This window comes from Plectrocnemia conspersa, unplaced genomic scaffold, assembly GCF_051122295.1.
Source record: "Plectrocnemia conspersa isolate PC_06_02 unplaced genomic scaffold, ASM5112229v1 ptg000006l, whole genome shotgun sequence".
In the NCBI taxonomy this organism is placed as follows: Eukaryota; Metazoa; Arthropoda; class Insecta; order Trichoptera; family Polycentropodidae; genus Plectrocnemia; species Plectrocnemia conspersa.
This window is the reverse complement of record NW_028277170.1, coordinates 22,566,890-22,711,068: the sequence shown is the minus strand read 5'-3', so window position 1 is coordinate 22,711,068 and position 144,179 is coordinate 22,566,890. Positions and strand designations below refer to the sequence as shown.

At 28.0% G+C, this 144,179-nt stretch overlaps 1 protein-coding gene across 1 annotated transcript; it reads right to left on the bottom strand.

The window, feature by feature from the left end:
• Window positions 1-60,621: 60,621 nt before the first annotated feature.
• LOC148234535 (uncharacterized) lies at window positions 60,622-136,940 on the bottom strand. The gene is made up of 3 exons (XM_088188407.1): window positions 136,799-136,940; window positions 65,281-65,449; window positions 60,622-61,489 (listed from the first exon to the last, which is right to left on the bottom strand). Exons 1-3 carry the CDS (start codon window positions 136,938-136,940, stop codon window positions 60,622-60,624), a joined length of 1,179 nt encoding a protein of 392 aa, XP_088044533.1.
• Window positions 136,941-144,179: the final 7,239 nt, after the last annotated feature.

Sequence of the window (144,179 nt, the reverse complement as noted above, 5' to 3'; positions counted from 1 at the left end):
AGAAAGAATTTCCCAAAAAAATACATTGATTTTTTTTATTGTATTTTTAGATACACGTAGTCTTGGTGTAAAATTACAATTTTTTAATTTATAAGGAAAGTTTGGGTCGCTTTTAAAAATTGTATGCCTATAATCCAACAACTCATAATGATTTATGTCCTTATAATTCGGGTTCGAGGTTTTATTATATAAAATACCCATATTCTACAAATTTGATGGTGGCACTAATATCATCACTAACAACCTAACAATATTCAATGTCAACATTTTTAGAACCATATTTGATACTTTGCAAATTGAATGGCATTTCTGTCCATTGCATAACATACGTTTTTAGCTGCTATTGTTGCAATATAACTGAGTACCCATAAAGCATAATACAGCTTAACTGCCATTATTTATTTAGGGTTGAAAATATAAAAAAAAATAATTCCATTACTAAATATTATCATTGATACGACTTTTGTTTTGACAAACAACGAAGTTTATAAAAAGTTATACATTTTTGCAAATGTTAGAAAAAACAACCTGATACTTCATAAGTGATATGTTATAATAATGCTATATTTTATTTTAATTAAAAAAATAAGGTATATTTTATTATTAAAATTGAAAAAAAAATATGGATATATTTATAAATAATACCATTTTAATTTAGTAATAATTTTTAAAAACAATCTATTTTCTCACAAATCTATAAGTGATGTATGCAAAAGTCATATGGTAAGTAAAAATATACATCACGTTAAAAAACTACAAATAAAGAAAGCAAGCAATTTATTCTAAGCTCGTATTTTAATTTGTGTCACGTGCGCAAAAATACACACATATACACAAAATCACGCACATATAGATATATTAATTTAAATGTTATTACGATATGGCAACACCGAGCCGTTTTACAGTGGAGAATTTGAAGTCGTGCGTAGGGAGGAGCGGCGGAGGCTGCAAGGGCCAAGCGGGGCGAGGGGGGCGGGGTAGGGAATGCAGGGTGACCATCTAGTGGGCGTTTGCAGTGGCGTCCGTGCAGAGGACTATTTTAAAACTTTAAATTATTAAAATGTGACCAAAGATTTCAAATTTACAGTAAATAAATAGCCGACGCAAAAATTTAAATTTAAAAAAAAAATTAGCTTTAATTAAATAATAAAGTATAGTTTATAGATATACCGTTAAACAAAAAAATAACGAACAGATAATCTATCGACATTTTCGCAATCGAAGAAATGTGACTTTGGAGTCAAATAAATGCCAGAAAAGCTGGTAACAGTAATTAATAAATATTTTTACCACATATGTAGAGTAATGTAGATGCTGCTTCAGGCAGTGGAGTTGAAATGCCAAGTCATGGAACTCAGAGAGTCTTTGTTGCCATGTCGAGTTGTATTATTGTCGGCTGTGATTTCGATGGAAAAGCTGAGAGTTGTCAAGACACTTTTTGATGACATTCTCTGAACGATCTGCTGATGTCTCTCATGTCGATATTACTAAGTGATATTTGTTCAAGGCAGTTCCTGGATGTGTTCAAATACAAAATAAAATCAATCCAGATAGGTAAGAATTACAATATTATTATGCGCAGGGTATATGTATGATTAAGCGCGCATCCTTTCCAAATAATGCGTAAGAATATCGATATATCGAGACGGATATGCAATATTAAAATACTGTGTGGCTTTACTTTAAAGGCGTATGATTTTTATTTTCATTTGTTTAGAATGATATTTAAAATATAACAAATTATGCAGGTGATTTAAACCTTCACAACCGTAAATAACTCAAATCTGGATTAATTACCAATAGAGCTATGTAAAAGCTATTAAATATTTCCGAGAGAAAATTTAGTGAATAAATTGTGTATTCAATACGATCAAAATATATCGATGTACAAAAATGATATGAAAATAACGCTTTCAATATACATATATATAATTTTACTTACAGTCAGTATTATTTTACAATTGCTAGTTTTTATTAGAATGATCTTTGCAGATTTTTTTATTAAAGAATAAACGTCAAGGACGATTTCGTTGCAATGGAAAATTTAAGGTAACAATAATGTTAACGGATTCAATAAATACGTAACCAAGATACAATTGTCAATATTATTATATTTATTTTTATTTAAAAGCCAGTCGTTAAGAGTGTTTTTGTTAATATATATGTAACGGAAAGTGCGCAAATTTAAAAAGGTGCTATAAGTGTTAAAAATTGTGTTTTGGATCTACGTACCTGTGTGAATCATCATTTACGTATCGTAAAATAATAAATCATACAAATCAGGTGAGTTTGGCAAATAATAACACGTAAAATTCTTTAAGGTTTATGTTAACCAATCCAATTCTCTTGATATACTTATTTTGGCGGAAGATATGAAAGTACAACCTTTATATTAAATATTTATTGGTTATGTTTATTTAATATTGTACTATAACGTAATAAATGTGCTACTAAAAATATTAAAATAGGGTTTGACGATTAGTTACACGATTCTTAAATGTTAAAACTACTAATTATTTTCCTCAATTTTTTATTTTGGCGAAATAAATTTAAGTACAATTTTCTCACTTTGGATTTTATATAATACGTTAAGCTGAACCAGATAATGTGAAAAAAATTGGATCTTCTGATGCCTTAAGCTGTAAATAATTTCTTAAATTAAGTGTCTAAGAAGAAGTGCTTCATGGTTGCCCGAGTTCCTGCTTTTTTACCCAGCTTCTTATCCGTAGAGATTTTAATGTAGAAGGACTAATAGGAAAACGATAGCAAATTTTTTTAGCAATTAGTTTTCTTTAAAATCTTTTCTAAAAAATTAAAAAAAGCTGTTTCAAAGATGATTCCAAATGCATGCGTAATCTTTTCTAAAAGCGACTGATATTAATATCATTCCTGATATTTGTATGCATTTTTTAATTGTAATATATATAATGCTTTTGGCTATCATGTTGGATTAGGTTTACCTGTCTTAACTTTAATAAATAAATAAAAAATAGCACGTACCTTGTGACATGAGCTGTTTAAATGCTTCTTAGGGTGGTCCCATTATACCCATATAAACACAAACTGTACTATCTTTTTTATAATATATCAAGGAAAATTCTTTGTTGATTTATATCTCGACCGCTTCCAGATTTAACCGAATAACCATATATTTTATTTCGCCCAAAATCCTGATTGAAGAGAAGTTAATTATGTTGTCATCATTAATTAACTTTGTTTGTCCTATGTAGGATTTATCACAATCTGCACAAAATATTTGATAAATGCCATTCGGTAGAAGAGGACCGATTATTTCACTTGAATGGAAATGGTTCTATTTTTTTCGAAACCATTCTAACATACAATTAAGTTATATGTATCAATTTTTTTTTTGTATCCATTAGGCTTGGAAGACGAGAGCGGCAGCTAGTCTTCGAAGATGAAGAGTGGCAGAAGAGTAGCAGTCGAACGGCAGACGCTCATTTAAAAGTATGATCGCGATGGCATCCGTAGCCATTATTAATAAAAAATATATACGGCTCTTGATATCATTTGATTTTTAAGTAGAAAGTAAATCTTTAATTAGATAGGCTCTTGCAAGTCTTATTTTAAAAATGATTTCGGGACCCCAAAATAATTAGCGGAATATATATTATCATGTGATATTGCCAACATTTTTTACCAGCAGTAATAGAGTGGAAAAAATGGGACTGTAATACAATTAAATTCACCTTAAAATTAAATTGGGTCACCAAGTGATCCATTTTAGTTCTGAAAATAGTATTTTTATTTTTTTAATATATGTACATTTGCCGGATTACGTGTTACGGTATTACAACCAGATCACATATATGGTTGTTAGGGCCAAAAATAATCACTGACCCGATAGTCACATTTTAATTATTTTGACCTGCAGCCAAAAAAGGTTGCAACTTAGTTCTATGATACATTCTGATAATAATAATATTAGCGATGACGATATTATAAGGAAATTATTGAATATACATAAGTTTAACATAATTCTAACTTTAATGCTTGCACTTCACTCTCTGGAATTTGGCCGAAGTTGGCCAAGGACGGAGAATATAGTGGGTTACTTCGGTCGAGTTCGGTTCTGTCCGCTCTAAAATCTCTCGGAAGTTGTCCGAGGTTGCAGAAAACGGGAGATAAAGTGGGAGTAATTTAGTCGACTTGGCCAGCTTCGAGCGCTTCCGAACATTGTTGGCAAAAAGACCGAAGTCGGAGCTGCTCTTTCGAGCGCGAGTAGTGAGATACTTCCTTTTTCGATCTCTCTCGTGTTAAGTGACGAGAGTGAGAGAGATAATGATATGGTTTTTCGCAAACTGAGATAGAACGAGTAGCTCAGTTTAATTTCAGTATGAGCGTAGGCGTCCTATGGTTAACACGCATGTTGAGCGCTGTATCGTGGTCACGTGGTCAAGTTGTAATATCCACATGCTTATCGGGGACTTTGAATATTTTAAGGAAGCAAAAAGGATTAATTATATTTTTAATAGTATATTCTATTAACAATTATAGTTATCATATTTTTTTTCATATAAAATTAAATAATTAAAAAATAATTAGTGGTACTTGATTTTGTTAAAAAAAATCGTTTCGAATATCCTTATGTTTTTTTCTAGATCGGTTTATATAAATGTCACACCATAACAAATTCTTATTTAGAATCGATGGCGACAAAATCTAAGATAGTCACAGATGTGGTGTTCGTATTTTGATGTATCATTTTAATGCCGTATGCCATTTTGCAAAAGCCGACAAAGATTTTGCGTAAATTGAATATTTACGACCGAAAAGTTTTCACTGATGTTGTATTGGTGAGTGCCCACACAAACTTGTATAATGATCAGTAGCGTAATTTGAATAATATGACAATTTAAAAATTGCGATTATTTGGCACATTTTTCGATCACGCGCAAATATGCCAGCTGTACGTGACAGAAGCCGCCGTCTGGACGTCATATGAAATTTGCGGCAGTGTTGTCGCTTACTCTAAGTCGTAGGTCTCGGTTGACTTCAGTTGTACAACTTCCAGAGAGTGTAGTGCAGGCATAATGATGAGCATCCGCCAATTAGGTAGCGAAAGATTGACCCTTTTAAATGTATCAAAATATAGCGTACACCTAAGTTGCAGTTAACTTTAATTTAGCACGAAGATACTGTGTTAATTTAATGGTATTATACCAATGCTCTACATCAGAAACTGGTGCTGCGTAGCCAATGACGAAACGAAATAAAAATAATTTTCTTTTATTTTTTATTTCACTCTGGTGAATATTTAATATTGTACTATAACATAATCCATGCTGTACGAACAATATTTTAATGGTTTATATTTCACAAAACAATCTATTTAAATTGCAAAATTGCATGAGTCAGAAAAAAAATATATAGTCAATCGCTATCCTGAACAAATTTGTACATTATAAATACTGTTGATTTTTTTGGATGACCACTATGTATTGTAATGTTTTTTAAAGACAGGTATTTGACACATATTTTTTTACTTCACTGTTATTATTTAATGTTTAATGTTATTCTAAGTAAGTTAGACTTTATATTATAGCATTCATTGAACACTTATATTTAATGTTGAAATTTGTGGTCACCGCTCTTTTTGCTTGGCTCTGCCTCGGATCATATGTTATATTAGTATATAATCTGCGGTTCAAATAGCTTGACACATTTGAAGGAAAAATTTGTCTCTATAAAATATGCTGATCTGTCTTTTGAATGCTTTAACCGCTCAACTGAACCATCATAAAAAATATTTGCAATTTAATCATGCTAAATGGCTCTATATAATTGATTTTTCAACTTGTTAGAATCAACCAAGACAAACTTAATGATATAAAATTTGCTCGGGGTGGAGTTACTTCTTACTCGAAACAACTATATGAAATTATATCTATTGGTAGACGTTTTTCTGTTTGGTTGACATTCGTGTTATTAAAAATAAAATAATATAAAAATATTTTTCACGGGAAAATCTATCAGTGTGTCTCAAGATTCCTACGTCACTGTTCGAATATATGTAAAGTGCGGTACGCCAATGGTTTCGGGGGATGGCCCGGATCGCCATTCCGGGCACGCGTTTCTCCCCCGCGCCAGTCCGAGGGAAATGCTAAGTCCATCACAGCAACCTAAATACGCAGCCAGCCTCTACGGCCGTAGCGTCGGCGGCCCTCTACGCTCGCTAGCTACGACGTGTATAGTATATTGTATATTTTATAGCCGGAGCGATTGGGCGAACAGCCTCGTCGGCAAGATTCCGCCTGTTACCTCTGCGAACTCTACGCCCAGCTGGACACGCTACATGCTCCCAGCTTCGTTCTCATCACGCACACCACCCACTGTCCTATACTTATACATTCCTATATGCAATATTTATATGGTAAATATTAAATATTTCTGCCACTAAATATTTTGTATAAGTGTTTCTGCTCGAGAATGTTTCGATAAAAAGTCAAGTCTCTCGTTTCTTTTGAAATAAATTTTCCGGAAAATAAACCACAAATTTGTGATTGAATAATGTTATATTAAAAATCGGATCATCAAGATTTGATAGCTTTTCCCAATGCGTCACAAAAGTTATGACATAATTTAACATTAAAAAATAAATTAAATAACTGCAATGGTGCACATTTTGATAATTTTTACAGAAATATATTTGCAGTTTCTATCGGCGGATGCTCGTTATCCCTAAAACTATATATTGTATAAAAGAAGTATTTTTATAAATCTGTCAAAACATTCACAGCTAGAGACAAATTTATAATCGCTTTCAATGTTTTTTAAATGAGCAAATATAAGTTGATAGTTCAACGGTAAGCTCATTTAAATAAGCCATTTTTCATTCTATCTACTATGTATTTCATTATTTACGCATGCAACTCGTTTCATAGAATAAGATGATTTAATGATAACTCTTTCATTAAACTATATGAATCGTTGGTTCGCGTCCAAAATCCCTCGGAAGTTGTCCGAGATTACCGAGAACGGGAGGTAAAGTGGGGGTAATTTAGTCGACTTGGCCAGCTTCGAGTGCTTCCGAACATTGTCGGCAAACGGACCGAAGTCGAAGCTGCTCTTTCGAGCAAGTTTTTATCGAGTTTTTCGCAAACTGAGATAGAACGAGTAGCTCAGTTTAATTTCAGTATGAGCGTAGGCGTCCTATGTTAACACGCACGTCGAGTGCTGCATCGTGGTCACGTGGTCAAGTTATAATACCACATGCTTATCGGGAACTTCAACAGACTCTTACTGATATCTTTGAATATTTTAGGGCACTAAAATGAATTAATTATATTTTTGATAGTATATTCTTCTAATATTTTTTTCATATAAAATTAAATAATTAAAAATAATTAGTGGTACTTGATTTTGTTAAAAAAAATCTTTCGAATATCCTTATGTATTTTCCTATCGGTTTTAATAAATGTCACACCATAACGAATTCTTATTTAGAATCAATGGCGACAAATTCTAGGATAGTCGCAGATGTGTTGTTCGTATTCTGAAGTATAATTTTTATGCCTTATGGCATTTTGCAAAATCCGACAAAGATTTGCGTAAGCTAAATACTTACGACCGAAAAGTTTTCACTGATATTGTATTGGTGAGTGCCCACACGACCTTTTATAATTATCAGTAGCGTAATTTTATTAATATGACAATTTAAAAATTGCGATTATTTAGCATTTGGCCGTGCGGACGTCATTCACGCCCGCCGTCCGGATGGCATATGAAATTTGTGGCAGTGTGGCCGCTATTCGGAAATCGGCGACCTCAGCCGACTTCAGTTAAACTTCGGTTCGGACAACTTTCAGAGAGTGTAGTGCAAGCATTAGAGATAAACATACAGAATGCATCGAATGTGAGAGTATTTGTGAGCAATGTGCTGATCCAAGGCCATACCACACTAAATCATTCTTAGCGAGCAAGTGCGACATAGTCACGAGGAGGAGTAGGAGCGTGCTATCGGGGATGAATCGCAGATTTTCTCTGTTAGAGTGCTTACATAGAGCGTGTTATCCGGGATTATACTGTACTCTACATTTAATTCCATATTTATAATTCTTGTTTGTACTTAGTTATAAACACCGCTCCTTTTTCAATTTAATTTAATTGATGTGTATTTGTAATGTCTTGTGTTAAATTTAATATTAATGCATAAAAGAGCAATGATTTTTTATATATATATATAGTTTCTTATGTAAATGTTTTCTTAAGCAGTGTAAAAAATATTAAAAATCTAAGTTTTTGTGATTAAAATTTTTAATAAGCAAACTGCTGATATTTGCGATTAGGAATGAAATGTGGTTGTATAAGCTTAAGAAGATAAAATCAGTAGATAATTCATTATGAAAATTAAATAAATCGCTTAAAATAAACACAAAATTTAGTGGTAAAATCTGAAAATATTATAGCGAACACTTATTTTTTTGTGTCGTATGAACTCACTTAAACACTCTAAATCTACTAAAAATAATCACTTTTTTTTACTATAAGCTATTTTGTTAAATAATAACCAGCAACGTTTTAATTTATATTCTTCAGTATCAGTGAAAAATATATTAAACTGTCGATCGATTAACACCCCAGTGTATATATTTTCGATCCCTTGTCTTTGAGTTTAAATTCTGTATTACCTCGATAATCGAATTCATTGGGAATAATTCAGGTTTTGGGTTGAGTTTGCAAAGTTATTTTACTGTTCAGCGTTAGCCTCTTTATTTATTTATTTTTGCTGTTTTTAATGAGCCAAATAATAAGTAGTAAAAAACTGAGTCAAAGGGTACGAAATATGTGTTTTTTAATTTTGATGAACATTATTTCGGTTTTCCTTTTTTTTTTAGTAATTATATCGTTTGGTATAAAATGTTTATCATAGCATTTATACATTTTTATATATAAAAAGCTTCAATCATCATTTGATAACACATAAAATTCCTATATATATATATATATATATATATATATAATATTCTAACGTGATATTCAACAAGCTTAAGGAATTAAATTCAGATTGAAATTGTTTTCATGGTGCAAGGAATATTGCAGAGCACTTTGTACGTTTCCATCATAAAAGCTTTGCTCGTGGGAATTCATGGATTACATTAAGTACTCAATGCTCTTTGATATCAAAACTCGATGCATATGGATGCAGTTTATTCAGTGAATCTTGGTCGTAGATATAAATAAAAATAAATATAAAATCCCTTCAACTGGATTTGGTAGTGCATATAAAATGATTTAATTTAAACCCTTTCATAAAAAAAAACAATTTATTAATCACACAAGTTTAGAAACAGAACATTTTTAAATGCAAATAAATATTAACATATTTATAAAATCATCGAAATATTATACATACATACATATATACAAGTTCAGTATTGAATTAACAATTCAATTACTTTCAGCAGATTTGTTGGACTAACAGCATAAGTTTCATTATGCACGTTCGTATATATGAATTTTGAGAAGGTTTTCGACAAGGTTTGTCATGGGTTACAATTAAAAATATTATTCGACTTTTATTCTTGATTTTTTTTAGCGATTGACGGTCTTAATTTAATTTAATTTAAATAAATTAATGTAGAATAATTCAATGTATTGGTAGTAATTTCTAATTGAATACAGTACTATCGAATACATCAATGCAGGCTTAACAGTTAATTAGTAGAGTCTAGTTAAAATTTCTATATACAAACTATGAATGTATTTTTTTATTTTGATGCACTATTAATGAAAACTTGTTTAAATTTCATTATTAATCCATTTACATAATATTAGTGTCACATTTGATGAATTAAAATTAAACTTTATTGGTTTTCGGAAAACATACCCTCATCGTTCAATTTGTAATAGTCACACCTCAATTTGATAAGTGATTTTACATGTTCTGTATACGAAATAAATTTTAATGTGTATTATAATATTTTATTGTTAAAATAATATAGTTATGAAATAACATATTGATGCCGTTTGAATAAGGAAAAAATTAAAACTTAAATATAAATGTTATCAATTTATATAAAAATATGGGTTTTAGTTGTTTATTTAGTTTATTTACAAATAAATGAGTTAACTCTTTGAGTAGTGAGTTAATTTGCTAGTATACATCTGTGTGTGATTTAATTTTACGTATTTTTCCATAATTATTTTTGTTGCATTTATAGTAAATTATTAAAAAAATCGGTATTTCTCATTGTTTCTTTGCTTTGATTGATTTTACTGCTTTTTATATTAATGTGTTTCAATAATTTATTTTATTCCAAATATTTTTCGGCTTTTCTGATTTTTTTTATATCAATTCAGAGGCTGTCAATATTTTTTTTATAAAATTAATGTAACATATTTTTTGCAATGTTCATTTACGTAATCTATAATTTATAAAAAAATATTATATGAGTATAATTTTTTTTATATATTATTCACCAATTATATATGTAAATATATAACTATCCAGTACCGCCGTACATGTACGGCGATACCGCTCAAAATCTTAATACAATTTGATTACAAATTGAAATTAAAAAAAAATGTTATATATATTAGCATTATAGAACGTATGTGTTTTTATATTTCTATCATAATTAGAATAATTATAATATTGATATAGTAAAGTTTTATCGATTTTCATAATCTCACGGATGAATATCAATATAAATAATAAAAATGAAAAAGAGTTGCGCAAAGCAGACGTCTCTTGATAATTATCTGTAATCATATTTTATAATTTGTAAAATAAATGATTTTACAGACTTGGATTTCAGTCAGGCGTCCCAGTAATGTGAGTTTCAGGATTCATTGCAATTAAAAGTTAATTTTTAAAATTTCGGCTTTGATGCTCTAGCCATGGTCATGAAAAATTCGTGATGATGGCGTATATATATTGATAACAAAAGTTTTAACGAAATTTTTTAAGTACAGTGCTTTTTTTCGCTAAAATAAAAAAGAAATACGGGTAATAACTACAGTCAGTTCTGGTTCAGCTCATTTATTATTATTTTTAAATATTCAATATTGTTAAAATAATTGAGCACATTGTGAGTAACATCAATAGGCAATTAAATAGCAAAAATAAAATCAAGTGTTTTTAGCCTCATTTAGTAATTTTAAAGCTTTTTTGCCGGTCATTCCGATTTTTTACCGGTCATGCCCAAATTAAAAATCAGAAAATTTCTTTAGAAAATTATCATAATTTTTTTTGTTTAAAATTAAATTTGCATAAATGTTCTACGATGGCTGTATTTATTATACTGCTGCATAGGAAAGGGTTGGTCCGTACCGGACGTTTATGAGTCATACTGTGACCGCAAATAAAATAATGAATATTTTAAATAAATAGTAAGGTAATAATGGTAACATTTTATATGCTTCTGCAATAGTTAATTACTAAGTTAGTCACTAGTTTGCTTTTGTTTCTTCAAGCCGACTTGTGAAAAAGCATCTGATTATTCATTAGAGCTACTTTGTGGGAAATATCTCAATTTATCATATATTATTGAACCAGTTGTATCAACAATAAACTTAACTCATCAGTTTTATAATTCTTTTTTTATCATTATTATAAGGCGAATATCCTTTCTTTACCATACAGCAGTTTGATAGCCTAGTCACGTTAAAAAAGAACTTAAAACTAGAATGAAGTACAGGGCTCATATATTTATTAAGCTGTGAAAGCTATGACTTTTTTGCATTCTAGTATGCTGAGCCTAAACTGTTTACAAAATAAGTTTGCTGACCACTGATCTAATAGATTGAATTAAAATTTAAATTGCCCCAAATGGCGTAGGCTCAATTTGAATATGACTAGATAATAAAATAGGGTTTCCGTTTGGTGAAGTAGGGATGAGATAAAAATTCAAATAGTACACGTTAGAATTCGATAGAGGCACACGGATCCGTGCGCATTGAAAACGGAAGGCTTCGTTAAAACGCTTCTTTGGAGCAGTAATGAGATTTTGGCGGCCACCCAGGAATTTGGCGAGGGAGTGGAAAGAGAAAAAAGGCTTTTCGTATGTAGGAGAAAAGTCCACCTGGGTCAGGTTCCCTCTGACCAATCGGGCACTGCGCAACCCTTCGACGCACCATATATTCAGATAATACATCTAGTTTGCCTACACGCATACATACATATAAAGAACCTAGCTATATCAAGTATTCACATATCTACATCACTTCTCTATTTACGAGGGATATTCTGAAAGTAAAGATACAAAGACCAGAAGCAATTTATTTTGGGATTGACTTATAGGAGGTTAGTCAGTCAATTTATTACAGAATATACATTTTAAAATAGCTATTTTTTATTTTAAAATAACAATGAGTCTTATTGAGTTTAATTGCTTAGAAAAAATAATATTTGTGATATCAGTCATAAGGAATGATAAATTCATACCTAAGTAAAATAATCCCTTTTTTTCTTATAACTATCTATCCGTGAACAACCGTTAGTAATGGTAATATTTAATTATTATTAAAAATAATCTATTCTTGAAGAGATTTTTCTCAAATCGATTTTATTTTTATTTTTTTATACATATAAGATATGTATTTTCAATATTAAATATGTACGACCTAGCTTGATTTTAATTAATCATCACGATATTCATCCGTGAGATTAGGAAAATCTAGGTAAGCCTAATCTGTGACGAACGATCCAAAATTATCATTATATAATAAACACTAATTAAATAATACGCTAAGGTCCATATGGGATTCGAACCCAGGTCTTTCAGGTCAATAGTCAGAGACTTATACCATTAATCAATCGTGCTGGTTTAATAATGTTAATAGTAGTAATATCTAATACACTCTTGTTATATGAAACTAATTGATAAATAATGCAGTTTCAGTTAAAAATATCTGAAAAATCTTCATCATTCTGACATAATGCAATAACTCCATGAATTGAGAATTTTTAAAAATAACAACTGTGTCTTGGTTACGTATTTTTTGAAACAGCTAAAAATATCTGGTTCAAAATTGCGCACAGCAAAAATTCTGATCATAGATTATCAATATACACATATGTATTTTTTATAATGCGTAAATATTATATATATATATATATTTACACATACTAAAAATAGAGAAAAATATAATGCAGGTGTAATTAAAATTACAATATATTTGATGATCAAAAAATCACTAATGCTAAAATTTTTATGTGTGCAATTTTTGTTTGCGCAATAATCCGGTCATCGAATAAAGCATATCAAAAACATTCTATGACATTTTTATAATAATATTATGACTTTCAAGGAGTGAGAATTGAATTAAGTACATCTAAACCAAATTTTTCCCAATAGAAGAGCGCAAAAAACAATTATCACTTCTCAGAAGGCAAAAATTCACGTCAAAAGCAATAAAATCGGTCCGGCGTCGTCGCAGTGCGACGGCGCCGGACCGATTTTATTGCTTTTGACGTGGATTTTTGACTTCTGAGAAGTGATAATTGTGTTTTGCGCTCTCCTATTGACCAAAATTCGATTTCAACATACTTAATCTAATCCTTATTTATTAGAAGCCATAAGTTAAAAATCAATGTTAGAAGTAATAAGTTAAAAAATAACATACATATAAACCTAAATCCTAAGATTTTTTGCAAAATTTGCAAGCATGCAATTCAACATTTACGCATAATATTTTAATATTGCACATCCGTCCCGAGATGTTAATAACCTATAATTACAGCTAAATGTTACTCTTTGTTTGGAAAGGACGCGTTTTAAATATAATGTATAATATTATTGTATAATAATACTATTTGGACCGTTTCTTTTTTAAGGCATAATTACATTTTGTACGTGTCCAAAATTTTGATCTCAAAAAAAATTTGACTTGCTTTTGTTAATAATCCAGATTTTAGTTATTTTTTATTGTATTATTTAAGGGTGAAACTATACGTCTCTATAGTAAAGCCACGCATAGTATTTTAAGAGATGTTGATAACAAGTACAGCTAAAGCTACTTTTTGTTTGGAAAGGACGCGCTGTAAATCATACGGTCCATGCGCATAATAATATTGTTATTTTACCTTTAGGTTACCGATCGCTAGAATCACTATTTGGACAGTTTATTTTTTAAGGCATAAGCTCATTTTGTGTGTCTAAAAATTTGATAGCTTTTATATTGCTCTATTGATAATTAATCCAGATTTCATTATTTACGGTTGTGTTATTTAAGATTTAAACCACCTGCACAATACGTTATATTTTAAAGATCATTCAAACGATAATTTTCAACAGATAAATATAAAAATTATACGTCTCTAAAGTAAAGCTACGCACAGTATTTTAATGATGACATATAAGTACAGCTAAAACTACCATTTGTTTGGAAAAAACGCGTTCCAAATCATACATTATACCTTGCGCAAAATAGTATTGTTATTTTACGCTTAGGTTACTGATCGCTAGGGTTACTTTTTTGACCGACTGTTTTTTAATATATAACATATCCAAAAATTTGCTAAAAAATTGAATAGCTCTTATATTGCTCTATTTACTTATTTATGGTCGTGTTATTTAAGATTTAAAACACCTGAAAAATTTATTGTATTTTAAATATCATTTTAACGTTGATCTTCAACAAATAAATAGAAAAATTGTACGTCTCTAAAGTACATTCGTCCCGAGATGTTGATAACCTATAAATACAGTTAAAAGCTACACTTTGTTTGGAAAGGACGCGCTAAACCATGCACATAATAATGTTCTTCTACCCTTTGGTTAGTCACCATCTGGGTTGTTTATATTTTATATGTGTCCTTGAAGTGATGCAATTGGCTAACAGACATCCTCATCTGCGATTCCCAAGAACTGTCTCGAACCAGCATTATTAAATATGTGGCACTTGGTAACATATGAGAGATTGCATCGACACGATAGACATAAGCAGATCGTTTAGATAGCATCACAAGAAGCTGCTCCACTGAAATCACAGCCGACAATAAAACAACCCGACACCCCAACAAATATTTTAACTCTAATGCTTGAAAGTGCATCTACATTTCCTTATATATGTTAATAACCACTACCAGATTTTCCGGCGTTTACTTGGCTGCAAAGTCACGTTTCTTTGGCTTCAAAACTGAGAGCAAAACTCGGCTCTGTTAGAGCCTTTGTTTCATGATGAATGGATGGCTTAACTTGCATAATGGCAGACAAGTTTAGTCTGCTTAATGAACTTTATATTTCACTCTATGTTTTTTTCACAAATATTTTTACATTGATGCTTTGGGATAATCGCGTATAAAAATATTTTGTGTACAAGTTTCCACTTTTGAAAGAATTTTTAATTACTGCTGACGTGAACCGGAAAATAATTTTACACATAGTTGCTCAACTTTCAAGGGCTTTTATTTAAAACTTTAATCACTATTACCTTATTAACGAAAATCTTCAAAAAGGCAGTATATTAATTATTTTTTTAATATGTAGAGAAACAAAACCTAATCGATTTGTCTTCTGATGTCATTCTAATGTTATGACTTGACATTCCGATATTTAAAAAAAAATGGACCACTAAAATTTTGTTGGCGCAATTTCTACAAAATTGCATGCTAAATGAATTTATTTATAAAATCCAGATACTATGGCTTTTAAAAATATTTAGTAGGTGATTCGTAAATGTTCCATAAATTGATTAAAAAAAATTTGGATGAGAAATTACGAGATCAAGAATAGTCCTTAATTTACAAATCCTTTTCAAATTATCAAACCAGTCCGATTTAACAGCGCATATACATATCAAAAAATTTGAAAGGCTTGGAAATAATGTATATGAACTCCACACGAATTGAGCGAAGAAATCAAATCGCTTTTACTTGACCATTTGATAATCAAAATAAAAAATGGGTATTGTACCACATAAATTGTCGTATAATATAGTCATTATACAAAGGTTATTTTTAGAGTAAAAAGTTATTTAATGTGTATAGTAAAATTGCAAAGAAATTGTACATTAAGAATTTCTTAAACAAGGTTAAGCAATAACAGGTCTGCAATAAAGCATCAAAAAAAAAAACGCGAGTCACCATATGGCAAAATTGACTGTCGATAAAATCAAGGAGCTTCTCTGGAATGTTTTTTCTTATCCACTTTATTCTCCAGATCTTGCAATTTTCCGACAACTATTTATTTCGATCGATGCAATGCTTCCTAGATGAAAAAAATTAAAAAAGCAGACGATGCGAAAAGGGTGCTATTGAAGCATTTTGCATCAAGGCCTCCAACATTTTATGCTAATGAAATTAAAAAATGTCTGATAATAAATATAATATCCTTAAAGGCAAACTTAGTTTTAAATCAATAAAATTATAATTTTATCAAAGATCTTAATTTAGATCTTTCGATACACCGTAGGTTTTAACTCTCATCTCTGTGCCTTCTAATTTATAAATAATTACCGAGCATCTTAAAACTGTTTCACTTATACAAGTTCTCTTCAATTACCTTAACAGTATGTATCTGTCTACGACCTCAAAAGCTCTATTGAAACTCAGTAACATCGCTCCAATGGTCTTGTTTGCATCCTTGTCCCCTAATCATTTACTACTACTTGTAATGCAGTCTCCGTAAATTGTATCCCTCTAAAGTCCGATAATTGTCTATATGGGTGTGAAATGATACCTTACTTGAATTTTATGAATTATTATTAACTACCAGATAGTTGTATATATTACGCACATAGTCACTGAAATAGATACATGGATATTTGTCGCAGACGCAGGTGCGTGTTAGAAAAAAAGAAATCTTCTTATCCTCTCGCGAGTTCTTTCTCGGACCCGAGGGGTCTGCATGGTTACTGATTTTATGTAATGCCCTCGTTGGACCCTGTATTTCTTTATATCCCCTCGTTCGCATTGTCGACATTTTTAATCGATACGTAAATTATTATAAATAAAATTGAACACATGTTAAACATATATTCTCAGTTAAATGTATTTTTGATTAAAAAATCAAATAGGATTTAATTAAAATACATTATTGAAATGAAAAAAATGATTATAAAAAGTAAGAAAATAAATTAGTTAGGAAGGCTACATATAAATCATTTAATATAGAATGTGTTATCTTCTTTGTATTAAGATTTAAGAGGGGTGGAGGAGTTTGTTTGTATATAAATATAAAATTATAACTCGGAAATAAGATCACAGGGATAGATCGATCGCAGTTAATCGAATTTTTATTTTTATTTAAAATATGTTAAATAATAAAAAAGGAAAATTATAATTTTAGGAGATTTCAATATAGGCAGAACAATGATCTTATATTATCAATGTTTTAAGCAAATCTTTATACACAAGGATTAGCACTAATACCGATTGATAAATCATATTATATCAAATTTTAATTTATTAGGAAAAAATTATGATCATAATATATTGTTACTAAAAGTCTAAGTAATATTTAAAAAAATATCAAAATATTGTAAAGCAATTAAAGAGATATTTAATATTGACTATATGTAGACAACTAGAAAATATATAAAAAAATTACAATTTTAAATTATTAGAAAATGTCAGTGAAGGTTTTATTAATTTTATAAATAAAATTACAACTGCAACGTTCCATGGTTTGAGGAACATCTAAATAACGATCAAAAATATAAATATTTTATATATACTTAGTATTGCTTATCGAAGAAAAATAAAATCACTATAATAAAATATTTAATAATGCTAATATTACGTAATTTAAAATATGGAAAATTATTTAAAACAATAATCAAAAATACTACAAATAATAAAAAAGAGGAAAAAGTTATTCTAAAAAAATATTTAGTATAACATTTAGAGTATTTTTGATATCCGATTAATATTTTTCAATATATTTTAATAAATCTCTATTGTTATGGACACTATGACAAATATGACTCAAGTTAACAGATCTATTTATTTTCATAAAATTAAACTAGAAGTCATTAGATATACAAACAAATTAAAAATAGCTTACTGGTAGCATTACAGTTCTAATAATCTAATCAATTAACGTTCTTATTGCTCCTATTTTAGAAAAACTATTAAAAAAATATTTATCTAGCGTTCATATTACTTCTCTTATAGTAATATTACAAATTAAATGAGGAACATATAAACCGAATTATGTCCAATAGGAGAACGCAAAAAACAATTATCACTTCTCAGAAGTCAAAAATCCACGTCAAAAGCAATAAAATCGTATCGTCGCCATCGCAGTGGGAACGCTCGCTACCGAGCGTTCCCACTGCGACGGCGCCGACACGATTTTATTGCTTTTGACGTGAATTTTTGCCTTCTGAGAAGTGATAATTGTTTTTTGCGCTCTCCTATTGACCAAAATTCGGTTTGAAAATAATTGAATCAACCCTCTTATATTAGAAGTCCATAGTAATATCGGTAAATATGCTTAAAAAATAGTGTAATATCGAAATACAGACTATGGAGCAATATTTGAGATATAATATCTGTCTATACTTATTCTTCCGCTTATTTTTCCCTGAGAAATGAGTTGACTTAGTTTATTTTTTGGACTTCTCCTAATATTTTTTTTTTGGTTAGGTTTGGGTTTGAATATCAAATGGACGTTTCACAACATTTTCAAGCAACATATTAGCACCTATAAATTAAATAATATTTTCATTATTAAAAATATATATCTACTGGTGAAAATGTATTTGGATTTTAATAGTGAAAATATAACTTTACCAAAAAATACACATTCACTGTAACATTTATACATCGGATGATAAGTATGTAAATATACATACTACTACATAAAAAAAAGTTAAAATCATATAATTTCACTAGCACTTGCCAGATAATTTATATTTTCACTGTTAAAAATATATATTTAATTGTTAAAAATATATATTAATTGGCCACACCATATTTATTTAAAATACCATTTTCATTCTAAAACACACGACTCAATTTACATGTTTTTTTAATGATTTTTTACTGAATTCTGCCTTAAGAAATTTTTAGTATGCTTGCGCTCGTCTAATTACCTAAATTTAAAAAGCTCTGATGTTAGTTATATATAAAGTTCTTAGCAGACTTATTTTTTTATCAATTTTTTTATGATATTATTATTTATATTTTAAATGCTGTGCTATTTATTAAGCACGTGTATGTGTAGTAGTAAAGAGATGGCTTTAAATTGGAAATATCCACCATACCTACTCTGAAATCAATACATGAAATTTCCTCTTTGATGCAATAGATTTGTCCGTCTTACAAATGCAACTTTGAATGTTTGGCAATATATATAATGTACTATTGCAGATAGCCATCAGTTCTTACTGATGAACTCAATTAATTATAAAAAAATAGATTTGGTGGTAGCTTAATGAATAATATCAAATATGGTATGCTATTAAATACTATAAAAATCATAACAATCGACTATAAAAAAATATATAAAAAATTGTATTTATCTGTAAATTTTAAAGCATTAGAATAGGAATAAAATTAAGGACGGAATAGCGTAGTCTGTAACGACTCAGACTAGTGACTCTGAAGTTTCGGGTTCGAACCATGGCAGCGGCTCTCGATTTTTTATTTATAAAAATGCGCTATTATTAAAAAGCAGCATCTATTGATTATAAATTGTATACATATATAATATATATAAATTTAATACTCATAAGTATTCATTATATTAAATTGACTCACTCAGTTGGTACTGATTTAACCCGTTGTAACGTATTGGGCTTACGCTTGTCAGGTTACAATGGAAGATTTTATATACATTAATATGCATTTAATATACATTATTGATACGCATTACGCAGTAAATTGCCCTTTGGCATTTTCTTAACCCTTTAAATGCAAGCTATTTTTTATTGAGTCATATGGTATTTCTTTATTTTTCTAAAAATAAATATAAAATACTTGGTTTACTGATAAATGAAACTAGGTAGTAAAATATTTTTTTAATATTGTTTTTTTTGTTTTAAAAAATAAGCAACAAGTGACTCACCGGTGAGTTGCTGGCGTTTGATTGTTAAAAATATTTTAATTAGTTCAACATTGACAGAAATTTGCACTTTACAATTTTCTTCATTATGATAATTACTTTCTCTGTTCTAAATTCACAACACTATTTTTTAAATATATATATACATATAAAAAAATGGCAATCACTGATGGCTAGATTAAAAATTGATAAGGCCATCTTAAGCACACATTGCAAAACATAACGTAGCTGCGATTAAGACTTGATTAGCTCCTCCGCGTTACGAATGAAAAAAAATTTATTTAAATACATATTTGTAGCAAAAACATTTTTTATGAATTGGACATATGTATATTTTGATACATTTGTATGAAAAGGTTTGCTACCCCTGATCTATAAGAACCAGGTTAACCGCACACTAGGCTGTATACATAATTTATCACCGAATAAGAACATCCAGTTCATAAATAGCTTCGATTTGGTTTCGAGCCACGCGCTCAGCGAGCGAGAGAGAAAGCGAGAAAGAGAGAGAAAGTGTGAGGGGTATCGCCGTAATTGGCGCCTGTACATCATCTTCACGCCATTTGGCGCCAAAGATCCGACATGTCAGCTCAAATTGGCTGTATAAAACGAATTAGCCAAACAACAAACACCGCCGACGCGCTCTCGAATCAATTAGTCGTTAAAATTTATGCGATACGCATTGATACCATACGTATACGTTTATGCAGTAGTATTATGTATATATGACCGTGCGTGTATATATGTGTGCGTACGCCCCTCAATCTCTAAGCATCCATATTTGAGTCGCATTTTACCTGAACTTTGAACAGCGTCAACGCATTTGAACTATTTCAATATTTATATAACCATGGCCATGGCGATATTTGAATTGGCGAAATAATTCAAGAGGGTCGCGTATAGATGGATCGGCGATGAACAGGGTTGCCACCTGCTACTTGAGGTAGTGTGAATTACCAATACCTCTCTTCTGCATCGCTTAATTTGTTTTTGCATTTTTAATATTGTCTGGATGACTAATTTATATTTTTTAAATGTAGTATGTATTCAATGAAGCACATTTTGAAATTTATAAGGGGCGGTGTCGACAATCTGTTGAGGCTCAGCCATTTTAAACTACATGATTTAGAGTGGCGTAGTAGCTGTTTTTATTTCTGACCCCTCATTTTGTTTAAAAATGTTTTTTTAAATCTGTAATGTAGTTGAAGTGATTTTTTTGTGGGACTTGCGCTTATGCTTTTGGTTTGTTAGAGATCTGAATAAAACACCCTATTCTATAAAATAATTATTTTATATATGCGTGTGTGTATATATATATTTTTAATTTAAAATACTTTGCTTCAACGAATTAAATGTAAAATGTACGCTTGCTCCAAAATCATGTTTAAACCTTTATTGAAAATCACAAGCCATGATCACTAAGAGACTGAGAGAGTACGCGATTTGCGTCACATCGCTTAGCACTTCTTTTCACTGCTGCTGCTGTCACAGAAATAAATATATTTTTTTGTTATTTTATTGGTACTTGATTCTTGCTGAATAATTGCAAAATAAAAGTCTTATATTTTTTGTCAAATAAATTTATTACAAAAATATATCTCAAAATCCATGATTTGCACACCACTGCCTCAAAGATTTGCGATTGCATCCCTTGTTATTGAACAATAATTTAGCGCTCCTTGTAACATATCCTATCGAAAAAGTCTAGAAAATGTAATGAATTGTATAAAAACGCTCTGAAAAAAGACATTTAGATACATTTACTATTATCTTAGAAACTTTGTTTGAATTCTCTTCAAGAATAAGGAGTATCTGATTTCCCCATTAAGCTTTCCATTTTGCTATTTAATTTGCATTTTTATTTTGCTATTTAATTTGCAAATTAAAGACAATTTAATATTTTTTCGGTTTTTGTATAATAATGCTATTCAGTAACGGGTTATTTTTTGTTTCGGTATTTTCAACCCTAAATGCACAATGGCAGTGGAGATAAAATAATCTCAATTAAGCTTCATGAGTTTTAATTCTGTCATAATGTAATGCAATGCATTAGAGATGCAACTAAATTTAGAAAGTGTCAAATCTTGTTTTAAAAATTTTTTTTCGGGAGTTTTGCCATTGAATATCTACGTCCTTAGAGGTTATTAGTGAGTATATTTGGGTTGCCGTTAGTATTCTCAATCGAATATTCGAATTATTCGCTTGATTTTTAACTTTATCGAATATTCGTTGCTATCGCAAATGAAATTTATTAAAATTTTAGAATGAAACAATTTGTATTTTTAAACAAAGCATGTATTATTTTTTTTTAATATATCCAAGTGACTAGTGTTGCTCCAAAATGCAAGACCATGAAATGCTTTTTTTTTAAAAAAAAAAGTATTTTAGACCTTTGTGAAACATTTGTGAATACAATGTTTATCGGTGGTGTCTACTATGAACGAAATTAGTAGAATTTGTTCTTTAAATGAAACAAAACGTTAGAAAGGCCTACCCTTTATTATCGTTTAATACACATCTTAAGTACAGGTGTATGTTGCATATTTTGTTAAATTCGCGTTACGTTTTTGTATTTTTTTTTTCAAGACGCATAGATTTAATTTCTCGGTTAATTTAATTGAAATGCAAATACACACATAATTAACGTGAATATATTTGTCTAAAATTTGTTCTTTTGTAGATACAATAAATTTAATATAATTAAACATTTAAAATTAATTAATTAATTCAATCGCAACTGATCTTAATTTTGTTGATTTAAAAAAGGTAAAACGGTGTCCTTGATCAAAATATGTAATAATAAATTAGGATTTTTTTAATTGATCACCTTACTTATTGTGATATGAATATTTCTTAAAATTATGCGATTAAAGAAGTAATTTATAATTAATTAGAATTATTATTTTTAAATCAAATAATTATTTGATTTTTTTGCACTAATTAATTTAATAAATTAATATCTGTAAAAACAGAAAAAAATACTTTAATCCATTTTTTAGAATACTAGTTTTAATGTTTATTATACAGAATTGTACAAAAAATAATTTTAATAAAAAAAATACACGTTTAAAATAAATGAGTACCATCTAACTGTTGCAGAAAACATCCGTGTATTTGCAAGTTATGAGAGTACTGACATTCTGGACGCGACGGATAATAATAAGGGACGCGATCACGACTCTCTAGGGAACGTGACGATCATTTAAAAAAAATATTGCAAATTCTATAGGCAATTTTTCCCAATGCCATTACATAAACAATAATTATACATATAATCATAAAAAATACAGCTCTTTAAACTTTGCATTGCCGCCGAGCATTGACGGATTGTAAGCACCTCCCTTTAAAAACATGTTTTATTGAGTAGACGCTACGCCAATAATGCAATGCTTTATATTTCAACGCTCCTAGTAAAAAAACACTAGGATACAAATACGGATTTGACCCATACTTCATCTTGTGAAGAAATATTCTTGTTATTAATCGTGTTTTGGATCAATACAAGTTAATATTTTTAATCTCGTTATATAAATTATTTTGTTAATATTTTATGTAAACATTCAAACTAAATTTATACAATTATAAAATAAATCAATTTAAGATATTGTATATAATCAATATTTATTGCAGATATTTGACTAAATAAAGCATCAAATTGTTTTGATAAAGGACGCTAGTGTATATAAAAATAAATCGTCTGCAGAAAATATACATATGATAATCGAGCGCGTGTGGAAAATTGCTAGCAGCTATTTCAATTAAATTTACATTTGAAACGAGCACGACTTTTAGCCAAGTGCATCGATCATAGCCCATATATTTTTAATAAAATAATACTAGGTCATTGTTAGTATGTTTTATTAAGTATTAGCATTGTGATGTTATACATTATATTTGCTGTAAATCTTCCGTTGCAACATAATATACAGATATAAAATCCGAACACTGTGTGGAATTTTCGTTTACGAAATAACCCACTTGTATGTATAATAAATTATGTAGTATTAAAGATATGGCAATAAATTAAATGTTAAGACCACGTTGTAAAACTACGGTTAAGGCAAAGTAATGTGGTAAACGGCAAATAAGCATGCGGTCGGAATGGGCCGTCAAATAAATGTTTAAAGTCACTCTTGCCTTTGATTTTGTTTACTTTACAATAAATAAACATTTTATTGATTTACACACTTACTGTAAATCTTTCGTTAAATCTAAGGATTGTAATATCTATACTACCGATACTGGTAATATCAGTTTTAGGGGTAAAATTTCGATTTTTGGTAGTATCGATTTTTTTTGTTTAAATCCATTTATTTTATTTCCTTAGTTTCAAAACACAAAAACGACGATTCCCATGTTTTTTTGAAAGTAGGATATCATTAGATATTTGCGTATTTTGTAATAATACATAAATTATTTTTTATTAAAATATGAAAAATATATCTTTTGAAAATAAAAATGATTGAGATACTCTGAAATAAATATTAAATTTTCAATATTAAAAATAATATTGTATAATATAAATAAATCATATGTATGTTTTTAGAATACAATATTCATTATGAACCAACCCATGATATGACAATTTAGCGTAGTGCATAACGTCTCAGACTAGTACCTCTGAGGTTATGGGTTCGAGTCCCGGCAGTGGCACTCAAATTTTCATTTTAAAAATATGCGCTTTTATTAAAAAAAAACAGCCCCAGCTTATGAATAACATTACACATAATAATTTATAATTATCAATATAGATTCCACCGATTCTCAGCCTTTCAGTCTGGTGATTAATACTTGTATTCGTTAAATCTGATTGACTTACTCAGTTGGTACAGATTTGCCCGTTGTAACGCATTGGGCGTACTCCTGTCAGGTTACAACGTAAGATTTACTAATAAAAATAGTATTTAATTTTTTTCTGAAAATATAGTAAATTAATCAGGACCAAATTTTTTTATACACAGTCGACTCATTAATTTTTATTAGTACTAACACAATAAAGGATCAACGTATAAAGTATTTTTAGAAGTACTTGAGAGTAAGGAAGATTCTATGAAAGTGTCTTTTTGTTTGAAACACGAAATATGCATAAATGTTGGAAAGCTAATTCGAAATTTTACCTGTTTATTATTTTAATAAAAATAAATATATTTCATGTCTTATTTTAATATATATTTATGTATTGAAAATTGCGATTATTTTTTTGACCATCGTGATGCATTGGGGTTACCTGTTAGGATACGATGATATTAATTTAAATAAATAAATAATAATATGAATATAACAATAGTTACTATTTCTTTCAATATCTGTTTCGACTCTTGAAACATTATTTTTTTGCAAAACTCGCAAGCATGTATCAACATTCAGTTCTACTTTGAATGAGTGGACAATATGTTTTCAGTCTTTATTATTACTAATTAACAATAATGTCATTAGCAGTAATACCGGTATTGACTGTTTTTCTCTCGGTAATACCGGTAATATTGCAATTTTTAGTTATAACATGATAAACTTATGACATTTGTGTTATCGATTATGAACTATTAATACAGCTTTCATGCAATAAATGTCACAGTGCATGTTCTAGTTTGCTTTTCATTTAAAATATTCATCCGTGATATTTGGATCTGTCACATAAAATAATATATTATTATCCAAACCCAGCGCAGCCCAAGATGATGTCACTAACATTGCCAATCGAAACGTCAGCAAGAGAGATGAAAGAAATACAAAGGGGCAATTCACAATCTCTAATTTCAAAGCTAAGAATTCCGAATTCCAGATAGATCATATTAAGACTGCGGGCCGAATCTGGCTCGCGAGCCGTAGGTTCTTATTTGCGAGAGGCAAACGATGATAAATATAAGAACAATAATATTTCAAGGCTCAAATTGAGATATTTCCCTTGATATTTAAATTTTAAATCCTATCCAAGGTGCGAACGCGCAACCCTTGACCATATTACCAGATGATCTGGCAGAGGGGGGTTGGCCCTTAGCCGCGGCCGCGCGGAAGGGCAAGGTGGGGTAGGGGGACGGAGGGCCTACGCAGTGTGTGTTATAGTTCCTCAAACCCCCCTCCGGCTTCCACCCTTGGCAAACCAAAGCCTTTCCTCCCACTGACCCTCACGCCCCCCCTCACACCCCCAAAAACCACCTCCCCTCCCCCATAGCCCTCCGGCAGATGGACGTTTCACGCATAATTTAGGCCGGCAAATGGATTCAATCGACGGCAGGATGCTGTAACTAGCCCCCCGCCTCGCCCCTTGCCCCCTCGTCCCCCCTAACGCCCCCCTTGCAACGCCCGCCCACCCACGTCACATCCTTAGGCCAATAACGACGAGACACTTCTTGGGACTATCGATTTCTTATCATTTTAAATTGTGTGTGCATGTTTGCCGAAATTTGAATCGGAACGTGGGGACGCGCCTTAAGTTTTTCGGACGACCGTTGGAATATGATGTTGTGGAGCTTCAACCCATACTAATAGGCGCATTATTTTTTATGATATGATAATGTATCTATAATATTTTTTATATTTATTATAACGTCTGAATCTAATGTCCTAGTTTGATATTTGTCAAAAGATATGCGAATCTTATAGTATTTTTACGCATTTACATTTGAGCGTCTGTCTACGTTGTGCGAACATCGATTTAATGTTGTAAGACCCTAAACTAAAGCCTAGGGTCTCACAATCCAGGAGCCTCCGTTATAAGTGTATAATCACAACAATTTGGATCTCTAAAGCAAAATTCGATCCATTTTTAAATGCTCATATTAATCAATATGGAAATTTTGGGTCAGGAAAATCTTATTATTAGTTGACAATAATTGGCACTTCATTAAGCTTCAATTAATTTTTGACTCATAATAGAAACACATTATGTTGTCAACAAGTCCAAGATTGGTTCTGAAATCTTTCTTAGCCATTTTTACTGTCTTACTTTGGTTTCATGACAACATTTAATCTTGACTGTGGACTTTAAAAATGATATATTATGACTAAAATTAAATCTTTCTTAGATACAATTTTATATAAATTACATTAATTACACCTGATATTGCGCTTCTAAATACAATTTTTGATTTAATTCAGCAATATAGTTATATTATATGCAATTAGTTTATGAAGCAACTATAACGATATCGATATTAAATTATTGTAAAATAATCTGATCAACTTATGCTTAAAAAAATGTAATTTAATAAATGAAAAACACCATTATTTTGGTTAGAAAAATAAATAGATTCATGAGATTTACCACAACATTTTAACACATTGAATACCGTGTGCATAAATGTGTGCATTTCAGATACCTCGCGTTGCGTCCGTCTGCACAAATTTGTGCTTTTCGCCATTTCAACTTTATTTAATAAAAACACACGTTAAACTACGTATTTACCGTAACATATGCATTAAGTACTCTAGTCAATGATGTTACTAATAATATATGAAATAAAAGTTTTTTTCAAAAAAAAATCCAGAGGCTCAAAACTCGGGTAAAAAAAAAATCGTTTCAAAGCAGTGCTTACAGATTTTTTTATGAATATATTCCACATATAATATATTCGTAATAATTAAATCAATTATCATAAAACTGTAAATCGTGAACTAAGAAAATAATAATATATTTAAATATTTGATATTTGGTGATAGTTTAATATTTGCACAATATAACAGAAAAACCTATTTCTTTCAACTACCAACAAATACAATGAAAAACGCACATTCATCTCCATTAGAGGCACACACTCGCAAAAACGTATTATATATTTTAATTTATGATTAATTTTGTGGTATGAAATAACTGTGTTTCTAAAATACGGAATTTTCATTCTAAGATTGATATTATTTCAAACTATTGCCATAGTTAATACTATTTTTTTAATTTCGTTACGTATTTACAGTGATTTTTCCACCAAAAAAGTTTATCTCCTCTGATATTGTCTGGAACAATTCATCATTAATAAACTGACACACTTTAAGAATTGCTTAAACTTCCTGGAAGGGGCATATTCTAACCGATTCAATGTCGCATCGCAGATATCTTCTTTTGAAGAATCTGTGAAGACTGATAAACTCATGATACGCGTTTTTCTGGACCAAAAACTTCTTCAAAATCACTGTGATCATTGATATTTTATTCATCTTAGCTAAAAGGTTGGGAAATATGATCTTTAAAAATAATTTAGTGCAATAAAAGTGATTTTAATAAGGCAAAATCTAGAAAAAGTACTTTTCTAGTCTATTCTACTTATATTTAATGATTGAAGCTTCTTTATTTTTAACATCTATTTGTAAAACAACATCAGGTTGTATTTAATAAAATGACACTGGCATTGTCAGGTAGTCATGATCATATTATTAATACACCCCGGACAATAAAAGTTAAAAAATATGTTATTTTCATGCAAATTTAAATTATTGCATAAGTTTTTCATAGTTAATAATATAAGTAAAAATATATTTATGCAATACTTTAATTACGACATACTGCATTTAACAATAATATTTAATGTGTCTTAGTATTTTGATTACTTATATTACTGTATTGCTTAAATTTACATTTACATTCCATTTTTTCTCATAAGAATTATGTACTTATTAGTGAAATAGTCTAGAGCAGGGATCCTCAAAATTATCAGTCAAACAGTGAAATAGAATTTTTTTAAATAATATATTTTTATTTTAAAAATATTTTAAAATTACATACATTATTATATTTAACAATAAGTCAAAAAATGTTATTAAAAATAAATTTTTATTTATATATCATATATATTTTTGTAGATAATAAATAATAGAAATTAAAAATATATTTTTAAGTTAAATTAATGCTAAAAATGTACTTGTTTTTGGTTACAACTGTATGGTCAATATTTGGTTGTAACTATATGGTGTATATGGTTTTAAGTTTCCTTATGTAGAACGCTTGTATACATATGTATATATTTTCAAAATTTAAATTACACTTTGTATCTTAACCCTTTGATTAGTGAATTAACTTAAACACATTTGTTAAGTTGTTGGTTATGAACTTGGGAGTGAGTTAGTTTTGCGTATTTTTCCATAATTATTTTTGTTGTTTTTTATTTAATATTATTTATATTGCATTTAATATTATTTATATTGGTAAAAAATCAGTGTTTGATTGATTTTTCTACTTTTTTTGTATTAGTATGTTTTAATAATTTATTTTTAAAATTTTCTAAAATTAAATTTCGCTAATTTATTTTACTTATTGCTTAAAAAATTTTCGGCTTTTGCGAATTATTTTTATACAAATTCAAAGGCTTAATATTTTTTTATAAAATTTAAATTACATACTTTTTGGTATGTATATTTTTTATTTATTATTTTTTCAGTTATATATGTAAATATATAATTATCTCGGGAATCTCAAAACAGTGAAATGTCAACCGCCGTACATGTACGGCGTAACACTTAAAGTGTTAATGTATCTTTTGCCTGTTAGTCTAGTAATTATAACTCTAATATCAACATATTCAACAGCTTTGTACGTCGAATGGATTGTAAAAAAGTGAATAATTTTGTATTTTTATTAAAGTTTATAAACTGTTTTTCAAATTCGTTTTTTAAAATAGCAATATTATCAATAAAACGCTTGGGCGAAAAAATATTCCAAAAATAATTATTTTTCCATAGAGTTTTACAACATTAAAAATGACATTCATAAGTTATTTTCATTTAATTGATTTTTGAAAAATTCTAATTTAGATTGAAATGACTTAATGGCAAAATTAAGTTTTTTATTTGAGTGTAATTTTAAATTAAGAAAATATATATGTTCAGTTATATTAGTTGTAAAATAAGATCTCAACAGCAACTAGATTCAGATAGTTTTGGTACAGGCAAATTTTTTTCGATAATAAATATTTCAATCCGAGGTAAAAAAACTTTTCCACAACTAAGCCAGCGTACTTTACTGTAATAAAATACATCACTATATTTACCATCAATTTATTTAAAAAATCCTCTAAATTAGGGCTTCTTAAACATTTTTCATTCACGACCCCATTTATGACTGTGAGTTTCTTCGCGACCCCAGATAAAAATAAAATAAAGATATATAAATATTTTGTGCTGATTTATTGATCAGGTAACAATATACATACATATGTAAAAATATAGTTTTAGAATTTGCTTAGAAACATACAATAATATAAAATTAAAAATTGCACAAATAGTTGTAAATTGTATTTATTATAGTTACAAAAATTATATGCCCTATTTTTCATCAAAACTGCATTTTTGCAATAACATAAAAAATATTGAGAAAATATATCGTTGCTGGTATATATTATAAGTATACAAAAATTAAAGGGCAAATCGTTTTTTAATGAGAGGGATGTGCTTGTTTTTTTACTGCATAACAAATTAAATCTTGGTGCAATATTTGACCCTGCTCTTTATCATTTTTTTAGCGATCAACAATATTGGGATTTAATATGTGTTCAAGCTGAAAAAGTAATTTTACATAAATATGTGATGTTGAATAGCAGAAGAACACTTAATGCCATATCAGAGATTGTGGGAAATTCAGTTCTAGTTCCGATCCAGAATTCAGTCAAGGACTTTTTTGGAAAATCTAGTTTTAAGTTTGAGTCACTCGAAAGCTCAGCAAATTCCTCTTGAGCTTTATATGGCAGGTGAACAATCTCACTTAAGCCAATCAAAAATGGTTTTTGAATATAAGATAACTTTTTGAAATCAATATTTAATATAAAATATTTACGAAACTGTGTTTCTAGCGCTTTTAAGTGACCTATAATAATTTTTGCAATAAAAGTTTCACAATGAATATCTCGATTATAAAATTGTCGATACTGGAAAACATTTCGAACGAATCCTTTTCTACCCTACTTTTCCAAATGTTGATCTTTTTATTAAAACTTCAATTTTATCATTCGAAGTGAATATATCGCAATTGTTTCCTTGAAGAGACAAGTTGAGATCGTTAAATTTCTCAAAAATATCTGACAGATAACGCAGCTTGGATAGCCATAGGTCATTTTGAAATATTTTGTTAGAAATATTTCGATTTCGTCGCTTAATTACAATAATCTTTTTAAACTTTGACCTTTTGATATCTATCTTACTTCTGCATGTAATAATAGATTTTTATAGTGGAATCCGTATCCTTACAGAGATTTGAAAATAAGCGGCTGTTAAGGGCATGTCTCATAACAAAATGTATAATCTTAACAGCATCCTGAAGCACATCGTTCAATTCTGGTGCTATTTTTTTTGCTGCAAGAGCCTCCCGATAAATAAGGCAGTGAGTAAAAAGTATAAGATCATAATAAGCAGCTTGAAAAATTGATTTAAATTCTACATTAAAATCTCACGACCCCATTCGGGGTCGTGACGCATAGTTTAAGAAGCCCTGTTCTAAATTGACGATTAGTTTATCCTATTTTTAATCTAATTTACTGTGGTTCAGCAAAAATAAATGACAGATTTTATATTGTTGAATATTTTTTACTCGATACAAACTGTAACATTTTAAAACATGATAATTTATAAATATCATACTGAAAACATACAATAAAAGTAAATAAATTAATATCAACCAAATAAAGTCAAAGTAGTCAAATGTTACTTAGGTTAATATAAGTGTACTAATGTATATGTATATATACACACAAACATATCAATAAAGGTAAAAGTGGGATCCCGAATTGTTGACACGTCATTTTTCCTTTAAATGCAAGAATTGATGTCCACTCGGTATATTTATATAACTCCACTTTTGCCCGAGTGCGAAGTCTTTCAGAAGGTTATAAATAGGCGGTTTCGCCGCGGGTACACGGGGTGAGCGTACCGTGGGGGGTTGGGGTGGTTTTTACTCGCACCATAACCCACCTTCTTCATTCATTTCTCGTGACGAAAAATTCGCCGCCAAATATAGAGCACAGCTGTTATCGTTTTCGCTCTTAACTGATTAACCGCTTGTGTCTGGATTTGGTCTACTTGTTTTTATTACATTTCGAGTGTGTCAAATAATAATTGTGATTTATTCTTTTTAACTTACACTATTATAGATATGTGTGATATTAATTAGTCAGCGACAACTTTATTTTTTAGGCTTATATGAGCCCACAATTATGAAAGTGGACTAAGTCATGTTTTTTTTCATTCGAAATATTTTTAAGTTTGCGTTTGAATTGATTAAAAAATATTTTTATAATATGCAACACAATCTGCTGAATTTATTATTTATTTTGACGTATAAATTTATTTTGACGTATAAATGACTTAGACCATTTTCAAAATTAACTTAACGTATTGAAATTGACTTAACACAATAATTTTTTTTTTTTCATTTAAAAGATTTTTTTATTAAGACAGTATAAATAATATTTTAAATAATGCTTCAAATAGTTGATTATAACATATTTTTTTATTCTCTGGAAGCAGAATTTTGGGTTTTAAGATTTTTTAAATATTCATGGTAAATTAGTAGAATTTAATATAGCAAATCTGTCATATTTAAAAAAAAATCTTCTTTTATTGCTCTGCTGGTAGAGTACAATGAAAGTATATTTTGGGTGATAGGTCTAGCATGTGGAAAGAAATTTTATGAAACATCTTGTATGTGACATTATTTAAAAAACGCATTCCTTGTATTTTTAGCAAAGAGACAGATACACTGACGGTATTTTGGTTCTTCTTGTTATTGATTCTTAACACTTTGGTCGAAATTTTGCATCATTCTTTCAACTGAAAATTACTTCTTTTTACTACATTGTCTTATTAACTCATAATGTATGAGTAATTCGTCTTTATTATTTATTATTATTTAATAAAAAAAAATTATACATACACATGGTCTAACATTTAAATCGGCATATTCGTTAGAAGCTTCATATTGAAATGCAGTATATTTTTTCTTGACAACTTTATTGACGCAACAAAAAACGAAAATTAAAATTGCATATGTATATCTTCATATTTTTACATGTAACGAAACATTTATCAGTACTATTTCTGAGGGGGTGTCAAACTCAGGCTTTGCCCTAGGCGCAGATTTTTTATGCACGATTCTGATTGTCAGTATTGTATTGTATGGTATATTCAATTTTATAAACATCATGAATATTTTTTTTATTTCGTTGTACGGTTTCAGATTTCGCTTCAATCATATGTCTGGTAATGTGATACATGTAAGAAAAAATATAAATTTATAGTTTTAGCTCATTTTTTTTAATGAATTATGTTGAAGGTTAATTTTTGCTATCAAAATATTTCTACACTATATTTATTGTAATATAAATTTGCATATCGTTTAGTGCAGAGTTTCCCAAACTTTTTCAGCGACGGAACACTTGGCAAATCCGAAAATTTTGGCGGAACACTTAGCTTATTTTTTAAATTGGATAATTCATAATAATATAAATAAAAATAAGAAATGTTATTGAATTTATTTAAAAAACATAAAAATACAAATAAATAAAACTCTTAATGACTCTGATGATTTTGAGTTCTTAAATTACAATTTTTTTCTATCAGGCACAATATTTGTCAGTTGTATTCTCATATCTGCCGTATTTCTGTATTTTGTTTTTGTTGCAATATATTTAAAAAATCCCACTTCGCATAATTACGTCGTGGAAAATGGAAGTAAGCAAACAAGAGCTTGTTTTGACACATTGGGGAACTCTTCAGTCAGACTCGCCCAGAATCATTTAATGGCTGATCTTTATATTTTTGTTTCAATTCAGAGTCATTAATTAAATTAACTAAATTCTCATAATCCCTTGCCCACTGGTTTAACTGTCACGGAAAATGGATTCCGAACCCAGGAATCGTCCTTACTAGTTTTCGGAAAATATTCCGAAAGAGTTATTTTTAGGTGTTCTAAAAATACTTGTGAAACTTTTTTATTAACTTGAAAATTCATCTAAGACGGAAACGATAAAAATTATTTGATTCAATCGATAAAATCCATAATTGTACTTTTTTCTCAAAAGATTCAATTTTATCTCTCATATTAAAAATTGTAATAATTTTCCTTGTAATGATTGCACTTTGTAAAAATATCCGCCAGATATGCAAGATGTATCAATCATGTTAAAAATTTGATAAAATGATGTTGCAAATTATTTTGTGCCTTCAAGAAGACTAATAATTCATTTCGAAGTTCATAGTGCGTTTCCTCTGGATAGCCATCTCACTTCAGTATGTAATAAAAGTGCTTTATGTTCACTACCCACTTCATCGCACAAAATTTTAAATAATCTGGATTGAAGTGCTCTAGATTTTATATAGTTTATCATTTTCACGGCTTCGTCCATAACATTTTTTAAATTTGTGGAATTTTTTTTAGTCAACAGTGCATGCCTATGCAAAATACAGTGACTGCTAGTAGCTCTTGTAGCTATTTTTGGGATACGTGATACAGCACCTTTCATTTTTCCTACCATTGCACGAGCACCATCTGTACAAATATCAATACACTTTTCCCAGCCTATCTCTTGTTTTGTAATGTAATCATTAATACAGTTGAATATATCTTCTCCTGTAGTTCTTCCATGTAAATATGCACAAGTGAGTAAATCTTTTTCAATACTTTTATTATATGTGTAACGAACAAATACCAATAGCACAGCTAGTCCTGCGACATCTGTAGATTCATCCATTTGCAATGCAAAGCCATTGTAATCATTTGAAATATGGACTTTTATAGTGAGTCACGTTGTCTCTAAAAAAATTGCATGTCTTTTCCTTTGTAATCAAAGTGTCGTTTCGAAGTGCCTGCGAAGTTTAGCTGGAGCCAAAGAACTGTTTGCGGGTATTTTTTAACACAAAACACACATTGCATCAGGAGCATCTGAATTGCCAATATACGTAAATCCAAAATTTAAATAGCTTTCATCGTAATTCCGTTTTGGTCTGTTCATAGATTGATTGTTCATGTTCTTTATTATTCGATTTGGATTATTTTCTTCTTCGGTGTAGACGTATCAGTATTTGGCCTTTCTTTCGTTAAATTTCCTGTTTTCAACCAAAGATTCATGGGTAGTTTTTGAATAATATGTAAATTCTGTAATATTTTTTTTTTGTGAAAATGTAAAAAAATCTGTAGCAATGAGACTAAATTAATGTACAAGAAAATCGATTCATTTTTATGCAAACTTTATTTAATTCATTTACATTTCCAAAAGTATACAACCAATCCTGTTTTAACACAATAAATTAGTTTCAGAAAATAAAACACGCAATAACCTTTTGTAAACTTGACAGATTGGATCTTAAGATTGAAAAATCTTGTATAAAAATCAAGTACAAGTGAATTTGCATAAATTAATCGCGTAAAAAGTGGCATTCGTAGCACCAAAAAAATTGCATAAAAGTGACATCACATAAATAAAATTCTCATAACAAGCACTAATATCGTGTGATTAATTAACAAAAAAAATATTGTTTAAATTCAGTCAAATTTTAAAGTTAAAAAAAATTTTTACACATCAATGTTGAATATTTAATACATATTTTCAAGTTTCTTTATTAGATTTACAAACAATTTTTATGTATTAGTAAGGCTAACAATATTTTTTATCTACTCCAAATTTTTGTGAAATATCTATTTAGGCTCCGCGGAACACCAGTGTTCCGCGGAACATAGTTTGGGAAACCATGGATTAGTGTATTATACCGGGAGATTAAAAAATAAAGAGTTTGGGTAATGATATGTAGCAAAGCTCTCCTAAAATTCATTTAACTCAGAAGTTATATTTGTGTCAATTTCTTTGCTTTCTGAACTTTCGATGAGATTAAAAACTCTGGTTTGTTACAAATAGTAGCAATGAAACTATCTTCAGAACCATATTCCAGATCAGCATTACTCGCAAAATATTTCGGCGAATCATCATCATTTTCAAATGTTTCAGTCGTTATCTTGGGTAAATTAAAAAAACGTACATTTTAATTAATGATTTTCACCGTTGTAAATTCAAATTGAAGTATAGATAGTGGCTAAATATATTATAACACACGCAGAACGCGGAAACTGTCAAGGGATACTGACGTAACATGTCAAATTAATTAGCCATTAGATCAGAAGAATTTCAAACGTTTGTCATCTGCATCTGCATCTGCCATTATGTAGTGAAAACGGAGATAGGTGTAACTTAATCGATGATAATATAAATCAAAACATTGTATCATGTTTTATGATTATTAAATCATATTATCTTAAAGTTGCATTATTGTTGATTGATACATCACATTTTTTTAACGATAGCTAAATTAAGACCACTTTTAAAAGCGGATATCGAAATCTTATCGTATTATAGTTTTAATGTAGCATTTAAACGGTGCGTGCGCAAAGCGTATTAGATAGTTTCGCGCTCGGCGGTGAAACGGTTAAGAAACTCTGCCTTGGGCCATTTAAAAGGTTGATATATAGTCTGCTAACTACGGCCGCCTGCTCTGCATTCCGGCATTTTCATTCAGCCCTTATTATGTGCTTCCATGCGATCTGCGAAAAGTTATAGGCGTTCTATATGCTGACATATTCGTATGTGTGGGCATATTCTAGTGTGCGTGTTTGCATATCGTGATGTATGTAAAAATCAGTTGCACGATAGTATGGATGCGCCACGTGATATCTGATTTTATTCAAAGTGTCACGACATGTGCCAATGATTTTGGTTGTATATATAATTTTTGTACTGTGCTCAATATATCAGCGAAATGACTTTCAATATCTTATTATTGAAAGCAATTTTTCTATATCTAAATACTATAGTGCGTTTATTACTTAGTTGGAAGCACTGCTTTTTCTGCTAACATTGACAAGACGTAGGTAGGGCAGCAGGCATCACTTATTTTTTCAAAGCAAATTTATAGTAGGTAAAAAGTAGTACACAAAAAAATAAGGTGCTTGTTTAGAATGATGGCGCCACGCTCAAAAAGCATTGGTTATGTACGCTCCGCTGCGCCACATTGCTGGTTTGATCATACTGGCTATGAAAGCGCCCAATAATGTTTTGCTACATAAATACATTTTAAAATTTAAATAGGTTAAGTGCGAGTGAGCGTTGGTCAGAACAGCGAACATCCCATGAATCTGCTATATATATTGACAACAAGATTTAAATGGTTTTTATCAACGCTCGCTCGCATTTACCACGTTTAAATTTTAAAACGTATTTATGTAGCAAAACGTTGTTGCCCGCTTTCGTAGCCGTTAGGGCCAAACTATTGTCAATCTCAATTGTACTAAATACTTTTTGAGCGTGGCGCCGTTATTCTTAACAAGTATTAAAAATCATTTTAAAATATAAAAAATATTGTTTATATTCTGTAAAATGTTAAACACGTAATGGTTGCCTCATACATACAAAATAAACGTAATATAAAAATTATAATATCAATCTCAAAGTCAGTGTGATTTTTGCCATTGCAGTTCATTGGCCAGTGCCTCATAGTTAGAAATTTGTTAAAAAACAATCATGGAGATCTAAATTTTGATTTTATTAAATTCATGTTTAAAAAAATGATTCACATGAAAATGATTTTATCTTATATGCTGCTTTTTTTAAGAATGGAAACTTTTTTCTGTTCACTGTGCTCCAGAAGCATATTATTATTTTAATGGTCCAAAATTTCTAGCTCCAGTTATTCTGCATACATTTGAACAAGCTCTGCAATGTATGCAAATATTTCCATTGCATTTATTTGGCAAGAAAAGGATTGATAAAAAAGTAGACCATTGTCTTGATGATAATAAACTGCTGAAATCTTTTCTTTAAATTTATTGAAGATGATTAACAAATAATGACACATTGAATTCACAGATACCTGCCATTTCCTTCATATTTGTGAAATGAATGAAAGACTTCATCTGCAGAAGTGATATCCACAAAACCAGTTTTGATTTAAATGAACTTACAGAGCCTATTATGTTAGCAACATATTAGACTTTTCCTCGCAACTCTAATAATTCAATTTTCACAATTTTCCAATTCAGAAAACCCAAATGCACCAGCCAGCAAGAGTCAGTTAGTATATCAAAATTTAAATTTTTGGCGCTATATTTTTACACTCTCAAATCAGGAAATTAGATCTTTTATTTCATGAAATTCGAGTGCATTCCAATAAAGTGTCATCAGAAGTCAGTGGCATATTGTGACTAATGCGATTGATAATATCTTATTCACTTTTAGTCTTATTCTTTTTCATTTCTTGTTGAATCAGATTGGAATTAATATTCGCGTCATTATTTGAGAACCTGGATCACATGAATCATATTCCAATCACTCCTCAATATTTTTTATATCAACATTAGCTCACGTAGTCCAGATCTTACTTCAATCTCGATAGAATCCAAAAATATTTGATAGAATTTTTCTCCACGATCGAACGAGTGTTTTTTGTTGTATTTTGAACCAAACCTAGTTAATCTATGTATCATTTTCAGTATTGTCATTTTTTCAGAATTTAAGCAATTTTTAATCTTCGTTACAAAACTTTATAATTTATTTGATATGCTTTTTCGCTTTAATTACAATCTCTAATTCGCCTTGACCATTGAAATAAAAAAATTAGTTAACGTGACATAAATTTATTTTAGGGTTAAACAGTTGACAAAGGCGTCAGATGAAACAAAGATATTTTGGAACATAAGTATATAACCAAATCATAATTTACTCTTTGAAATTTGTAACAAAAAACAATAACTGTTACAATTTTAGAAACATTTATAATATCGTCTGCCATTATGGATAAATACGATTTTTTTTAATTCATGAAACTATTTGTTCTCGACAAACTTCCAATATATTTTGTAGTAATTCGTTTTGAATAGTCTTTGATGTCCCTTTAAGCACTGAACTGCTATCTAAATGTTTTTGCAAAGAAGGATCAAAGGTTGCGATTAAATTGATCAAACGCTTAAAAACTCCTGGATTTTCTGACGAATCACTCTCATTGTGTTTACGTAACGCTGTTTCGAAATTACCGCAAAACTTTACACTATAAATTATTTTTGATAAAAAAATATGTTTTTTTTTTCACTTATATATTGCGTTGCAATTTTGCTATTCTGTAAACCGTCAAATTATTGAAAAATATTATTATATTAATTTTGTTGTTTTTCACTTTTTTTCATATTTGTAAAACCACTGTAAGTCCATATAAATTCACCGACAAGGAATGGAAAACAGCATTTTTAATTTCACAACCACACAACCATAATATTTTTTCATACCACCCAATGTATTTTACATTTTTACTCATTGCTGTTTAATGAATAATTATATCTTGACTAGATGAAGCTTTTCTTTTATTTTATTTTTTTAATTTAATGACAGTTAGGAAAATCTATTTTTTTATTATCTCGACATACATATCTGAAATAATATTAATTTATTATTTGATATTTATAATAAATATTTTTAAATCAAAAAGATAAAAAATATCGTACACAAAGATACACTTAAACAACGCGGAATAAGGAGCGACGCTGCACGAAGAAGCAGCTCCGCGCTCGGTCGAATTCGGTCGTACGCGGAGACGGTCGTTTATTGTTAACGCTGCCAATGGCAGCAGCGTTACCAAATTTCATGCGTCGCTTTGATGACGATTTATTTAATGATTATATTAAATATTAAATCATATTTATTATAATTATATTTACAAGTTATAAATTCCAAATGCTTTTTTTTTTGTTAAAATGTTGTATATGTATAAAAGAAAAGAAAAATATATTTTATGGCGATTTAATAAACGATGCACTAATTATATATTTTCAGCAAAAATATATATATTTTTAGTCCAAGTATAATGTTAAACCACTTTTATTAAATTTAAAAGTAAAACATGTAATGCTACGCGTGACGCATAAAATTAACCCCTTGGCATTTTCTTAAAAGAAAATATAATTTTTTGCTCAGCACGGTTTATTATACAACATATTTGTGTTAAGAAAATAGGTGTTTATTAGTAAAACTTTTTTTTTTGACCTTATGATATAATTATATTGTAAATGCTTTTCATGCATATTTTTTTTTTGCGGAGGAGGAAAATCAGTAATGTATTAACTGCGCTTTCAAAACATTTTAAACTTAGTAAAGATGTTGCCTTTAAAACTCCTTTAGCTGAGCATTTTATAAGGTGTTAGTAAATAGTTCATTATAAAATATATTGCTCAATCTAACACTATGTTGGATATCTATGTCTTCCCTCAGCTGTGATAATTTATTTTGCAATGTGACTAAGCTATTCATATCTATAATTTAATAACGTTATATGAGTGATATTTTTAATAATTTTTTTTATTTAAATCTTTTTAAAAGACCACTATTATATTTAATTTTAAAATTATGTTTTTGACAAACGTTATAAACGATCCATAACTATTTTCTGTTTTACAATGGAACAACGTTACAACATAATAACTTACGTTAATCCACAATTGAAAATTTTCATTTTTGACAAAATCCAATATCGTGTTAAATAGATATTAGTTAAGTGGCAAAATATTTTCTGATGAATAAATTGTGAAATATAATATTAAATAATTTTTCATCTCCTGTAAAATTGACTATTTACGTATTTATGACTTACAACGTTATTTAATTTAATCACAAAGGAACGGACAAATACATATGACAATAAAAATTATTTCTGTGTGGGTGTTTTTTTAAGATGTATGTATGAATGGCTCAAATATTTTTATGTTCATAGATAAATAGTAAAAATTATATTTAAAATATAATTGATTTGAAACTAGCACAATAAAAAATATTTCACATAGATTCATTTTCTACGAATTCGGCAAACAGGTTCCTTAACATTTTTTTAATACAAGGATAAAAATCATGTTATATGTATATAGTATATATTTAATATAAAATATAAATGTCAACTAATATATGTATATTTTTGCTAAAATTATATTTAGCTTATAACATTTATATTATAAAAAATAAGCGACTCTCTAATATATAAGATGATATTCCTTAATGTTTTTTTTATTTAATATATTTGTTATATATAATAGATTATATTTCTAGTATAATATGCGTAGAATATCGTAAAATTACATATATTATTGTTGTTTTATGAAGGCTTCTTCACAGGCACGATAACAAAATTCACAATGTTTTTATTGTCGTATTATGTATTTTATTTACACAAATGTCTTTTGGTTTTCCTGAAATTACAGGCAATTGGTTATAGAAGCAATGGCGATAACTATATTTGTTTTTTTATATATTAATTTTCTACACGATCTGCAAAATTAGCTAAATGTCTAAATAAATTAGTAAAATATTAGTATTTATTTTCGCACCACCATTGAGTTTTTTACGTGGTGTCTCAAATAGACCTAGTGATATGATAGGTAAATATGGAAGTCAAATCAAAATTAAATAATGTTCTTTAAAATTAATTAGCTTACTTAACCCTTTAGACGCGTTAATCAAAAATAATATCTAATTGTTTTTTTTTTAAACGCAAATTTTACCTTGATACTGTGTTTAAATGTTCTGATTTTTTAATTTTTATTTATTTAAAATGATATTTTGTGTTTATTCACAAAAAAAATTTTTTTTCTTGAAAAGCATTTTTTTTACTGATTTTTGCGTAGAGATAAAAAAATCAATTGGGTCACTTTAGTCGATTTCCGCGTTCAAAGGGTTAACAAATATGACTTGCTTTCTTCTATATTGCTAATTTTATTTAAATAATAAATTCTAATATTTATGTATTTATCAGCAATAGCTCTAATTAAATGCAAATAATGATTTCCTGTAGGGACTTGTTCAGACATATGTTTTTCTAATGATTTAAAAATATCTGTTACACCTACAAATGATTGTAAAATTTTACTTACAGTATAATCTTTATTATATTTAGGCAATATTTTATTCTGGAAATTTTGATGAAGTAAATATCTTTTTATAAAGAAATTTTCTTAACGTCATCCTCTTCGATTTTTATGATTTATAAAACTATTATTATTGGAACTTAAATTTCACAAACAATTTTTTTAGATTATCTTTTTACTATGTATGCCACAATTTCGCGAGAACTCGCAGTTAAAAAATCTTGTAAAAAATTTAGATCGTCAAAATTTTCATCAGTATTATTGACTTCATATAATTCTATGCCTATCTGTTGTTATATTAATATGGTTTAAGTAAAAGTCCACTGACATTTCATTATAGAAATTAAATTGCTGGCAGCATTGCACACCTTTCCATCATACATGGTGAGCATCATTTTGTGATTTACTGGTGTTTAAGGCTGCGTAAAGTGTTATGTCACAAAAATATTTGCTGTTTTTTTAACTTTGTATCGTTTTTATTTTTAAAATGTGTACATTTAGTGATAATGACTAAGCCCCGCAATGATGGTATATAATGTGTTAAAAAATGCAAAAATAAGCAGTCAATTTTATATGTATCATAAAGAGAAAGACCTGAGCTTCATATTGTATCTAAAATCAATACTAAAAAGCTGTAGGAATAATATACTTAAAATAAGAAAAATACTAAAAAATAGCACCTAATCAAAACGATATTTTGTATTTATTATGGCAGCTATAGCAACAAAAATCTATGTAAAGTAAAAACACTTATCTGTTGTATCATAATCAATGGTTTGCATTTTTAACTGTATGCAAATAAAATAATAATAACTGTCCAATGTAATGCAATAGACGCTGAGAAACGATGGGTGCACTTGAAGGGATGACTTACATCCGATCGTGAGGGCACTAGCGTTATGCAGTGGTGTAAGAATCATTGATTGTCATTCATACAATAATCAGCTTTATAGAGCAATCTTTTGTTTTTACCTGCCGGCTGCCCGATCGAGAAAATACCCCACCGTGCGCCTTTAAGATCATATGCGAAATTCGCAGTTGAGCCATGAAAATCGAACTATATGAATTATTATTTGTGAAAAATGTTTATCACAGATTGAGACCAACCATTGAGAGAAACCAGTCTATACTGGACTGCAAAAGCGTTTTTCTCGAGTGCATTATTTGGTTTACTCGGACGTTGAGGAATATTGAATAAGGCAAGGTCGAGTTCACATAGGGAGATTGGTCAGCAAATAATATCATAGGTCATAGGTCAGTTTATACGTAGTTAACTTCCATATACCTCTAGGTCACCTAAATTATTTGCTTATAAATATTTTGTATTGCAATTGCATGCCTCTCCTGAAGGTACTCCAGGATGCTCATGATAAGCGTCAGGGTTCCATCCCACGCCTCCTGGATGGGCGCATGGTATTGGGAAAACATCGGATTTGAGAGGTATATTGCAGTTGCATGCCTCGAAAAGCCACGATGGAAAGCGACTCTACTCGCGATCAATAGAATAAATGAGTCGTTCAGCTTTAAAACACATTTTGAAATATAAATTAATTTAATGAATATTTTCCGATAACATAATATGTTTTCAAAGAGTTGGGCGACATGAAATACTTAGCCATTATCAGGTCGCAAATTTCTCATAAAATTATTTGAGACTAAAATTCTTGTTCAATTTTTGTTGAAGTAAAGTCTGCTGTTGCTATTAATATCGTCATATAAATGCAAAATATGATTTTATGCATTATGTACTATTAAATAAAAATACTAAATTATTTTATTTTATAGTAACAACATAACCCTAAGTTTTGATTAAGTTTGTATTGATAGACCAAATCCAATTATTGTTACTATGCTGTATCATTTAATCAGAAGCATATATTTTTATTTAAGGACGCAGTAATATTTTAAGGAGAGTTTCTAATATTTTTTAAATTTGAATAACCTGAATTTTGTTAAACCTTAAATAAATATTTTTAAGAATGAATCTTTTCAATCAATTTTAATTATAGTTACAAAAAATCAAGAGGTTTGGAATGACAAATTTTCTAAATTAAAGTATTTTTTATTATTATCAGTGTTTTGATATACCGACTATTAATCCCCCGGACAATTGATCCTCCAAAGTTTAATTAAGTATTTATATTCGTAAATACCAGTATCTGTAAAGGTTATAAATACATATTATTATATTTAAATAAGGTGAGAGCAACTCTCGTACGAAATTATATATTACAATTTTAGAGAATTAAGAATGTTTTCATATATACAAATCGCTATGGAAAATATGCAAGCATTCTTAATTTTCTAAAATAATATGTAATATTGTTTGAAAGCAGTATTTAAATATAATAATATATATTTTTAATCATTACAGATGCTATTATTTACGAATATAAATACTTGAAGTAACTTTGAGGGAGCAATCGTCACTAAACCACCGTTTCATATATACCATAATGTAGGAATCCAATTTATATACATATTTCTTTATATTTTATTTTGGTGGCATCTTTTCGTGGCAACTCTGGTGGGCTCGCACGCCGTTGCGGGCCCGCGCCCCGTTTAATTGTAATCAACATGTAATTTCTGTCTCTAATTGACACCCGTCGCCAATACAACTATATTATTCTCACATATTAAAATCTACTAAATGTATTTTTAAACAGTTTCGCTAAATTAAAATATGGAATATTATTAAAATATTTTTTCCATTGGTTAACTTCATTTTATGAATTGGTACGTACAGTCAGTTCTCGAGTTACGACAGGGTTCCGTTCCACCACCTTGGTCGTAAGTCGAAAATCATACAAAAAAGAATTAAAAACAATGCATACATGCAAAATACAAAAACCACTTTTATTGCTGACTTCAAGTTGTTAACTAAATACTTTTTAGCAAATATCTACATAAATAATTTATTTATAAGAATTGATCTAGAGTATTTTTATCATCTGTGCTACTGATATCCATTGTTAATTCTTGAGATTTTTCAGCGAGTGCAGTGATAGTGCTTGTTTTTCTTTAAAAAACGTACAGGTTTGTTTGTACAGTTTGTTGTTTCTTTTCTCTATAAATTTCATAATAACACGCAAGTGCTTGCTGAATAAGGCCGTGTACCCTCGAAGATCTATCGATATTTTTGTCCATATTTTCAAATTTTTTAATAGCATCATTGATTTGGCTAAAAGCTGCAGCCGTGTCTTTTAACACAAATTTTTTTGGTGGTTCTTCGAGTTCATCTAATTCTTTTAGCTCTATTACATTTTTTTCTGCAACTCGTTGTTCCTCAATCTCAATCAAATCTTGGTTTGTGAGTTCCTCAACATCATTTTCCAAAAGATGAATTACATCTTCATTATCAACTTCCAGATTAAGTTGTTGAGCACATTTTACAATAATATTTGCTATCTCATCTATTTCCCCTTCTTTATTAAAATACATATTGTCATTATATCTTTTTAAGAGTTTGTTCCATATGCCGTTCATACAATTCGTCGTTACTTTGGACCATCCTTTTGAGATATTGTTTATTGCATGAAAGATGTTGTAGTTTTTCAAAAATTCTCTCAATGTCTGATGTTTGTCTGTTCCTGCAATTGCTTGGGCAAAAGTGATTCTTAAATAATGGGCTTTAAAGCTAGCTATACCTCCTTGATCCATCGGCTGTAGAATTCTGGTGGTGTTTGGAGGTAAATAAACCACTTTTATATTTGGATGTGATTCCCCTAAGTGTGGAGGATGGCCTGGAGCATTGTCAATAATCAATAAAATGTTAAAGGCTATATCGTTTTCATCACAATTCTTCTTTACTTCTGGAATGAAACATTTATCAAACCAGTCTTGAAATTATGTATATGACATAAAAAAAAAAATTTTTTTACAACTTTTTTTTCGTCGTAACTCCGAATGGTCGTAACTCGAGAACTGCCTGTACATATTTTTAATATCTGTTTCTCCATATAAAATAAAAACAGGTGCAATTTTTACCATGTGAATAATTTATACAAAATTGCATGTAAAAATATTTTTTAAGTTGTAATTGTCTTACGTATCATTAAAAAAAATATTAGAAAATTTAAACGATGCTGTTCTATCTGTAGAAATGAAAGTAAATCATGCTCTAGCTGTCCATCAGCTGTCTGAGGAACTAAACCAGTATGATTCGACAGTTGGCACATTTAAAAAATTGTTAAGGATTGGAGATTTATGGTTTCCACATGAATTGAGGCAATAGTAGCGAAATTGACTCTCGATAAAATCAAGATTTTATCGCATCCATCTTATTTTAAAGACCTTGCTCCTTCCGACTACCATTTCTTAAGTAAAAAAAATCAAACTGTGAGCGATGTTAAGAAGACAGAATATTTTGCATCATATGCTAATGGAATTAAAACCTCTTTAAAATAAAATTAAATGTAAAATATTAATTGGCTTATTATAAAAATTAAATTCATTTTGGGATTACCTAATATTACATATTTAACGTACAAAATATTTTTTTTTTTTAAATCCTAAAAATATCAATATAGAGGTTTTATATTTTATAACATGATATTTATAAATGCACCAATATTTAAAAAAATTATAGCTGCATGATCAACTTTTTATTTTTATTTTGCTTCTGAAACAGTTTTGAAACTTAACGACACGTACCAGACATCGTATGTTGCAATGTTGTTAGCAGGATTCACAGGAGAACGCAGAGGTATTTGTCTGGCGTTTAAAGGCGCACATTTTAAATTAAATGAAATCCTTTTTACAACTAGTATACTTGCGATAAAGTAACAGACAATACAATTGTTGAATATAATTTAACAAGTTGATTTATTTTAATATTCAATAAATACAGTCAGTTTTTCATTACACTTTTATTACAGTTATAATTTTTCATCTGAATTATAGAAAGGTCTGCGTGTGAATTTTATTGCCCTTAAACAAGCTAGATTTTTTAATCAACAAGAATAACTTTTTATTGCCGTACAGTTTGAGAAGCGCTATCGATAGCAGCATAATAACGAGTCTTTTGAAACACACTTTGTTGTGGTGATTCACTTCCTGATTGTTAAACATAATATGTGTTAAGTGTACTGCAATTTTACATGTTTCTTGTATAGTCCTTCTGTTCTCACGATATATATTTTTATATATTTTTATAATAAAATATATAGCAGGCCTGAACAACAAGTCGATTGCAAAACAATATATCGACATATTCGCAATCAGTTTTGAGGCCGAAAAAGTGTAGCTAAATAAATGCTGAAAAAACTGTATTAACATATATATAAAGAAATATAGATACGCTATCAGATTTCCTAAAAAATGTATCAAATTAATGAGGCTCTTATTTGATTTTTCTTTAATTTTGGATTTCAGAGTTGTAAGCATTTCGTGCTATAAATTGTAATAATTTAAAATATTTAAAAAAAAAGAAAATTTACAATTATTTCAGAAGTCAACAAAGCGGCATCTCGGCAGCTTAGAGCTTCACTGCGAATTTCATAAAAGTGAGTACTTCATAAATATTTTTCAATACGCGAATGTTCAATTTATTCCAAATATGCCCTATGTTATAATCAATTAAAGATTTTTTGATGCAATTCCGAAATTTAAAAAAAACTTTCGATCATGTGAATTAAACAATTTCACATTGTTCATGTCGAGGTATAATTTAAGCTCGACATCAAATTTGCTCTTTACATTTTTTTTTGAAATTGTAAATTTCGTTAAACTTTTTCGAAATAATTTGTATTTTTTTCATCGTCCCAGTAAGTGCATAATGGCGAGTCTCAAACTCAACACGTGCGCGCGACCCTTTTTTATGGTTATATTTATAAAAAGCAATATCGAAGATTTGCTAATAAATAAAACACTTTTTAATTATTTTAACGTAATTTCACCTTTATTTTTAATAAATTCTTGTATTCTGTCTGGCATCGATAAAAACAGATTTTCGATTATTTTAGGATCAATTTCTTCTCACACTTCCGTGATATATTTTTTCAGCTCGGTTAAATGTTTTGATCGTTTTTTTATTAATTGTTGTTTTATGTCGGTGCTGTTTCCTGGCCATGTTAGTAATGTGATTCCCATTAACTCTTTGAATTATATAATCTATAGATAAAAAATTAATTTAGTGAAATTTTGAATGCAAAAACTATAATTGGACTCACAGAACGAGCTCAATGGCATTGTTGGGAAAGTTCTTCTTTTTATACAACCAATTTATATATTTTTGTATTCATGATGCCTAGGACAAAATTCACAGGGCCCAACCCATAAGCTGTCATGCACCCTCAGATCATCACATAGGGTGAGTGTTTGACGAATCGATTAATGCATAAGAGATGAAATCTTCGCTTTTTCTAAGGCGCACGGTCGCTAACCATCTGTTCCAAACAGATTAAATTTGGATTCGTCGGAGAAATCCACTCTTCTCTAATCTTCAACGGTCCAATGGCGATGAGCTTTTGCGCATTCAAGGCGATTTTTTTTCACTTTCTCAGTAATTGGTGTTTTTTGTTGGGTTTCGCGATTTAAAACCAGCTTTACCCTCACAACAATCGACCGCAGGTTTCAAACTGTGTACCGAGTTAAATCATCCGAGTAACCGAGATCTGAATTTTTTTTTATTAATGTTATATGACCGTCTATTTTCACAAATTATTTTCTGAGCTCTAGCTACAATTCCAGCAGAATTTTGTCCTGCAAGTGCAGAACGATTTAAAATAATATATTTAACTGTACGATTTAGAAATATCCACCTTATCTTTAATTCAAAGTGTTTTATCTGCATATTGATTCCAAGAAAATAGACGACTAAAAACAGAATTCTATTATTGTGTTTACCTGGCGAAGAATATGATCAATTAAAATATATATTTATAAGCCAGCTATATATGTTATTGAACTTATTGCTCATTGGTTATTATTTTTTCTATTTCTTCTCCGGTATGAATATGAATCATTGTGATCGATCAGTAACATCCTCCGATGACTAACTGAGATTAATCCCGATCGTGAGATAGTGGGTGGTTGAAAGTCATTAACTATAACCGGATGAAGGCGTTCGGTAAACACGTTGTTTTTTCTCTTTCATTCATTCACCTTTATATACTGCTTCTTAATTCCTCAGATCGATTTCGCGGAATCGCTCAATATTCGAGGAATGCCAAGAACGGATGTGACCCGCGAAAATGTGAACGACCTTTCGGTGCCAAAAGTCTTGATTCTTTACAAAACAAAAAACGATCATAGGCCACCGCAATAATTGCGGCGCAACCTTCGGACTGTTAAATATATATTTTTCTAAATTTAAATTAACAGAAAAAAAGGTTTTGATAAGTCGTTGACCAAGATCTTAATCCCCTAAGGGTCGGGTCATTGATTCGAACCTTTGATGAGGAAATGTTTTTAAGTCGATCTTCTTAAATGAGGTGACTGGGTTTTTGAGTTATGTATTTTATTATATAATAATAATATAAAATATGGTGTGGAATAATTTTATAGCATACAAATAGTCAGTTAACTTTGAATTTTAATTTTATAAATTTATAAATACACAAATATAAATAGTGAACGCTTAGTAATATGATATAAACGGTGCTTAATTGTAATAGAACGCACAGGAACGACGTTCCGGCATCTTTTTTTGACATATCGATATGTAAATATAAATATAAATAAATAATGGTTTGCTCTTGAATTGATTAAAAAATGTTTTTATATCGCATTAAATTTATATAATCTGCTAGATTTATAATTTATTTTGCATGTAACTTATAAGTAAATCATATATTCGTGTAAGATTAAATTTTTGGCACGTATCTTTACGATGATAATGAAAGCTTAAGTTGAACTCAGTATTAAATACTTTTCTGTAAATCCACTCATTAACATACGATTCATTATTTTTCCTACATTTCTCTATATAAAATCCATACTTTGTTTTAATACCTAAATCAGAGCTTAAATATTTTCTATATGGAATATGATGAGATATGGAATAGTGGTTTCGTTTGCTGAAACTTAAAATGTGTTCTTTTATACTCACCGGTTATCCGAGATGATCTGGGCATTTTCCCATGACAATCTATTCTACCTGTGTCGGTATTCAGAGCCCGAGATAAATGTTGAAAGTATTTTAAAAAAATTGTTACAAACAGCTCCTTTGGAATTTACAGTGCTTAAAAAATATTCAAGACTCGCTTTTCTCATCATTCTTTCACCATGTCTGGGACGTCTTTATTTTATCATTTTTTCATGGACTGTATTATAACAAATAAATTTTGCTTTAGAAAATTTTTCAGTTCCCAAAATTGTTTAAATCAGATTTTTTTTCTTCAAATTCAAAAAGATCCAAACATTTTTTTGAGCAGAAGTAATTCTCATTTTTAAAACTCAAGCTTAAGCAATTTTGTAAGTATATGTAGTGTATTTTTTGTCGCTATCTATTTTAAACTTTCTGGCGTTTTGTGTATAGTTATGTTTTTTGTTCTCTTTCTCTTTTCATTTTCTTTGAGATCTTGGATTTTCATAAAAATTATGCATCTTATTATATTAATTTAAAACAATGTGACACGAAATAATTAAACTCATTTTTTCGATGTTTTTGACTTAGACCATTTTCATAATTATGGGCTCATATGTGAAGGTTATTGCAGTCAAGCGTTCTATTACATCGAATCAATGAATTAAGCGGCAATAAGCAAAGATTTTCTGAGAAATTCAGTCTGTTTGCGGTTTGGAGGAAACGATTGATGTCCACGAACTTAATTTGTGGTTTGGATTATTATTATGACAGCACCTTGTAAAATTTAATGTTATTCTTCCTGTATCAAAAATAGAATAGTTAAAATTAGTTATTGTAAATTATAAAATATAATGTTTATAGTGTTATGAAAAGTTTTAAAGGGCTTAACTGTATAATTTATTTTTCAATAGAGGTTTTTACAGTTTAATTCAATTATTGTTTATTGTATTAAAAATAGATTCTTAGATTTCATTAATAGAATATTTCATTTATTTGTTGCAATATGTATAGATTTTATTATTTTTTAGCTTAACGCGTGACGTTGTTCTATCCATATTAAATATAAAATTCTCTGCCACGATGATTAAATTTAATTTATTTGTAGTGCAAATATTTTTTTATTATTTTTATTTTACGTATTTCTGCATGAGTAAGAATTACTTATTCTGAAATATAAATTATAAATTTAATACGTATACATTTATAAAAAAATAATAAGTAAACTTAAAATGATATGATATATGTAACATTTATTAACTTAATTTTATTTGATTAAAATCATGATTTTATTAAAAATATATTTTTTAATTTCTTTGCAATTATTCCAAGCTTATTTTGGTAGATCAATAATATATTTTTAAGAATTTGATCCAAGCTTCACAAAAAATTCTTGAGGCATGTGTAAATCATCGTCAGATCTAATTTCATAATTATATAGCTGTTTTCTAATTTAAATTTAGTATTTATAATCGATTTTCTATTTAACATTTTTTTTTTGTACTAGTATTACTTCTTATTTTAGTAAAATAGCTAGAGTTTTCATATATATGTCTTTCATTTTAGCATCGAGAGGCAAATTTACCAGAATTTTTATAGCACTATTTTGAGTAATCTAGTGATTTTAATTTAAACTTAGTTAGATGACTATGTACATTTTCATAATACTTGTTTAATCTAGTTTTATATAATATTATATATTGAAACCTATATAATTTTTTTAACATTGATAAATTTTTTAATTATTATCTAAGAGTTGCCATAAGAATTATATATTATCACTTTTTGTAACTAGATAATTATTTACAGTGATTGTAATATCAAAATTATCACTGATCCGATGTATAAATGTTACAGTGAATATGTATTTTTTGATAATGTTATATTTTCACTAGTCAAGTCCAAATATATTTTCACCACTAGATATATATTTATACTAGCGAAAATATGCTGCTCTAAAATGTCTATAATACTCAATTTAACAGTTGCGAAACGTCCGTTTGCTTTTCAAACCAAAACCTAACCTAATGAATGTTCTAAAACAAATTACAGTTTTAGAACTTTCATTAAGTCAAGTCCGAAATATAAACTTTGCCAATTCATATCTTAGGGTAAATTAAGCGGAAGAATAAATACATACAGGATCGCATCTCACATATTGCTTCATAGTTTGTCTGCATTTTGATATTTTATTATGTTTTAAAAATATTATAGCAATCCTTACCGATAATACTATGGACTTATAATATGAGAGGGCAGATTAAAATATATTCAAACCGAATTTTGGTCAATAGGAGAGCGCAAAAACAATTATCACTTCTCAGAAGGCAAAAATTCACGTCAAAAGCAATAAAATCGTGTCAGCGCCGACGCAGTGGGAACGCTCGGTAACGAGCGTTCCCACTGCGACGGCGACGGCACGATTTTATTGCTTTTGACGTGGATTTTTGACTTCTGAGAAGGGATAATTGTTTTTTGCGCTCTCATATTGGGCAAAATTCGGTTTATATGTTCCTCATTTAATTTTTAATATTATTATAAAGTTGTAATATGAATGCCAGATTACTAAGCGTACCCATTACCATGACAACGGCACAATTGTATTGCTTTTGACGTAGATTTTTGACTTCTGAGAAGAGTTAATTGTGTTTTTCTCTTTTCTATTTGGTAAAATTCGGTTTAGATGTGCATTATTCGATTCTCACTCGTAATTTATATTATATATAGCCGATACGATTTTATTGCTTTTGACGTCAATTTTTGCTTTCTGAGAAGGGTTAATTGTGTTTTTTTTTCTATTGAGCAAAATTCGGTTTAGATGTGCATTATTCGATTCTCACTCGTAATTTATATTATATATAGCCGGACCGATTTTACTGCTTTAGACGTGGATTTTTGACTTCTGGGAAGTGATAATTGTTTGTTTCGCTCTCCTATTGGGCAAAATTCGGTTTATATTTAATTTTTAATATTATTATAAAGTTGTAATATGAATGCCAGATTATTATGCGTACCCATTACCCAATTGTATTGCTTTTGACGTAGATTTTTTACTTCTGAGAAGGGTTAATTGTGTTTTTCTCTTTTCTATTCTCCAAAATTCGGCTTAGATGTGCATTATTCGATTCTCACTCGTAATTTTATTATAAAAAGTCTTAATAATAGTGCGTTTTTATCGCAATGGCACAATTTTATAGCTTTTGACCTGGACTAAAAATTCACTATATGGCAACACTGAGCAGAAAAAAATACACGACTAATTAAAATATTTGGCATAAAATATGAGTTCAGAAAATATGTACTCATTATTATTTATTTATATATTAAAAATATATAAAATGCCATTTTTGTCATGAGGCCCGGAATCATTGTTTTCCTTAGGCTTTATCATATTATTTTAGTACTTTTTATTTAAAAATCTAGATTATGCATTATATAACAGTAAGTTTTTTAGATATATATTATTATAAATATTTTTAATTAATATTTGAAAACATGCATTTTATAAAAATATATTTTAAATGTAGCAATAAATTTTTATTAATATGATTAATCACAAATATAAAAAAATCGATCGCTTCTTCGTTCGTAGAGATATTCATCTCCGAGTTTCGATGAAACAATTAATTCTTTCGGCGAAATTTTAACGCTCACTATCAACATCACGAATTATCCTCTATCTTTCTTTGTTCCTTCGGCCGTTTCTCATATCGAGGTCGTTAGCTCAAAACCGCAACAAATGATATAAAATGCGGGTCTTTGATTAACGACTTTTTCAATACGTGCTGGTATAGCTATCTCTATATATATAAAAAAAAAATCTTTATTAAAAAATCTGAGAAAACAATAAAAGGTGCATCGACACAGTGCATTAATCTGATGGGGTGAAATTCAATCGTTCAATATTCTGGACGAGTTTTTTCTTATCGTGATATTCGTGCGTGAGCTTTCTCTCTATACGATTCGTTAGATATAAAAAAGTGGCACAAAGCATAAAAACGTACGTATAATGCATATATTTATCATATATTATGGTAAATTATACTATTTATTATATTTTCGTAATTTAATAAATACATATATATTATTTATATAAGAATTTAAATAGTTACAGGTTGCTTATTGAATGTAGAGATAAAGTGAAAATATATTTTTGGACGCTTTGATCTTTAGTCAAGCTTATTTGGAAAAAATATTTTTTATCATTTCTGTCAGTGGCTTATATTTTATTGTTACGTTGGGATCATTATTGGACTTTTTTACTTTTGTAAGATTAGTCTCCTTCAAAGGCGATACCAGATATTTATATATCCTAAATTCTTTTACGTATATCCATCAAATTCATTGTTATGTGTATTTTATATGTTTATTATTATTATTTTACTTTACATATCAAAGCACAGTTTTCATTACATTAAATATTTGCATTTTTTACTTTTCTCATTGCCTATAAAATAATATATGTATTATAGATAGTCAATGGCGTCGTTTAAATTCTTATCAAGCGGTAGGAAAAACTTACCCCAGTTTAGATATCTTGGCCTTAATCTAGCTTAGTCTTGACAACTAGCTTATTGCAAATATTTTAATACTAATTACTACCTGAGTATTCATATATTCATATTTATAGTAAATGTTTTTATTTACCTAATAACTAAAAATATAATTCAATATAAGTGTAAATAATAATAATTAGTACGTATAAATAATTACATACAATTTGATTTAGTTTATTCACGTGTCGATAATAAATCATTAGTTAAATTATTATACCCGATTATAAGTTAATTTTCTGGTTTCAATGGTACTCCCCACCCTAGCAATTTACAATAAAATCAAAGAAACGCGTGCGAATAAATGACTGATGGCAAATATCGCCCATATGTTTGCAACCAAAAAACAATCACATTTATTTTGTCACACAAATTTCACAAATTTCATCTATAACCTCAATACTTTGCCGAGAAGTGTCATTGGTTAATATATTAACCATATGACGTTAAGTTGGCGCTGTTGGACAAAAATCTATGTTTTATGTCATAATCATTATATTAACCATTTATGGATCAAGGCGATTCATTTCAGAGTTTAAATTTTTTGGGATATTCTGCAATTTTTGGGAAAAGTTATGTGTATAAGTTTTCTACATCATAGTAGGTATAACCTCAAAATCCTATTTCGCAATGCCAATAAATACAATAATTGTTTTTTGAGTAAAATATTTTAATGATTTTTATGATCTATCAAAATATTTATTTTCAATAATATATTTGGGATTGGAACAGTTTTAATTTATATGCTTTTTTTATTTGAAATGATCAGAGAGAAGATTATAAATATTCTAAATTTTACATTTTTTATATATTTTTAATATCTTTCGAATTTATATCCAATTTAAGTTTTAGCTACCATTTATTGCCGGGAGTAAAATTTATAGTAAAAAATATTTGTTTATTTGTTTATAGATCTTATTTATTTATAAACAATTATATTAAACTGCTTTGCTGTGTTCATGGGGTGTTCACTCTTCACTTTATGTAGCAAACGTTGTTTTGCTGCATTCTATATTATTTTATTTTGTACAAAGAAACAATAAAATCTAAAAGTCAGAGGGAATACCCAATTCTAGTCGTAGGTTAAGTGATTAGCTAGTCGGTAATTTCAAAAGTAAGAAGCCTCAGGAACGATAAGGTTCAACTTTTGATCATTGGACTGCGAAAGGAACGTGTCGTTGTGCATATTGCAGCACTACGAAACTTATATTATTGTAAGCATTGTGATGTGCCACTCAGGCGCGTACGGTGACATACATTATCTTTCGCTCGCTCGCATGTTAAGTGACGAGAGTGAGTGAGAGGAAGTGAGCGTGCGGAACGCATGTAACGCATGCTCTTATCTCTCACTCACTCTCATCACTCACGTGTTTTGAACCATAACATAAAAAAATTAGTACATACATAATTGAGCAATAAATAATATTTTTGTATTTGTTCAATTATTCTTAAAATATATTAACCTGTCAAAAATATATATTTGCCTAATAATGTATTTATTTGATGTACATAATTTAAGTTTCAAAACCCAATCCTTTAATTTAGAAATAATTAATTTACTAAACTATTTTCGAATAAAATATTGCAAAAGATTTTATTATAATATTTAAAATATTTGTATTTGGTCCTCGACCTGAAAAGCTTTAGAACCCCTGGCCGCTCTTCATCTAGATCCGGCTCTCTGGTGACATATTTTTATATGGAATCTTTTTATGTCTTTTTAATTTCATTAGTAAGATTTTGCGGATCATCTATTGCTAAAAGTTTTACTTTGCATAACATATAGTTTTTTTACTTTTACATAAACTGTTTACATAAATGCATTAAATTTTATTTGTAATATATATATATAATACATCAGAAGCGGGCGGTGAGATACTTTCCCTCTCGATCGCTCGCGTGTTAAGTGACGAGAGTTAATGAGAGATGTGGTCCGCATCCCTTTATCTTTCACTCACTCTCGTCACGTAACACGCGAGCGATCGAAAGTGAAAGTATCCCACCGCCCGCGTCTGATACATATGTCTGTATTTAAATTATTATTAGGTAGTAATTTATAATTTGTTTTTTTTTAGTAACAATATTTAAGGAATGCATATATAGAACATGTTATTATAAATAAAATCCAGATTTATATTTTTACTTCATGAAACTAAAAACAATAAATAAATAAATCACATATATTAAAGTATATAGCAGACAGCAAAAAAAATCGAGCAATTTTTGAAGCTCCGAACTTCGGAGCTTAATCGCTTTATAATTGCTGCACTTTGCCGACGTTTTATTGTATTATAATTGGAGTTTCAAGGACGAACTATTTTAGGGGCGAGTTTTGCTAAAATTTATTTCAAGGCCGTGCCGTATAAATAATTTTGTAAAAGTATCAAATATATATTATTAAATAATAATAAAATACGACAAAGTGCGAAAATATTTTAACCTTTCGTGCGCTCCGATAGATGGCAATACTTAACTTACGAAAAATTACGTTGTAGTACATATGTTGGATTATGTTAATTAAAAAAAAAAATTTATATAAATAATAATAATTTAGGTATTATTAATAAATATCTGTAAGTAAAATAAAAAATATTTTAAATAATTTTATTATATTTTAAACAAAGTTAGTACAAAACTACGTAAGTAAGCATGACGCATACAACAGATAAGTTATGTTGTAGATTATATTATCACAAAATAAAATAATTACACAAAAATATTTAACAATCATTAAATTGAAGGATATATACGATTAGAAAAACAAGTATGTTTTTATTTAAATATAACACGATTGATTTATAATTATAATTAGCATTAATTATGAAGTATTATTAATGGAACATATAATATTATTGTGCGATTATTTCATACGATATATAAAGTCAACTTTCAAGACACATATATCTATTATTTGAAAAACTTATACAAAAACATTACAATTTATTAGATAATCCCGAAATAAATGCAACTTTTTAACTTACATATTTTGCTATATTTTTATTGAAACACACAAGGATTTCACATGCCGATAATTAAAAAAAATTGGGCACCAAAATTTACAATGGCAAAATTTTTAGCAAGTATAAAATTTATACGTAATTTCATGTTATATGAATTTATTAAAAAAAACGTCATCTACAGCCACTAAAAACATTTTTAAAATGGTAGGTGATTCATTAGATAGTTTAAAAAATTATGATAGATATGAAAACAAAACGGGAAATAATGATAGCAAAAATTTTCCTTGATGTATAATATTTCGCAAATGATTTTAAAATTTTAAAATGTATAGTACATCAAAATATATATAAAGTAATTGCTTATTTTAATATAATTATTTTATTTATTCACGCATTTATGATCTAAAAAATAGTGTCGAAGACAACTGTATGATAACCACAGAACAAAGAATATAATAGTAACTAACTAAAATATGCATAGAAGAGCGATTAGGTGTAGAAAGTAAAATATTTGCTTGCCATGATTATCGATTTGCTTTACTATAAAAGATACAAAATATTTTTAGCCCTTTGCTATGTTAACATTAAAAATATATCATTACAATCCGTTTTAATATTATCTATACATATTTTAAAAAAATAATAGAATATATTTTGTAGCTAAATAGTTTTTAAAATGGCAATTTTAGAACCCCTGTGCAATTATTAGGTTGGGTAAAATAATTGTAATTTTCAAGAAATATAATACATTTATTTTTAATTTTGGCGCCACAGGCGATCACCTGTGTATCTTTCCTCTCTGTTCTTAAAACACGACAATGCGCGTTTTTAAGTAGCAAAATTGCCTCTTGATTAAATTAAGGAACTTGACTAGAACGTTTCATCACATCCATCTTATTCTCCGAACCTTGCTCCTTCTGATCATTTATTTCGATCAATGCAACATTTCCTAGATGGAAAAAATTAAAATGCAGGGGGGCTATCATTTTTTTTGTATCAGAGCCCCTTAATTAAAAAATTGAATAAGTGGTTTGAAAAAGTTATATATTTCAAATAATTAAAATTAAAATAAATATTTAAAGCTGATTTTTTATTTTCTATAAAATACGATAATCATTTCGGGATTACATAATATTTTAGATCAATAAGATACATTTATCGCAATTATTTTTAAACATTTTAAATTTATATGTTATTTTATTTAATTCCATAGAAATTCGAAGTATAATTTATACTAATTATCTTAAGCAATTAAAGCAGACTTTCTTTTAAATTCTATCTGTTCACTGAAAGGAGATTTTCATATTGTTTTTTAATTGCTCAATTTTCATCATTCTATATTATTTTTTTCGTCATTTTAAGACGATGAATATAATCGTATTTATTTCTTTCTGAATTGAATCATTTTTATTAGTTTTAATATTGATCTCTTTTTAGTGAAAGCAGATTAGAAAAATGGTTAAAATAGGTGTTTCTTATACCAAAACCTAGGCAATATGTGGTCGGTTTAATCATTTTAGGAGGAAAAGTATTGTTGAACATAAAAATTGACATGGTAAATTATTTTAAATTACGAGATCGTTACTGGATATTTTTAAAATCTCTAAATATACGTTATGCTATTTTTCATATGAATGTATTATGAATCGAACAGAGAAACAATATTTTAACCTAGAGCTGTGCAAAACTTTAAATATAAGTTTTAAACGAGAGCTTAAAATTAAAAATATATTATAGGCAATAATAAAAAAATAATTTGACTTTATGGTACTCGATAAATAATATTTTTATTTAATCTAATAATTTATTAATTAATTACTCAGAAATACACTGTTACCAAAGCCTTAAATTATACAGGAAAAAATAGATTAAAAATAAATTCATGATTCATAAGGCAAAGTACTTATCCATTTCATATGATATCACTACAATGTGTACACAGTGCACAAATGATAAATTTTTTAAAATAGGTTATAGGAAAGTTTAAGTGCTTTTATCGAATCGAAACAGCATATTGAAACATGCAATTTTGGACAGTTATGATATGCAATATTTCAGAGCTCAGTGTCATGGCAATGACAGATATAAAGATATAAAGTGAATGAATTTGCATGTTTTTTACTATATTTGTCACATTCTTTGAATCTTGTTTGTGTGCCACAAAGACAATCATTCATTTAATATTTTTATTATAAGCAACAGAAGCCTAACTAACCTTTAAAAATAATAGCAGCACTGTATTTGCTTTATATATAACATGTTTAGTTATTTGAACAACTTCAAACCAAAAATGTACCGATTTATAATTAATACAAATAATATCCAATAGTTGTCATTAGAAAATTGCGTTTAAAAATTATTAACATAATTGGGTACTCTTAAGGTTCTCAATTATTCGTATTTTTATTTCGGTTTTTACCGATATTTAATTAATAAATGCAAAAAATCAATCAATCGCATGTAAAATATTATTTAATAATAATTATTTTAATCAACCATAAAATTAAAAATATGCATAAAAAAATGCTGTGTGAATTACTGATCAGTAAGGGCGTCAAAATTATTATGCTTAATTTAATATTACATACTTTTAATCAGGGACATCATTTCAGATTTTATTGCAAAATAAAATTTATTATACATACAATAGTTAATCATATTTGGAACGAATTTAATATAAATGAAGATCTGATTGTGCAGATTTTTATATAAATTAATTTTCGATCGAATTATTTGTCTTAAACTTAAAAAAAATTGCAATAGTATTGAGAGATTGTAAATTAAAAATTAAATCAAGAATCAGCTTTATTCTATAGCTTTTGTAAGAATCATTAAACATCTGATTTTCGGTGTTTAATATAATTATATAATTTTCTAAATTCCTGATAGAAATTCATTAAAAAATTTACCATTAAAACGTATAGTTATTTTGCTATCATATTATTATATTAAATTAAATTAGTGAATTTAAAATGCAATTTTTTATATTTTCATTAAAAAATATTATTTATTTCTGTATATAGAGCATTTTAAAAATATATCCAAAAATCGTTTGTAAGCATGCGGCCCTCAGTTGAGCAGAAAAGTTGAGTATGTATGTGTCGCCCACGCTTGCTTTAAATAGCCCGAACTCGTATAAATACCTTATTTGTGCCCATTTTTATATAGAACTATTTTTCCTGATAAATTTATTAAATCAACCACTGTGCCGCGGTTTATTCTCACTTGAGCCCATCTCGCACCCTCATGTAGCGATTTTACTAGAAGCGTACGACCTATCAGACAAATTGACCGATCTACAATGCAGCAAATGCTGGCATTGGCTCCCTCTATCGCCGATCGCATCCCCTGCGTTATCCGTCTGCGTTGACGACGAATGGAGATGGATTTCTTTGTGATAAGGACTAGGACTGCTAGCGCTACCTCTCGAGTTGGACCTATCGTTATCCGTCAGCTCCGAGAGTAGCGAATTGTCACTGCTAACCGGATACCCGGTGATCACGTCCACTCTTATCACTTGAACAGTCTCCGGGCTCGGTATCCTAGATAAAGTCAGACTTTTGCGCTTCTCCCTTTTATGAGTAGTCGCCTCCTTGGTGATGGATATCATGGGCGGCTTCCTAAACTCGACGACCTTCGACTCGTTCCGGTCCTCGAATTGTTCGTCGTTGTTGTTGGAATGCGCTTCTTCTTCTCCGTGATGCGAGGAGCAGTCCGAAGCATCGTCCGGCAGGCTAAACTCCCTGAGATATTCCTCAAACTCCAATCTATCGTAATCGGTCGAAGATCGACTCGAAGCTCTAGATAAGTCCTCGGGGTTCGACTCGCACTTGACGAACATTCTATGCAGGTGTGAAGAGCAACTCTTAGGCACTGTCTTGTATCTGGCTCTTTTAGTAAACCAAGAGCTGGACGAGTCGTCGAATGAGGCGTCTTGAGGAAAGTCCAAGTTGGTTATTGAGAGGAATGCCGGCCGGAAGATGCTCTTTGTAGCGCTTATTTTAAATATTTCCGTTTCGACGCCAGATGAAGCAGATGCGAAAGACGTGGAAGGCGTTTCCGAACCGGGCTTGTTCTCGTTTCGATCTTGGCAAGGTGACTCCAGATGGTAGCTGGAAGATATTTGAAAATAAAAAAACGCGTTAAATGCTGCGAGTCGTTTGCATACATATATAGTGTATTGAACGCAAACATTTTTTTTTTTTGTAAATATTCTACATCGTTAAATATACAAATCGCTGCAGCAATACATAAAAATATTCATATATAATTCACGTACATTTTTAATAAACAATATTCATATTAAATTGTAAAATTCTGAATCCCATAATTTTTACAATGTTTGATAAAATACTTACATTAAAATTGCTACATTAAATATCACATGCAACACTACATTTTTTCATTGGATAAATCATATAAAACAACCACACTTATGTATCTGTAATCATATTATAACTTTGATGACAGTATTATTACGCAAACGAAAATTTGAAGCATAAAAATTTCACATAGCAAAAATTCCACATATTAATAAAATATTATTAAAAAATATTAAAAACTGGGTTATAAAACGCTTTCAAAGGTTAGCCGACTCAATAATTAGCAATCAACCTAAATTTATATAGATCAGTGGCGTGCGTGACTTTGAAACAGTGCATGCGGTTAGTGTGGGGGAATAAAACTGTATTTTTAAATTTATTTTCTTTATTTTATAAATATATTATGTATTTATTTTTTTTAAATTAATTTTATTCTACGCTCCTTATAAAAGTCAGCAATAACCGCATCATATAATATATTGTCTTACTTTAATTTTTCTAAAAGTGTTTTTTCTATTGAATGTTTTAATTCTTTTCATTGTCGAAAATTATCTTTCTACAGAAGCACTTGTCGCCGATATGGTAAAAATTAATTTTATTTAAATAAATACTTCCGTTAAAATATATTTTAGTTGATTTTTAATAATCACATTTTTAATACAATTTATAGATTTCAAATGGAATTAAGTTCAATTTTCAACCTCATAAAATTAAAAAATGTTCCATACGAGCCTGCACTACACTCTCTGGAAGTTGGCCAAGGTTGGCCAAGGACGGAGAATATAGTGGGTTCCTTTGGTCGAGCTCGGTCTAAAATCTCTCGGAAGTTGTCCGAGGTTACCGAGAACGGGAGGTAAAGTAGGAGTAATTCAGTCAACTTAGCCAGCTTCGAGCGCTTCCGAACATTGTTGGCAAAAAGACCGAAGTCGGAGCTGCTCTTTCGAGCGCGAGTAGTGAGATACTTCCTCTTTCGATCTCTCGCGTGTTAAGTGACGAGAGTGTGAGAGATAATGATATGGTTTTTCGCAAACTGAGATAGAACAAGTAGCTTTGTTTAATTTCAGTATGAGCGTAGGCGTCCTATGGTTACCACGCATGTCGAGCGCTGCATCGTGGTCACGTGGTCAAGTTATAATATCCACATGCTTATCGGGGACTTTGAATATTTTAAGGCAGCAAAAAGGATAAATTATATTTTTAATATTATATCGTTATTATATTTTTTTTCATATAAAATTGAATAATTAAAAAACAATTAGTGGTACTTGATTTTGTTAAAAAAATCGTTTCGAATATCCTTTTGTATTTTCCTAGATCGGTTTATATAAATGTCACACCATAACGAATTCTTATTTAGAATCGATGGCGACAAATTCTAGGATAGTCACAGATGTGGTGTTCGTATTCTGAAGTATAATTTTTATGCCTTATGGCATTTTGCAAAAGCCGACAAAGTTTTTGCGTAAATTGAATTTTTACGACCAATAAGTTTTCACTGATATTGTATTGGTGAGTGCCCACACAAACTTTTATAATTATCAGTAGCGTAATTTTAATAACATTACAATTTAAAAATTGCGATTATTTGGCACATTTTACAAATATGCCAGCTGTACATAACAGCAGCCGCCGTGCGTACGTCATTCACGGCATATGAAATTTGTGGCAGTGTGGCCGCTACTCGAAAGTCGGCGACCTTGGCCGACTTCAGTTGAGCTTCGGTTCGGACAACTTCCAGAGAATGTCGTGCAAGCATTAAAGTGGTTCTGGAAAAAAAATGTTGTATTCCTTAAATTTAGTCAAGTTTAAAAGTGCCATAAATTTAAAATTATCTTTATCTTTAAAACGATCGGTAGTATTCGTGTTTCAAGTATTTCTAAATATCGAGCTTTATACCTCAATTTCAGACCTTCTATATTATCATCGTGATTTCTTTCCCTATGTAACTCTTCAATCCTGACTGTCCCATAACGACTCAAAATCTTCTTTTTTGTTATTCAAAAATCCCACACTTGAACAATTAGATATGACGAACATTTTTTTTTTGTGAAATATTAGATAAAATATGGGTAAAAATAGATTGAGATAGAAATTAAATTATAAATCTTGGAGATAGCATCTAAGTGCTTCTGCATTAATCACATTGATCTTCATCTTCGATTATTTGGTCAAATATTATTATTAATTCTCTTCTGAATTCATAAACCATCTTAAAAATTCTACTATTGTAATTCGATATTGTAGGAGCAGTGGCAGGAAAACGTTTCTTTATTTCACAATCAAGAAGTAAAACAAAAAATTATGTAAATGATAATATCATATATATTTAAAAAAAAACGCTTGCACCCCATTATATACTTAGCAAATTCAATCTGTGACCATAATAGTGAGCAAATAATTTGTCTGTACATCCAAATTTCACTAAGGTATTATGAATATGATCGAAAAGAGCATCAGGACTTACATCGATAAATCTGACAAATCTTGAATAATATCATAATGAAAAGCAAATCAGGTAAATTAATTTGGAAATAATATATCTGTTCGCAGTAACTTCCTCATTATATAATAAATTGAGCTCTGAATAAATCTTCGATACGATTTTCTTTACCAAATCTTTTTAGCGCATATGTGAGGTTGAGAGTAAATTTAATACAGTGTAATTTATGATAATATATTGATATTAAATTTCAATATTTTTATATAAATGTTTGCAATTTTCGCTGTATGGAATTTTCGTGTTTGCAGTTTTTATATTCATATATTTTATTGTAGCAATTTTAGTTTGTGTAATAATTGTCGAACCTATAATTTTACTTTAAACATAAAAAAAAAAATTGTGTAGAAATCAAATAGTGATAAGTAATGACAGAGTCGTCATTGATTTGATCTTATATCTGATCTGATCTAAGCAGTCTACGATATAAAATCCAGAAGTCGAAACGTTGGCAAAATAGAAATAATATTAATAAATACAAAAATACATCGCACAATCATACGCATAAATCAGAATTAATTTGCATTAAAGAGTATATATAAATATATTTTATTGCACAGTATCGGGAGTTATTTTTAGACATTTTAGAGATATTGTAATTTGAAATTTATTTCACCACTTAAACTCCTGCGACTCATCGGTGAGTGACTTGTCAATTTTTTTTAAAACAATTTAAAAAAAACTTATTTATTCACAGTTTTTTTGATTAGTAAAGTATTTCATTTTTATAATACAGAAGAGAAATAATACTCGCTAATTAGTCGCTGGCGTTTAAAGGGTTAATATATTTTTCATGATTAATTGCTATTTTAGAGATGTACGGTTCATAGTGTTTTAAAACATTTACTTATTTAGTATTGTAACATATTTGCATTACGTTAGTCAATTGACGATATATTTTTAGTGTGTCCTTGACTCTGAGTGGTTTCAGTTTTTTTGGAGGTATTCTTCTAAATAAAATCCAGAACTAGTCCGGGAGCTAGATTCAGAATAATCTGCATTTCGATTTATGTAAACCGTTGTGACAATAGTGAAGCATTAAAATAGACCAGTATGAATGTATTATATTATGTACTTCCATTACCGTTCTGGCGTGTATCTTTTGAGCCATTCTTGCTCATCTAGCGAAGAATTGGCCAGTCTTCTTTGGCAATAATGTCTTGGACTTCCGCGTCTGGAAGAAGCCGACGCTGAAGTCTCTCTCCTGTCTGACAACTTCGCGCGAAAGCACTTCATCACATAGTAGAAACAATCTGCAAAAATACAATAAAATCAGTTTTTAAGTTTGATATATGCTTAGAATTAAAATATATTTATTAGAAAAAATATTCAGTAATATTGAGCTAATATACATTTAAAATGGCAGTGTAAAAAATTATTCCTCAACTATCAATGATGTTATTACGTGGCATAAGTGATTTATAGATTTAGAATATTTTTTTATGTAGTGTTATTATTACATTATTCAAATAAATAAATTTAAGCTGTGAGATTAACCACATTTTGAGAGCCTCTTATACCTACAGTATATAGTATTTTCTCATTTCGCACATCACTTGAAATCTTATCGGCGATCTAACGAATGCTCATTGTGCTGGCATATAGTACTTTCTTTCCGATGAATTGCTACTGTCTGCCATGTCATCCACGGGGATCTCGAATAACAAAAGAAATTTAGCACCAGCGTTTTGCCATTGTGGCGCAGTCTCGCGGAAACGAAGTTTGAGGATCTGTGATAAAAACAATGGACCACTGCAGCGCTCTATTGACGCTGGATTTTTTTGTCAAGTTCTCTAAGCGCATACTAACAACAATAAAACCAAGTTGCATATCAATCTTTTGTCATGTGCGAATAATACCAGGTGTTTTTGAAAAGAATATGCGTAGACAAATTTTCAAATGTGGTCCAAAAATCTCATTTAATCGTTGCATAGCAAATATTTTTTTTAGTATACTTTTTAGCATCATATTTTTATAGTAAACAACTTATTATGTTACAATGATACTTTGACCTTAAATTCACTTAATAAGATTTTATTTTCTTATGTTGCACAAAGAGCCCATGAGACAAGCATTTAAAAATCTGTCCAGTTTTTTATATCCCCTGCATCTGAATAATGTTTCGTAGAAATATAATTTTTGCAAAATATGTTTTTGATTTAAGGAATGTTATTTTTCTTCCAAATGCTTTTATTTGCTTTATAAAGTTTCGTTTTTACAATATCCTAAAATATCAGGTAACTAAAATTCATCAAAATGGCTCCACCGGAGATAAACGACCGTAGAATAAATGAATGCAATTCTTAGAATTGCCCTTCAGGTGCAAAGAGGAATTGGCAACATTTTATTTTGCATAAATAATTTCTACATATATGATATATTTAAAACTTATATATCAATAATTAATTTATTGGGAAATTATATAAAAATATATTTAATGTATATATGAATTATTTATTTAATACATATTACACAATTGAACTATTATTTTTAAAATCATTTTTAACTAATTATTTTACTAAAACAATAAAATATTGACTTTAACTACGAATTACTTAAATTAAAACAATTTCACAAATTGTTTTGTAGAAATTTTTTAAATAAAATAAAAATAATAATACTTAAAATATAATTTTAAATTATTTTAATATATATTTTATTGAATTATAAAAAAGTTCAATCTATCTGTGATATAATTGTCTACACATATTTATAGATAAAATACAAAATAAATTGATTATTTTTTACATTATGATATTGATCAAAAAAATAGGTTAATATAAAAAATATGTAGAAATGCAAATTTAATTTATATTGCAATATTAGTTCAAAACATTAAATACTATTTAAGCAAACATTAGTTTTTATTGTATTTACAAGCATTGGAATACAATTCATTGTATTCTCAGAGTATCATCATCCCTAATGAAACATTTTTTGAAGTTGCTAAGGAGCAGTGTCGATAACCCATTAATGCCTGGCGTCTTTTGAGTGCGAGCATTAAAGTGCCATAGAAAGTCGCGATCGCATCCCTTACTTACCCGTCGCGGCTATTATATTAGCGCTTACACAAATTATTCCGTTAATCAAAGAGCTTGCCAAGCACAAGAATAAGCTAGGATCATGCTAATTATTTTAGGTATAGCCAGATTTAAAAAAAAAAAAAAATCAATACATAATTAAAACAAGGGTTATAATATCTGTTGAAAGTTTTTAATACAATATTTTTAAGCAATCCCCGTACTGATTTTTTTAATATCCCAAGTCAAAACTTTTATTTCAAAATATTTCAGCATTCTTAAATTTAGCTGTTTTTTATATTCAAATACAGTCGACTCCCCAATAGCACGGTAAATTATTGTGTGCTATTTGGGTGCCCGTTACTTTATGATATGATATCTCAACACACGCGCCTGGTTTTTATGAGTATTTTCTAGACCCCCAACAACACGCGCCCAAATAGCACGTCCTCAATTTACCGTGTTATTGGGGGGTCTATTGTAATATTAAAATATTTTTATAATAATAATAAATGTAGTGTTTTTTCAATTTTCTAGACTCCACATTTTAAAATTTAAAAAAATTGCGCCTCAAAATTTACGATTGCAACAGTTTATATAAAATCTTGTTTTTGCTACTAAAAATATTTGTTAAGTGGCATGTGATTTATTAAATATCCGTAAATGGCTTAAAAATATTCAAACGGTAATTAATAGACGATGATGTCCTGGCTTCATAAATGGTAGCAAATGTTGCTTAAGCTATCCATTACATTAAGAACATTGGGAAGGCATGGATGCAATTTTTTTGAGTTCCGCATGAATTGAGCGAAAAAATAATTCAACGCATGCAATAATAATAAAGTTTTTTTCTCATTCACCTTATTCTTCTGACCTTGCTCCTTCTGTTAATAATTTATTTCGATCAATGCAACAATTTAAAATGTAGATGTAATGTAACATTTGAATCAAAGCCTCTTAAAAATGTTATGCTAATGGAAATAAAAAATAGACGGACTTAAGGAAGAAAAGTATATCTTTAAATGGAAGTTATATTCTAAATCATTAGATTAAAAAATATATTTAAAAAATATTTTTTCATTAAAAAACGACATTGTTATCTGTATTACATAATATTTGGCATGTTATTTTTGATACATTTTGATTTTGATCATTTGACATCTTTTCGTAGTGTTTTATATTTTTTAGAATTTTATATTTTTTAAACTCAAAAATATCGCATCATATTCTTACAAATGGCTTATAATATTTTTCAGTAAAATATGGTTTGATATAAATAAATTCCCGTCTCACCCATTTTTATTAATAATATTATATATAAACAAGTTTTATATTTTTTTATTAAAAACTAAAACTATAAATCAATGAATCAATTTGTAAGTAGATAATTTTTATATTTATTTGTAGCATAGAAAGGGTTGACTCGTATCTATTTTTATTTATTCAAGAAATTAAATAAGGATGTTAAAAAATATATATAATGTTATTTTTGACATAAGGCTAATAATCATTGTTTTCTCAGTAGTTTATATTATAATAAAAACTAAATCATGAAGTCTGGCATTGATTAAATAAGAAATATTTTCTAAAAAATATTAATGCCTTTGTATTATCTGCTGTATGCTATTTAAAGCTAGATTACGCCAGTTTATAAGTAAAATATCATAATATAAAAATGATTTTCAACATTATATAATTTATATTTAAATAAAAAAAAATAGTTTTCAGTGTCTTTTTATTATTGTATTGTATTGTAATATAATTAAAAAAAGACACACAAACTTAAATTAAAATATATAACATGTTTGAAAGGTTGAGGACGACTGGAGCTTAAGCACCTTAGCAACTTATTGCAAGCGTAGATTCGTGTGAAAAGCGAGCCCCTTTAAAACTGCTTCAAAGCATTTGCAATGGTCCATAGGATGCCATCTTTCAAACGAAATGATTGCAAACGTGTGATTTATCTTACACGAGACGCATAACACTATTGTTCTCAACATTTTTTTCTTTCACTTTGATAAATGACAGCATGTTTGCATGTACATGTGTACATCCATATACATTTACTACATATAATGCTCATACATCATTCGAATCCTCATCAGTCAAATTATTTTAAAAACAATACTGCGTATGAGAATTATTTAAAAGTATAATAAAATATATTTTTTTCGTGGCTTGTAGCCCTATAATCGTCCATGAGGTAAATTCTATATATTTTTTATGTTTATATTTGACCACCCCCTGTTTCTGGCGCCGTCGAGTCGCACGTGTTTTTCAAGAGATTCACATATGCAACATAAAATGTTCAACCTGATCTCACTAATGCATATAGCATATTTTTATATTTTATATTTTGCTAAAAATATAAAAAAAAATATATCGATTTATAAGATTTTTTTTAATTTAAACAACTCTCTGTTTATATTATAAAGAAGTGGCTTAATCTAAATTGCAGAAAATAATTATATAACTAATCTTTATTGTGACAAAGCGATGATCAAATGCGTCAATGACAGTCATTTTCTCGCTAAACCAATGTCAATCAATCTATTGAAGATGCATCTCGTGCATGCACTCTTAACGACAGGTGCAATAAACAGCTGCGTTGAGCTAAGAATCGCATGGGAAACTGCAACGCTGTGCAAACGCACATGAGATCTATGCGGTGGCTCTCAAAGTTTGAAAATAATAATAATAAAATAGACAAGTTTTTAATACTGCTATAAATCGTTCTTTGCTATCCACAAATTCTCCTTTATACCTTGGGCAAAATACCTTTTTTATGATATAAAAACTGTAATATTAAAATCTGGCTTTTAATGAAAAAATATTTTCTTAACCGTCTGCTATATATATATATATATATATATTAACCATATATTAGTATTTATTTTCCTTTTTTTAATTAAACATTCTTAAATATTCTACACGGACTTGTTCGTCCAAAAACAATTTCGAAAGTGATTGGAGACATATCTATTGATAATTTGCCAGGAATTCTTTATGCGCATTTTGTTATAAATAGGGTGCATTTTTTGCATTTCTATGGAACACGAAATGATACATTGAGAATCAGATCAAAAATATGTTGTAAAGGAATGACTTCGCAACCCTTAAAAATTAAATTATCATAATATATCATATTCAATAGTAATGTTATTTTTTTAAAGTCAGATTTAATTGTATCAAATTGATTAATTTAAGAGATATTAGAAAATATTTTTTCTGAATATAACTAAAATATTTTTTTAATTTGCTTGATTATTGTTATAATTCGTAATTTATCGACTATATTATATAGGCTTTTTGGCAACTTTTTCTCAATAAAATAAATCATATACTAAAAATGTATATTTAATACTAGTTAAATTTAATATCAAGAGATGTTATATAATATTTTATATATGTATAATGTAGATTATTAAATTAAACATGGCTAACTAAAATTAGCTATGCATTTTTCCTAATATTTTTACATACATAACTAATTAATTTTAAAAACTAAGCTTTGCTATTTAATTCAATTCCTTTAAAATTAATTGATAAATACTGCTTATCTTTTTCTCTATATAAATATGCAAAAACATAAATTTTGTACTAAAAATGTATACTAAACACTAGTTAAATTTAATATCAAGATATGTTATGTAATCTTTTTTTAAGTTTTGTGTAGTAGACATATTAAATTTAACCTACTACTAACTAAAATTGGCTGTGCAGTGTTCTTAATATTTTTTTACATAGCTTTTATACTCAATTCAATTCCTTTAAAATTAATTGCTAAATACTGCTCATCTTTTTCTCTATAGAAATATGCAAAAACATATAGAAATTATATACTAAAAATTTATATTGAACACTATATAGCTAAATTTAATATCAAGAAATGTTATATATTTTTTTCAACAGTTTTCTGCATAAATATTAAATTGAATTATGAGAGCAATGTATTTTTTTTACATATCTATGTAAATAAGCTTTTATATACAATTTCTTTAAAATTAATTGCTAATTCATTGTTTATCAATTGAATTTAAATAATTTATTTAGCGAAATTTTGGCCATTTTGTGACAATAATAATATTTACTAATTTAAATCTAACACATACCTTTTTATATATTTTTTATTATAGTTTTGATACCAAAATCAGTAAAAAACTTTTTTCCAAACAATTGTTGTTGATTAAATTATTTTGTGCTGGATTATATATTTTATTTATTTATAGACATTATTTTATACTAAAAAATAAAAATGGATTTTGAAATACTTTTTACAAATATTGTTAATTTTCCATATTTTTATTATATATTATAAATGTATGTATGTTCATATAAATTCTTGGATATTACATATATTTAAATATATTATTCAATAGTATTTACTAGAAAGCTAAAGTTTATTTTGTCTGTTTTTTATGGTACGTGGATTATGGCGCAAAAAAAATTACGCAAACCAAAATTCCACACTGGCAAAAAACACTGCTATAAAAAATATTTCTGCAATTTATGGCGACATATTAAATATCAGAGAATGTCAGAGATGATTTAAAAAAATTTAATATTTTTGATTTTATGGGAGAGCCTTGAAGTGGTCCACATAATTTAATGGGGATGAAATAGTCATACTATAATAGTCATGCCCATCGAAGAATTTTCATATTATTTTTAATTGTTAATTTTTATTTTTCTATCAACGTGTACACTTTTGTAGAAAAATAACAATTACAGCTATATCTCTAAAATTAGATTACTAGGAACGAAAAATGTATTTATTGAGACCATCTCTAGTGAATATGCAAAAAAATATTCTCCAACATTTTAAATATCATTAGAAGATCCTGGAATTGATATATTATAATACATCTTCCTAGAATTTGCATTCATTACTTAACAACCATCTTTTGGGTAGTTTCTAATCATTTGGATTCGTCCGATAAAAAACCCGATAAGTTATTATCAGTTTATTACCGTCATTAAGTAAAATATTTAAAAACCTAATTCTTATGCATTTAAAATATTCATAGGGGAATAAAATGCTTATCAAACAGTTCGTAAAATTTTAAACACGCTAAAACTGAAAAGTAAATAGATCAATAAAAAAAATAGAAGCATCCGCGGTATGTACCGATTTAATTCACAAAATTAATTCACGCGAAATTTCAGATGTTATTAAAAAGTCTGCTATTTCTGGAATAGATAACACGTTGATTAAACATGTACCTGAAATTTTTATACATTACTTAACGCCTGCCTATTTTTTGGGTATTTTTCAAGCGTTTGGTAAAGCGCTAAAATTCATTCAAGAAAAAAACTGATAATGATCCTACATTTAGTAAATAATCCTTATGAGTTTTAAATAATCTTTGGGGAATAAATTCCGCGAAAATCATTTGAGAACAACTTAATAGTTTAACAAAGCACATATGCGCTAATTTTAATATGAAAAAAATACGGGACTTTTAATGTTAGATATAGAAAAAGCTTTTGACACAGTATGGCATGATGGTTTGATTCATAAACTATATAAATAAAAAAACACTGTCTATCTGCTAGGCTTAATACGCTCATACCTGAGTTATGTTGTTGCACTAAATAATGAACACTCGATACCACGTAAAATTCCAGCTTGAGTTCCTCAGGGAAGAGTGCTCGGACCGTTCCACTCTATCTCGCATATGAACGATATCGCAAAAATAAAAAAGTACGCTGATTTTAACAAGTGCTTATGGTCTTAAACCAATCATGAATTAATTACATTTTTTTATTCTTAAATAAATATTTTGAGAATTTTCACAAATTGTATACAAAGTGTAGCACAATCTCTCTAAAATGAATAGGGCGGTAACGTATAATGAAAAATATGCCTTAAATAAATGGACCTATACCTGAATTCCAAGCGTAAAATTTATTAAACATATTTTTGAGCTTCGCTTTAGAGGGCTTGCCGCCATTGCGACCCGGTATTTTTTTAGAAAATATTTTTAAGCTATAATTAACAAATTAAACCCAATTTAACATATGCCTCTCTGATGTGGAGCAACTTTCTAAATTGCAATTTATTCAATAAATCTATGAAAATAATATATAAAACACATTTTTATACTAATTGGAAATTAGCCTTCATACCAGAAATATTATAAAAAATATTTCGCAAAATGTCACTAACCCATTAATTTCGTGTATCGGTGACACAAAAATAACCTAAAATTTAAATACAAGCACAAAATTGCTTTAGAGGCTAAAGACAACATATCAACGGTTTTAGATCTTCAGTGAAATATACTAATATTATGGTATTTTACCTATATTTTTATTTTTATTTTCTATAAATGGTAAAAGGTTGTTAGTTTTTTTCTTTAAATTACAATCAGCAAGATTTTATTTTATATTTTCATTTTTTATCAAATTATAGTCATTAATAAAAGTATACATTAACATAATTTTTAATTAGTAACATGTAGAGTATTTATGACTAGTATGTTTATTATAGTTCCCATATTCACCGGACTTTTCGGACCAGACCCCTTCCGAAAAAAATATTAAATTAACTAAAATAAGTGTAATTAACTCATTTTGCTTTTTTTAATTCTGAACCAGAATATAATAACAAAAAGGGCAGTAGTTGTTATGTATATATAATTATGAAAAAGTACATAATAAAGAAAAATTATTTTGATTGAAATATCAATACAATAAAAATATGGAAATAATTTAGTAAAATATTAATCTTCAATTAGAAATTTAATAGATTATCTGTATTTGTTTTTTTTTGCTATTCATTTTTAAAATCTATATAGAAAGATTGAGAAACAATGTTGTTTGCTATAATCCTCGATTTTATAAATTTCATTGTGTATGCATAAAATAGCCATCGTGCCAAACATCATGTGCATCAACAGTGCGATTATAAGGTAAAAGTGCGTGAGTTCAAAATTAACCTCTTCGCCGCCACGCTTCGTTTTTAACCACTTATCAATTTATTTTACACACACATCTATTATGAATACATCATAGTATGTATTTACTCGTGTTCTGTTGGATTATGATTAGTTTAGTCGACACGAGCGAAGCAGCCAGGCACCGACAGTCGAATGGCAGCGCCGGCACAACGTAACCAGTATATAAAGCGTGTAGCTATTTCACGTTTCTACGTATTTACGTGGAGGGTGAGACCCGACCGGAAGCTCCAACTCTACTTCCGCCGCAAAGAAAACTCGTTGGCGTATTTCAGCCGAGGGGCTCATAATATGATCAAGTTTTCGCTTATAAGTTGAATTTCCGAAGCACTTATTTTTGCATACTATTTCTTTTATTTGTAATGAAAAATATTTTCTAGACTTGAAAAATAGTAAATTATTATTCCTTGAAGTTTCAGTCTCTATATTTCGCCAAAATACTCTTGCCATCTTCAGGATATTTTTTTTATTTTTTATATACACATTTCCTACATCTTTTATTAATTAGTAAAAGTTCGAATTATAAAAGTGTATAGAAAAAAATTGAAATTTCGGGATTCATTCCGATTTTCGCTTACTTTCTTTCTATATTTCGGCTGCAATTCTCCAGCCATGGTCACGAACTATTTGTAACTGCCTGTAATAAGTATATAAGTATATATATATATATATATATATATATATATATATATATATATATATATATATATTTATATATATATATATATATATATATATATATATATATATATATATATATATAAATATATATATATATATATATATATATATATATATATATATATATATATATATATATAAATATATATATATAAATATTTATATATATATATGTATATATTTTAAATCTTGGGATTTGTCACGATTAGAACTTACTGTTTGATATTTCGGCTGTGATGCTCCAGCCATGGTCACGCATTTATAATTTAATTTTTAATCTACCATAACTTCTAAATTTATATTTTTAACCACATATTTAATACAGGTATCTATAACTGTTTTAATATTATTATTTAACATATCTTACTAATTATGAAACATACATTTAGTTTTTATATTAGTATCTAACACATCTTAATAATTATTAAACATACATTATTTAGATCTAAAACGTACTTTCCAATTTATCCATTTTATGGAGTATCAATAAATGATACACCTATGCAATAAATTAGTCTCTTCTGAAAATATATGTATTTCACATATTTCATTATTATCAATTATATTATAAATATTTATTATAAACAACAATGATCCTAATTTGCACCCATGTCGTACCCCGTGATATATAATTTAGCTCCATGATTTTTTTCTATATTATTGACCGCCGATTTCTATTTTATAATTCAATGAATGGTATTGCGTTTATGGTTGTTTAATTTTTTTTTTATTTTTAGAGAGAAAATTAAGTGGTTTCAATTGCAGTTAATTTTTTTTAGATAGTCTCGTATTGATTGATCCTGTTACTTTGTGTCTCAAATGGAACAGCGAGTGGAGTAAAGACGCTCCATGAATAATATGACTGTATGATTCTGTAGTTTTAGTGAATATCAATCGAATCCGTATTTATAGTTAAAACATATTAACATTAATAATACGTTTCAATGTACCTAATGATAATTATATATATTTCGATTAATGCATTACACGGGTATGTAATGTTTTATGTTGATATCATACAGAGTCTGATCCAATTTTTGTGTCAACTATATACATTACATTTAATTAAAAATCATCCGACTGATGATTTGTTTTAACTCTAAAAGTTGTTTTATTTAATGTATAATATTTCTTAATATTATATAATGAAATAAATAATATAATTTAGTCATTATTCAATCTTTGTATTTTACTGTAATCATACCTATATAATTGTAATATATTGCTATGTTGAATAGTACAATAATATTATATATGCGCTATGACGCGCACAATATTGCAAAAATTAGAGAATTTGGATATGAGTAGTATTAAATATATATATATATATATATATAGATTTACAAATATTGTAAAAGTTCTCTTAAATGTTTGGATCAGTTGGAAGCAAAAAAAATATTTAAACTTTGTGTTACTTAAATATTATGATCACAATAAATTAATTAATAAGTTTAGATGTATTTAATATTATAAGTAGGGTGAATCAAATAGTAGCTTAGTATATAAGTATAAAAAAATTGGCTAAGATGTGGGTTATATTATATGTATAATAGTGTTTCTTAGATAATCCATAGGAAAATAAAATAAAGTAAATTTTCTGAGAAGAATAATGAAATACATTATTGTTATGAAATCCAAGTTTTAATTATGTACTAAGAAGTTAACTAAATTCGATCTGTATAAATCTTAAAAATTGTTATATGATATTTAAATCAATCGTATCTTGCTCTGTATATTACGATAGTTAATTTTTTTACCAATATTGGCTTAAAAAACTACAAAGCCTTAAAACTTGTTTGAATAAGGGTTAGTATAATTTATAGACTTATAAAATGCGTTTAACAATCCACGCTACAATTAATGGCGGAGCAACTGATTCAATGTAGAAATTTATACATTGATCGTTTCTTGAAGGTCGCTCGTCAAGCCTTCATGACAGATTAATTGACATAACGACCGTCACATGTATGTATATTTATAAATGACCCAGCTTTGCAAAATTTCAAAACTTTTGACCTCGAATTTATTGTGTTTATATACAAAATATCGTTCGTTTGGTTAACTATGGATATCGTTGCGAATGATTGATGACGCGTCCGTAACAATAATGAGCTATGTGAATATTTGACATTTTAGTTGTGTAAAAAATAATAATATAATATTACACGTGTATGCGTGATCGTTCAGAAAAGCCATAAATGTAAATATAAAATGCTTGTATGTGTATCACTTGCTTTTCAGCAATATAATATAATATCACAGTGAGTTTTCCAGCTGTGTTAAATCGATGCTTTAAGTTGGTACCTTCGAAGGCAAATCAATGGTTGGGATTCCATATGTTTGACGGCAATTAATTAGATATGTTTAATCATGCTATCTTTGCGGAAAAATGCATTTTTATATTTTTTATGAACAGCAAACTATATGAGGCTTTTAAAACACCGTGTATTTCTCATAAACGCGTATACTCGCTAATAATTTGTGATCCAATTTCCCCATGGACGAGTTAACTCGCACGTTTTATTATTACCTTTGATTTGCGATATGTAGTGAGTATTTCCATGACCAAGTTGAATATGTAGCTAATTTATTCGAACAGATGTGAGATATTTTATTTAGACGCTTCTTGAAAAAAACATTTTTTTTTTGTTTGACTTAACTGTTTTTTACACACGCACATTTTATGTATTGAATGTAAATTTAATTAATAATTGAAGTAAATTAAATTAATAATTTAATTTTAATTTAATATATTTGTGTTTTATTTTGTAAAAAAAATATATTAAAAAAAATCCACTATTCAATAAATCGAACGATAAAAATTAAACCCAGGAATTTAGATTTAATATTCTAGAGATTATATTAAATAGCATTTTTTTGTACTTGTTTATGTTACACATTGAAACTTTAATTAATTCATATCATATGTATGCAATTGTATATTAAAAAAAAATTTATGCTGATGTTGTAGTTTATAAAAGCAGATGTATATTTTATACAGATCCACAATCAATTTATATCATTTATTTATTTTATTATTATATCACATATAAAAAACATGTTATTATAAATGAAAAATAAATAGTTTCATTAGGGATTTAAACATTTTTATATAAATAAATGATTTTTTAAAGTTGTTTTTTGGCTCAAGAAAAAAATTTATGGATATATAAAGGCTCGTACTTTATGGATCAGAATTTAATATGGTTGTGGAAAAATTTATAAAACATGGTCAGAATTGGACCGATTAAGATTTATATTAAATAGTACGAATTATTTTGACAGAATGAAAAAATCATTTTCTGTATTTTAACACCTATATTTTAACACCAAGGTCAATTTTATATTGACAGATGTTCAGCATAATAATATATCATCAACGTGTTTTAGGAGCAAATGTTTCATTATGTTCGCAACATTGTCATATGGGAACACAACAAACCAAGCGTGCTTTCCGCTCTGTCGTTATTCCCGCTTCGTTAGACGCACTGAATTCCTTCACGTCCTACATACAATTAAACAGATTCGTTAAGAGTTATTCATGGGGTGCTCACTGTTCTGAGCAACGCTTGCTCGCACCTAGCCTGTTCAATAGCTTAAGTGTGCGCGAAATATGCATTAAAATATTTCTAAAATAAATATTGGATTGCCCGTTTATATTTATAAATGTTATAATATTTTTATTAATCACATGCTCTTCCTATATTTTTATTTTAACCATTTAGTATTTATATATAGGTCCGTTCATTTTTTTAATTCTGACTGTCTTATATTTTTATTTTGACCATATGCCAAATTATTCTGAATATTCAATATTTATTCTAAATTCTGAGTATTTAATATATTTACATGTTTTTGAAAAAAAAAAATTTTTTTATTTTTTTTATTATCGAATTATATTTGCAAGTCGATATAGAATATATCAATCTGTATTTAAGAATCGAGGGATTTATCACCGATTTCGAAAGGTACGAGAGATTGGTGACCATGGAACGACTCGGACGAAACCCGTGTTGTTGATGTAGAAGTATTATTGTTACTGACGGTGATTCTATTATAGATATGTCTGTAAAACTGATTATAAAGAAATGGTAATATTTGTGCATCGAGGTGACTTTTGTACATTTCTACAAATTAGAAAAAATTAATTATATCAATAATAATTGAATTTAATCTTATTTTTCGAGTGATTTCAGTTTTAAATAATAACCTAATTTTGACGCACAATAAAAATTGTATTTAAAATATTATTACAATCATAAGAAAATAAGCTCAAATGCTTTCGAGATGTATAACCTAATTTTGGAAATTATCGTCTCATTTGCACCCTTGAGCACGTTCACAAATTTCAGCACTTTTGCAAGCATTCTGCTTTACTTGACGTGGAGTATCGTTGCTTATTCTCAAAAATTCACCACGATTATTTTTTTAAGATGCTGTAACATTTATGAGCATCTGATTGGAATCGAAATTAAAAAGAAAACTGCTTAACTTGTATCTTAAATTACGTTGAAAAACAAATTTCTGAATTTTGAAACAATTTATATTTTCTGACTTCTTTGATTCGATTTACAACATTATTATATGTACTATACTGTACTATGTTATACTTTAAAATATTATTTATACGAATCTCTGTCTGAAGTGAGCCTCGTTTGTATTATGGCAATATATAATTGATTGTGATTTTAATTTCAGCCTGTCTTCGATTATTCCCCCCTGGGTTTTGGGCAAACCACCGATTCTCCCCTTCGCGTGGCCTTTATTAGTAAATGGAGTAATTTGAAAAGAGCATTCACGGTATCCGATAACACCAAGTAGGCAGGGGTCCCAAGAAACGAAAATAACACGAATGGTTTGATTTGTTAAGCGATATACCATTCGTATAAACGATATCCATAGTCATATAGGACGCAAACCCTTATTATTGAATATTATCACATATTAGTTACATAAGATCCCTCGTTTTTTTGTATTTAAACATTGCTCAGAAACTAATTTTATACGACATAGTACATACAATACATGTCTCATGACAAACGTTAATTGCATCTTGCATTTTTAATTTTAATCTTTAACTGAAATTTATTTTATCAAATAATTTAAGTATTGTAGTTAATTGTTAACTTAAAAATTTAATTAAAATATCAGCTACATTTATATTTTTGCAGATTATCGTAGTAATATTATTATACAAATTCACACATCATATGATTTGAGCTAAGCTCTAGTTTTTCTAAATCATTTTTTATTATTAGTAGATACGTGAGAACAAAATCATAATATAGATACGTTTAATTTAATTCATGATCATTTTATTATTGCCAGAGTATATTTTAATTTATATGTATTTTTTTAATTGCTTTCATATGTGTACGCTCTGAAAAGACCCTGTCTTTATATTATATTCTTCATTGAAAGTGCTACCCTAATGTTGCAAGGATAATGGGAACAGAATCAGCTACGGGAAATAAACGTGATCTTTGAATGGCAAAAATAAAAAGAGCAAGCAAAGATTTTTTATGTACCATGGTACATGAAAGGAAAAATACTCAGGGGCGAATTAGCGTACTATGGCCGTTGTAAAGTTATAATAATAATAATCGAGTAATCGTATATTAATATTTTAACATCAATACTAATTGGTAAATAATATTTTGCTTTATTATTAAAAAGTAATTTTTAATATAAAATATTTTATTTATTTAAAATAAATAAATAAATTATTGAATTCAGAATAAAGTTTCTAAATTTTATTTTTTCAACCTTTTATTAAATTTATTAAGCCATGATAAATTAAATCTTACCTATAAAAATATTGAAAAAATGGTAGTAAAATATATTAGTCTTAAATTTATACAGAAATAATTTTGGAGAATATTTAATATATGCAACAAATCTGTTTTTTGGTAAAGTTTCATATATCGGCATAAATATATCTTCCGCTCGTGAAAGAGGCGTTTATATTTTAAGTGACGTATTTATTATCGTGGTGAAGGCAATGTGAATTATTACACAAAAAAATCAAACGACTAAAAATTGATGATTTATGCTAAGTAACATATGCTAATTAAATTAATTTGATTTATTTTTGAGATAATATTAGTGAAAAACAGTATTTTTTAATTAAAAAAGTACTCTATAAGATTAGGATAATGTCTAATATTATTCATATTTACACTAAATTGAGATTTTTTATTTGTATGATTATTGATAGAGTTGATTAGCTTATATATTATAGCAATGATCCAAATTTATTATTTTACTTAGTAAGAGTTCAATGTTTTTTCTTTATTGTTATTTTTATATATTGTAATATTACAATATTTATATTTTTTCCTTTGCGACGCATAGAAATAACGTAAATAAATTAAATAATTATTGAATTTACAATAAAATAAAAATATGTTATGGAGTTTCAAACAAATTTAAAAAATAAATTTTGGGCTATTTGATTTCTTGATATTCTTTGTAAATTTTATTTAATAATTTAAACCAATCTGATAAATTAAATTTTATTTAAAAATAAATATTTCGAAAATAGTATTGCTATGAACGTCTTAAACGTGTAAAGAATAATTTTGGAGAACGGTTAATAATTACATCAAATACTATTAAACTAAGGTTTTGTGTATACTACACCTTCGGGAAAGTTTTTTTAGTAAATTATTTTATATGTATATCGGCATACATAGATGTTTCGCTTGCGAAATAACGTATATTTCTCACGTTATTAATTTTTATCGTGTTGAAGGCAAGGTGAATTAGTACTCAAAAATATCAAATATATAAAAATTAACTCATATGCTAAATAAATTTGTTGCTGTTTTATTTATTTATTTTTAATAGATTAATAAAAATATTTTATTGCAATTTCTAACTTTCGGGTTAATTGCTTTTCTGATATTTTTTCAACCGCAAATATAATAGTAGAATTTCATTAAATTTAATAAACCAGTCTAATATACGATAAATTTAATCTAAAAATGTATAAAATTTATTAGTACTGCTCTGAGCTTCTTAAATGTATACAGAAATAATTTTGGAGAACTGTTAATAATTACGACAAATACTATTAACCCTGATCTGTTTCTGTTTTTTTGGTAAATTGTTTCATATATCGGCATAAATATTTTAAATGTTACGTTCGTGAAAAAAGTGTTTATTTGTTAAGTGCCTTATTTGCTATCGTGGTGAAGGCAATGTGAATTAGTACTAAAAAAATCGAATGACTAAAAATTAATGATCTTTGTTAAATAAATTTATTGATTTTTTTATTTATTTATTTGTAATAAATTAAATAATTATTGAATTTAATATAAAAATATGTTATTGGAATTTTTAGCAAATTTTAAAAAGAAATTTGGGGCTAATTGACTTTCTAATATTTTTTATATATTTTAATTCTTCAACACCAAATATAATAGTAGAATTTCATTAAATTTAACTATTTAAAAAAATAGGTATTTTTGAGAGTTTCCTTAATATACAGAAATATTTTTTGGAGAACTGTTAATAATTACAACAAATACTATTAACCCTGAAAGATCTGTTTCTGTTTTTTTGGTCATTTATCGACATAAATAGATGTTTTAGATATTCCACTCGTGAAAGAAGCGTTTATCTCTCAATTGACTTATTATTATTATTACTATCACGGAGAAGGCAATGTGTATTATTACTTAAAAAAATTAAATGACGAAAAATGAATGATCTTTGAGGTGGTATTTGTAAAAAAAATATTAATAAGTATTTATTGCTTTTTTTTCTCAAACAGCTCATACAACAATGATCTAAATTTATTATTTTACTTAATATGATTTCAATGTCATTTCCAATTATTAAATTCGTATGATTTAACAACAATGTCATTATCTAATAAAAATGGTAATCATTATCACAGTCATCCTAGAAATCTTTCAAAAGTATCATTCACTGAAATTTATATGTTACGAACTCTTTTTGCAATAACTGCAATTTATGTATTTGTAGATTTTAAAGCATATTAATTATTGTAAAATATTGTTGATATTTCAAATAAAATTTTTAAAGGCACTAAAATGGCTTTTGGACAATATATAATATGTATCGATTGATCCAAATTCATCAGCGCATTGTATGGTTGCATATATTATGTGCTCTAGAAATTTATTTTTATACATGAAATTTAGAATGTCAATTGGATAACTGCTACATTTTTATACGCCCATTATCTTGTCAATTGACTTAAATGAACGTGCTGCTACTTGCATCATAAATTGATTAATCTAATTTTACAATGAGCGTTTTCTTCTGCCATTCGATTTATTTAAATTTATATTAAATTAACCTGCGTTTTAAAAATCTCTACTAATCAATCTGGTTATAATTTAAATAAATGTATTAATTATTATTTCAGTGTATTTTTCTGAAATATAAATATATGATAACACGAGCTATAAAAATGATGATATATATTTAATATAATTTGATAAAAAATGCCGAAAAATAATAAAAATGTTTTCAGGCTTAGCCTGAGGAAGTTTAAGGCTCTTCCATAAAAATAGCAATAGTTAAGCTTATGGTATAAGAGGACTAATGGTTTCATATTTGTCGTTCATTACCTATCGTACCCCATTAGAAATGCTCGGGTTTTATGTCACGCGAAGGCCGAATCGACTTGGTCGAAAATCTGAAAACAAACCGGCGAAGATGGTGCATAAATTATGACCTAACTTTTTTTAAACAGTAGTTTTTTACCGCTACTCGTATAGCGATAATGTTACCAACTTTAGCGCCTATACGTCAAACTTTTACCATGCGCTAATGCCATCCTGGCACGCTCGATTTCTAGACGGCAGAGACATCGTTTTTTTGTTGGAATATCAACTTCCATATTTGCCGCAATTGGAGTGCTTTTGTATAAATATAATAACCCCTTGGGGGCGTGTCGTTAAACTGCAGAGTTTTTCTAATTTCCGAAGAGCACGCAGGAGGGCATTTCTTTTAGAGTTTACACTCTATTTCCACTGCAGTTTAAAAATCTATAGTAACTTCGTTGTTAATGGCAGTTCGATTATCAACAACATAAATCGAAACTGTCACTATCACTTCTACTCTTGCCAAACTTTTTCCATTCATTAAAAACATATAGTGAAAACTGATGAAAAGGACAAAATTTATTGTGGCAATTCACATTCGTCAGACTAACCGTAGGATATCACAACGAAAAATAGAACAAAAATTACCTTGATTTAAAACCAATTACGAAAATATTATATATTTTTTTCATACCAAATATTAAGGGGGTGCTTTAAAAATTCTATACGATAGCAAAAATTCAATTCTTAACTTTATTGCAAGTCTCAAAAAGGCTCGTATGGAGGTCCGATCGATCTGATACATGGCTTATTTTGAAGCAAAAAAACGTTTTTTTTATAATTTATTTCGATGCAAGTTTAGCTTATAAACGTTTTATATCTAAAAAACTTTTATGTAGAATTTTAACCTACGGAGTAATGAGTGTATAAGTTTTTAAATTTGCCGCCATTTTGCAAAAATATGCCATATTGGATTTCGCTAGCAAAAATATACAAGATGCTTAAGAATTCTACATTGTCACCAAAATTCAATTCTTAGTCGAGTCTTATAAGCGTATGTATGGTGGGTCGATCGTGTTTTGGAAAAAAAAACTTTTTTATTTTAATTTTTTTTTTTTTAACAGTATCATAAGTATATTCAAAAGTTGTATTTTGTATCAAAAATTCAAGTCTATATCTTTAAAATGAACTAAATACTAGCGTTAACTATAATATATGCCAAGTCGCATAAAAGCTCGTACGGGGGCACGGTCAATTTACCGTAAGACTCGTATTTTATTAAAAAAAAAATAATTAAAAATTGTTTTTAAATGCAACTTTTGTTTTTAAACACTTTTTTCATACAAAATTTTTCATTAGGATTTCAATTTGCTAAGTTATAACACTTTGTATTTTTAAATTATAAAAAAATATTTTTTTCACACAAAACATATAAGGGGTGCTTGGTATTTCTATACGTTACTAAAAATTTAATTTTGAATCTTTAAAACCAAGCAGTTAAGAGCGTTAACTCTTCTGAAAGTCTCAAAATAGCTCGTATGGGGGTCCGATCGAACTGATACGTCGCTTGTTTTTAAGCAAAAAACTATTTTTTTATATTTATTTGGATGTAGTTTAGGCTTTTAAACGTTTCATGTTTAGCAAACTTTTCGTTAAAATTCAAACCTACTGAGTTACGAGTGCTTAAGTTTTCATACTTGTCGCCATTTTGCAAAAAATTGACACATTGGATTTTGCTAACAAACATATACAGGTTGCTTAAGAATTCTATACTGCCACAAAAATTCATTTTTAAATATGTAGTAATAAGCTCACACTGATTTTAACTATATTGCAAGTCTTATAAGCGTATGTATGGTGGGTCGATCGACTCATAACACTAACCGTGTTTTGGAAAAAAACTTTTTTTTTAAAGTATCATAAGGGTGTTTAATAGCTCAATTTTATATCAAAAATTCAAATCTTAATCTTTAAAACGAACGAAATAACAGCGTTAACTATATGGCAAGTCGCATAAAAGCTCGTATGGGACTATATAAATTATATATTAAAAAAAAACTATTTTTTTATATTTTATTTCGATCCGGATTCAACTTTTAAACACTTTTTGTTTAAAACATTTTAGAGTAAGATTTTAAGTGACGAAGTTATGCTACTTTAAAATTTTTAAATGGCCCAGTTCAAAAAAAAAATTTTTTTCATACAAAATATTAAGGGAGTGCTATACGATAGCAAAAATTTGATTCTAAGTCAATAATACAAAGGAATTAAAAGCGTTAACTTTATTGCAAGTCTCGTATGGCGGTCCGATCGATCTGATACATTGCTTGTTTTGAAGCAAAACGCTATTTTTAATATATTTTATTTTGATGCAGGTTTAGCTTCTAAGCGTTTTATATGTAACGAACTTTTATTTTTTAATATTGAATAATTTTTCATTTGCCTAGTTTTTTTTTTAATTTTCTAGAAGTTGGTTGAAATCGCAGAATCACTCATATAACGTTATTCAATCAAAATCTCAATTCAGACTTACAACGTTATTTGCTTCGCATCAATTATGGGCTCATATCGTAAATATGAAATACCACAATATTATTATGTACATTAGTGAAATTATTTAATTTTCATGCTTTTTCGACTATTTTAAATTCATTCAATGAAAGCTTATCTGCTCTATGGAATAAGGAGGCTAATTTAGAATTTAGTTAATTAGTAAGAATTAGCATTTTTTCTATAAACTATGTGTCCAAAAGTTACATTATTTCTATAATTTTTTTATGTTGATTATTCAAAAGAATTAGAGGACCCAAATTTTTGGTTTAAATTTTTTTTTTTAATATTATATGATTTAAAATTAGTTTTGCTTCCTAAATTTTGATATATATATATAATATATACACAATATATATATATCAAAAAAATATTGTGGCATTTGAACGATTGCATTCGTGGCAATGCGCAACTTTGCCATACTTGCAATACTGCTTGATTTAAAATCCACTATAGGCGTTAAATTTAAATAGTTGAGCTGCAGAAGTATTTCAGAATTGTCTTCGTGATTCAAGGTATCTTATGGGCAATTAAGAACGTATAATGAGCGCGTTTCGCTTAAGCAATGCAAAACCAAAATACCGTAGATAATTTATTGACATTCATTTTGATATTTGGAAGCACAAAATTTTTTCCATTAAATTAAATATTTAATTGAATTCACTTAAACAGAATTTTTTTGTTATAAAAGTAAGTTGAATGTATTAATTAATAATCAAAAATAAAGATTTAGCTACCTCGGGAAATGAGGTTGTATTTTTAAGGTGTGTTTTTTTAATTCCAAAGAAAAAAGTTATTTTAATATCAATAAAAACATAAAATTAATATAAATTATTTTTCTCATGTTTTCAAGTTTACTTAAATCAACAAAAAATATTGCAGATAATATTATGTAAATATGTAAAATGGCAATGAAATTATTAATATTTTTTATTACAGTATTATTAATAATTAAGTTAAGAACTTTAATGTAATAATTCAGAGAACAGTTACCACTCCATTATTATCCGCTTAAATTTTAGGTATTCAGAATTGAATTCATACAAAGTTAAGTTAATTGATATGATGTATGGAAACACAAACTTTCATATTTTACAATACAATAATAAAGTAAATAATTTTATACGAGTAGAGAGTTTGTTGTAAACTATTAACATGATAGAGTATAAAACTTATGTTTTAACTACAAGTGTTCTGAAAATAATAATACATAAATAGTTTTTAAACAATATATAAAGCCATAAACTTATTTATCAGTTTTTGCCATTTGTCATTATAAATGAAACGATCTTATTGAATGTTACAGGAGATATTGTACATTTATAGTTAATTAAATCTAAATTGGGTATACAACAATTTGCATGATATAATTCAGTCAAATATATATATTATTAGTATGTTTTCTAATGATTCTATATTATCGCTTCATATTTTATTATTAAATGATTTATTATTAGTGTTATTTGCCATATACACGGTGTTGCAATTAACTTAAAATTAAGGTACAAATTAAGTTTACCATTGCTTATTGCGTTTCATTATTGAAAAAAAAACACAGTGTAAAATTTTTCATACTACTTGGTTTCATGTATTTTTTTAAGACTATAATTAACTATACATTTTACGATGCATAACAAATCAAGCACATATGTATAATATGTGAGTAGTAATTGCTAAGGAAGAGGCAACGCTTATATTATATTTATGACTCCTTTTGCCAATTCCTTTTACAATGTATAACTTTATGAACGAATGATACAAACTATGCGTTCAGGGTCGGATTACTGACAAGGCAAAATAATTGTTACTAATAATATTTTAATATTAAATAAAAAAAAATTTGTTGTATTTAGTTTGCAATATATATTTTTCGGTGTATGTGAAAATGTTTTTGAATCGATTGGAAATGCGTTTTAAAATAAATTTACGCAATTTGATACTTTTAATACACATATTTACAATAAAAGTTATCAGTAATTAATTTATTTAAATTAAATAAAGACCATTGTGACTCTAAATTAGGGGTTGAAAAAATTGCGTTAGTTTTTTCGCATTTGGTTACGAATCAATTTTTGATCAAATGATCTCTATCTAATTTTTTTATTTCAGTTCTCTAAAATATGTTTTCTTGCTTTTCCAATCACTAAAAGTTGTATTTTATTAGTTCTTAATATCATTCGGATGTAAAGGAGCATTATCTATTAACAATTTGCTTTCTGTACCAATCATTTACTTTTTAGAAAAATCACTTATTTGGTTTTGAATCTGAAGATCTCACGATCTATTCAAGCTCCTTTTAGTTTATAATAATTAACAGGACAATTATTAATTTCAGTCCTTTTACCTTATAATACCGATTATTTTATAGGTATTGAATGTCTAAATCAGGATTTGTATCAATTCAAATCAATACACCAATCTGGCCCTGCTTATAATTATAACATATACATATACAAATTCACACTTAATCAAAAAACATCGTGGGTTTCTACCTATTAAACATATTTTTTCGCAACAGTATGAAAGTTCGCGCCCCGTCAAAAAACTAATAATAGGCTGTAAAATTTGCAGCGTTTTCAGAATTTTATGGGTGTTATACCTTTAAATTTTATGGCTGCCTTTTAACTATATACATTGACGTGTTAATAACACTAAGGCAATTACTGAGCACAGGGAATATGATTTTTAGACTTTCGCGGGGATATCGCGTAGACTCGCCAAAGTCGTAATGTATATACACCCGCCACCTTGCGGCTAGGAATCCTCACTATTCTTATACATGTAGAGCAGGGGTATTCAACTATTTAATTTCAGACCCTCTTGGGATTTACATAATATATTTTCAGTGACTCAGTATAAACTACAGTCTCAATCGACAGCTAAAAATAAAATTAGAATTCTTCAAAGAATGTGCTGTTACTTTATAAAACTATTTTATTGCTTATAATAATTTATAAAATGCACATAAGATTACTTTTACTTTATTTAAAACTTGCATATAAACATTTTTTATTTATATGTATTTTTAAATGCATGAAAGTGCTTCTTTATTCCATTGAAAAAATTCGCTACATTTTTTTTTTGTGGATTGTCCCAGAAATATTATTATACAAATTCAATACAACATTCCCCTAGCCGTGCTCGTTTTTTTATACTTGTCTATATCTGGTAATAAATATATGTACATCTTTATATTTGATTGAATACTCTGGTAACATATTATTTTATTAACTTATATATAAATACAATACACAAACATTAATCTTCAACATTTCTTGAATATCCAACCATTCCAATCTTCTGCAACTAGTAAATCTATTTTTATTTTAAAATACTCTCAAAGTCCTATTTTGTAATTTTTGTTGCATCATCTTATTTATTAAACATACATAATATTGTTGCACAATATTTAAAGTACAATATTGTACTCTTTTACTTCATCCAAGATAATAAATATATTTTGAGTATGTAATTAAAATTTAATTAAATGCTGTTCAAACCCAAACCTAACCTAATGAAAGTTCTAAAAATAATTATAGTTTGAAAAGTTTCATTAGGTCAAGTCCAAAATACAAACTAAGCCAACTAATATCTCACGCATCTCACATATTGCTCCATAGTTTGTCTGCATTTCGATATTAAACTATGTTTAAAAAATATTTTAACTATCCTTACCCATATTACTATGGACATTTAATATAAAAGAACTGATCAAAGTATATTCAAACCGAATTTTGGTCAATAGGAGAGCGCAAAAACAATTATCACTTCTCAGAAGGCAAAAATTCACGTCAAAAGCAATAAAATCGTGTCGGCGCCGTCGCAGTGGGAACGCTCGGTAACGAGCGTTCCCACTGCGACGGCGACGGCACGATTTTATTGCTTTTGACGTGGATTTTTGACTTCTGAGAAGGGATAATTGTTTTTTGCGTTCTCCTATTGGGCAAAATTCGGTTTATATGTTCCTCATTTAATTTTAAATATTATTATAAGAGACGTAATATTAACGCTAGATAACCGAGCGCTCCCACTGCGATGGCGACGAAACGATTTTATTGCTTTTGATGTGAATTTTTGCCTTCTGAGAAATGATAATTGTTTTTTGCGCTCTCTTATTGGGCAAAATTCGGTTTATATGTTCCTCATTCAATTTGTAATATTATTATAAGAGACGTTATATGAACGCTAAATAACTGAACGTTCCCACTGTTACGGCGACGTCACGATTTTTTTGCTTTTGACGTGAATTTTTGCCTTCTGAGAAATGATAATTGTTTTTTGCGCTCTCTTATTGGGCAAAATTCAGTTTATATGTTCCTCATTCAATTTGTAATATTATTATAAGAGACGTAATATGAACGCTAAATAACTGAACGTTCCCACTGCGACGGCGACGTCACGATTTTTTTGCTTTTGACGTGAATTTTTGCCTTCTGAGAAATGATAATTGTTTTTTGCGCTCTCCTATTGGGCAAAATTCGGTTTATATGTTCCTCATTAAATTTGTAATATTGTTATAAGAGACGTAATATGAACGCTAAATAACTGAACGTTCCCACTGCGACGGCGACGGCACGATTTTATTGCTTTTGACGTGAATTTTTGACTTCTGAGAAAGAATAATTGCTTATTGCGCTTTTATTCTGGGCAAAATTCGGTTTAGATATGCTTTATTCGATTCTCACACACTCACTCGTAATATTGTCACAAAAAGGCTTAATATAAGCACTTGATATTCACCGCAATGACACGATTTTATTGCTTTTGACCTGAACTGAAAATTCACTATATGGCAACACTGAGCAGCAAAGAAAACACGACTAATTATCAGATAAATATTATAAGTAGATTTTTTTAATAATTTTTAATGCATAATCAAAATATTTCGCATATAATATGATTTTCGAAAATATATCGCAACCAGTGGCGTAGCTATGGGGGGCGGAGGGGGCGTGCCGCCCCGGGCGGCATATTCGCGATGTAGTTCTTAACTCATAAATTTATATAAATCTACGAATAGCAAGAACTTAACAATAATCAATTTATTATTTTAAGAAATGCTGAAAAATGTATGGGGGGGGCGGCAATTTTAAAAATTGACCCGGGTGGCACATACCCTAGCTACGCCACTGTGGCTAATTTTTATATTTATTTGTAGCATAGAAATAGCTATTATTATTTATTCAAGAAAGTATATTACGATGTTAAAAAATATATAAAATGCTTTTTTTGTCTTGAGGTCCGGTCTACTTGAATTCCTGCATCGAAAGATTTAGCCACTGTTTTGATAAAAGACAGAAGGTTGTTGGGAAAAAAACATTGGAATGGACGATACTTTTTAATATCATTAGATATTATTTTTGATAAAATATCAAATGTGCATATGAAGCTCAAAAGGTTGCCGATCTTTATCATAATGCATTTTCTAAATTATCATTACTACCTTGCTAGAATAATATAGCATGAGCTCGAAGGTTCCGAAGGCCGTTGATGGTTAAAGACCGCTGCCGTAGAGGTATGATGGAGGTTTGGATGCAACATGAACATTCGTGCCAAATACCAAGTTTTGAGACTTATTACCGCCGATGTCACGATACGTTATAAAGTTTGGCGTATTGATTATCACACCGCCGATGCCGCGATAGGGAGGCACGCCACAGTTATCATTAGTATAATAAATATAATATATAATAAAAATATATATAGCGATTCCCTTTTTTCGGAAACACTTTTCTATATTTAGTCGCTTTGTGCGTCTAGAAGTCGTATTTTATGCGTCGGATTATAGATTCTATTCACCTCTCGCGTATCGCGCACGAAATGAGCATGAAAGAAGTATAGCCATTGATTTAAAGCATTGATTGGGGTGACAGTCACGTGGGTACACTAACTATTTCAAGTAACGTATCATATCGATAAGTTATTTTTGAATGTCAATATGTGTTCTTATCTATAGTTCAGTATGTATATGAAGCTTAGAATCAATATGTGCTTGATCGAATTATTGTATTATTTTTTAAAAGGCACATTACGAATTTAATTTTGGTCTAAGTATGTTTGATTGTGAGGCCAGCTTTAAATTGTAAGAACTAGCCTCTAGAATTTTCGATGCAGACTTTTACTATTCAAAAACTTGCAATTCTATCACTGCCTAATGTTAAGCTCACTGCGCCCACCAGGAGCTTGCTTATTTATATAAGTTTATATTGAACCGTCTTGTTCTTGATGCAGTCTTGGGGATTCAGTGATTTTAACTAGAGATTTCAACGCTAGGCACGTGCATTGGAATTGTTCTGGTGTGAATCGATCCGGGACGCCGCTTTTTAACTACAACTATTAGTTATTTTTAATAAATTAGATCAGGGTTTACCAAACTTTTTCAGAGACGGGACACTTGGCAAATCCAAAAATTTTGGCGGAACACTTAGCTTATTTTTTAAATTGGATAATTCATAATAGTATAAATAAAAATAAAAAATGTTATTAAATTTATTTAAAAAACATAAAAATACAAATAAATAAAACTCTTAATGACTCATGATTTTAGGTTCTTAAATTACATTTTATTATATCAGGCACAATATTGGTCAGTTGTATTCTCATATCTGCCGTGGCGTCGTGTCTATTTCTGTATTTTGTTATTGTTGCAATATATTTAAAAAATCCCACTTCGCATAATTACGTCGTTGAAAATGGAAGTAAACAAACAAGAGCTTGTTTTGACACATTGGGGAACTCTTCAGTCTGACTCGCCCAGAATCATTTAATGGCTGATCTTTATATTTTTGTTTCAATTCAGAGTCATTAATTAAATTAAATAAATTCTCATAATCCCTTACCCACTGGTTTAACTGTCACGGAAAATGGATTCCGAACCCAGGAATCGTCCTTACTAGTTTTCGGAAAATATTCCGAAAGATTATTTTTATGTGTTCTAAAAATACTTGTGAAACTTTTTAATCAACTTGAAAATTCATCCAAGACGGAAACGATCAAAATTATTTGATTCAATCGATAAAATCCAAAATTGTACTTTTTTCTCAAAAGATTAATTTTATCTCTCATATTAAAAATTGTAATAATTTTCTTTGTAATAATAAGTTAACATCATTGCACTTTGTAAAAATATCCGCCAGATATGCAAGATGTATCAATCATGTTAAAAATTTGATAAAATGATGTTGCAAATTATTTTGTGCCTTCAAGAAGACTAATAATTAATTTCGAAGTTCATAGTGCGTTTCCTCTGGATGTAATAAACGTGCTTTATGTTGACTACCCACTTCATCGCACAAAATTTTAAATAATCTGGATTGAAGTGGTCTAGATTTTACATAGTTTATCATTTTCATGGCTTCTTCATAACATTTTTTAAATTTGTGGAAATTTTTTTAGTCAACAGTGCATGCTTATGCAAAATACAGTGACTGCTAGTAGCTCTTGTAGCTATTTTCGGGATACGTGATACAGCACCTTTCATTTTTCCTACCATTGCACGAGCACCATCTGTAGAAATATCAATACACTTTTCCAGCCTATCTCTTGTTTTGTAATGTAATCATTAATACAGTTGAATATATCTTCTCCTGTAGTTTTTCCATGTAGATATGCACACGTGAGTAAATCTTCTTCAATACTTTTATTATATGTGTAATACAGCTAGTCCTGCGACATCTGTAGATTCATCCATTTGCAATGCAAAGCCATTGTAATCATTTGAAATTTGGACTTTTCTAGTGAGTCACGTTGTCTCTAAAAAAATTGCATGTCTTTTCCTTTGTAATCAGAGTGTCGTTTCGAAGTGCCTGCGAAGTTTAGCTGGAGCCAAAGAACTGTTTGCGAATATTTTTTAACACAAAACACACATTGCATCAGGAGCATCTGAATTGCCAATATACGTAAATCCAAAATTTAAATAACTTTCATTGTACTTCCGTTTTGGTCTGTTCATAGATTGATTGTTCATGTTCTTTATTATTCGATTTGGATTATTTTCTTCTTCGATGTAGACGTATCAGTATTTGGCCTTTCTTTCGTTAAATTTCCTGTTTTCAACCAAAGATTCATGGATAGTTTTTGAATAATATGTAAATTCTGTAATATTTTTTTTTTGTGAAAATGTAAAAAAATCTGCAGCAATCAGACTAAATTAATGTACAAGAAAATCGATTCATTTTTATGCAAACTTTATTTAATTCATTTACATTTCCAAAAGTATACACCCAATCCTGTTTTAACACAATAAATTAGTTTCAGAAAATAAAACACGCAATAACCTTTTGTAAACTTGACAGATTAGATCCCAAGATTGAAAAATCTTGTATATAAATCAAGAACAAGTGAATTTGCGTAAATTAATCGCGTAAAAAGTGGCATTCGTGGCACCAAAAAAAATTGCATAAAAGTGACATCACATAAATAAAATTCTCATAAAAAGCACTAATATCGTGTGATTAATTAACAAAAAAAATATTGTTTAAATTCAGTCAAATTTTTAAGTTAAAAAAAAATTTTTACACATCAATGTTGAATATTTAACACATATTTTCAAGTTTCTTTATTAGATTTATGAACAATTTTTATGTATTAGGGCTAACAATATTTTTAATCTACTCCAAATTTTTGTGAAATATCTATTTAGGCTCCGCGGAACACCAGTGTTCCGCGGAACATAGTTTGGGAAACCATGAATTAGATAAACAAATGTTGCAAAAATTTTAAAATGGTCTTAAATAAAAATAGATGTACGGAGGTGTTCATTTATAAAATAATATTCCTAGGATAAAGTATTAGAATATGTCACATTTGATATTTTATTAAATTGGTTGAGAAACGTCACTGTTAAGAGCCGCCGATTGAAAGGTAAAAATAGCAAGCACAATTAACAACCTCCGGAAAAGAGAGTAAAGAGTAGCAAAAGAAAAAAGTAAGAAGTTTTTATTTAGCCTCAACTCTTACCTTTTTCATGCTTAGTCGCTTCGCCTTTGTATTATAGTCTGGACGATATAAGAAAGAGCCCGAGGGGGAGCTTTGTGCGTCTAAGAAAATGGTTGTAACGATTGTATCGTTTTCCTGGTCGGTCGCCTTTCCCTTTGCTTTGGCCGACCTTAACCTTGTGCGGTCGCAGGAGAGATTTATTTATTCGCCGGGCGCCGAAAAGGAGCGATTTCAAAGAAATCATGTCTGAACGACGGACAAAGTAATCATCTCAAGCAAGCTCAGAGATAAGTATAGCTCTGGCGCCCGCCTATTAGGTATTATACATCTTTGGCCTGTGGCACCGCAAAGTCGCTGACCGCCGGCTATATTTTGCGGCTTTTGCTTGTTACCTCTTGTTTTTATTATTCTTCTTCAAATCAACACCCATTGTATTCTATGTGATGCAAAGGTTTCTTCAACAGGTCTTTCACATCCAAAATGAACCTTCCTTATTAATAATTATTTATTATTTTCGATAAAACAATGTATTGTTTTTTTTTGCAAATGTTCACTACATAGTATCTAATATATTTTAATTTTACATAAATGACATTAAATCTATTTTAATAACTGATGATCTTTTATATCTATATGAATAGACATATTATTGTAATGAAATTCTTAAGAAAAAAATAATTGTTGCACCGATAATGAAAAAAGAGCAAAATTCACAAAATATTTATTAATAATTTAAAAAAAAATTTAATAGCTTACCGGTTTATTCAACTAAGTAATTAAAACTAAATCAATCCATGTTACATTTATCCCTTAACGGTAAAAATATACCACTAGAGAACTCTACTAATTATTTTTAAATTCCTATCGACAGAAGACTGATCTGTAAAACTCATATTTGGAATTAAAGGAAACATCTGGGACTTATCTTATCTTTTTTCTCCATTTCTAATATCAATATTCTTAAGCTTCCATACTAAATACTTAAGATTGTTGCTCCCTGGTTTGTGCTTAGTAATTATAGGTTATATGACAATTTAATTTAATTTAATAAAACATATTATAATTAGGTTAATTATTTATTGGATTCCTTTCAAAAGTTGCTAAGAGATATTTATTTTTCGATTTTTGCTCACTTTCTTTCTATATTTCGGCTGCGATTCTCCAGCCATGGTCACGAATTATCTGTAATAAAAAAATTAAAGTGCTAAATTTATTTCAATAAAACGTCACGTAATTAGTCAATTATACAGTAAAAAATAAAACTAAAGATTTAATCCTGAAGTTGAATATATATTATATATGCAGCATAGAATAAATATAAACATATTAAAAAAATCTTAATTTAAGATTTTTTATCATTCTATATTCACATTCAATTTTTTATTATAGACTAAATATTTGACTTTTTATTAAAATAATTTAGAATTTCGCATTAAGAGCCATACCCAGTGATTCGGATTTATCTGCACTTGGCACATAAAGGGTTAAAGTAAAATATTTTATTCAAATATAATATAAAGACTTCAGATAACACACATACATACAATTAAAAGTTTTTTTCGCTATATTAATTAGTCTCTTACTCCTTTTTTGCATATACATTCTGGAAGTGAGGTTATTTTGCGCTTTTTATGAAAATTTGATTGTTTTTATAATTTAAATTATATTTTTTGACAATAATTTTTTTTTAATATACGCATTAAAAAAATAACGCAATAAATATCTTAATTTTTTAACGTGCCTTACAAGAAGCTTTCAACATTTCTGATATTTTTTAATTATTCTAATATCATTTAATATAATATATTACACAATTATAATGATTTTCACGATTGATAAATCTACGTAATTATTAAAAGAAAATAAGTAATAATTTTTCATTTGAAATTAAAAATACAGTATTTAAAATCAGGCGCTATGGTGTATGGGCGTACATGTACGCCCATACAAAGTGTTAAATATCGATCTTAAATACTTTACAAAGCCTAAAAATCTTTAATTTTAGAAATGCAGACAACACCTCGTTAATCAATATGAACCAAAAGTGCCACTATCAAATCTTATTAACAACTTAATAAGTGTACGCGCGTGATTTATAGAACAAACTACCAAAAAAAGCAAACTCGAACAAATATTGTACGAAACTAACCCACACCACTACTCAGGCTTCATTCCGTGTGGTAATAAAATTGTTAAAAAAGCTACGTCATTCAACTCGCATTGATCACCTGTTCCACGTGAGTAGATTGATAAAGCACTTTTTGCGGACAAAAGTCTTCTCCCCCTCTTGATGACTAAAATAAAAAAGACACACAGGAAGTCTCCCCCCTCCATCCGTGTCTATCAGACGCTTGGTACCTATATTTAATAAGGTCAGGCTTGATAGAGCTAACCCGTACCAACCACCCTTTAAAATCTAACACTCCCTACGTGTGCTTATGACGATTAGTATATGATAATGCTCGCGCATATATTCGCGATGCGACTTGTGAATAAAATTTAAGAAAATGATTTAAAAATGATTCTTTGCTTATTCTGATTCATATGTTATGAAAATATGATGTTACAGATATGCACAACTTATTTTAATAAATTGACAACGAATTAAATAATACAGATGCATTGATTTCCTTAGTTTTACTAAGAGAAAGTTTTTCAAAGATGATTATAAAACTTTCAGTAACTAAAACATGTTTTATATATAAACTGATTTTATATACAAAAAAATTACTTTTTTACTACATTTTTATTTCAATATAATATTTAATATCTCCATGTGAAATTTGCTATACCTCACACAATTTTTCAGTTGCATAATTCTCCGGTATTATTTTATTTCGCAAAACCCATTTAGTAATTAAGTGAATAGTGAGAGCGGTGAATCGAAAAGGGACAGAAAATCCCTATTCCACAATCCGAAAGTATTGTTTTAAAATGTAAGTTTTATGATACATACCGTTTCGGTATCCTCAAACATTTGCCGTTAAACAAAAAATTTAAATGCGAGTATTTGCAAAAAATACACACGGCATAATCGGGGGACGGTTGTACACAAAAAAATGACATTTAAGCCTATTGTTATTATTTACCGTCAGTGATATACAATCACTAGTATGAGATGTGAGCAGATTTCAATGCAATTTTGCTACATATTACAAAAAAAAATATTTTATTAGGTAATTAATAATTATTATTTATTTAGAAGTAATAAAAAAAAAGTTTTTGCTAAATAAATAATTCTTATGGATATCACTGCTAATTTATATTAATTAAACTTACATTTAAAAAAAATAAGTTATTCATAAAATAAACAAAACCGTAATAATACCTATCTGAGAATTAGAAAAGTAACTAAATTAAATTTGAAGCACTGTCTGAACAAAGCCATGTAAACAGAAAAAATGAGCGACTTTAATCAGATATATAGTATGTATGTATAAGTTTATATCTATATATACTGCACTCTAGAAATATGTCCTTTTTACGACGACTATTATGGTGAGATAAGGATTTAATTCGTAAAATAAGCTCACAATAAATTTTAAATGTCAAATTTGAAAAATAAAAAAAAAGTCTGGAAAAGACAGATTAGAAAACACGTTGATTAAATATGTTCCTGGAATTTTCATTCATTACTTAACAATCATCTTTACCGCTTGCCTATATTTTGGGTATTTTTCAAGCGATTAGTAAGCCGCTAAAATCCATAAAAATCCGATTAGTTTTTGGGTATTTCCCAATTATTTGTAAAACCGTTAAAATTTCTCCGATAAAAAAAACAGATAATGATCCTAAAATTTTGATTAGTTATTGCATCATTAGTTTATTACCGTCATTTATTAATATAACATTCGAGAACACATCAACTTAATAGCTTAAAGGAACACATATGCTCTAATTTAAACATACGGGTCTTTTAATGTTATGTATAGAAAAAGCGCTATAGCAAATAGAAGCTAAGTTGTTTCACTAAAAAAAGAACAATCGATACCGCGTAAAATTCCACTAACGTTTCTCTTTATCTTGTATATGAAAGATATCGCAAAAATAAAACAATACGAAAATTGTTATAAACCGGTAATGTATTTTATATATAATTTATATGTACTTAAAATTATTTATACAATATTATTAAAAAAAAATTGAGATTAGACATATTTTTTCATTTATGAAGCACACAAAAATAAAGATTCAAACGAAACTTTAAGCACTTTAAGCACTTGTTAAAATATTTGTATCGTCAGCGTACAAATGGAATGATTTCTGTAAAAATAACTAGAACCAGATCACACAATTTTATTATTTATTAGAATTTATTGTCCATTATTATAGTTCTTGTCCTTTCTATAAAGCCATGAATTATGAAGTTATTGATGCGATTATATGCTTTATTTCATTGTGATAAAAATATATGTATATGAAGTGATTTTCAAGTCAGTTGCATATTATATTTTTTAGCAAAATATTACTATATTAAAATAAAAATACTATGTATAAAATAATTACAGCTACATTAGAATACTTCTAACATTATAACAATAACAAAACATATAGTTTTGTACAAAAATATAACACTAAGACTATGTTTCGCATGACATAAGTATAGCATAATTACGCAAACAATATATAAATATATGTTAATCGAACACAACGTAAAAAATAGATTTGCCACTTGTACTGTTTACAATCTAATTAAATTTCAATCAATCTATAAATTTTTAGTGTGGAAAAATCACATATGGATTTTTCACATTTATATTGAATTTTTTAATTTTAATATTTGTTGCAGTATTTTAAAATTTTATCAGTACTTTGTGAAAAACATATTGACAAATTCTCCGTAGCAAACAAAGAGATTTTTTGGAAAATTATATTTAGAAGTTGAATCTATGTGTGTTATTTTACATATAATATATGTTCGCCTCTCTCTACTCAAAATAAAAAATAGACACTAAAATATTTTATGAATTAATGTTCTTTGACATTTTCATGGCAATGTTGTTAAAATGCACTTTTGGTATGTATGTATATTGCTTACAAAGAATTAAATTTCAATATTAATTTTGCTTTAAATTAGACCATAGAATCAAATATAAAATTATTTTTTATAAGTGCATAACTGACATTAAATTAATAAAAATGCAATGCCAGTGTATTAAGGAACCGGGTGGCGAAAGCCATAGACTTGGGTCTAACGTGCATTAGAAGAGGACGCGATCGTGATTTTTGAAGACGTTCCGAACGCAAAATAAAATTTCTCGAAAATAATTTGACTGTCAAATTCACCCTACAATGGTTTAAGATTAGTGACATACAAGTGGATTCAATAAAACAAAAATTTTTGTCTAGTATAGGTTAATAATAATAATTGTATAATAAATAGAGATTAACATATAAAAAATAATAACTTAAGAATTGCTTATTAATACATACTGATACATTATATTTAATATAAAAGACAACTTTAATACATCATTTCCGTTAATTTTAAATACTCGAAATTCAGTAGTGATAATAATTACTTAATTTAATTTATTTACTGTGAAGTTGAAATGCCTTATTTTGAGAATATTGTGATATTTCCATCAATATTTATTTAGCGTGGTTCATAATACTTCTATGGTACAATTGAAAATCCGCTACGAGTTTTTCGTAACACGTGCTTTTTCCCACGCTCTGAAAATATCCTGGAAAATGTCATAACTCCCCAGCTTTAGCCGAGCGACTGAGCTTTCATAGTTAGAAATAATAAATATATTGTACCAAGCTTTCTACCTCTTTCCGTTTATGCTCTCTTACTACAACTATTGCTGCAATGTTATATATGCTTAAAGAATTGCAGCATTAAATATTTTTTAATTTTTATTACAAATCTGATTATCATGACTTGACAGTTTTTCTTATGCGTCATGATGGCCATTATTTAAACAATATTTATATATTTAAAAAATAAAATTAAAAAAAACAGTTATGGTGAATACCTAAAATATACGAACATCATCCCACACAGTTTATAAAACTCGGCATGAAAATTATTTCATGCACTTCAATTCTCTTATTTTTGTATATTTTATTACTTAGCAATTTCTTGCTGATTTATGATGATGTTCTTTCTATTTTATTTTTATTTTTCATGGACGCCGTGATTTTGGTTTCAGGAGAATATTTAAATATTTGCGATTCTTTGGTTGTCATGCGAAAATAAGATTATTGTACTAGCTTCATTTATCAGTTTAACAAGTATTTTATATTTATTTTTAGAAAACGCTTGAAAAAAAATAACAGGCGACTCCCTAAAAAGTCACTGGTAATAAATCTTGTAATAAGCGTTTATTTATGATTTATAAAAAAATCTTAAATATTGTGATATATTTACTTGTAATATTTGCTATTCATCATCAATCATAAAGCATATAAAAGCTTATCAGCAAAATAGCGATTTTATTTTGATCCTAGTTTCTAATCTTTTGATCCTGCTCGTGGCGTGCCTCGCGACTGTTTGCCTGTAAAACATGGTGGAAATGATTAGGTTAGATTTTAATTAGATTTTTCCGTGACAATCGGCTGTTTGTTTGATCTGATGCGCGTGTGTGTGCACAATATCCATAACCGGTTATGATTAATTAGCCGATGGTGATGGTCCGATCGATCGACGACGTCGAGGAATGTGCCAAAGGACATTACCCGGACAGTGTGCCAGTCGTTGCATTTTTAGGTGCATGCAGTGGCGGCTCGTGATTAAAAATGTAGATAACATACATTTTGCTCAAACTTTTGTTATTAGTGTCATAAAATGTCTGTCTGAGGGCATATTTTAAAAGAATATGAATATGTACAAGAATAATCTATTTCATTTTATGTATTAAAATTTTAATAAAAATTAATCATAAGTACTAAAGGACGCGCGATAGATCCCCTAAGCATAATAATATTGTTATTCTACCCTTAGGTTACCAATCGCTAGAGTGGCCATCTGGATCGTTTCACTTTTAAAGCATGAACATATTTTCTGTGTGTCCCAGAAGCAATGCAATTTATTTATTTATTAATTTATTTAGCTTAATAGCTAATCTATACATCAAACAACTTTAAGTATATAAACATATATAAAAAATATATAAAAAATACACAACAGAAAATAAAAATATACACTAATAAGACTTAATATTATAATTTATTTCTATATGTACGAAGGTGTTTTTTAATTCCATTTAGGAAACCCGTTATATTTTTGCTTTTTCGGATTATTCTTGGAACACTATTATACAAATTAAAACCTCCGTACATAACTCCCCTAGCCGTACTCGTTTTCTTGTACTTATCTATCTTTAAATTTTCACTATTTCTAGTATTATATTTATGTACATCTCTATTTCTTATTAAATACTTATTAAAATATTCTGGTAACATATTATTTTCTAACTTATATATAAATACTAAAACATTCATACTCAATATTTCTCGAGCATTCAACCATTCTAATCTATCAATCATACTTTTACAACTAGTTAATCTATTTTTATTTAAGATTACTCTCATTGCCCTATTTTGTAATTTTTGCAACATTTGTTTGTCTAATTTATTTAACATTTTTAATATTGTTGCACAATAATTAAAATGGGGCAATATTATACTATTGTAAATTATTTTTTTTGTATTTATACTTAATATATTTCTTATTCTAGATAATAAACCGATTTTTCTACTAATTTTTTTTAATATGTAATTACAATGTTCTTTAAAATTTAATTTTGTATCAACAATTACTCCTAAATATTTTATATTATCCACTATTTCTATACTAGTTATTTATTACTATTTTGGTACTATTATCTAACACATTTTTATAATTAATAAACATACATTTAGTTTTATTCTCATTTAATTTAAGTACATTATTCTTTAACCATATTTCTAATATACTTAATTCATTATTTAAATTATTTACAATTCCTTTATTATCATCACTTATGCAATACATTATTGTGTCATCCGCAAATAGATGAATTTTACACTTTTTCAAGTTATTAACTATATCATTAATATGCAAAACAAATAACAATGGTCCCAATTTAGACCCTTGTGGTACTCCATAAGACACTAATTTCTCTTCAAAATATACATTATTTATTTTAACTTTTTGTTTTCTTTTATATAAGTAATTATTAAACCATCTTAAAACTATATCACTTATACCTATACTCTCCAATTTCTTTAACATTATTTTTCTGTCTATTGTTTCGAAGGCTCTCTTGAAATCCAAGAAAACTGCTCCAATGATTTTGTTTGTATCCTTAGCCAACAGCCAATCATTTATCACTACTTGTAATGCAGTTTCAGTGGAATGTTTTTCTCTGAATCCCGATTGTTGTTCACATATTATGTTTTGAGAAGTAATAAATTCCTTTAATTGTTTGATTACTACTTCTTCTATTATTTTTTCTATACACGGTAGCATGTTGCTTGTCTCATTTCTTCAACTTTTTTACTATTTTTTATTTTAGGTATAGGTACAATAGTAGCAATCTTTAAATTTTCAGGCATTTCTCCTAAGGAGAGTGCTTTATTTATTAAATAATTTAATTTAGTTCCTATTATTTCCCAAGTTTTTTTAATTATATTTATATATAGTTCATCAGTACTAGTTCCTTTTTTAAATTTACATATTATGTTATGAATTTCATCTAATGATACTGATTTAAATTTACTAAATTTTACAATTATTGCTTTATTATTATATTGTACTAAATTACTAAGCCTAGGTATTGAATTCACAATTTATTCTATGCTCTCTCAATTACCACACAAACATTCTCATCTGCAATTCCTAAGATCTGCCTCGAACCAGCATTATAAAATATGTGACATTTGGTAACAGAAAAGAACGTCCCATAGAATCACTGCAGAAAATACGAACACAGATAACATAGAAGACTGCATAGATAAAAGAAACATCTCAGGGCAACACTCTACTGAAATCATAGCTGACAATAATACAACTCGACACTCCAACAAAGACTCATGGAGTTCAAATACCTGTAATTTTAATATTATTGTCTGATAACGGCATCTATTTTTGTATTAATATCTATGTAGTAATTTACATATGTTAATGACTGTTACCATATTTTCAAAGTCACACTATTTCGCCCTCAAAACCGATTGTGAATATGTCGCGATCAACTTGTTGGTCATGCCACAATTAAATATATTTTTTCTGTTGTAGTGTCAGAAAACAAATAAACACGACTAATGTCAGTACTTTTATAACAGACAATATAAAAAGCTTTTAAACAATATAAGTTTGCTTCGATCTGAGTGTTTTAATTTTTATGTAAATGAGTCACTTTCATGACAAACAATTTGTACAAGTTTAATTAGACATTTCTGTTATTTCAGTCGCAACTTGAGCTCTTACAACTTCTCTCGTCTAATAAATGCTTATTAATTATAGTGACGTCTATTGTTATATAAGTTTGCTGCACTAATAGCATTGTTACATAGTACAGTGAAATCTCAGTATAGCGAAGCTCGCGGTACCGAATAAAAAATTTCGTTATATTAAATGTAAGGAAGATTATATGTTTTTATTTTATTTTTAATTACCATATTGCTACAAATTTGTTTTTTGTCCGTTTTTAAAGATACTGTAATGAACACAATAAAATTTGTTAAAAAAATGTTATATAAAAAAAGTTTGAGGGTTGTCGAAAAACCGTCAAGGACGAATTAAATTCGTAAAAATATTGTATAACGCTGTATTCTTAAATTCTGATCAAAATGTTTCGGTATACTGAGATCAGTCTTCGTTACAATGAAAACATTTTTTATGAAAGTTTTTCGAAGACAAATTAAAGATTCGTTATACTGGAATTTTTGATATTTCGATATTCGTTACAAAGAAATTTCGCTGTAAAAAGATTATTTTATAGCAAAAATACAAAAAATAAAAAAATATGTTCTTCAACAATTTTTCACTTAAATTTATTACTACCACTTGATTTTGATAATCACATACTAAATACAAAGGGCTAATTTAAATTAGTTATATTAGCTGGGTCGCAAACGCAATACGTTGCGAGCCGCATGCGGGCCATGAGCCACGAGTTTGACACCCTTGCACATTGATATCTACTACAATTGATTACACAAAACGATCAGGTAGTTAGCTAAGATTGCTCATTAGAGATATACAGATATTTTTGCAGAATAACTCTCGATCACATGTCACATAAACAACGAGCTAGTCTTGGAATCTATTTGTCAGACTAACACTTATTCGTCATTGAACCACTTCTTGTACGATAAAATTTGCAATTCTCGAAAAGATGTAGAAAACGTCTTAATTTTTGGCATAAACATACTATTGTCAAGATTGTGTCGATAGCTTAGATATTTTGACTAATTCTACCGTTTGGTTTAAAATCATATAATATTTATTGGGGATAAAATATCTTATTGTGTATTGCATCTCTGCTATTTATTTGATCTAATGATTTTATTCCACAATTACAATTACTAATCGGATATCAAATACTCGTAGATTAAATTATTATCATGTAAATAAAACACACTTTGATAGCCAGCGGAATTAATTAACTAACAGTATATGCTTTCGCTTTAATAGAAATCGAACCGTAACCTTTTGTACATTTGTGCACTGCATTATTTCCAACACCAATTTTCATAGGTAAATGTGCGCATTTAATTAATTATGCGATTCATCAATTTTATGTTTGTTCTATTCCATTATTCGGATTGAATCATTTACTAGATTAAACCACCGTTATACAAATATAGACACAGCTTTGCTTTTGTATCAAATTTTCACATTGATGCCACAACTATTTAATATCTCAAAATATCTCTATACATATATGACTATCGGTAAATTTTAATAAACAATTCCAAACTCTTAAAAATTTCAAAGTATGCATTATAATCGCTAAGTAAGCATTTGCGAGATGTGGTGCTCTTATTGCTTCGTATTTCACTGTTATAATTTAACAGCGTCTTCAAAACGCCTTTTGCGATCTTTCGTTCTAATTTTATAACCATTGATATTCAGCCAAGTTGTGTTTATAAGATATTAAAATATACATCATCACTACCAGATTCGCAGAAAAGTTAATAGTTTAAAACGGATTATTTCGCAAAAATAAAAAATGGAATATATAGTTTATGTCCAGCTCATAAATTAATTAATATATGAAAGCTAGAAATCTATAGTGAATTGATTAGATCATGTTCAATTAATTAAGATTTATTTTAATCTATCAGTCTTTCGTAGAAAACAGTTGAGCACATTGTGAGTGACATCAATAGGCAATTAAATTATTTTAACTGTTTTTTTTTCCAACATTTTTGACTTTTGACACTGTAGCTAAATCCAGGTGAAATTAAAACTAGTAAACTCTGCGAAATAGTGAATATTTTGGGTAATTAAAACGTTAGGTAAAAATAGTAACATAACTTTTAAACATAAGCCATATGAATATTTAATTGAAACAAGAAATATATATTAATATTTTAGTAACAACATAGGATAATATTCCTGATAAAATTAAATTTAAAATATTGTTGATTTTGTATTGTTTGCAATGGGTTTGTTATCAAATTGTTTCTATAAATAAATATCATTTAGCCTTAACCGATATATATGAACTTAAATAAACAAATAGATCTACATACAATTAGATTCACCTACAAGTGAAGTTGTGTGAGATATTAAGAATATAAGTTTGGCAAACAAAGACCAGACGGATCGCCCGTATAAATGCAGACTTGATTTTTTTATGATTCCCGCGATCTTCAATAGTAACAAAACTAAAACGAATCTTGCACGTTGGTTACAGTCGATTGGTTTATTTTGGTTGCGTTAAAAGTTGATTGTTGAAAAAGTCGTTCAATGTCCTATGACGAACAAATAGGACGTCCGATGCACTCGGCCAGAATGATCCGGTGTATTTAAAACGAGATAACCGGTATTTATAAACGGCTATCGTTTAAATTAGTTCATTTTTTATCTATTTTTAATTTGCATAAATAAAGATAATAAAACACGTAAAATGCAATCAATGATTTATAAAATAAATATATTTTTTAAATTTATTTATTTATTATATATGTTGTATTTTTACAAATTGCATCTAAATCGTATCAAGCATAAAATTCTTTAGTACTTTTGTGCCACCACTTATATAATACATAATCTTGGTGTAATATTTGTATAATACATATGTTAATCTAATAAATGATTATATGTACATATTTTTATTAAAACTAGGCAAGGCATTATTGGCAATAACATTCTCAGAAATGTGAAATTCATATTTTAATTGGAACTAAGTATAGTAGGTACTTTTATTGAAAACAAATCAATTATTTCAGAGCAGCTTATTATGTTAAAAGTATTTTAAAAATATTTATAAAATATATCTGAACTCTATCTTTCATTTAATTATAACTATATTGTTTATTAAATAATTATATATGATTAATACACAAATATCTAAATAATTTATTTTAAAAACGTTGTAATAACTGACAATACATGTCATAACTTAGTGAACAATTTAATTGCAAATTCGACTATATATAATAATATAATTGTGAGTGTAGATTATATTTTTTAATAATTGATTCGCTCTTGAAATAAAATTTATGTTTATTTATTTTATTGCTAAGTAATTAAATCCGAAAATTAGTGACATTAAATAATTATTTCAGCTTACAATCGATAGATGTCATTATGCACAGCTTAGCTATTTTATTATAAATATTCATCATAATATTTATCTGCTGAAATTTAGAAAATATATAAAAAAAACTTGTGATGATCATTGAATAAACACCATTGTAATTAAAAATAATAATAAATCACAATGTGATCATTGATAATTATATTTTATAGAATATTCGAAAATAAATATTGCTAATAAAACTTCTTTAACAGCATCACAAATTGAAGTGATTCAATCAAAGCAAACTTACCCTACTACTGTATTAAAGCTTATTTAAAAATTGATCGTTTCATTAAGAACTCATTCAGATGCAACTCGCACTGAGAAAGATTTAAAATTGGTAGGAAATAAAATGGATATCAATAGTTGTTTTAATTAAAATAATACAATTATATATAAGTATAATTTATAACAAACAGAACGATTTTAATTAAAGATATGGTGGAAATAAATGTTTATTAATTAAAACACAAAATATCATATACCTGATTGAATATTATTTTAATGCGCTTTAGCTGCAATTTGCAGTAAAAAAACATAATAGGGCAAAGTGTTAACATTTTACCGACCGGCAGTTTCACTACCAGACTTACGCTAAATACCGGCACTTTTTCGCAAAACTTCGCGAATTTTACCTTTTTTATTTAAATTTATGTATCTTTTGATACGGTCCGAATATTTCGTTGAATTTTTCTAGACATGTTATAAATGTATCAATGCATCAATTCAAGTTATTATTAGATGGTTCTCAACGTGTGGTTCGCCGGAAATAAAAAATAATTATTACTTTTCCTTATTATTAGATTTTTAAAATGATTATCTTGATTTTAAAATTATAAAAACGAATAACCTAGAAATTTTAATAAAAATAATTCAAATTGAGTTAACCAGCGGTTCTCAAACTTTTTTAAATTTGTAAAAACTTTTTTCAAGCAAACTTTTCTTTTGTATTGTGACATTTTTACTAATACGAGTTTACTGATATATAATTCATTTGCAATAAAATATTCACTAACCGTTGTTATTCACTCCATCGTAATGTGAAATTTTCCAGGCACATACACAGATAATTTACATTGTCTTTCACGTGTAAATCACTTTTCACAATAACTAGTTATATAATGAAAGTTTAAAGTGTCTCGATTTTTTACTGTTTTTCGCAATTGCAACAATATTACCCCTTAGTTGGTTTCAAATATTCGTAATTTTGCATTTTTCAGATATTCTGGTAAAACCCGATTCTTCCTTATGGTACCACAGATTCTATTTTTTTTTCATATATATTTTTTTTGCTATTTCAACACTGTTATAAAAATCGTCCATATAAAAATGATGCCATTTGTATTTATTGTCTGATGTTAGATGTGATATTGAATCTTGTAACGAAATTCCAGGTCCTGAATATATTTTAAATTTCGATATGTATCCTGACACTAATTCACATACCATTCTTATCACTATACCGTACTTTGTGAGCTTACTGGGGTTGTATACGTTAAAATTTAATCTTCCACACCATGGGATCATACCCTCATCCAGAGATATGTTTTGGCTTGGTTTGTACATATTTTTTAATCTTTCGGAGAAATAATCAATTATTTTTTGTACTTTGAACAGTAATCCTACATTATCAGGAACATTTTCATTATTGGAAAAACGCAGGTAACGTAATATTTGATAAAACCTATTTCTACTCATGGTTTTTGTAAATATCAAGGTTCCTATTAGTGGATTTATTGTCTAATACAGGTGTAATGAGCCTTTTTTTACCAGGCCCATTAGCAATATCAACTCAAACCAATTTTTTAATTCTGGTACCGTTACATCCACCCATTTTTTAGATTTTATTTGCAGTTTGTATCTGTTGATGTGTTGATTATGGTGTCTATTCGTTTTTCTGCAATAACGGGAAACAAGTCATCTTCAATAAAGTTTTGTGTCTTGTAAAGTGTCTTCTAAATATTTTTCTTGTTCATCTTCCTCATTGCTCATGAGCATCATAGCATGTGCACGATTTTTTTCATGAACAGAGGAGTCTGAATCACTATCACTATAATTTTCATTGTCACGTAGATTCTAACTAAAAAACTATGTTTTATAAACAGTTCGTAATATTTTTCGAATATTCACTCGAGCACACGAAAACCAGATGCACTTCACACGATAGTATAACTTAAACTTAATTCTTACCCATAAGTTTTTATGTGTATCGTGCTAATAATTCAAAAATAATAACTCGAGAAAATTCCCACTTTCTAAAATAATGTGTCACTGAGATTCGGTATTTTCAGTAAGCCAGTATTATCTGACAGGAGATAATATTTACTCACAAAAAATATGTTGGAATTTCCTTATAACAGGATAGAAAAAAATACAATAGAATCTTACTAATCTGACAATCTTGAGATTCTCAGTAATCCAATACTATCTAATGGTTAATGATATGATAAATTTTTAGTGTCTTGTACTTTTTATATTTGTACATCGTATTTTTTAATTTTATGTAATTTGACTCTATTTCTAAATAAACCCATTTACCCAATAAATTATTTTTAAATATACATATTTATATGTTTGTGTATAAAATATCATATTTTTTCTTTTTTTACACCGTCCGAAAAAAAAGGGTGCTGGATAAAAGTTTTTAGAAATTTGAAAAAGTTTGAGAACCGCTGGTTAACTCAATTTTAATTATTTTTATTTAAATTCCTAGATTATTTACTTTTATAATTTTAAAATCATCAATCAATTTTAAAATCTAATATTAAGGAAATGTAATAATTAATTTGCATTGTTACATTTATAACATGTCTAGAAAAATTTGTTAAAATGTTACATTGTTACATTTATAACATGTCTAGAAAAATTTGTTAAAATATTCGGACATCAAAAGATACATAAGTTTGTCTGGTAGTGAAACTGCCTGATGAAAGAAATATAAAATATATTTTTAAAATCTTCGCATTTGTCTAAATATAATTTAAAAAAAAATTAAATTAAAATAAAATGAAAATTCATACATTTATTTAGTTATCTCTTAAAAAAAGAGCAAATAAAACACTAAACATATATTTTAAATTTGACATGGAAACGAAAATATACACAGGACGCCAATTGGCGTCTGCGGTGTTTAACTTTCGGCACACTCAGGACGCCAATTGGCGTGAGTGGTAGGTAATTTATAGGATATTAAAGTATTTATAAATATCTTTTTATTATTATTTTTTATCAAAACATCAAAGCGCTTCAGAATTTTGTTTGCATATAATTGTGAATTTCAAGAACAACATTTTTAATGATAAAAAGTTTCATATCATATTTCCGTCCCTTTATATAAACTTGTAAACTTGACATTTAATTTCAGTACATCCGGAATACGCACTGTTATATAATTTCAGTTCATTAACAGCCGATAAAAATAGTTTATTTTCAAAGGCACTTATTATAGTAATAATTTACTATTATTTTATTATTTTATACCAAACCTTTGCCGGTATTATGTTTTCCTAGTACGAATTGCATCTAGAGCTCGTCTAGATCAGAATTTCAGCTGCGTTCTAGATGCAATTCGTATTTTTATACTTTAAAGGAAAACTTATTTTATTTATTTGTTATATTTCAGTATTGCAAACGATTGTTTGATATTTCGGCAGTGAAACCTCTGCTATGGTCAGCGAATGAAATTTTGTGTGAATCCTAAGATATATATTGCCTTGCGACATTGGCGTATAAGATAAAGTTTTATTCTCGATGCACTTCAGCTGAAAATTTCATCAGGAAAACATGACAGAAGATGGTAAAGTAGGAAATTAAATTTATATTAAATATTTTATATATGTATATATATATATTCAATATTTTATTACTTCCTTCCTACCTTTCTATGTCATGTTTTCCTAATGCAATTTGCAACTGAAGTGCACCGAGAAGAAAACACTATCTTATACGTCAAGACCACTAGCATCAAGGTTTTTGACTGACCCATTTGATTATGTTTAAAAAATATGTTTGCTTATACGGAATCATAACCTAATATATATGTTTTTATTTAATATTTTATTATTTCTTTCGCTTTATGTTTTCCTGGTACGGATTGCAACGAAATGCATTTACTTGAGTTCTTGGTAAAATAAATACGTGCTACTTATTATGCAAAATAATATACTAGTTAAACTAATTATTAAAATGCTATATAACTTTCATCTATGATTTGGGAGTGACGAACAGGGATAGAGATTCTGTATGCACATTGCCAAAATTTAGATGCTCGACTTCGTTATGCGGAGCGCGTTACTTTAATAATTTATTAGCGTTCTGTACGATAGCGCTCTCATTTAAAATAATCCAAGTGAAGCGAAATACTTCTAGTTATTTTAAAGAATTTAAATTTAAATTTTGAGATATAATTTATTGCATTCTCAGCATAGCGTCTACGCAATTAAGCATTTTTTAAAGTTGCTAAGGAGCGGTCTCAACAACCCGTCAATGCTAGAGAGTCGCGATCGTGTCCCTCATTCTTTACCTACGCGGCCAATACGTCAGCGCTTGAGCCATCCAGCTTCTCAACGACCTTACCAAACACAAGGATTTTTTTGGCGATAATTATGGAGTACTACAAAAAAATATATATATTTTAGGTGTGCACCGTAATTTTTTTAATATTAAATGCTGTACTTATTATTTGTATAATGGTCAGATTTGTAATAAAAAAAAATATATACAGATAAGAAAAAAATCTTGAAATAAACTTATGATTCATTTCATATGTAGATTTCTAAAATATATAAGTTTGATACTATGTGCAAAAATTTATTTATTAAAATTTTATTATTTCTAGTTAGACCTTTACCTGTTTCATGTTTTCCTGTTCCGAGTTGCAGTTTAACTGCAACGAGTATAAAATGACCTGGTTTGCAGTTTATACGGGAAGCGTCTAGGTGTAAAATCGATGGTGTGCAATGTGAAAGGGACGTAGATATCCTCCAGTTTCACTCTACGGTTTTCCCGGATCTCAAGTGCAGACGGAAGTGGGATGAGCACCAGGAATGCATATCCTGTCAAAGAGCTAGTTTTCAAGGAACAGCAAGGCACCGTTAACGTGAAATGAATAAATATTTCAATAAAATAGCAGTACCAACAATTTTTTTTCTCAAATCCGTACATTTAATTATTAAAAAAGTTATATTCATGGCTTAGAACTATACTATAAAAATTACGATTCCCATATTACTTGAAAGCAGAATTTACTGGAATTAAAATTGTATAATAATAATAAGCATAATATTGTAATTTTAAATATAACACCATATTATTATTCGCAATTTCCTGTTTAAGTTCGAAAGCCATTTGAATCATTATTGCGCTTGACATAGAATTAGAAGTGAGGTGTATTTAGCTATTATATATAAACACAACTCTCCAAACTTTTGAGCGGTATCGCCGTACATGTACGGCGGTCGATCTTTCACTCTTTTGAAGTACCCCAGATAGTTCAATATTTACATATGCATCGAAAGAAATGATAAATAAAGAGCATTATATGTATGTATATAATATTTTTTAATTTGATTTATTTTGATAAATGAATATAATAAAAAAAAATATTTTAAATATTAGGAGCTTCTGAAATGATATAAAAAAATCCACAAAAGCCGAAAAATATATAAAAAAAGATGTAAAATAAATTAACGAAATTTAATAATAGAAGTGTTGAAAGAAATTATACAATAAAACCTTGAAAATCGCTTAATTTTATTTTGATAATTTATTATAAATGCAATTTAAAATAATAATCAATAAATAGCAACAAATATGTACATATATGTATATGGATTATTCAAAGGGTTAACTCTTTGAGTAGTGAGTAAATTTATACACATTTATTAATTTGCTAGTAATACATCTGAGAGTACATTAATTTTACCTATTTTTTCATAATTATTTCTGTTGTTATTTATTTAATATTATTTTATATTGCATTTATCGTAAATTATAGAGAGAAAAATCAATGATTTTCAACGTTTTATTGCTTAGATTTATTTTATTATTTTTTGTATTATTAATTTTTGTCTTATTATAATTAATTTATTTACTATTCGGCTTTTCTGGATTTTTTTATATTAATTCAGAGACTCTCAATATATTTTATAAAATTAATATAACAATTTTTTTATGTTCATTTATATCGTACTCTTTAATATACTGGTATTATTTTCTTCAAAAATTATTTAAAAATAAAAAAATATATTTCAGAATTATAATGTTTTTTATTTAGTTATATATGTAAATATATAACTATCTGGGGTACTTCAAAACAGTAAAAAATCGATCGCCGTACATGTACGGCGATACCGCTAAAGGGTTAAAGGACTGTTTTTAATGTAATTTATGACTTTTGTAAGTTCGTCGCTCACATTTTTTGACACAAGAGTTGCTGTGAGTCTAGATAACATCGGGTGCTTTATTTTTAACTAATACTTAAAAAACTGCCGTATGTCTATTTTTTTTAAATATTAGGAATATTTTTTTTATACTTTTCGCACAGTTTAGAACACCAGTTGATAAATCGATGCAAAGAAAAAAGAATAATTTATTCCAAGTTACGAATGTCTCCATTTAACTGAGTTTCACTGTACGTGTTCATGTGTGTACGTAGTTGCACCTAGCCAAACCTGACCCAGATTCCAAGCGCGATGCAAGCCACGGTCAAGTTCACTATAACACCAAAAGGCCATCGGCCGTCTCTCCGGCGTCCAAAATTAATAACGATGATAAAAAATATAAAAAAAAATAAAAAAAACGAATAAAAAGAACAGGCGATATATAGCGAAACATTCCACAAGAGGACCGGCTATGTATCTTTTCTGCATCTGAAAACGCGCGTGATTAAGGACGAACGAAGTGCAGTGGTTCGTTGACCGTGTGAATTAAGCGATCTTCATTCATTGGCAATAACAGCGATTGTGAACCGGTGGCACGAGAATACTTATCAATGCTCTCTTTTTTTAGCACCATTGGATAAGAGGTTATTCGCATTGAGTTACGAATATGATTATGAGCGAATCATTGCGTTATTAAACAAATCATCTTAACGTTTTTAAATAGCTATTTAAAAAATACGGAACAGAGCTAGATGTTAAAATATTCATAAGGAACATAAAAACGTGAAAAAACACTACTAAATCATACGAACTGTTAAAGTAAGAATCAATCAAATTAGCGACATAGATAAATTTAATAAAATATGATGGTATGTTATATATATGACATTGCTCAAATATTTTTAAACAAAAATATATTATTATACAATGATCCTTAAAATCGTACTATAAATATAGTTATTTATATCAGTGGTTCGCTAACCATAGGTTCGAAGCCCTGAAGGGATCAAGAGATACATTTTTGGGATCGCAAAATTCAAAGAAATTATTTGACAAAAATATAAGGCTTTTATTTATCAAGTATCAGTAAAATAACGAAACAATTTTTTATTATCAAAATCTATATTCATGAACAATATATTTATAAAAAAATAAAATTCGACAGGCAAAAATATTGTTGAATTAAGGGGCATTGTGTGATTTTTTGTTGCAACTAAAAGGTTTTTAAAATTAAAAATTTAATTCGTTACGGAAATCGTTCTTTAACACACAAAATTTAAAACTTTTTTGGAGGTACTGGAAGTTGAATATGGTGATCTTTTTTTGCATAGTTAAGTGCTAAAGAGTGCTTTGAGCGATTTTTTACACTCCAAAAAGAAATTCATATTTTTCTCACGTAAGTAATCATTGAAAGAGATTTAATAGCATATTTAGTTGAGGAAATATTTTAAAGTTAGCTTTCTTATAAAACATTAAATGTATAATGTATATTATCTTTACAAGCATGTTACTGAATTTGCAGGAAAACAATTTAGTTAATTTTAAAAACGACTTCACAGAGTTCTACAAGAAAATGAAAGTGATTTAATATGGTAGTGAATTTTGAAAAAAATTTTTACTCAAATAGATATTCTCAATTTGATGACCTTAAACAAAGTATAAATTTATTCAACGATCCATTAAATATAATGATATTACATCCATAAACCGTAAATAGCAAATGGAATAATGCGACCTTCAAACTGACACATTTATTACATCTAGTGTAGCACCTGGAATAGAACTGTTCCAATTTTTGGATAAAGAAAAATATACAAATATAATAATCTTTTTACTTCAAATAATTTTTATGTATGAGACAAAATATATAAAATCAAAACAGAAAAATCATTAAAGATTACACTTGAAAATATAGTTTGACTTCCAAGAACAAATATTTATATGGTTATTAAATAAATTGTTAATAAACAATGACGTTCAGAATGCTTCAATTAAATAATACACGACCAAACGTTAACCGACATAATGTTACCGACTAAATGTTAACGCGACATAACGCTCCTAAATAAAATAGTAACATTTAAATATATAGATTAATGTTATTTATTAAATAATAAATTAATATTGTATACTATTATAACAAATGAACATATATTCTAATAATAAATAAATTTAAATAGTACATTTAATTTGTATTTTTTAATTTCAAAATGAGGGAAAATTTTTAAATTTATTTTCTAATTTAATGGTTAAAATTAGAAATTAATATTAAGGATTTTCAATGAAAATGTTTCAATCTATAAAAAACTACTTAACATTTTCAATTTTTTAGTAATAAGAACGTTTTTTAGTTACACCATAAGTTATTTTATAATTTAAAAAGTTGTTGTGTAAATATAACAGGCAGTTTTTAATTACATTTACTAATTAGAAAGAAACAATAAACTGAAAATATGAAGCACCTAATCTGTTGCTTTAGACCAAAAGTGGACAGTAAGCTCAATATGCGCTTTAAAAATATTAATATTTTTGAGACCTTTGCCTATTTTTATTTAAAAATATTTTGATTTAAATATTTTAATAATGAATAAGTGAAAAAGTTTTCATTTTATTTAAAATCAAAAACAAACTAAACATATTTAAAATCTATAATAAATTAGGAATATATAAAAAAATTTCAACCTTAAAAATAATAAAATAGAAATTATTTTTAAGGTTAAAAAAAATATTTTGAGTAAATCTTGAAATTTTATTTTGTACTTATAATTTAAAAAATATTTAAATTAGTGTTTAACAATTTAGTTTGGTTTCCTTTCGAAGGCGTCAGTAAGAGGGATTTTTGCAACACTGTGTGTTTAGTAGTTGGTTGGTAATGATTATTTTGAATCTTTGCCCCTTTTTGTTGAAAATTTTTTTCAAGGGAATATTTTGAAATTTTTCTAAAAACTATAACTTTAATTTGCCAACGTTCGCCAAAATTTAAATTCACATTTTTTCTGTATAGAGAATCTAATACAAATCCACATAATGTATATTATATTTTAAATCCCGTATAAACTAAACATATTTCTAAAAATATTTTTTTTAGAATTTTGTGATTTTTATTAATATTTTGATTAGTGTTTTACAATTTAAATCTTTAAAATCAATTTCGTAGTTCGTTCTCGAGCGTGCCCAAAACCGGGTATTTCCCTTTTAAATTTGCTTAGATGTGACAGTTCATGTCATCTGGCAAGCGCTCTCTGGGCCCATTTCTGTGCAATTAAATTAACAGTGAAATATGTTAAAATCGCGGCGTTTTTCTTACAAAATGTCAATTGAAGATGATTCAAAACGATGTAACATTCGAAATATAGACAAAATATTTAAAACTATAAATTATGAGTGTGCCAGTAAGTGTTTGGTTATGTAAATAATATATCACGGTTATTTTAACAAAATTACTATTGACTTTCTAGGATCATATATTAAAAGACAAACAGCGGTGATTTTGGCAATTAAAGATATACATACCAAAGCTAATTAAACATATTACAATGCTAGTAATAATGAAAAATCTCGTATTAGTGTAAACAAAAAGTTACATTTTACCCAGTATATAGTATTGTTTACAGTTAATATTCAGAAGCAATGATAGATCTAATAACATTAACGTATGGCAAACAAATAAAATATGACATATTTCGACAATTTTGAAAAGAAGATGAAGAGATGCCAATCTATGTGTTTAATCCACTACACTAACTTCCGTCAAGTTTGTTCTTCGGTTATCGTTTAAATTTAATTTATGGATTATATCAGTAGTAATAATGTGTTAAATGTTTACTCTTGATAAATGTCTTATGTTTTTAAATATTTTTCAGAAGCAATGATGGAACAATTTGATTACCTATATGGCTACAACGTAGAATTGATATATTTAAACAAAGAGTGAATCTTCTCATGTTGAAGTCACTGTCAGCAAGTATTGTCTTTTTATAAAGAACATACTACATAAGTTTGATGTAACTGAATAACTTGAATTTGGCTATTCCGAAAGAGGAATGATGACAGAACAAAATTTGAATAAAACCATGACATATACATATTTTGCCACATCAGAATTAAAAATAACCCACTCTTAGATATTTTGGCTATCGATTATTTCAGGTATGCAATCACATATTTATAATCATTGTAAAATGTCGTTTATTAGATATCATCCAAGAAACTACACATTTATAAGCTGTCCGTTGAATGATATATAAGCGTTCCCACTGCGACAGCACCGCTTTGATCGACATTAACTTTCAATCCTCATACATACTAAGGATATATTATACCTTTACGTTTAAAACATAATTGGTTTATTTGCAATTCTTAAAATCTAACGTATATGTGTATTAAATCGGAAAGCAATGATAATGTTTATGTAATATAAAAGGAAAAACTCACTTTTCGGCCTCGGATCTAAGCGACGGGAATTCAAAATTTGAAGATTTCATTACGAAGATTGTTTATCTAATTTAATCAATGTATTCTTCTTATCCTAAACACATTATGTATATATTTAATTTTCATAGTTATAACACACCTAGTTAATTTGCAATCCGATTATTTATAAAAGGAAAAACTCACTTTTTGCCCTCGGAGCCCGTCGCCGGGAATTCAAAATTTGGAGATTTCATTACGAAGATGGTTTTATGATTGTTTATCCAGTTTAATCAATGTATTCTTCTAATCCTCAATATTTAATTTTCATAGTTATAACACACTTATGTAATAATTCAGTTAAATGGAACAACGCACATGTCGAATTAATGAAAAATTATTGTCGCATAGCAAAATTTTATTATTAAATAATAATTATTTAAAGCTGTTGTCATGTTGATGTCGGCCATTTTGATTTATATTTGAATGCTTGTTTTTAATTGGTCGAAACAACAGAACGCATTACCGGCGGCTCGAAAATCAATCGGAGCAAATTTAATTTTTATTTTTAATATTATAATTAAATATATTTCCTATAAAAATATATTTAATTATAATTTATTATTATAATTATATATATTTCCTATATAATATAAAGCGATACGATTTACAGAGTAAAGAATTAAACTGAGATTGCTTCGTTTTAAGTTATGGGCGTCCGGAAGTGGCTTAGAACAATTATATATAAGAATATGCTTATGCTTATGTTTAATCATGGACATTAAATTATAATTAATAATTAAGCAATATAAACATAATTTTAATTAGTATCTCACATAGCGCAATAGTATGTTTATATGAAAGTGTTACGTCAAATATAAAATTATTTATATATGAAATTAATGATGTGTTAGCGGATATTGTATTAAACTTTGACTTATCGATGTCGTTTGTATTATCGTATAGTTTCTCGCCCGTGTAGCTTTTAAAAAGATCTAATTGGCATTTTCTTATCTTATCTGTCTTATTATTTTACTCTTCTACTTTTATTTTTATTCTTAAAATATTAAAATTTCACCAATTTTTCTTGTGGATCAAATTTGAGCAATTATCTTTTTACTTAATTTGTAATTAACACTATGTTAAATTAAAAATGTTTCATGAATAAAAAGGGTGAGTTTTATTTTTATGCATAAATCATTAAGAGCTTTTTGTAAGTAAATAAACTTAATAAATAAAATGGTCACATAGGCATACACAATAATCATTTGCTGTCAAGAAATATTATTTAGTAAGTTAGGAGTGCATATTATTATGTATGTGGAAAGTTGTTTTACACAGTTAGACAATAAATGTTCCATTTACCAATATCAAGTAAAGTAATTTACGATAAAATTAAAAACAGTTTTTTTATTTCAAGGCAAAATCAAGATCGACAGTATTAAAAAATTTGTACTGTTCTTTATTAAACGATATCAAATAACTTCGTTATCGAAGCAACAGGGCTATTTGCAGAAAGGTCGGCAAGTTTTCAACTTCGAAACCGCAACTTTGTCGTACTTGAGAATAGCGCCACTTGGTTGCTCAAAGGCATTTAAGTTTCACGTTTTGCTAATTTATTTTTTACAACATGTTTTACGATTGTACCTGGCTGTTACAAAATTTTGACATATTTTATTTGAAAACATACAATTTATATTTTCGAATAATTTTATTGTGAGTGTGTGGGTTGCTTTAAGCTCTCAAAGGAAGAGATCGAATGCAACGCTGCATTTGTTGCAATGGACACAAACAAGGGATGCTGTTCACCAGATTGTGTTTCTAACTTTTTTTTTACTACATTTATCTATGTGTTCGTCCCTACACGCATCACTGGCATGCGTGTATAGGTGAATAATTTCAGAAACTAATGATTCGGAATAGTTTAATAACGAAAATTCCAGCTCGCTGGCTTACGGAAATAGATTATAAAGATAAAAGGAAAATATCGACGTTTTAGTAATTGCAAATTAATATAAAAATAATACTATTTGAATATTTATTTTAGAATTTATTCTTATTATATTCTTTTTTAATAATAAAAGTCTTACTCATGTGATTTATTAAATATATAAAAACTAAAAATAATGTAAATAATATTAGGAAATATTAATATATGTGAAAAATTTTTTTTTATTATTTTTGTATCTGCCTCATTTTATAAAACACAACAATATAAATTTCACATGTCATGATTGATTAAATGAACCTTAAACACATAACTTTAGTAATATTTATTATTTAAACATATGTATGTGATACTGTATATATTTTTAATACTATATAAAACGAAGTAGCTCATCCATAAGATTATGAAAATCTAGGAAAACTTAATCTGAGCGTATTGATTTAAATTATAATTATAATATATGCTTCAATTCCGATCTTCCAGACGCGACATATATTAAGTTTAATTTGTGTGGTAGGTCTAATAAAATAATTGTATTTTTAAATTGTGTGATAAACTTAAATTAAGTCTAATAAATTATTTGGCACTGATTTAGTAAATATAAATTATAAATAATATTTTTTTGAGCTAAGCAAAATTCATAGAAATATTTTTTACACATGTCTATAAATATGTTAAAAAAAATTGAATTATTTTTGTTTCTGCCTTATTTTATAAAACACAACAATATAATTTTCACACGTCATTATAGATGGATCTTAAACACAACTTCAGTAGTATTTATTATTTAAACTTATGTATGTGATACTTAAGATTATAAGAATAATTTTAATACTGTATAGTACTATTAATATAAATTATAAATATTATTTTTTATGAGCTAAGCAAAATTCATAGTAATATTTTTTTACACACATGTCTATAAATATGTGAAAAAGATTTTAATTTAATATTATTTTTGTTTCTGCCTCATTTTATAAAATACAACAATATAATTTTCACGCGTGATGATTGATTAGAAACATTTTAAGCACGCTAATACAGTAGTATTTAAGTACGCTTATAACTACCTATATTTTCTATTGACTCCTGAATGGGTATATCTTATATTTTTTATTAACTGAAAGGCTTTTTTTAATCTGTATACATATGAATGATACTAACCACAAAAAGCCACAAAAATTTTATTAAAAAAAAATACTACGCAAAAAATCACTTATAATGTTACCTCCTGTATTTTTATTGATATTATAAACAGGGAATTTGTTTAGTGTTTTTATTATTATTAAATAATCCAACATTAATAAAATCAGTCATTATTTAGTAATTGAAAGCTGTCACACAAAAGCTTACTAATAAAAATAGATGACTTCGATTCCTAGTATTAAATTTTAATCATAATACCAATACCAATACATGCTCATATTGTTCGATTACCCCTTTGTTATGCATGCATGTGTTTATATTTATTTTACAGTAGTATTTGCAGATCTCTTTTGTATTTCATTTTTTTCCGCTGATTTGCTTCTCCCTGATGGGGCGGGCTCACATATCTCCCCCTTTAAAAATAATTTTATGCAAAATATGCGACATGTCGTCATTGTCGAACGTGTAGGGGGTGACTTTGTGTGCGAGTTTCAACAGTGCACGATCTTTCGGAGTCAAAATAAGGCACGGTGCGCATTTTTGTCCGCGATGCTCAGGCACTGGGTCGGGCTCTGTAGCTCAAGGTCGCGGTCGACTCAACCACCGACAGATATTTGTGGGCGCGCAACTTTCGGTTCGCGAGCGTAATTAATTTTTGACTAATAACTTTAATATGTTTTAGCTTCGCCTTACACAAAGTTCTACATAAATAAGATAACGCATAATGACTAACACTAAATAAATTTTAAAATAATTTATTAATACAAATTATTAAATTATAAAATATTTCATAGAAGCTTTAACTGACCAAATCATAATTGACTTACTCCAGCATGACGTGCTAAACGCACACATGCAGCAAACCTATTACATCAAAACCAATTTTCCTTCTATCTGGCTTCATATATGTAAAAGAGGAAATCAGCAACGTCATATGACATTAGTACAATCAGCATTTGAAAATTCTCGCACAATATAGCATAAATATTTGTGAATGCTTAACCGGTCGTTCACACTACGACGTTGTGACTCATATTGAGGTTAAAGTGGAAATCTAATACTGACTCATTTTTAATGTAGTCATATAATCAACATAATTTATTTTTTACATTATATTATATTCAAGATGTATATTTCTATAACATTATATATTATTTAACATGAATATTAAAATCAAAGGTTGCGCGTTCCTTTTATATTTACAACGTTCCACCTTCCTAGCTGGCTATCCACCCGCCGTCGTACAAACTGTTACGTGCGTACTGGCGCGGGTAGTTTTTTCAGGGGTTCTTAATGCGAGTAAAATAATTATATTTTTAAAAAGTTTAACGTTATAAAACTAATAAATCAATAGGCACTGATAATAAGATAATAACGATTAATTTATTTATAGTTTCGCTAAATTTATAGTAATATATGTTATTACACATATGTCTATAAATATGTTTCTGTCTTAGTTTATAATATACAACAATATCATTTTTATATGGATAAATTTAAAAAACAATACTACAGTAGTATTCATTATTTAGACTTATGTATGTATGTGACACTTTAGTTTATAAAAATATTTTTAATACTATAAAAAACGGACTAGCCCATCCATTAGATTAGGTAAATCTAGGAAAACTCAATATGGGTGTGTTGATTTTAATAAATTATTATTTTATTATTATCTTCCAGACGTAAATGTGTCAAACATACATTAAGTCTTACGTTAAAAAAGTAATAAATTAATAAACATTGTTATAATAAATGCAAAAATAATAACAAGAAAAATAAAAATTTAATTTATTCTTCGCTAAATATATAGTAATATTTGTTTTTTACACTGATGTCCATAAATATGTGAAAAAGAATTAAATTGTATATTATTTTTGTTTCTGTCTTATTTTATAAAATACAACAATATCATTTTCACACGTCATGATTGATTGTTTTGATTTTTAAAACATACTTCTACAGTAATATTTATTATTTAGACTTATGTATGTGATACTTTAATTTATAAAAATATTTTTAATACTATAAAAAACGAACTAGCCCATCCATTAGATTGGGTAAATCTAGGAAAACTCAATATAAGTGTATTGATTTTATTACAATTATTATTTTCCAGACGTGAATGTGTCAAACATACATTAATTCTGAAGTTATAAAAGTAATAAATTAATAAACACTGTTATAATAAATCCTGAAATAATAAAAAAAATTTGCTTCTCTAAATACATAGTAATATTTGTTTTTTACACTGATGTCTATAAATATGCGAAAAATAATTAAATTGTATATTATTTTTGATTCTGCCTTACTTCATAGAACACAACAATATCATTTTCACACGTCATGATTGATTGTATGGAATTTTAAAACATACTTCTATAGTAGTATTTATTATTTAGACTTATGTATGTGACAGTTTAGTTTATAAAAATATTTTTAATACTATAAAAAACGAACAAACCGATCCATTAGATTGGGTAAATCTAGGAAAACTCAATACGGGTTTTTTGATTTTATTAAAATTATTATCTTCCAGACGTGAATGTGTCAAACATACATTAAGCCTGACGTTATAAAAGTAATAAATTAATAAACACTGTTGTAATAAACACAAAAATAGTAGCAAAAAATATTTTTTTCTGCGCTAAATATATAGTAGTATTTGTTTTTTACACTGATGTACATAAATATGTGAAAAAGAATTAAATTGTATATTATTTTTGTTTCTGTCTTATTTTACAAAATACAACAATATAATTTTCATACGTTATGATTGATTGTATAATTTTTTTAAATATACCTACTAGAGTGGGATTTATTATTTAGACTTATGTATGTGATACTTAAGTTTATAAATAATTTTTAATACTACAAAATACGAACTAGGTAATCCTCTAGATTAGGTAAATCTAGGAAAACTTAATATAAATGTGTAGATTTTATTAAAATTAATATTTTATCATTAACTTCCAGACGTGAATGTGTCAAACAAACATTAATTCAGTCTTTATAAAAGTAATAAAATAATTAACACTTATAATACACACCAAAATAATAGCAAGATATATTTTTTTTAAATCGCTAAATATATAGTAATATTTGTTTTTTACACTGATGTCTATAAATATGCGATAAATAATCTAATTATATATTATTTTAGTTTCTATCATATTTTATAAAATACAACAATATCATTTTGGCACGTCATGTTTGATTGTATAGACTTTTTAAACATACTAATACAGCAGTATTTATTATTTGGGCTTATGTATGTGCCACTTAAGTATATAAAAATATTTATAATACTATAAAAAACGAACTAGCCAATCCATTAGATTGGGTAAATCTAGGAAAACTCAATACGGGTGTGTTGATTTTATTAAAATTATTATTTTGTTTTTATCTCTAAGACGCGAATCTATCAAACATACATTAATTCCAACCTTATAAAAGTTATAAATTAATAAACACTGTTATAATAAACATAAAAATAGTAGCAAAAAAAATGTTGCATCGCTAAAAATATAGTAATATTTGTTTTTTACACTCATGTCTATAAATATGCGAAAAAATAATTAAATTGTACATTATTTTTGTTTCTGCCTTATTTTATAAAATACAACAATATCATTTTCGCACGTTGTGTTTGATTGTATGGACTTTTTAATCATACAACTACAGCAGTATTTATTATTTAGACTTATATATGTGACACTTTAGTTTATAAATATATTTTTAATACTACAAAATACGAACTAGGTAATCCTCTAGATTAGGTAAATCTAGGAAAACTTAATATAAATGTGTAGATTTTATTGAAATTAATATTTTATCATTAACTTCCAGACGTGAATGTGTCAAACAAACATTAATTCAGTCTTTATAAAAGTAATAAAATAATTAACACTTATAATACACACCAAAATAATAGCAAGATATATTTTTTTTAAATCGCTAAATATGTAGTAATATTTGTTTTTTACACTGATGTCTATAAATATGCGATAAATAATCTAATTATATATTATTTTAGTTTCTATCATATTTTATAAAATACAACAATATCATTTTGGCACGTCATGTTTGATTGTATAGACTTTTTAAACATACTAATACAGCAGTATTTATTATTTGGGCTTATGTATGTGCCACTTAAGTATATAAAAATATTTATAATACTATAAAAAACGAACTAGCCAATCCATTAGATTGGGTAAATCTAGGAAAACTCAATACGGGTGTGTTGATTTTATTAAAATTATTATTTTGTTTTTATCTCTAAGACGCGAATCTATCAAACATACATTAATTCCAACCTTATAAAAGTTATAAATTAATAAACACTGTTATAATAAACAAAAATAGTAGCAAAAAAAATGTTGCATCGCTAAAAATATAGTAATATTTGTTTTTTTTTAGTATTTTTTGCAGTATTTATTATTTAGACTTATGTATGTGACACTTTAGTTTATAAAAATATTTTTAATACTATAAAAAACGAACTAGCCCATCCATTAGATTGGGTAAATCTAGGAAAACTCAATACGGATGTGCTGATTTTAATAAAATTATTCTCTTATTTTTATCTTCCAGGCGTGAATGTGTCAAAATTACATTAATTCTGACTTTATAAAAGTTATAAATTAATAAACAATGTTATAATAAATAACAAAATTAAAAAAAAAATTTGTTTCGCTAATTGTATATTAATATTTATTTTTACACTGATGTCTATAAATATGCGAAAAAATAATTAAATTGTACATTATTTTTGTTTCTGCCTTATTTTATAAAATACATCAATATCATTTTCACTCGTCATGAATGATTGTATGAATTGTTTAAACATACTACTACAGTAGTATTTATTATTTAGACTTGTGTATGTTACACTTTAGCTCATAAAAATATTTTTAATACTATAAAAACGAACTAGCCCATCCATTAGATTGGGTAAATCTAGGAAAACTCAATACGGGTGTGCTGATTTTATTAAAATTATTATTTTATTATTAGCTTCCAGACGTGAATGTGTCAAAAATACATTAATTCTGACGTTATAAAAGTTATAAATTAATAAATACAAAAATAGTAGCAAAAAAAAAAATTTGCTTCGCTTAATTTATAGTTATATTTGTTTTTTACACTGATGTCTATAAATATGCGAAAAAAATTGTATAATATTTTTGTATCTGCCTTATTTTATAAAATACAACAATATCATTTTCACACGTCATGATTGATTGTATGGATTTTAAACACAGTTTTATTTAAACTTATGAATGTAATATTTAAGTTTGTATTCATATTTTTAGTTCTATAAAAAATGAGCCTTGCTATAGGATTAGGAAAATCTAAGAAAACTTTTGGGTGTAATGATTTAAATTACAATTATAATATATTTTTCAATTCCGACTTATTAGAAGATACATATATTGAGTTTCGTTCGAGTGGCACTCTAATCCATAATATTGTAGCCGTGGATATGTTTTTTGTATAAAAATGACGTTTGACACTTTCGCGATGAACTTTGTACTTTGGGATCAGATTTCGTTTGATTGGCTTACCTATATTTAGTAATCTGCAAAAGGTCAATATGCAAATTTTCGTCACCTCTCGAGTCATTATTTTTAGTAAAAAAAATCATTTTAAATATTTTGTTTGTGGCTATAATATCGTTGGATTTTTTGTCGTGGAACCGTTACTACTACTTTATCGCTCATTTTGAACTTTTTTTGAACAGTTTTAATAAAATAGATTATAAAAATATAATAAAATAATATGAAATATATGCTTAAAAACTTTTTGTCATCAATGTGTATTTTTTATTTTTTTGATAAATTAATATTTATTTTTATACGAAATTCACCTGTAGGAATATATAAACCTATATTAATATTTTATATTTATGTTTTTTAGCACCTGAAAAATACACTTGCCGTGTGGGACGGGTCCCTAAATTGTACCCTAACAAAAGTTGAATCCATCTGCTCGGGGACCGAAGCGGTCCCGCTCCGGGCTAAACTGACACTGCAATCAGTGTAATATACCAACACACCCAAACATAAAATCACACCAACATCCACAACCACTCTCACTCTCGGCCATCTCATCCACTTTGGTGGATGCACCGATGCAATAAGATGATTCTCCCACACAAACGCACGCATAATATACATGGCAACAACAATGCTTCGCATCATTTTTTCATCGAACCACATTATGGTGGAGGAGGTATCTCAGAATCAACACTGGAACACTATATTTATAATATACATTATATTTTATGGTTGTAGTATATATTATATATAGGTATATTGGAAATATTCGACCGAATTAAACTTGATAAATTAGAGGAACTCGTCCAAATATGGCTGCCACTTTTATTCTATTTCTTTCATTCAAAAATATTTTTTGGTATATATTTAACGCAATAAACATTGAGAGGTCTTTCAATAAATAAATGATATGCTAAAAATATGTATCATTTGCTTGAACAATCATTAAAAATTCCTTGTTAATTTTAATCGCGTTGAAAATTCGCTACATATTAAGCGCAATAAAGCTTTTACTGCTGATTCTTCAGACCATATGTTATTCATTATGAATATCCTTTCAACAGGTGCAGATGTGCTTGGCAGGCTAAAAATATATTCTATAATGTAGACAAGATTTAGAAATGAAATATTATTTTCTTTGATATATTATATATAATTGTTCTAAACCGCTTCCGCTTCTGCTTCCGGACGCCCATAACCTTAAATAAAACATTCTCCGTTCAATCCTCTACTCTTTAAATCGTATCACTTTGTATGAACGGTGTATAATATACACGTGAACAAAAGAAATATATTTAATTATAATAATAAAAATTTAAATTAAATTTGCTTCGTTGTTTTCCGAGGCACCGGTAATGCTTTCTGTTGTTTCGACCAATGAAAAATAAGCATTCAAATATAAAACAAGATGGCCGACAGTACCATGACAACAGTTTTAAATAATCATTATTTAATAATAAAATTTTGCTACGCGACAATAATTTTCATTAATTCGTCATTTAACGGATTATAAATCGGATTGCAAATTAACTAGGTGTATGTTGATTAGAAGAATACATTCATTAAACTAGATAAACAATCATAAAACAATCTTCGTAATGAAATCATCAAATTTTGAATTCCCGTCGTCGGGCTTCGACGCCGAAAAGTGAGTTTTTCCTTTTATATTACAAAAACATTATCATTGCTTCCGATTTAGTGCACATATACGTTAGTTTTTAAGAAATGCAAATAAACCAGGTATGTTTTAAACGCGAACGTGTAATATATCCTTAGTGTGTATGAGGATTGAAAGTTAATGTCGATTATTTTTTGTTTATCTTAGTAAAAGATTATGCTACAATCATTTTCCCATAGTTAAATGTAAGAACTACGTTGGTTTGTAAATGTTGTAGGATTTTATTATTATAGTTCTTGAGATATAAATTCAGTATCAAGCCTTTCCACAAAATTTGTTTTTAATTTTCTAATTCCACTGATAACATCAGTTGCATTCACTTTTGTGTTTTCCATATTTAAAATATATTTGTTAGGCAATTCGAGTTGCCCTTACAAAAACCATAGTGTTGTTGCGTAATAAAATCAGTCCCTCAAAGATTTAAAGTATTCTATCAATAGCAGGAAGTAGCGAAAGTAAACAGGTGTAATGTTGAATAACCTTTTTATACTATACATCTACAAATTGTGTGACTCGAACCATATACATTTTGACCACTAAAGCTGAAAACATCAACTGCAATTTGAATACTCTTGTAATGATGTGAGCACTGCAAAATTCATATTGCAGATTCGGTGACTTAAACGCTAGGCACCTGCATTGGAATTGTTCCGGTGTAAATCAAACTACTTACACGGCACAGATATGATTTTGAGCTTATTTTTATTATTATTAATAAATATTTTGTTGTAAACTGACAGGCGCTCGGTAATTAGCGTTCCCACTGCGACGGTGACGGCACGATTTTATTGCTTTTGACGTGGATTTTTGACTTCTGAGAAGGGATAATTGTTTTTTGCGCTCTTCTATTGGTCAAAATTCGGTTTGAATATACTTTGATCAGCCTTTTTATATTAGAAGTCCATAGTAACATTGTTAAGGAACGCTATCATATTTTTATAAAAATAGTATAAAAATGAAAATGCAGATACACTATGGAGCAATATGTGAGATGTGTGTCTGTCTGTACTTATTCATCCGCTTATTTTCCCCTAAGAGATTATTTGACTTACTTTGTATTTTGGACTTGCCCTATTAAAAGTTTTAAAACTATAATTATTGTAGAACTTTCATTAGAATAGGTTTGGGTTTGAACAGAAAATGGACGTTTCGCAACTGTAAAATTGAGTAACATATCAGTTAAATTATATTTTCACTAGTAGAAATATATATCTACTGGTGAAAATATATTTGGATTTTACTAATGAAAATATACCTTTACAAAAAAATTATTTATTTTGCTGCATTAAATCCAGTTGTTATACTTATGTATATACATATACACGGTCTACTTAAATTTTAATTAATTAGATCGGTATGCACTCGTAAACTTAATCTGTGTTTATCGATCAAAATTAATAATATTATAATAAGTAATAAACAATTAAAATATACTAGGATTCTTAATGTATTCGAACCCATGTCTTTCAGGTGTTAGTCATCGAATTACACAACTGATTTATCGTGCTGTTAAAAATATGCCGCTTTCGCGACATATGCGGCTCTTTTAGCTTATTTCACATTCAGAGATGCATCTACATATGTCTTCGTCACACGTTCTGAGATTCTTTAAAAATCTGTCTATTAATATTTAATATTTTTTGCGATACTTTTCTCTCCGTCTATCATGATATTCTGACCCTTTTGTTTTTCTTCCTCTTTCCTTCAACTTCTTTCGAAATCAATAAATTTCTTCTCTTGATTAAATTTGATTAAGAAACACCAATGATTTTTTTATATGAACTTCCAGATAAAACGCCGCAAAGTTTCAATTGTCTAAGAAACTTACTGCGGGTTGTTTCGAGCCATTCTAAAATAAGAGTCAATTCATTGAATCGATTAAGTATTTACATGAGTTTATATGTACAAACAATTATGAAAGCTCTTGTTTACGATATAAATAGTACACAGTGCCGTATCAATGCATTTCTATTAGGGCAAAAGCCAAGGGCGTTCCAAGCGCCCTTCACCTTTCATTCTATGATAATGGTCGGAGTTTCGATATAAAACGGAAATAGAAATATATGATTTTTAGGAAATAAAAATAAAACATTATTAATTAAAAAAAATAGATTTTAATTATTACAATATTAATACATATGACTTCGCATGTCGATGAAACTCAATTTGCCAGTTGCGAAACGTCCATCTGCTGTTCAAACCCAAACCTTATCTATTGAGAGCTTTAAAACTAATTATAGATTTAGAACTTTAAATAGGTCAAGTCCAATATACAAACTAAGCCAAGTCATCTTTCGGGGGAAATAAGCGGAAGAATAAGTACATACAGACATCGCATTTCACATATTGCACCATAGTTTGTCTGCATTTCGATATTGCACTGTTTTAAAAATACGATAGCTATCCCTACTCATATTATTATATACTTCTAATAAAAGAGGGCTGATCAAAATACATTCAAACCGAATTTTGGTCAATAGGAGAGCGCAAAAACAATTATCACTTCTCAGAAGGCAAAAATTCACGTCAAAAGCAATAAAATCGTGTCGGCGCCGTTGTAGTGGGAGCGCTCGGTAACGAGCGTTCCCACTGCGATGGCGACGGCACGATTTTATTGCTTTTGACGTGGATTTTTGACTTCTGAGAAGGGATAATTGTTTTTTGCGCTCTCATATTGGGCAAAGTTCGGTTTATATGTTTCTCATTTAATTTTTAATATTATTATAAAGTAGTAATATTAATGCTAGATTGCTAAGCGTACCCATTACCATGGCAACGGCACAATTGTATTGCTTTTGACGTGGATTTTTCCCTTCTGAGAAGAGTTAATTGTGTTTTTCTCTTTTCTATTTGGTAAAATTCGGTTTAGATGTGCATTGTTCGATTCTCACTCGTAATTTATATTATATATAGCCGACACGATTTTATTGCTTTTGACGTCAATTTTTGCCTTCTGAGAAGAGTTAATTGTGTTTTTCTCTTTTCTATTGGGCAAAATTCGGTTTAGATGTGCATTATTCGATTCTCACTCGTAATTTATATTATATATAGCCGGACCGATTTTATTGCTTTAGACGTGGATTTTTGACTTCTGGGAAGTGATAATTGTTTTTTGCGCTCTCCTATCGGGCAAAATTCGATTTATATGTTCCTCAATTAATTTTTAATATTATTATAAAGTTGTAATATGAATGCCAGATTACTAAGCGTATCCATTACCATGGCGACGGCACAATTGTATTGCTTTTGACGTGGATTTTTGACTTCTGAGAAGGGGAATCTTGATAATCGAGCGTTGGATTTTATTGCTTTTGATCTGAACTGGAAACTCACTATATGGCAACACTGAGCAACAAATAAAACACGACTATCAGATAAATATTATGATTAAATTTTTTAATAATTTTAAATGCATAATTAAAATATTTCGCATAAAATATGATTTAAGAAAATATGTCGCAACGGTGGCTAATTTTTATATTTATTTATATCATAGAAAGGGTTAACTTGTACCTATTATTATTGATTCAAAAAATACATTAAGATGCTAAAAAATATTTAAAATGTAATTTTTGTCAAGGGGCCCGGAATCATTGTTTTCTCAGGTTCGCTCTTAGCGGCCCTGATCATGTTAAGCACATGAATGCACAATATAGCGCCTCATAGAAGGCCGAGAGAGCAGTTATACATTATTCACACACGTTCTGATTGCTCACGTATTCACATTAAATTCACTATTAGCACCGGGTACTAGTGTGAAAAAATATCTATAATAGTAAAATTTAAATTAATACATGTATTTAATGAGTATTTCAATTTAAAATTCAAACAAATAGAATAGTTAATATATGTTCTAATCTAGTATATATTTATATGAAAATCAGCATATAACAAACATAATAAATAAATAATGACATATTTATAGCAGCAGATTTTTCAACCTCATTCTTGCTATAGAGATATGTTTATTTGTTTATTATACTTAAGTAACTCATTTATTGAAAATATAAAATATATATGAAGACATACATACGTATTTTTAACGTTAATAAGCAACCTGATTTTTTGAAGTCCCGTATTTAATACTTCACTTCATATTAATTTAAAAAAAAATATTAAAGTTGAAGTATTATTCTATGTACTTATTAGTACTTAGTTATTTCAGTAAAAACCGTATGTTGCAAATATGCAACATAATGAAAACCAGGAATTTATGAAACCATATTGAAATATCACTACTGTTTAGAATTAATTGCAAATTTGCATTACCATGAAACGAAGGGTTAGGTATTTAATATATTTTTATTATATAAATCAGGGCTTCGAATTATTTTTTGTTTTCGTTCAGAAATAAAAAATGTTTTTTTCGGTTTACGGTTAACGGTTAGAAGCCTTGGTATATATTCTAAATAAATTATGGAGAGAATCGGAAATTATGTTACGTTTAGGATGACTGTCATTTCACAACTAACACCCTTTTTACGCAAATGCTATTTATATATTAATGTAGGTAAACAATATTATTGCGTATATTATTTATACTATATTTTATATTAAATTATTATATTATATTATTTTTTATTATATTTATAAATTATAGTTTTATATACTAGTAATGTAGTATTTTTAGTATCAGTGTAGTACAAATATAGTATAATATATTAATAAAATGATAATATTAATAAAATAATCAGCATCATTGTTATTATTGGTATTTAGCTAAAATTCATATCTATTATATTTCTAAATGTTATTAATAGTTCTGACCAGAAGATGCCAGTATTTAGAAAAATATTAAACCGTAGAATTTGCTAGATAAAGCAACCGACTCACTTTCTGACGTTACTTAACGTTTTAATCCAGCCTCTTAGATAGAATTTACTAAATCTTCTTAGTTCTAAAATCAATTTTATCCAAAAATTAATAATAAAAAGAACAATGTAAGACAAAAAAAGAGGTAATACAAAATTGATTTTATTGTGGCAAATATGAAAATAAAACAGAAGGTCCAGTGTATTATCTGAACTATATATAGAGTGAATGTGTTATCACTGATAACAAACCAAATTATTCATATTTTCAATGAGTACAATGTAAAAATATTTTATTACTTATTAAAACAAGTTTGCACTAGAAATTATTTATTATTATAATATATTAAATAAATAGTAAAATAACAGGATTTTTTAATATTAAGGATATTTTTTTAAATAGTTAATATAAAAAAGTAATACATTAGCAGATTATAATTTAATAAAATTACGTACTCTGAAAATATTAAATTATAAGTCTGACAAAATACAATTTATTTAACCAATCTAGGTACTAAATTAAATTCCACTTTTATTTTAAAGCTTATTAAAATGTAATAATGAAGTAATATTTTGGAGAGCAGATCCCTCGGATTACTATACTATTTTTATTTATTATCATTGAAAAACTACATTATCGTTTTTTTTTCTTGTTAACGGTGTAAATGTATTATCTGTTTTTGCAGGTAATTCCGGCAAAATGTAAACGTCGTGTAAAGATTAGAAATAAACCCAAACGTTCTTTGTAAATTCCGTTAAAATTTATCGGTTTGTAGATGGTGTTTAGATACAGATTCTTAGAACAAACTATCTCTGCCAAGCTTTCAAGACAATTTTTAATAAATTCATGGTCGATAAATGGATTTGATTTTTTTTAGAAATTCATTTTTTTTTATTAGTGAATATAATGCTTTACTTCTTTTTATTTTATTTTAATATTTTAAAATATATATATATAAATGCCTATTACGGGCCATATGCTACCCTGGTTTGGGCTTAAATAAACAATAGTTGTTTGCGTGTCAGCTTCTCTTATTTTTTCGTATATGTGTCATATTTAATTCGATATATTTCCGTATATTGCAGTCTATATTTATATTTCTTCAATAACTTAACTCCCATATTACCAGAAAAATTAAATTATTAATTTAGAAGCGATCAAGGATCATAAATCATTGACGGTAAATAATAACATTAGATTTAAATGCCGTTTTTTGTGTATTACCGTCCCCCGAGTATGCCATCTATATTTTGTTAAATACGGATCTTCTGTCCTATTTCGATACACCAATCTCACTACTCACTTAATCTCCAAATGGGTTTTGCAACATTTCACATCTTGAAAATTGTGTGAGATATATGTTTCATATGGAGAAATTAAAATAACGGATATCCGCTCATTTTTAAACGCGCAGTTCCGGTTCTACCCGGGTCGGAAGCTTTACTGTGATAGCTTATATTCTTGGGCTATCTAAGTATGAGAAAAATTTGCGTTTAGGCTTTAACTATTCCGAAAAAAAAGACCACAACTGGACATGGTTTTTTATTTTTTTTAAACATAGTTTACAAATAATGCCATGTGATTCCTGGCAAAATCAAATATATTGTTTGAATGTGGATTACTATTAACTTCGTTTTCTCCATAAGCTATGCTTTTGATTGAAAACTAAGTATAACAATCATTAGATATAGACAGAATTATATTATTTCTCCCCTGTAGGCAAGAAAAGTTTTTTTTATAGGCGGCTATCAAAATTAAAAAAATATGATTCAGTTAATATAAGAAATAAATAGTTGTTTTGCGGTTCCTGGTGATAAATATGCTGTATTACATTTTTATTGAAGTCGTAATAAGAGGGCCTTTGCATCAATGAAGTAAATTTTATACCTTTGATTATTTATTTACATAAATCTAAATTGTTTTGTCATATTTCTGTACAGACTTGGGATTCTGTGTCGAGACAACACGGGAATTTATTCCCGAGAATTCAAAGTTTTTTTGCTGTCTCGAGTCCCGGGAATTTAAAAATTAATAACCCGGGACTCGAGACTTTCCGAAGTGCAATTTTACAAAAATATGTAATGAGCGAATTTGATGTCGAGCTTAATTTATGTCTCGATATGAAGACAAGGTGGAATTCCTTATTACCCATGATCTCGAGATTTTGAAAGTTACGAAATTGCATTAGAAAATCATTAATTGATCTTGGCATCGGCCAAATTTGAAATGAATCGAACATTCACGTATTGGAAAATATTTGTGAAGTACTCACTCCTATAAAACTGGCAGTTGAAGCTCTAAGTCGTCGAGATGCCACTTTATTAACTTCCAAAATTATTGTTAATTTTCTTTTAAAAAAATATTTGAAATCAACACAACTTTGTCGCACGAACCACCAAAATATTTCAACGACTAGAAATAAAAAAATCAACTTTAAAAAGGAGTTTCAGATATTAGATTCAACTATCAAGCGAACTCCGAATCTAGAGTTTTTATTCAAATCATTGCTTACAATTAAGCCAACATCTACAGAAAGCGAGAGAGTTTTTTCTACATCTGGAATATTTGCCACAAAAACCAGGAACAGGCTATGTGATTCATCATTAAACGCCTTAGTGTTTTTAAAAACATATTTTTCTTTACAAAAGTAAAGGTTTTAACTTAATATTGATATAAATATTTTGATTAAAAAAATTGTAATAAATTAAATTTAAATAAATATCGAATAAAGTGTTTTTAAATTGTTTCAATAAATTTTCACCTATCGTACCTATAACACAAATAATATAAGTTAATAATAATAAATAAATTAAAGTTAATAATAATAAGTTAGTTTTTTAACATAATTTTTTGTCATGATTATACGAAAAATAATCAAAGTCTCGAGTCCCGGGAATCGAAAAAACCCGAGACTTCAGAATCCCTAGTACAGACATGTTCATCAGAAGCTTCATACTCAAATTCGGTTTATTTTTTCATAACAATTTAATTTTATCCATACAACAATTAACGATAATTATATGTTTATCTCATTTATATATAAAACAAAACATTTATCAGTACTATTTTTTATTGGTGGGGTGAGGGGGGGGGGAAGGCCCAAATTCCGGCTTTGCCCCAGGCGCAGCTTTTTCTTCGCATCCAACCCTCATATTATAAGCCTGAAACACTTGCATGGACGTCACCAGGTTCTGTCACCTGAGGCGAAGTTTGAATAGAGCAACTTTGAGCTTGGAAGTAGAGCGGCGCTTACGGTAGGAGTAGGAGTAGGTGTAGTAGGAGGTGGGCGGGAGCACGGCGTGGTGCAAGTGCACCGTGTCAGCGTCCTCGGCCTTGACATTGAGCCGTCTGGCCAGGCATTCCCAGGGCCTTGGAGCTGGTCGCTGCCATCGCAGAGGTCACCGGTTTAATTAGGCGGCGGCCGCATCGAAACCGAAAGTGAGAGATGCTGCGTTCGCTACGTTGCCGCTGTTGCGTCTAGGCCACTGGGACAAACAGGTAACCGGCCTGGCCCGGCCGGACCACCAGGAAGTCCCGCAGCTCCGTTGCATGTTGACCCGGCTCACGTGCTTGACAATATTGGCTGTGCGGATGTAAGCTTTTTTTTTCAGTGAATGGATCAAGAGCAGAAATCTGGGATTAAAAAAATATTCAACACCACAGTAGCGTTCCTCAATTTATTTATTTTTACCATTACGTTGTGATAAATCCTCTGGCTTTGTTATGAAGTTATTCGCGACATTTCAGTTTGCAGCATTCTTGAATCGGGATCTATAATTTGGGTATCCGGAAAGTTCACTACACATAAATATAAGCTATCGATTCAAAGCTAACTAAATACGAAAACATTGTAATAATTTTGATAGCCTCGTATGTATGTATAATACATGTATAAGCAATCAAATACAATTATATAAAGTTTATTCGGTTAATTGCTTACACAATGACTCCTAAGTATGTGGTGCCCGGGGCGATCCTTAAAATTGCCGCCCCCTATACGTTTTTTGCATGTTCATAAAATCAGCATTTCTTAAAATAATTAATTAGTTATTCTTGCTATTCGTGGATATATATATTTTAGTGAATTTAGGGTTAAGTACCATCGCAAATATACTGCCCCCAAACAAGTGCCGCCCGGGGCGGCCCGCCTCCCTCGCCCCACCACTGTTCCAATCCCGGGTTCCCGAACGATTTTCAATACCTGGTGAGTCCCGGGATTATAAAATTTTTCGGGATTGATTGATCAAGCACAATCAAATTATTATTAACAAAACCGTTATATTTCGTGTACATACTTGCACGAGTTACAAGTGTATTCTGTGATACACCGGATGCAGACGGGTAATAAATTATTTACTGAACATAAAACATCATTCTATTTAAAATAATTAGAGGGCGAAAAATATAAAATAGCAAAACTAGAGCTCATTTAAGGTGATAAATAATGTTTTAATGAATGTAAAACACATGAAATTTTAAAAATGATCCCAATGTCCTAGATCGTAATGGATTTGTCATCAATAAAAACGTTATTTATTACCTTTGATGAGCCCTGATTTTACAACAATTACAATATGAAATTAAAAAAATGACAAATTAACAAAACATTGCTTCTGTTAGACAGTATGTAATCAGGAAAATTTAAATCAGATCGCATTTAAACGAGACCCATACCTCGTACATTATATTTCAATAAAATATTTTCGACCTTCGATAATGAATAAAAAACCGAAATATAATATATTAATTCGATATGGAAATACTTTTTAACATCAACGGATAGAGCTACAGCTTAATGTAAAGAGTGCCAAATATCCGGTCAAATGTGAAAATTGTTTAAAACATCCTGTTAATCTTACACAAGTTTAAATCAAAGTGTCACCGCTAGAAAACACGTCTGTATTTTCGAAAAATTGTTTGTTTATTTATTATAATTTGATAGAATATTTTTCTGTGAAATAAAGTCTTGTAGCTATCTCATCATTGTTTAAAATCTCATAATATTTTCAATACATTTATAGAAATTCACTGACATTGTATTATGCCGATTATTTTCTTACTAAGAAAACATTCGGAAAACCTACTTTTATATAACGAACTTTCGGTTTTAACGGACAAAACCCTCACCCACATTAGTCTCTTATATCGAGGTTTTACTGTATTTAAATAAAATTAACGGATTTGATAACTTTGTGATTACGTGAATGTAGTAATAAAATAATATTTACGACAAGTTACAAAGAAACGTAATACGCGACAATATTATATATTACTATTAGTTTAAATTGATTTTTTTATTTACAAGTTTTGGGGATTTCCAATTTTTTTAACATAAATTACTATCGTTTTTTAAACTATAATTCTGCTTTTTTCGTTTGAGAATATTTTATAGTTCAATGAAGATAATTATTTATATTTTATGTAAATTGTCTATTCATTAAAAGGGTTATAATATTACATTTTTAACTTGTGTTTGTGAGTTTTTTTAAATAGTAAAATATGCATTTAAGTAAAAAGTATTGACAGAAAATCTTATTATTGGCTATTAAAATTACAAATTGTGAAGATTATAAAAAAATTATATTACTTTATTAGTTTTTTTTTGATATTTTTTTTTAAATTGAATAATAATTTAGTTAATATTGTCAGAAATCTTTCTGGAAATTAATATGTAAGAATAAATTAATTAATAATTATAATAACGATAAATAAGATGCATATATTTTAATTTTAGTTAATTTAGATATTTTGCATATAATATGTTATAGATACTTTTTATATATTAATTTATTACGTATATTATTTTAAATGAATTTGTTTATAAATATTATTATATATCTTCACAATGTTATTTATTAATTTATTTATAAATTTGGAAAAAATATTTACTTACTCACGTATAATAAATACGAATAAATTATTTACACACCCATTTTTCAGTACTTATAATGTAATATTGCAAATTAATACAATGTATTTAATATTTATTTAAAAAATATTTTTTTTATGATTTATTACATATCTTCACAATTATTTTTAAATGTCTTCAAACGTTTGCTCCATTGCTTATTAATTTATTTATAAATTTAGAAAAAATATTTATTTTTATAAGTAAATAAATATTTATTAAATAAATTATTTAAACACTTATTTTTCAATATTTTTTAATATTCCGAATTAATTAATTATTATTTTATTGATTGTCAACGTTTTATTGCTTTGATTTATTTTACTATTTTTTTTGTATAAGTATCTTTTAATAATTTATTTTAACATTTTTTTATTATTAAATTACATGTGTTTTTATATAAAATAATATTCGACTGTCGTGGAACTTTTTATATAAATTCAGAGGATCTTAATATTTTTTTGTATGTTTTGTATTTATATGAATTATTTTCTATGAAAATCATTTACATTAAATCAAATTATTAATAAATATTATTTAAATATAATATTTATTATTTCTTTAGTTATATATGTAAATACATCTAGGATCACGGAAGGGGCGGGCCCTGGCGGCACTTGCTTGGGAGCGGCATATTCGCGTGGTTCTTAACCCTGAATAAACTAAAAATTATGTAAATTTACGAATACCAAGAGCTTAACAATAATCTATTATTTTAAGAAATGCAGGGTCATAACCCTGCAAAAAAATGTATGAGGGGGGGGCAATTTTAAGGATTGCCACGGGCGACACATACCCTAGTTACGCCACTGTCTGGGATAACTCAAAACAGTGCAATATTGACCGCCGTACATGTACGGCGATACCGCCCAGAAGGTTTATGCTACGTAAATGTGAAAATTTTATTATAAATAAGTTATTGCAACGACAAAAGTCTCATATGAAATTTGTTATATACTCGATAAACACATGTAGCCATTTACTGACGCAAAGATTGTAAGGAATATTTAAATATTGCGTCCAAAATACTGTTTAAAAATCAAAGTACATTTTTGATCACATCTGCAAAATTGTAAATATTTTAGCTTAGCTTAGGATTTAAGTACCGATATTTCAACAAATTCAAAGTGAATGAGAGATAAGGGCATGCTCTCATCTCTCACTCACTCTCGTCACTTAAATATTAACCGCCCGCGCCAGATTAATGCATACATCTCAAACAACTGTAGGCATATTTTCTTTAGACCATTTACGAGATATCCATATTGTCTGTGAACTGATGTAGGTGACGCGTTGAGCAATTGTGCTAGCTTCTTTATCGTTAATTTAGGGCGGCCCTAATATCCTCACTAACAACCGTAAAAAATATTCAATGTAAAATTCCAGGAACGATATTTTTACACTTTCTAGATTTAATGGCATCCCTGCACATTAAAGATGTTTTTAACTGCCGAGTTTAACCTCATAAAGCATAATATAGCTAAACTGAGATTATTTTATCTCCACTGCCATTGTTGATTTAGGGTTTAAGATATCGAAACGAAAAATTTCCCGTTACTAAAGAGCGAAAAAATATGTAATTAAATTTGTAAAAGATTTTGTATATTTTTCTTTGAATTTTACTATACTCATAGTTTATTATTAATTTTATTATATAACTTTACTAATTGTAAACAATGGATATGTTTATGAATTGTGCATTTAACGTGTCTGTATGCTATTGTACTTTAATAAACTTTTATAAAAAAAACAGTGAAAAAATATTAAAATTATTGTTAATTTACAAAAAGCTTAATATTTATGCAAATGTAATAAAATATGGAAAAATCTGATATAAAGTTTATCAAGAGAGTGGCGGACGTCATAATTATAATAAATATAATACACTGCTATAACATGATAAAACTTAGCACTTCCTTAACTTTATAGTTTGCGCGATGTAATCATTTAAAAATAATAAGTTTGATCACTGCGAATTTTATAATTTATGTTTTAGTAGCGAATATATTTTTTTGTATAATTATGACGTTGATATTCAATGAAATTGTATTGAAAGTTGCTTCATAAAACCCTCTGCAATTATTAGCATACAATTGAAATTTACATAATATCATTTCTATCGTAATTATATTTTGATCGAAATCTACATAAAAACGGAAGCTAATTTGGTTAGGCAAAAATATATTTTATTTTTATTAATTTAAAAAATAATAAATAAAGAATATTTTTATTAGTTAATTAATTAATTAAGTATTACACTAATCGTTCTTTTCAATTGACATGTAAAAAATATTTTTTTTATTACTAGTTTGAGCAATCGTGTTTATATCGAATGACAATATTACGTAAATATGTATGAACGATTTAGTGATGTATAAAAAGCATATGCGATTTTTTGTGATATTAAATAATAAAATCATTTTTCTTCAATTTTTTTATTTTCCGCTTTATGTACAATTTGTATTTATATATATACGTATTTACAATGCGTTTTACCCAATATCATGCGAAAACGTATCAATAAAATATATTGCTTATTAACTCATTTATGACGACTGTTATGAAATCAAAGATTTTTACAACTCACATTTTACATGTATATAGTAATTTAAGTATCTTAAGACACTTGAGGTGTGTATGTGTAATGTATGTAAGTATATTGTACTATCATCAGGTATGCTATATCTAGATTTATTAAAGATTCTGGGGGAAATCATCATACTTACTTAATTGATCTTTCGTTCATATACTTACGTATCTTTTATAATGTGTGGGTTTCAGATTTTCATTTTTTTTAATTAGTTTTATTCGATTCGAAAGAGTTGACATCATTGTCTGAGCATTTCAAAACTTGGCAATGAATATAAATCAAGTTGTTGACTTGAATACAATAAATACCAAATAATTAAAATAAAATAAAAAAAAACAAGAACAATAATCGCTGCAATATCGAATAGGTCGCATGCTTAATTTTTTATTGCTGTATAACTACAAATAATTTATTAATAGAAAATAATTAATTGTCAGTTAAAATAACGGGATACCCGATTTTCAGAATATGCATCGGTTTGAGGTCAGATTCTAGTCTAATATCAATTTTAAATTACATGTTAATTTTCGAAGAGCAAACGTTGACTTCAAATCGAGCGACTTGGTTGTTTTAAATAATTTAAATATGTAAATAAATAAATAAATATATGGTGAACGAAAATTTTGTGCTACGTTTAGATATAAATAATTAGGATTTAGTGAATTTAAAAATAAACTTTATAAAAAAAATATTTTACACACTGAATAATGGATACCTATTATTAATTCGCAGGATCTCAATATTTATGTTTAAAATTTAAATACATTCATATGTATATCGAACTCAACCAAATTACTAATGTCTCTGGTGATTCTTAAAGTTACATATATTCTTGGCATGTAATTACTTAATATATTTGTCAAATAATGATTTTATGAAACTTTACCAAATCAATAAAAATATCAAATTTTTTTCTAAATTATTTTATTTATGTATAAAAATACAAAAAAAATTAAGTTTATTTGTTGCAGTTAATTTTATATTTTTACGGCTACCGGTGACGCGTAATGGAATAGATTATTTCACTGGAGTTGGACTCGAATCCACAATGATCTGATTCTGATGTTATCGTTGCTTATTTAACACGTATATCATTAGTATACAATTCTAAATTTTCTGATATCCTAATATGTCATGAAAATACTGTTGAATTGACTAATGAGGTATTAATTAAAAATAATTTTTATTTAATTTCAGAAGATTCAATTATGTTATTCAGAATGATTTGTACTTTTTTTATAAATATTTTATAGTGCTATTTGGGGTATTACTAAAAACATAATTTAATTTCATAAAAAGTATTTAAAACCAATATTATAGAAAAATCGTTACTTTTGGAGCGAATCAGTTTTTTAGTTAAATTTGATTAACTATGTATTACATTAAAATAATTTATATTTAATTTTATAGAATATTTTTTTATAAAAAAATTCAATGAAGAACTTCAGAATGATTTATATATTTTAAAGCAATATCCGACTTGTTTTTAGTATTTATAAAAGCAATATTTTTAAAAAAATGTTTCATTTGAAAGTTTTTTATTTAAATTTGACTAATTCTGCTTTTATAGAATTATTATTAAAAAAAAAATTATAGTTTTTTTATGCATTAACAGAATTGTTTTTAGTATTTAAAAGCAATATTTGAAAAAATCGTTAGATTTTGAACAAATTAGTTTTATATTTAACTAATGAGGTATTTATTTATTTATATTTTCATAAAATATTTATTATCCTAAAAATTGCAATGATATGGCTCTGAATGATTTGTATGCTGTATCTAAATAGTTTATTATGTTTAAAAGCAATATTATAAAAAATCGTTACTTTTGAAACTAATCTGTTCTATATTGAAGTATTACTCAAAAATAATTTATATATGATTTAATAAAATATTTACCATAAAAAAAATCAATGATAATATTCAGAGAGATATTTATTTTTTTATGCTTCATGTGAATTGTTTTTAGTATTTAAAAGCAATATTATAAAAATCGCAACTTCGCAACTAATATAAATTCAATATTGAGTTATTACTCAAAAATAATTTATATTTAATTTCATATAATAATTATTATGAAA

What these genes read in the sequence shown, in the direction of transcription:
- LOC148234535 (XM_088188407.1), bottom strand. Translation starts at nt 136,940, where the DNA reads ATGTCAAGGCCGAGGACGCTGACACGGTGCACTTGCACCACGCCGTGC. An exon ending in CTATTCAAACTTCGCCTCAG is followed by an intron (nt 65,450 to 136,798) that starts GTGACAGAACCT and finishes GTATTTTTGCAG; the next exon opens with ATTGTTTCTACTATGTGATG. An exon ending in AAAAGATACACGCCAGAACG is followed by an intron (nt 61,490 to 65,280) that starts GTAATGGAAGTA and finishes AATATCTTCCAG; the next exon opens with CTACCATCTGGAGTCACCTT.